Below are 144,179 nucleotides of genomic sequence, written 5' to 3'. Positions count from 1 at the left end.
CAAAGAGAGGCCTGAAACGCCACTTCCCACGCAGAAGTAGTGATCTATAAAGAAAAACTTGACGGGAGAATGTGCACACCTGTACAGAAACTCTGAGCCATGCGTACAAACATTTTGGAGACAGCGGAAACTGGCGACGCAGATGATGAATTGAAGCCAGACTGTAGAATCATTACAGCTGTGATGATGCATCTCACATTTCATTTGACTTCATATCACACGTTACTTTGTACTATTTGCGCTTGTACTAGTGAGCCATAACTATAAGCACATTTCAATTGTAAAAGATACAAACCATCTCAAAACTCATATCACACGTGGCTTCATTTTTCACTCGTGGAAATGATCATCTTCTGTAAGATAACATCAACTAGTGTTAAAGAACTGCACAACAGAGCGTCAACAGATATCAATAATCTTCTAATGCGGTGCATATATCACCAAGTGCGATCTTGGTTTTCATAGTATTTTCTGAGTAAAATCACTGCAGTGAACGTGACTTTATTTATTTATGGTTTATTCCATAGGGAGAGATGAAGCATACTGCACACAAACTAAAAACAGCTACGGATGAGAGTATCAGAGCTCACTGGTGCAGAGGAGTAACCACGGTGACTGTCACGCACCTCCTCCAGTCACCTGCACATGAGGATAGTGTAAACTAGCAACGCGTGGAAATAAAGCCAGTGACAGCTCTCGCACAATCGCTCCATATAGCATTAAAAAAAGAATAAATAAACAGTGTCGATCAAACTTATCAAAGAATACATAAATAGTGTCGCTCAAACCTCCTTTGTTAAATGATATCCAGGACGGTGGATACCACGGATGGTCGTGATCATTTTGAAAGCGATCGGTCTGACTGCTGTAAACATATAACTACTGCGGTGACACGATAGATGCTCTGGCACTGTTAGGACTGCGTCAATGGAAGAATTAGGAGGAAAACAAGATCCACTGTAAAGAACCACTGATCAGCAGGCTCTTTTCTATTCATACCGCTGGCCTTTACAACCAGCCACGATCGATGCTCCCCAATGCAGACGGCTGACCGAGCATGTGTCCCCTCTCCGTCTCTCTGCCTTGGTTCTCCCTCATCTGTTTCTCTCACCCTCTCTTCATCCACCAGGCTCTCAGGCACGTTTTCTCCTCTCGGCTCCCTTGCCATTAAGCTGCTCTTTTTTTCCAAAAACACACACAAATCCACATCTGTGACTGGCTGTAGAGGCTGACCGTTGACCCTGGTGCTTCTGTCAGGAGGTGGGGGAGGGGAGGCGGCAGGGGTGAGGGGGGCAGGGAGTCTCATTCATTCTGTGGAGATTGAGAAGGAGGGTGTCTGTGTCCTCTGACCCATAAGAGGCTTTTCCCCCACAACCTCCACTCTCACACTTTAAGGCAGCGGTTCTCAAACATTTTCTGTCACGCCCCACTTTGGAGGAAGAAAAATGTTCATGCCCCAACAAAATGGTAATAAAATGGTCCATGTTGAACTATTATTGAAATAACAACATTTTGTGACTCCTCCATCTGTGCTTTCTCAAATAGAATAAAGAAAATTGCAATAACTTTCAAGTAAACCAGATTGCTCCATCTGACAAAAACAAATACATTGTGCAACCACTTTGTTAGAACAATGCAAATAAAGTTCTATCTGTGCAAAAAATAACTAATATTTGGCAAAAAATAGCTTATTGTGGCTGCAATTAACCTGTTTTGCACTGAACATCTTTTCAAGATAATAACAATAAAGTGCAACCTGTGAAAAACTAAACAAAACAAGTTCACATTTTTGGCAATAAAGAGTTTTACTGAGTTTTACACTTCATATCTTTTCAAAACAACAATAACGTGCAACCTGTGCAAAACAAAACAACATGAGTGCAGATATGTGCTCACACATACCAGGAGCATTTTATTTGAAATATGAGCTTTAAAATGTAGCATTCTGGTGAACGCTGAGAAGAAAGTTAAGTGATGAGACATTTACTTTAAGCAAAAAACTAATTCATTATTCAGTTATTAATCAGCATTTCAGCTCTATTATTATTAACCTTTAAAAGTTTTAGTCATATAAAAACAAAGATAGCAAGAGTAGCGAGAACCATCGCCTGTACAAATAAAGTGATTAGTTTTCATGACTGTATGTCTTCATATTAACTTCTACTGTTACTGTACAGCTGTTAGGATTGTGGCCAATCTTCTATTTGCAATTAATATACATTCAATCCAGTTCTATTATTTAAATACAAATTATAATCTACTCTGGCTAAGGTAGTTATAGTGAACAGTGTCGATTGTAAAATAATAGTTGTGATTTAACTGCACGTGGGACTGTTAGTACTCTGTCTGTGGTCATCACAGTGAACAGTGTCTGCAGTGTGATGAGAGGACAGTGAGCCCTTGTTGCTGTACTTCATCTCCTGGAGCAGAGGCTGCATTCAGCATACCCTGTCTATCAATGTGTTTAAAACACTGTGACAGCAGGAAGCTGTACTCACGTCTGTTTAGACCTCCACCTGTATCCAGACCCAGCTCCACCTGTATCCAGACCCAGCTCCACCTGTATCCAGACCCAGCTCCACCTCTATCCAGACCCAGCTCCACCTGTATCCAGGCCCAGCTCCACCTGTATCCAGACCCAGCTCCACCTCTATCCAGGCCCAGCTCCACCTGTATCCAGGCCCAGCTCCACCTGTATCCAGACCCAGCTCCACCTCTATCCAGGCCCAGCTCCACCTTTATCCAGGCACAGCTCCACCTTTATCCAGGCCCAGCTCCACCTTTATCCAGGCCCAGCTCCACCTTTATCCAGGCCCAGCTCCACCTTTATCCAGACCCAGCTCCACCTTTATCCAGGCCCAGCTCCACCTTTATCCAGACCCAGCTCCACCTTTATCCAGGCCCAGCTCCACCTTTATCCAGGCCCAGCTCCACCTTTATCCAGGCCCAGCTCCACCTTTATCCAGGCCCAGCTCCACCTTTATCCAGACCCAGCTCCACCTTTATCCAGACCCAGCTCCACCTTTATCCAGGCCCAGCTCCACCTCTATCCAGGCCCAGCTCCACCTTTATCCAGGCCCAGCTCCACCTTTATCCAGACCCAGCTCCACCTTTATCCAGGCCCAGCTCCACCTCTATCCAGGCCCAGCTCCACCTTTATCCAGGCCCAGCTCCACCTTTATCCAGACCCAGCTCCACCTTTATCCAGGCCCAGCTCCACCTTTATCCAGACCCAGCTCCACCTTTATCCAGGCCCAGCTCCACCTTTATCCAGACCCAGCTCCACCTTTATCCAGGCCCAGCTCCACCTCTATCCAGGCCCAGCTCCACCTTTATCCAGGCCCAGCTCCACCTTTATCCAGACCCAGCTCCACCTTTATCCAGGCCCAGCTCCACCTTTATCCAGGCCCAGCTCCACCTTTATCCAGACCCAGCTCCACCTTTATCCAGGCCCAGCTCCACCTTTATCCAGGCCCAGCTCCACCTTTATCCAGACCCAGCTCCACCTTTATCCAGGCCCAGCTCCACCTCTATCCAGGCCCAGCTCCACCTTTATCCAGGCCCAGCTCCACCTTTATCCAGACCCAGCTCCACCTTTATCCAGGCCCAGCTCCACCTCTATCCAGGCCCAGCTCCACCTTTATCCAGGCCCAGCTCCACCTTTATCCAGACCCAGCTCCACCTTTATCCAGGCCCAGCTCCACCTTTATCCAGACCCAGCTCCACCTTTATCCAGGCCCAGCTCCACCTTTATCCAGACCCAGCTCCACCTTTATCCAGGCCCAGCTCCACCTCTATCCAGGCCCAGCTCCACCTTTATCCAGGCCCAGCTCCACCTTTATCCAGACCCAGCTCCACCTTTATCCAGGCCCAGCTCCACCTTTATCCAGGCCCAGCTCCACCTTTATCCAGACCCAGCTCCACCTTTATCCAGGCCCAGCTCCACCTTTATCCAGACCCAGCTCCACCTTTATCCAGGCCCAGCTCCACCTCTATCCAGGGCCAGCTCCACCTTTATCCAGGCCCTGCTCCACCTTTATCCAGGCCCAGCTCCTTCACATCTCAGCCCTGCGTCAAGCTGCGCTACACAAACAGCCTCCTCTTCCTGAAGCTCTTTGACCTCATCAGTATCTGGGCCTTTCATTCTACTTTGAGTTAAAACAAACAACCTGCAACCAGATGCGCCGGTGTTCGGGTTTGACGTTAACTAGTGACAGCGTGAACTGAACCGGAACACAGGGGGGCATGTTTCATCACGTTACGTTTTTTCCTCCTAAATCGCGATAATGACGAACGTTAACAGTCCAGAGTTCCGCATGCAGTGGACGTTAACTTCACCCAGCAAGTCTGAACTGTAACGGAACTTAAACGTTAACGGAGGGAAAGACACTGTAGACATCGTAACGCTGATTGGCCAAGACTCGACATGTCACATCAAAGATGTTTTATTGTGAAGATCACAACATCACCTTTGGCGCTTCCTTCGCTCACTCTTAAAACACTACGAGAAGTAAAGGAATAGTTCAACATTACAGAAAAGCCCTTTTTCTATTTCTTTCTAAGAGTGAGATGTTCAGATTCATATTGTCATGTCTGTGCGTTAAGTACAGAGTTGGAGTTAGGACGTGGTTAGCCTAGCTTAGCATAAAGACCGGAAGCAGGGGGAAACAGCTAGCCTGGCTCTGTCCAAAGTTCAAACACCTATGGTTCACTGATGAACACGTACAAGAATTTAATTTAAGAACGGTCAAGCTTTCCAATTTCCAATACAATATAATACATCCTAATTGTCCACCAGCAATTTACAATAACGGTGGCAGATTTAACAGAATCTTACATTTTAATTGCATTTTGGAACAATGGGCCGTGGCTTTCAGAAGTTATTTTAGAAGTTATGTTGGCTGACATGACAACTGTGGCTAACAGAGTTTACCAGCTCTAGCTAACTCTGTGACTTGTTGCTTGTAAAAGACTCTTAAATACTGAATGTTCCAGTCCTGAACCGGACTTTTCCCAAAATAACCCTCTTGCCCCTGAAAAGAATGTACCGTAGTTAACTAATGATGTGTCACCTCTATCGCTAGTAAGCTAGTTAGCTGGGCATGCCAACGTTCGGTCACTTACGTTAGAGCAGACAAACAGGTTTTCATCTAAACGTAGAGTCAATTTTAAACAGATTTTCAGAAAATTGGCAAAAGAAAAATGTGAATTAATACATTCCTTCCACTTTTGTTATTGGAATATTAGGAGTTGGGCTAATGGTGTTAATTATCTAGTCAGATGCCATAAACGATTGCCAGAGAAGACAGCGTAACTTTTGCTTTGATTTTTTAGGTTATTTCTGGTAAGGACGAAAAATGTAAGAAGCCACAAAACACCCGTTTCATTGGCCTGTTTTAAAGCCGCTGTATGATTGTGCTTCATTGTAACTGAGCAAACTGTGGAGCAGCACAAACAAATGAACAGTAGTTATCCATCCCAATAGGTTAGATCCACCTTGACAGTGTTATGGAAAGCTGAAAGTGACATTAAACGCATATTTTTTCACACGATTTATGTTAACAACGCTGCTTTTGCAAAACAGATCGAGGGGCTCATTACCAAAAGGAAAAACACCGTAAAACGGCTGATTTCAAACGGCGTAAAAAGCTGCGTTTTTAACATTAATCGTGTAAAAATAGAGGTGTTTAATGGCACCTTCGGCTGCCAATACTGTGTTCGCACTCTATCCCGATCTTTATTTCAGCACCAGCTTTGATTTCATCATTGATATAATATTTGCTTTACATTTTATTATATTCTTCTGGCTGCTGCTTTTATCCCATAAATAGCCTGCATGTCTTCCCTAACAACACATACATCTGGAGTAATTAGAAGTTCACTGTCGGCAATATCAAGATAGCGGATTCATTTGCTTGTGACCGACTGAGGTACCACTTCCCCCGTGTGCTGTCCTGCTCCAGCTGCCTGTCCACACTCTTATCACCAGCCAGGAGCTTTCAGCACCGTCCTGCTGTCCCGCCTCTCTCAGGGACCATTTAAGATATTTTAGTCTTGGCAGAGAGGCTGAGGGCAGATCGGCCTGATGGGGGTCCGTTGTCAGATCAGATCCCTCGACTGTCTCAGCAACTCCAGCTTAGCGCACACCGTTTAGACACATCAGCCAGGAGCATCTCCTGCTATTGACCCACATGTCATCAGTGTTCATCGGCTCGCTGGAGAACGGCCGTCAGAGGGAGAGAGAGAGAGGAATCAGCGGGTTTTGGGGATGAGGATCTCGCTCACGGAGGGGCTGTATATCACAAACAGTACCGATGTGACGCCGATGTTATATGTAACCACGGGCAACAAGAGATGTCAAGGGAAATCCGTTCAGGTATTTTCACTGTGAGATCCAACACCCTCCATGACTCCATCCTGACAGAGTGAGAGATCACTCATACGAGTGCTAATATTAGCAAGCTAATTTAAGCAGTCAACTTTTTTTCTTAATTTTTAAATTTCTTAATTTTTTGGTGCTTTTATTAATGAAATACATTAAAACATTCGGCAAAATAAGGTATCAAAAATCCTATTGGCACCAATACCAGAGGTTATAAAACAGCATCCAGCCTCAGCTAGCATAAGTTAAGTGATGGATGTCAGCATTAATAACAAAGTTGTAACAGAATATAATGATCTGGATGAGACCAAACAGAATAAACTCTTTTGTTTTAAACATGGGATATGAAGATACAAATGTAAACTCTATATTCTTAAATGCACTACAACTTGTTATCTTCACAGAATCCTTTTGGATCTGGTGACTGTCCAGCTCCTAAATAGGGTGTAAAAAGCAGCCTTCATCAAACTGTTTCAATCAGAGGCTATGTGCAGGTTTCGACGGAGTTTGTGAATGAAGAAAAAAACACAAAAATCACCCTCTGTGTTCTTCATTGTCTTTACATTATGTTGTTCTATTCTTCTTCGTTACGTTGGTCTTATCTGAAAATAAATATGCTAATCAGAACATGACTGCATGTATTACTTACTAACAAGTCCTCCACCTCCATGGAAACATTTTTGGTTAAAACAAACCATTTTAAATGACACATGTAGAATACATTTATTTTGATGGAATATCACAATTTGAAGCTTTGTTTTGGCTGCTTTTTCTGACGAAACCAATCGTTGCACATGATGTGTTCAAGGACCGAGGGAAAGATGAAACTCTGACGATAAGGTCAATTGCAGCTTCTGGTAGTTTTAGCGATTGTTTAAAGAAAACAAGCTTTTAAATCCTGCCAGCAGGGCTTTGGGGTTCAGAAGGTCCAGCTGTAGTTTGTCTTCTGAAATGAGGGAGGAGCTCTAACGTTGCTCTACATTACATTACAGCAGTGGTGGGCCGTCAGGGCCTGCAAAGCCTTCTCTGCTGGCCTAAACAGAATCACAAAGTTATAGCTATTTTATAATTGAATCATTTTTCTTAAATACACTACATGTATCATAATTTATCAAAATATTTTTCCCATTATCTTATTTTCTCATTGCACAGCTACTGTGCTCCTCAGTTGCTCTGCCTCCAGTGCAGCTTGTTTTAAGAGCTTTTATCCAATCAGATTTCACCTCTGTGTCTCTAGGTAAGAAGAGAGGCCCCAGGCCTGCAGACTCACCAGTGAATCCATGTGCAGGTTAAGTGAATGGGGACGATATTGTTGATTGGCATAGTATTCAACCAATCAGATCTTTAGTTTGAGATTCTTAGACGCGCCAGAGCGGCCTGCAGGCCTACAGCTACGTCAGCATTAGCAGCAGCGCTGCAGTGAGATTCTGTGCTGTGATTGGTCAGTGGGCGAGCACGTGACTGTCGTGAAACGAAACATAACAGCAGAGGCTTAGTCGGAGTAGTGAGAGTTCATATTGAAAGATATGGATGAAATTATGATATTTTTTGCATTTTGCTTGGTGTAGATTTTAACATTTTTTAACACTCAATGGCTGAAGGAGGAGAAACGGATTTGTGAGTTGGGATTTAACCGTGGGATTAATCTTTGTCAACAAAGAAAAGAGGATGTGATCAGCATTTGGTAAGTAACTGGTTGTTTTTTTACATCTAATATCTGAATGGCCCTTGGGTGTGTAGCAGAATGCGTGTTACTGCTGTTGTTTTTCCGTTAAGCTAGTTAGCCTAGCCTCCCGGAACACTCCCGGAGCATCAGCTGTTTTTTGTTGTGGTTCTTTTTGTTCCGGTTCAGAGGTCACACAGACCGCTGTCTCCTAGTGAGCGCAGAAAACATTATATTTCCTACAATTTAAGCTTCTGTATTTTCCAAATGCACTAGTATTATTCAAACGTATTGTTCAGTTTGTAAGCCTCGTACCGAACGGTTTAATACGAATACATAACGTTATATAGTTACAGCCCAAGAAACGAATAATAACCCTAGCTGTGGCGCCATCATGTGGTTATAAGGTGGTATTTCAGCAGTGAAGGCCCAGGTATACAGTCATCTAGCAGACGCTTTTATCCAAAGCGACTTAAAGTTCAATGCTTCCTTTTGACCAGTGGAGAAAAAGCCTCCACGTCAAACATCCAGCTTTACTGCCCAGTTCAAAACATTTAATCAAGTAATCCAATGTAATAATTTACGTTACTTTGATGAATTATTTAAAAGGCTTCCATAACTTCTTATACTTTTAACACTTTTTACACTATTAAAGGAAAAAAACTAACTTTCCCAGGTGCGGGAAGGAAGCAACAGCACGAAGAGGCAGTGATGAGGAGGAGGACGAAGGGGAGGCAGTGAAAGGTAGAGAAGAATGGAGGGGGAGGGGGATAATGGACAGAGAGGCAGGAGTGAAGTGAAAGACAATAGAGGACGGACATTCACACATCTGCAGCCGTGTGTCCACTTTGCATTTGTGTAGATGTGTGTGTGTCCACTTTGCATTTGTGTAGATGTGTGTGTGTGTGTGTGTGTGTGTGTGTGTGTGTGTGTGTGTGTGTGTGTGAAGGAGTTTAGAAGACACATAACACTGATGAGCACAAACACAGTGTTTTGCACAGGAGGATGAGCCGGCAGACTTCCCAGCGTGCTGATTGGCTAAATGCTGCTACACAGAAGGATCTCCTCGGAGAATTCCTTGAATTCCTCCTTGAATGTCAGCTGTGATCCTGAGCCAGCTGTTAGACTGCACTACACTCATTCTGAGGAACAAAAACTATCTGGCAATATACATTGACTTGGTGTTATGTGTGTGTGTGTGTGTGTGTGTGTGTGTGTGTGTGTGTGTGTGTGTGTGTGTGTGTGTGTGTGTGTGTGATATCTTTTTATACCGATTATTAGTGATCAAGGGGACAGGAAAGCGATATTTAGAACAGATGTACATTTGCAGTGGAAAATCTGTGTCAAAATTTAGAATAAATTGTCTAAATTGTTTCAGGGATAGTCAGTGTCTGTAATGTGGATTCCTGGTTAAAAAAGGTCCATCTGTAATTCTGAGGTGGTACTAGTAATATTTGTTGTTAAAGTGTACTGAGGTAGCAGATCATACGACATGGTAAAGCTATGTTTGAGTCAAATCATTGAGGACTGCTATAATTAATAGTGATGTAATCATGCTATTTCCAACACTGTTGTTCTGGATTACTCATCTAAAGTGTTACGGTTCTGTTTTAACCAGCACATAGTGGACAAGCATTGGTTTGTGTTACTTTGTTAAACAGACCATAAAACCCTCTGAACCCCAAACATCAGGCTGCTGAACACAGAGCGTTGAGAGGGTGTAAGGATGTAAATAGTTCTATTCATATAAAGCACACAACACTTGTGGCCATTTGGAGAAATATTGTATTAATAGATTCCAGTGTTTTACAATTTATATAAAAATAAATGGTCAAAGAAATTCAACTGTTTTTCATGATTCATGGCATTGTAACTGTGTTATACTGCACGAACGTTTTGAGTTCTCCTTGGTTGTGCTTTTTCCATGGAGGTGCAGGACTTTTATATTATAGTGAAAAACGAGGCCACAGAGAGAGAAATGTGACGGGAGCAAAAGAAACGACCCAGAACTGCTTGGGGTTCAGAGAGTTAACTAGGTTGCATTCAATGACAGTTGACGCCATATGATGACGTTGCCGATTCAGCTTCCAGACCTGATCGGGAGGAACAGGGGCGACTTAATTTCACCTCCAGGGCTAAAGTAGCTTCCCTTTACCCAGCAGTTAGCAAACTGAAACCTACACTGTTCATTCAAAACTCAACTGCTTTCTTCTCTGCTCCGATCCGCTCAGCAGTGACTCAAACAATGCCCTTTCTAGGCTCCTGGATTCACTTAAATGGTAAATACATTAAATGGACTGCTTTTATAAAAGGGCTTTTATCTGAGCGCTTTACAACGCAAGCCAGCATTCACACATTCACACGCTGATGGCAGAGGCTGCAACGCAGGGTGCCACCTGCTCATCATAAACATTCACACGTCCAACAATGTGGGGTCAGCATCTTCAACCGGGGGAGCGAGGGGGTCGAACCGGCCGCTCTGCCTCCTCGTTCCACCAAAACAAGACGGTCCAACGCTGAGGAAACACGTCAGCTTAATGCATGAGAGGTATGTGGGACCTTTGAAACTTTCAAATACTAGCAGCCATAAGCATCAAAAATCCACCGTCGATCAGGCTGTTTACCAAAATTATAGTTGCCATGGTAATTGTACCATAATAACTTTACAAATTGGCACACGCTTATTAAAAAAACAACAATGGAACAGGTGGGCATCCACCCCCGTTTTAATTCCGTTAAGTGGGTATGACTAAAGAGGCCAAATTAACAAGAACGGCTTCACTTCGATGGGCGTTTTGCAGATGGAGCTTTACTCCGCATGGATCAGGAAGCATGGGGTCCAGACCTCATCCACACCCCACTGAGCACCCGTCGGGCCCGGGGGCCTCTCCTTTCACTCAGCCCTTTGTTTCACTTCATCCGCCCTCAATTGGCTTAATCGTGCCCCCGTGAGGGCCTGATGCTGGAGGGCTGGGACCCAGCACGAACAGAGGAGGAGGAGATGGGACGAGCCGGTAGGTGCAAAAGGCCACGGCTCACAATCAGGATGGAAGTGGATAATGGATGCTATTGGTTTGGTTAGGGATCTGTCTTAGGATGACACAACAGAAACCCCTCTCCCCCATCTGCTCCGTGTTTCCGCCGCACACCAGACATTCCTTGTTGCCACCGGTCCTCAAACACAATAATCTCCTCTGTGAATTCCTTGAATTCCGCCTCCAATCCCAGCTGAGATCCTGAGCCAGTTTAAACTACACCTCTTTCTCATGCTATATATATATATATATATATATATATATATATGCGTGTTTGTCTTTGTCATTTCTTTTTGTCAAATTGAACCGTTTTACACCTGATGTGACGTCCAGAGTCAAAATGGAGATTCTTTGGGGAGTTATGGGGGGGTCTATCAAAATGATATTTAAAGTTGACAAACATCATGTTATTTAATTCATGGCACATTTCAAACAGGATAAAAAAAGATTTGTCTCTATCTTACATATTATTACCAAATAGAGTCCCATGGTGGTCCACTGGAAAGGCCGAGACTTCACCTCTCGATAGAAAAAACCATCAAACGACGATAATGGATTATTATTTTTTAAACGTTCCAGCATCTCAAATGTGAATATTTATGTTTTCCTGATCTTTGAAAATAGTAAAGTGAAGATTATGGAATGTTGGTCAGACTAAACAAGGTAGCTGAAGATGCCACCTTGGGCTTTGTAGAAGTTATGATGGGCATGTTTTTGACGTTTCATAGATTAATGAAGACAACCATCGACAGATTGATGGAAGTAATCGTTAGCTGCAGCAGAGGTAATTGGTGTGTTGCTCGTTTATTTGTCCAATAACAGGCAGTGAAACTGGCTCTGTGTAACTCAACCAGTAATGGAACCTGTTTTTTATTTGCTTCAAGAAGGACGTTTTCAGTATCACATGAAAAAAACAGATATTCTCCTTTGTTGTAAAGAGACGTGTCCTCAGCTGCTCCGAACACAAGTGTGCACATACCAAAGCCACATTTGTGGTGCAGCCTGTTGGCGCTCCCTCCACAGCACCCCAGGGCCCTGAAGGTGTGACTCCTTCCTTTAAGACCACCTGCTCCCCGACTCTACCAGCTGGTCGGCTGCAGGAAGTAGAATAGCTGCAGCTACACGCGCTGCTTACTTTCACTCAAGACTCCTTCTGACTCCTTCTATCAAGCTTTTATGATAAAAACTATTAATACACCAAGTACAAATGAAACAATAGCTTTTTCAGTCCACTGGTGCTTCGTTTATTCTGGTACGGTCGTGGCGTGAGTCAGATGTTGACAAACTGCATCATTTGCAGTTGAAAAAAGGTAATAAATCGAGTATATATATCGCGATATATGTTATATATCACTTATAGTGTCCTTGGGTCTATGATTTGTCCTTTGTGTCTTATTAAACGTTGCTGGTTGTTTGAAGGATCTTCAGATGTCTCACCAACACCCTCATACTCAACATTTTATCTTTCTGATTGAGCCTGTATGTAAAAGTACTGTTTTCCTCATCCAAAAGCTCATCCTGCTTGTTTTAAACAAATGTAGAATAAATCCTGACACAAATGGACGGGATCTGACAAGACATTAGCCTGCAGTGCAGCGCTTTGCTGTGTGATATGACATTTTTCGCTCATTTTCCTACGAAAGTCAGCGAAGCATGTCATTTTCCGCTTGTTACATGCCTACGTCTTTTCAAAATAAACGGCCGTCTTTATGGATGGATCCGACTGTTTGTCAGATCCATCCACCTCCCCTCCCTCCCGCTCATGACTACGTGGATGATGTGATATGAAATGGATGAGACCAGCCTGCATGGATCTAGTATGTCTTTGGTCTGTATGCCCAGTAAAAACCATTCACATAAAACACTGACTAGTGGCGTACGGTACGAAAGTGGTTTGAAATCTGAAATGTCAAGGCTCGTCTTTAGCAGCACTGCAGATTGCAGCATCTGTGTCACTCACACACACACACACACACACACACACACACACACACACAAGCCACAGTGGGACATCTGCTAGGCTGCAGATTGCGCCACCAGAGACGGGGAGACATGGGAACAGGAAGAAGATGGCAAACTGTGCAGGACGGCTCAGCGTGATGCAAAGTCACAGTACCTTTACCTTATCGTTGGTGAAGCTGTACACCCCACTGATCCCTCAGTCACACACACACACACACACACACACACACACACACACACACACACACACGTATTAAACTCTGTAGATCTAATGAAACATTCATGGCTGCTCTGTCCAGTTTCAAGCTGCCTCATGTTAAATGCATGGACCGCTCTTCCACTTTCCACACGCACCCTCAGTCACTTATCTTAATATTAGCGGTCAAGGCCGACGTCTTATGTAAGACAGTGCTAACCTTACGATGGCCTATGATGGCTTAGGTGACCATCACCTCCGCCTGATCTCCACATCTTCAAGTGAAACTACATTAGGGCTGTACCTGAATCACAATTCTAAATCAGACTTGGCTTTAAATAACGGAGATTTGACTTTTTTTCTCACGTAGAGATTATCTAGAGCAGTGGTCGCCAACCCGTCGATCGCGATCGACAGGTCGATCTCGGAGACTTTCCCTGTCGATCTCCAAAATAAAAAATAAAAAAAGAAGAAAAAAAAAATCCTGTGCTTTTATTTTGAAGGGGATTTTGTCTGCAGCCTGTCTGCTCATCATCTCCGCTTGTTTGCACGTCTCAAAACGGGCAGCTAGTGGGCCCTACCGAGGCGGGTCTATGAAGCAGTTTAGTCAATTGCTGATTAAAGATATAAATGAGTGACATACAACTTAGCCAATCAGCGTCCTCAAATAGATTCAGAGTGGGGCCAAAACGATTTGGCCCCAAACTGCGCGTTCTCGTCAGGAGAAGTCTCTACAGGCGAGCGCGAGCGCCAGCGCGAGCACTGCTCCTCCAAGACCCGTTTGAGAGGAGAAGTTTGGCGGAGATTCTGCAGTTAAAGAGCTGATCCCAGATCAGCCTGACCTCACAATCAGACAGCAGACTAGCGGGAAAGGGAAGCAGAACATGAAGCTTCTTTACTAGCTGCACCAGACAGGTTTGGCTAGCTGGATGCAGTCATGCTAATAACTTATTTAGCTTTTTAAAACAACGGGGACAGATCCAGCACGGACAGTTAGGGAGTGAGGGATGAGGAGGTAAGGACACATGAGAACACCAGGGTGGGGAGTGAGGGATGAGGAGGTAAGGAAACATGAGAACACCAGGGTAGGGAGTGAGGGAGGAGGAGGTAAGGAGACAGACACCTCACAGACTGCCTCAGACTGGCTGTCTGTGCTTATGAGCCGAACTACAAGACAATGTTCAGTCACAGCATCACACTGACTTGAGTCACATGACTTCTGATGGCATTGTGATGGGACACAGAGCTGAACTGCACTTACATTAGTTGCACTGACTGAGAATTGTGTCAGTGTTGTGTTGTAACGTCAGTTGATAAATACAACAGTTAATATTGGTCGTTCATCCAGCCTGCTCATTGCAAATGTGTTTTCTTGTTCATATTGTGTGCGGTTAACAAATAATTTCCTTTTTATGTTGCACTGAAATTAAGTCATTTAGTGTGTTCTTGGTCACATCAATTTGAAAGCTGGACCAAATGTTTGATTTCATTCAATTACAATTAGGCCAAATAAAAAGCCTCAAGCTGTAAGTACAGTCTGGACAGTCTTTTTCTCTCAACGCCTCAATAGGTAGATCTTGCCGGTCACCAAGGCAGAGGTCAGGGATCTTGGGCTTAAAAAGGTTGGTGACCACTGCTCTAGAGAGACATTATCCAGCATCCGTTTCAGTGATGATTTCAACTACATTACTACCGTTGAATGTTGCCCACCAGTTTCATAATGAACTGAGGATATCTCTTCACTTCTCAGCGGTTTGGGTGGGGTGGTCAGTCTGCCAAGCTGATGCGGAGGCATACAACATAAACGCCTGCCCTGCAAGTGGAATGCCTCGTGCAGTTGTTCGATCAGGCAAGTGAAAAATAAATGTGATCTTTATTAGTGACTGATAATCAGTACAAATATGTAATTAGGAGATCTGCATTAATGATTTCTAGTCCTCATAATGCTACATTGGGAACAACAAATCTGTTGAAATTGGTAAGCTAACGTTAGCTGTTAGCACAGTCCTGCTTGGCTAAATAACGGAGCTGAAAGCATCGCAAGATTCGGAACAACTAACTTTCATACAGTGATCTATTCCCACCATGCTGCTCAGAGTAATCCACTGACTGCTCCTCTGTACAGCACAGAGTCTCTCACTAGCACGGTGCTAACGGAGGTAATTTATGGGGCATTCAGGCTCCGAACTGTAAAAATGAGTATTGGGTGAAGGTAAATTACGTATTATAAGTTATCATGATGTTTTTAAATGTAATCTGGTAAAATATCTTTTCTTTTGCGATAAACTTATATAAATCCAGTTGTTTGAAGGAGATGTTTTCATAACAATATAAACTAAAAATATTGACCTCCTAAGACTAGCTCTAAGCTGCTTATAATACATCATTAAAACTACTAATGCCCTCCTAAAATGTTATTAAAATAAAATTACAATCATTTATTCTCAAATCATTTGAAATGTGTATTTTTATGCAGATAACCACTATAGATGACTGACAAAATTAAAAGTATAATATTTTGAATTTTTCTTTGTCAGACTGTCCAAATCTCCGTTTATTGTATTTATTCATTAATAATAATGATAAAGGGTTAGGGTTAGGGTTTTACATCATCTCAGCTACTAAGTTGCTGAAAACGCTTAAAGTAATGCCCGGCCATAAAGACACTGTTTAGATGTTGCAGAGTTGTGATGATGATGCTGATGAGTTATTAGGACTAACAATGCAGACGTAACCTGTAACCCTGAATACTATTGTAGCTTACGAGCTATGCTAATGCTGTTTTACTAGTGCAGGGAACTGCTTACGTTTACGTTACCAACCTATCAGAGACACACACACACACCATGTTATCCACTTCTGACGATCTGTGACACAATAGACATGACATTATAATACCAACAACGTTGTTAATTCAGTAACTGATCTCATCCTATCTGCCTTCCCAAGGCTGTAGCATGGATTCACACGACAAGGTGTGGGCGGAGGTCACACTTTAGATTTGATGGCATGGTTCACACGCTGTAATCACTTTCTGTGGTCTTTGCAACTAGAAAAGACAACAACATGTCGGTTTGACGAGGATACTTTAAGAATATTTATACAATAGGATTCTACAGGAACATATAGTCAATTTAGTTTACATTTGAGATTTGAACTCAAACAGCTTCTAAAAAAAATCATAAAGAAAACACCTCCACAGCCTTGGGAACAAATGACTTCATCTCAAAACTCCTTGTTTGTTGAGGCTCACGAGATCACAGCCTTTTAATTTGCTGTCATGTAATACGTTTTGGGTGTTATGATATGAAGAATATGTATTGCTTGTGACACTAGGGCCAGCAGCCCGGCTGGAGGCTCACACTGGCAGCTTGGAGACATCTTGTGTCCGTCTACGTGTTGCACGATAGCACGCGCTTGCCTGTCTGCTCGCAGGTCAAGTAAACTCTTCATCATCATCATCACTGTCATTTCGTCCTGCTAAGTATTCCCCGGGGCAGCCAGCTGTGAACAAGCGCAGTGGGTTTAGACCCAGGAGGACGGACACGGTGACGAGTGTGACCGTCTCTGGGTTTCCAGTAATTACTTCAGGTCACACGTGACAAAATCATTACGAGGCACGACGCTGACGTGGAAGAGATACAGTAATTGGAATCACTTGTCCCCGACACACACATAAGAAACTAACAGCTACACACACTCGACACGACTGATGTGATGTTACGTGATGCTCAATCTTCACTTACGAGATGCACAACGTTGTCCCATTAACGGCTGAATATATCATTCGTTTTTACAGTGCCTAAACAGCAACTTGTAGGTTGCTTTTCTTTTTTTACTAGATTTATACTTAACCTTTTCAGAAAATGGCCATTTAAAAAGTTAGTGCTGGATTAATTTTTTTTTTGCTGGATTTTGTTTATAGCAAAAGGTAGTCGTTTTGAGCAATTTTCCTAGTAAATAAACCTCTTTCGAGTCGTTGTCCATGACACAGCATCAGTACAAATGTAGAGAATCTAGCTATTTCCAGTAGTTTTGAATTGCATTTCACCATTTTGTCCTTGTGAATGCCCGTGTTTGTCCAGGCTACAAAAGTTCCAGTCTGGCAGGACGTGGAGTCGGTTGGTTTTCAGGAAAAGGACCGGTGCTAACTTTCGTGCCTAGTTATGTTTTTTGTGCAGATGAAGAGATGGCAGATTTATCGGTCTGATTGCGATATTCAATCCATGAAATCTTGTATGTTGCGTATTGAGTCTGTGTAGGACATCAGCATAATACTGAAGCGCATGGGGGGGTGAGACGGGAGCCCGATTGCCACTAAGGCATTTCGCACACTGGATGTGATTATAAAGCAAGGTATACTTTAGGGCGGGGCTACGTTGGGATTGACAGGTTGCTACCAGGTGGCAACCTCCGGTTCTGCCGAGTGAAGCTGACGCTGAAGTGTCCTTAAACTTGCATTCTCTCTAATGTCCATCAGGGGGCGACTCCTCTGGTTGCTAAAAGAAGTCTATGAGAAGTCTCTGAGCCGCTACCAGAGACGTATATGGTGTCTCTACGTCACTCCTCCATATTCCAAATATGGTAACTTCCGTTCATTGGCTGAAAAAAAAAAACATGGCTGCAGCCTTATTACAAGATGGTGACAGCGAAATCACCCAACTCAAGGCTTCAAAACATCAGTCCACAAACACCAATGGTTGACACCATGATGACTACGCCCACTTCCTATATACAGTCTATGGTTGTACTTTGCCTCACCTTCTCCGGTCACTTCTGGTTGCGAAAAACTGAGATGGTAACGTCCAAAATGTTGAACTCAAGGCTTCAAAACATCAGTCCACAAACCAATGGGTGACATCACAGTTAGTACGTCCACTTCTTATATAAAGTCGATGTCCGATGCTAGTTCAACCCATGTTGGACACGTTCATATGAGTCAGCTGTCACCGTTTGTCTCTGTTCGTAGAGATAAACCAGAGAATTATACAGAGATTTGGCTTCACGATCAAAGAAAGTTTTTCAATCAAGTCTACTCTCTGTCTGCCTCTCTCTCTCTCTCTCTCTCTCTCTCTCTCTCTCTCTCTCTCTCTCTCTCTCTCTCTCTCCTTCTCTCTCTCTCCTCTCTCTCTCTCTCTCTCTCTCTCTATTCAATTTGCTTTATTGGCATGAACATTTAGAAACGGTATTGCCAAAGCATCACAAAAATTAAACATACAATAATATTAATAAACAATAATATTAATACACAATAACATTAATATACAATAACATTTATATAACATCTAGATTGATTATTCATTTTATATATACAGTATATATATATATATATATATATATATATATAAAGTGTGTGTGTGTGTTGTGGCATGTTAACACGTATTGGGCAGCAAGGTGCCCGATCTCCTTCTCCGAGGAGTATTTTTAATTTTGAGTTGTCACTAAATTTTTTAAAATCTGAAATTACAGAGTCAAATTTTTTAAAGTACATGTTCCTAATTGTATTGAATGTTTCGCATTTTAGGAGGAAGTGCATCTCTGTCTCAGTCTCACCTGTCCCACAGTGACCACACATTCTGTTGTCTTTTGGTTGCCATGACTTCTTGTGTCTTCCTTTTTCGATTTCCAGTGTGTGGTCACTGAGCCTGTACTTGGTGAGGATCTGTCTCTGCTTTCTATCTCTGACAGTAGAGAGATATTTTAGTTTCTTCTTTCCAGTGTTCCAGATAGGTTTCTTTACATCGTGTTATAATTTGTTTTACTCTGATTGGTGTTTGGAGAGCAGTGTTGTTGTGAGACTGGTCCCAGTGTGTCTGAGAGGAGGTATTTAGTCTCAGCACCAACTGACATAGGGGACTCTTCTCTGGGCTCAGCTCTTGGGTTTGGAGGGCTTTGGAGTGGAGGGTGTCTAGGGGGCTGGATTTAAGGTGATTGAAGAATGTGAGTGCTCTCTTTTGGATGTTAATGGTCAGTGGGTATCTGCCTAGTTCTGCTCTACATGCATTTGTTGGTGTGTTTCTGTGTACGTGTAAAATGTATCTGCAGAATTCTGCGTGTAAAGATTCTGTTGGATGTTTGTCCCAGCGGGTATAACTATGATGACTGAGTGGACCCCACACTTCACTACCGTAGAGCGCAATGGGCTGGATGACACTGTTAAAGATTTTAAGCCAGATTTTAATTGGGATTTGAAAATTATAAAATGTTCTCTTAATTGCATTTAGAGCTCTTCGAGCTTTTTCTTTTAGTGCATTCACTGCCATGTTGAAACTCCCTGATGCAGTTATGGTTATACCAAGATAGGTATAACTCATACTATGTTCAATGATGTTATTATTTATGGTAAACTGGTATTTGTTTTCCTGACATCTGGAGCGTTTTTGAAAAATCATGATATTAGTTTTCTTCATATTTACTGCCAGGGCCCAGTTGTGACAGAACTGTTCTACTATGTCCAGCTGTTGCTGTAGTCCTTGTTCAGTAGGAGACAGTAGAACCAGGTCATCGGCATAAAACAGACACTTCACCTCTCTATCCAGGAGGGAGAGCCCAGGAGCATCACATTGATCTAACTGAACAGCAAGTTCATTTATATATATATTGAATAAAGTCGGACTTAAATTGCAAACCTGACGAACACCTCTTTTCTGGGTGAAGAATTCAGTTTGTTTGTCTCCAATTTTAACAGCACATCTATTTTCCAAATACATTGATTTAATCAGATCATACATTTTGCCTCCTATCCCACATTGTAGAAGTCTGTAATAGAGCCCTTCATGCCAAATAGAGTCGAAAGCTTTCTTGAAATCAATAAAACAAGAGAATATTTTACCATTTTTTGTTTGGTGTACATGTTTGTTAATTAGAGTGTGAAGGGTATATACATGGTCGGTGGTCCGGTGTTTTGGGAGGAAGCCAATTTGATTTTTACTCAAGATGGAGTGTTCGTCAAGGAAATGTAGCATTCTTTTATTTAGAATACTACAGAATAGTTTACCTAGACAGCTGCTGACACAGATGCCCCGGTAGTTACTAGGGTCTGACTTGTCCCCACTCTTGTGAATGGGGGAAATGAGCCCTTTGCTCCAGATGTCTGGAAAACATCCTGATTGTAATACGATGTTGAACAACTTCAACACTGCACCCTGCATCTCTGGGGTGCTGCATTTGAGCATTTCATTTTTGATGCTGTCGGGACCACAAGCTTTTGTTGGCCGGAGAGATTTTGTCTGTGTGCTCAATTCTTCCCAAGTAATTGGGAAATCAAGGGGGTTTTGGTTGTCTTTAATTGTCTTTTCTAATGTTTGGAGTTTTTCTTTTATAATATATTGATCTGAATTAGTTCGGTTTAGTGGTATGTTTTTGTACAGATTTTCAAAATGTGCTCTCCAGATGTCACCGTGCTGGATGGGTAATGCTTGTGGTTGCTTTGTGTTGAAGTTGTTCAACATATCCCAGAATTGATTTTGATCAATGGCGTTCTCAATATCTTCAAGTTTCATCTGAGTATAATTTTGTTTTTTGTTCCTAATTGTACATTTATACGTGTTTAAAACGTCATTGTACATAATGCGTAAGGCCGGGTTGTTTGGTTGGCGATGTTTTTCATTTGCTATTTTTCTCAGGTCTTTTCTGATGCTCTTGCATTCTTGATCAAACCATTTCTCAGTGTTTTGCCTTTTAACAGGCTTCCGTTTTTGTTTTATAAGGTCAGCTTGAATAGCTGCCTTGTGAAATATCATATTGATATCATCAATGGCTTGTTTACACCATCTCTGGTGTGGATATATTGATGTTGGTCATATATTGATATGTCATCTATCAGATCAGGTGAGTTCAAGGCCATGATGAATTTTTCTCCGCTGTCTGGGGCCCATCGGTAAGTAGGATTTAATTTAAACAGCTTACTGGGTTCCTTTTTTGTGTCATTCCTTTGACCTGAGAGTTTTAAAGAACACATTTATTTGGTTGTGGTCTGAGAGGGGGGATTGTTGTCTGACAGTGAATGCACTGATAGTGGAGGGGTCCATGTCAGTGATTGCATAGTCTACTACACTAGATCCAAGAGCTGAGGAGTATGTGAATCTTCCTAAAGAGTCCCCTCTGAACCTACCGTTAACTATGTACAGGCCTAAGGCCCGGCAGAGATGCACTACCTCCTTGCCACTTTTATTTATTTCAGAGTCAAGGTTGTTCCGGTGGGTGATGGTTGGTGTGGTAAATAGGGGAGTCTGACCAAACACATGGTTGTTGCCCTGTGGGTCGATGACATCAGGTACAATTCCTGTTCGTCCATTTAGATCTCCAGTTAGGAGCACGTTTCCCTGGGCTTGGAAATACGCGATTTCTGAATGGAGAGTTTCAAAAATGTCTTCCTCAAAATAAGGAGAATCTACTGGGGGTATGTAAATAGCACAGAGATATAGATCCCGATCAGTTATTCCCAGGGTTTGATCTAACCTTAACCAAATGTGTGATTTACCCTGTTTTACGGTTGAGATCTTTTGGCAAAGGTCTCCTTTATACCACACCAAGATCCCCCCCGATGTTCTGCCTTTGCGTATGTTTTTACATTTTATAGAGGGCACCATGACTTCATTATATCCTGGAGGACAGTGAGTGAGCAGATCATTGTGACACCATGTTTCTGTTAACACAATTATATCAACATTTTTGATAGATTTCATGAATTCAGGGTTTCCACTCTTCAGTTCAAAAGTTGAGGAGTGGAGACCCTGAATATTCCAACAGCTTATATGAAATGAACGCATTTAAAAACAATCAAAATGAACCTGTATAGTGAGACAAATATAAAAAAACACCTACAACTATCTATATATTTACAATACTGAATAATAATTTTGCTTAGCTGAGCAGAAGTCAGGTGCACAGCATCTCTCTGATGTCTCCCAGCTCAGAGGTAGCAGGGGGAGGGACTGTGGTAGTAGTAACTGCAGCGTCTCTCTCTCTCTCTCTCTCTCTCTCTCTCTCTCTCTCTCTCTCTCTCTCTCTCTCTCTCTCTCTCTCTCTCTCTCTCTCTCTCTCTCTCTCTCTCTCTCTCTCCTCTCTCTCTCTCTCTCTCTCTCTCTCTCTCTCTCTCTCTCTCTCTCTCTCTCTCTCTCTCTCTCTCTCCCTCTCCCAGGGGAAAACAAAAGTTACATTTAAATATTATTATTATTATTATTATTATTAAGCTCTGGTTGCTATTTTACAATCACGTTATGAAGATATTCATGACTGCTTCCACATTGCTCACTATCTACAGTGAGTCAGAAAATGGCAGCATGAGCAACATTGCTCCCGGCTCACGTATTCTTCACTCTGGAGCAACAGTATCTGATTTTATACAGCAGTTCCCCACCTCCTCTCTCACAGATGGAGGGGTTAGATAAGCTTCTGTATTTTAGTCTCATTTTATCCGATTTAATTTTCCCAAACCCATACTGTTATGTAGTGCTCTGTGTGTGTCTGTGTGTGTGTTCCTGCACCCGTTTGCGGTGGGGCGATCTCTGCAGAGCTTCCATGATCTGGTAGGCTGATCTGGACCTCTCAACACCCACACACTAAAAATAGCAGCAGCAGCAGCAGCAGCAGTGTGTTCACGTCCTGGAGGCAGACAGCCTCCCAACAGCAGGTCTGGGGAACACATTTTACCCCGTAGCATTACAAGGTGTGCGTGTGTGTGAGGCCTAAAGTCTGCAGTCTCTTGACCCGGTCTCACAACTACTGACCCCTCAGATCAGCTGATCTCCACACTACAAACACAACCCTTTGATTGGTTCATTATGTTTCAATTAATGACACACTTTGGTACTATTTACACACTTTTCTACATAAACTGTGTCGGTTTAATGTGTGATTAGTATTTTAATGCTAAAAACAGGGCATTTTTGTGGATATTTAGGTTCATAGGAATGTATTATGGGAAACTACAACTATTGCAATGGCAATAAGGTGAGATATGCATTTCTAATTGAATTACCAAATGATCAAATCAAAACTGATATCTGAATACTGGCTGATTTGCAGTAGTAAATGCTAACATGATATACAATATCATATACCATGAAGCTAAAACAATTAGCTGATCAATTGATTAGTTGGTCCACAGGAAAATAATAAAATATTTAATAATCGATCTTTTAACCACCAAATATTCTTCTGTTCCGGCTGCTCAATTATTATACAGCTACAAACCTGCGGCAGGGAAACCCAAAACACGCCCAGCTCATAACTCATCACAGTCTTCATTCCTCGGTCTGTCTGTGTGCCTGTGTGTGTGCACAAATGCAGTGAAATAAAGACATTGTTGTGTGTGTTTATCTGTCTGCTCTGTGACGTGTGTGTGTGTGTGTGTGTGTGTGTGTGTGTGTGTGTGTGTGTGTGTGTGTGTGTGTGTGTGTGTGTGTGTGTGTGTGTGTGTGTGTGTGTGTGTGTGTGTGTGTGTGTGTGTGTGATGGTGTAGTTTATGCTGGAGGCTCTTGAACACAAACAGCGTGGGGAGACGGTCTCCTAGCAACCGTGGCCTTAGCAATTGCGTGACCCTTGGGTGCTGGCACATGGGTGGTGTGTCTGGAAACAGAAAACCTGCCACGGACGGAACTAACTCCAACCACAGACTGCATGTAAAGATACAGCCGCTGACCGTGGTTAGCGTCGCACCTTGTTGTCAACAGATGAATGTGGACTTTGCTCTGTAACCAGTGGTGGAATCAGCCAGCTAGCTAGCTAACTAGCAGACAGCTGGCTAGTTAGCTAGCTTGCTTATTCCAACATGCTTTAATGCTACAGAATGTTACTGGTTACAGAAAATGAGCTGAACAGCAGGCTGGTGACCAGCAGCAAAACATGCTACCTCGCTAACTAGCTAGCTAACCAGCCACCCGAAGCTACGACCGCTCTCTTCCTGGCGAGCTACGTCAACCATAACAACCAACAACAATCGCCATTTTCTTTTGTAGTCAAGTAACCACAGAAAAAGATTTCAAAGTCCGTTCTACTCCAATTCTATTTCTGTGGGATCGTCACTCCTCAACCGCAGGGAACGCTGTTTAATTAAATAGTTCAACGCCTCTATAGATGAAAAGCTGAGTCAATAATCATGCTCAATGATCACAAGAAATGTATGATCAGCCAACCTCCAGACATTACGGCCTCAATGATGCTGAGTAATCACTTTTAAGTGTGAAAACATCCCTAAATGTAGCATCCTGTTAGGTGGGCATCTGGAGAATAGTGTCAATCAGCAAGGTTCCTTTTGTTTCAGCCAAGAGCGTCTGTAAGCTCTGACTCTGTGTCCTGTTTGGTGGTTTATTTTGCTTTTCCATAATTTCTATCTGATGTTACAGCTGCATGAAACGAAGCATGACTGTGCAGATTTGCATGAATGCAGATTTTTTAGCTAGCAGTCATGGCTTTAATGCAGGCGAGGCAGAATACAGATAAAAGACTTATTTCACCAATTCAGTTTTTGAAAATGAAGACACTTTATTTACATTCTACAAATTGTCAAATCATTTGAGAGGCTGGTGCCAGTTTGTTTGACACAACTTGTGCTTGATAAATAGATTTTTTATTTATTACTAACTTGTTTTCTGTATGTTGTCATTGACTAATCGCTCCTGTGCAAGTAAAACATGTCCGCATACAACAGTTGGGCCCAAATGAGTGCAGTGTTTCCCAACTGTTGGGTGACGGCCCAGCAGCAGACCATGGGTCCATGCTGATGGATCAAGTGGTCCTCAGTGTATGTGGGATTTTCTTCTGGCCCGCTGCTTTGATGAGAACATAACTGAACAAATCAAACATATCTGAGTCAATCAATAGTCAGTATGGAGGTATGAGGTCTTTTTGCAGCGCTAAGAACCAGCAGCACACACAGCACACTGCACACATTAATAGCGAGCTACTTTTCCCCCTCGCTCTATCGATCGAGCGGGACGATCTGGAGTGGCTTTGTACTTCTTGAATACCAAGCAGAACACTTACGCCTGTGTGTGTTTGACCCCCGTGAACCCCTCAGCCTGCGCCGTGTGAACCATTAGCGGGAGGAAAGAGGGCCACGACCTGGACGGGCTCCATTAAGAGGCCCGGCAGGAGGACGGCCCGGGTGTCCAGGGGGACATATCACTGGAGCACTTTATCGGACGTGAAATACGGGAACAGTGCTGGCTTCGTCTGTCTTTTAAAGTGTTGGCTTTGTGTCACTCAGACATTAATGTCCAGTACGGCTTCATTCAGACATGGACGGCACATTAACGTCACACACACACACGTCTTTCTGCAAGTCCAAAATGAGCACAGTCCTGCTGATAATGGTGGCACACGATGATGCCTTCAAGCTCCGTTCAGTAACAATGAGTAATGACCAAAGGTGAATTATAATATTATCATATGTTCAATTGTAATCTTCTTGAATGTAGTTTTGGAGAGATGTTTTCACAGCGATATAAAATAAAATATTAGAGCTGAATGACCTGTTGAACAGCTCATACTGCACCTTTAAACCTACTGATGCCAAGAGTTTGTTTTAATCAATACAAATACAATCTTTCATCTCCTAATCGTTTGAATTGTGTGTTTTTATGCAAAACACTATAGATGACTATAACAAAATAAAAATGATAACTTTTAGAATTTTTGACAGTTAACTGGGAGTTATTGTTATTATTTAATTGTTATATTTATTTTCCGGCAGCATGGTGAAACAAGTTAGTCCGGAGCCTTGCTGTCAGAATGGGCAGGTTAGACTTCTCTAAATGTTGTAATAGCACAGAAGAAGACTCACGGGCCGCTTTGTTTTGCTGTTAAAGCAATAAGTAATGAATGCAAGGGAACCTCGCAACCGTTACCAATATTTCATATTAGAGAGGGATTTCTAGTTTTATATTCATTTTTTTTGTGCATTAGAGAAGATGTACATAAAACATTGAATAAAGTCATTTCTTCTCTCATTGTGGTAGCCATTTATTTCATGTTAGTATTTAGTTATTTTATTCATAAATTGTATTGTTGAACTATTCTAGGTGTTTGCTTGTTTAGATTAGATTTAGATAGCTTTTTCTTTTGTTCGTTTAATTAATTTCTCTCTTTGGCTGCACCTAAATGGATGAGCGGTGATCTCACTTCCTAGAGATCTGGACAGTGTGTTTTTTTCGGCCATAGTAACCGATTCACAATGCTGCCACAGACCGGAAACGAACAGGACACACAGTTGCTTTAGCTCCGCCTACCCTCTCTGGCGGTCCAACCACCGTCGCGATACCAGAAATCAGTCGAGATCGACACCGGTGAAATTACACGATTCTCGATACCCAAGTCGACGTCACAGCAAAAAACAAAAAATCCCATGTACTTCAACATATCTGTTTTGGCAAATGTATCTTTACATAAATAAGGGCCATCCTCCCCCACACCATGAAAGGGACACACACACACACAACACAGAGTTTGAGAGCTTGATTAAGAAACTGCGTGTGTGTTCATTGAGCACGAATCAAGGTGTCCCGCTCCGGCTCCCCCCCCCCCCCACACACATCGGCACTGCCTGTCGGGGGATGTTTCATTTGTTCTCCTGCAGCAGCGTGGCTAATTAAAACTGCCTCCTGCTTGTTAGCGGCCCTCCCTCCCACCGCTCGGGCTGCAAAGTGAAGCTCGGAGGCTGCTTTGCTGACTCGTGATTAATTGATCGTCGCCTAAAACCCAAGACGCACAACATTAGAGCACACGACCTACATGGCTACACGTGTTCACCATTGACATAAAATCCATGTTAGTACATGTTTCACGTGTTACTCAGAGTTAAGACCTTGGCTTCAATGTACTTAGAACCAAACTAAAGCTTTGTCTTTGTCCATGTTAATGTCATTTCACAACAATGTGCTAAAATAAACAACAAAGGTAGAAGAAATGTTTGAGCTGGAGCTGCATGATAGGGCTGTTTACATTCAAACTTCAATTATGGGAGAAAATTAACTAAACCAAATGTAGGAAAACAGTTTTGGGTTTAACACCGTAGATAGTAAGAGATACCACTAGTATGTGCATAATGTACATACAGTATCGAAGCTACAACGCTGCACAGACTACAACAACATGACATATGGATTTGAATCCTATTTACTCAGTACTTTGAAGGTGTGTAATGCTTAGCCACCTGCTCCACAGAAATAAGACACAGCATATCATCTCTAACACTTACTCTATACAACCATAAAATCTACATTTACAGTCATCAGTTATTAAAACAAGCTTCGAACTAAGAGTGTGACAAAATACGCAAAATTCAACCAAAAGGTTGAAACTCAGAGCCAATCAAAATGACTCTGCTATCTTACAACCTTCGCGTGTGGCGTCGGCCTGTCGCTTACCTTAGCCATGTGTGTGTTTACGCTCTGTGTGCATTCTGATCGTTTCTTTTTTGGATTAAATGAGAACACACCCTCTTCCCGGTGAAGCAGCCTCCTGAGAGCAAAGACTTACAGCACTGATGGCTAGCTGACCTTTAAAGCCTTTGTCATCCAGTAAGAAGGAAGTGTGAATACTTTAATCCAAAGTATCTAACATGTTAAGTGTGTGTGTGTACGGCACTCATGTGTCAAACTCGATGGAGCCGTTAGCTGCCGCAGAGGTCACACTGCAGCCACCCTTCCCGCTACACATCATCGCCCCACCAACAGAGCTAATCAATATCCATCCAATGACGGCACAGGATGCCTGTGGTGTTAAGGGAAAAAAAGCAAGGCTGATCATTGCACCGTTTCTGCCTCTGATACTTGAACTGACGATACGTCCGCAGAACCCCATAAACCTGCCTACTGCACATTTACATACATTTTCTTTACGCTGACAGACCAGAAAAAACAACACCATAATGCACTGTGACTTTGTTTATGAATTATCTAAAACAAATTGTTTTTCATTAAGCAGCAACATGAATTATTCTCAGAGGGACAGCTCTGGCGCTGTCCCCGGTGCTGAAACTCAGCGGAGGAGATTGTTGGACAGAATGTCTCAACGGAGCCAGGTCTTCTATTTGACATGTCAGCATAGGCTGCAGTCTATTTATATATTCATGTGTTTACCTTGTGATATGAGCCATCACTGTAATGTATTTGATGCTGTTTCTGCACTTTTTGTTTCAATAAAAAGGAAAATCAGATTGTGTCCATATCTCGCATGAGACAGTAACAGCAAAGTGAAGTACAATATGCATGAGTAAATAGGGGTTTGAGGAAAGTTTGACAGCTTGTGTTGTGGTCGAAGTAGAAAGAGAAAATGATCACCTTGGAGGACATTTTTACGGGTGTATTTTAAGGTGTTCCTAATATTTATGTATAGTTGCATGCAGCAACCTCCGATTCTGCAGAGTGAAGCCAATGATGCAAAACTGCCATCCTGGGTCCAACATGCCGACCAGTAGGGTGGAGGGTAAAGGAATTTGCCCTCCGGTAAGAATATTGACCAGACCGCGCTGAAGATGCAACGATTAATCGGCTGCCCATCAAAACGGGCCAGATTGCTGCTGATCGGCCATGATGTTTTCACAGCTACATAGTATTTATATTAGAGAGGGAACTTTTTTACTTCTTTTTTTTTTTTATCAAAGAAACTATTTAAACAAAAAACACATTTTCTTTTTAATTGCGTGTTTTTCGGCAAATAACCACACGAGAACATAAAAAGATAACATTTAGAATGTTTTACTGTTTACACTTCAGGAGGGTTGAAGATATGCCACACGGTTGCCATACCAGTGCTCCACCCCTCGGCAGCATGTATATTGACATTTAAGGAAAACTAATTTTCCGAAAAAGTATACCGTGATAGAAATTGTTGGCCGTACCGCCCAGCAATACAGATGGAAGCACACCCAAGACACCGCTAAAAGTGAGGAGAAAAAGAAAACCCGGCTAGCCGTTCATCCATGTTCTCCATTTGATATACCCAATTAGTGCTGGGCAGTGTACCGGTTTCAATTTCCCGTACGATATGAATTTTCCACATACCGTCATACCGGTGCATAGCCAGAACATTGCTGACAGTCTTCAACAGGCTGCTAAAGATGATGTTCGCCACCGAAAACAATAGCTGTGGAGCTAGTTATCTTATCTGTATTGAGACGGATCCCTAGTCATGGTCATAACTTTATAACTTTATAACAATTAACAACCCACAACTAACGCTCTTTAACAGAGCAAAACACCACAACACAACAGTCTGTGACACATAAACAATTTGTAACACTAATAATTGTACATTTATAAACTTTCACCGCCGAACTGCATGCTGGGTACAGCTCACTCGCCTGCTAGCACAACAGTCTGCTAACAGCTGGGAGAGGCTCCGTCCTCCAGTAACGTTACATTACAGAACAGCGATGCAGGATAAACATAGACAGACCGGAGATGCACCGATAGAGTTTGACACATATGCAACGCTGATTACGTGTAATATGTGTGGTATTTGTTATAAATGTACGTTGGTACATTACGTTAGTACGTAGAGGGTGATACGAAGCTGTACTTGGAGGGGCTTAGGACCCAGGGGAATGTAGGTGAAGGAAGGTTCACCGCTCGTCACGATCCTGTAGAACAGATTCTCAACTGGTGGGTCGTCGCGGACCCGTTTTCAGTGGGTCGCGGGCCTTTGCCTTAAAGCAGCGGAGTTATTCACGCTCCTTTCCAGCATTTACAGCACTTGTTCAGCGGCGCAGGAAAAACACAGGCCAATGCGTTGTAAATCACGTCACGTGATGCAGTTTAGCCAATCAGATTAGGGTATTTTGATAGAGAAGAGACAATGAAAGACATCATAGGGCAGATCTCATGAGAATCCATATGTGAAAGTTAAATATCTGTGGTCAATTTTACCAATTTAAATTGCTAAAAAGACTGCATTCCCAAACCAGTGCTGTGAAAACATTGAGATGAAAGTATTTCTTTTCCACACGCTTGATCTCATGGTGAGGTGTATGAGTTCGAAAAGAATACCGTGATATACCGTGGTACCGCCAAAGTTAGGCAAAATACCGTGATATACATTTTTGGTCATACCGCCCAGCACTATACCCAATGCTGCTTGTTCTCTAGCGCTACCACTCGGGCCCACACACACACACACAGATTTGGAAGCCTCTGGGGGCAGCCCTTCAGACAAACACATCTACACTACAATCCTATTAGAGAGAGAAAGTGCTCTCCCTCTCTCTCTCTCTCTCTCTTCATCTGTCGATACTTCCTCTATGTCGCTCGCCCCTCTCCCCCATCCACTGTCAATATGCTGCTAGCTCCGCTCACTGTCTCCTATTCTAATTCAACAGGGCCGTGCTGCAGCCATCCATGTCCGACGATATCGCTAAACAGATGTGTGGGAAGTCATTCTCCGCGATGGAGGCAACACACTGTTCCGCCTGTCAGTATCCCCTCATAGCTTTGTTTCCTCTCCATCCTCTGCTGCCCCCCCCCCCCCCCTCCCCCTCCTCCTCCTCCTCTTGGCCCTCTGCCAACACACAGACGAGCTAACGGCGAAAAAGATTAGAGCCGCAACCACTTCAGCAAATGACTGTATACTGTGACGGATGAAATGTGACGTGCGACTGGCATGTTTGAAGTGTCTGCAGTGGCGTGCTGCAGGTCTACAGTGTCGGGAAATCAGCATTTAGTGAAACAGGCTTTTATTTAAATGACGACTGGGTATTGGACAGTAAAGGTCAAACATCTCCCGTATGATTCAATAACGATTCAATGGTTCAAAACTCCAAACGTTTAAATGAAAGCATTAACGTCGTCTGTGATATGTTTTATGACGACCTCCTGTGAGAGCCACAAGCACAAACTCTTGTGTTGTTGTCCTAAGGACAGAAGAGGTGCGGAATGTGAACAATTCCACATCAACGCAGTGACGGAACATAATCGGGAGTTTTGGTTTTAATTGAGCTCAGTTATGAGTCTTTACTGCGGCTAGTTGTGTGTACAAAGCACAGAGCTGGTCGTTAACAAAGTGCTGTAAAACCCCTATTGAGACGCATAGTCCAAATGTATAAATGTCCAGAGAATGCTCCTTAAACCCGATTCACATCGCCATTTCTCACATGTCTTAATCAGATATTTCTCGTTTGGAACAAGGCCTAAATCAGAATATGCAAAGGTATATGATGTTCACATGAGCCACATCAGATTCGGAATATTGTCATATTGGGAATAACCGTGGAATATGGGTGTGCAGGTCAACGTAGTCATTGTTAGGCAGCAACTTAAACCAAGCTGGAGTAGAAGAGCCATAGAAGAGCAGGAGGAGCTGAGACAGCATATGCCAATACATCATTTAAATGGGTACATAAAAAAAATAGTATGTTTAACTGGCTCGAGCTTCAGGTGCCGACTAGCAACGTTTAAGGGACGCGTAGACTAATTCAGCTTCAACAGCCGTCATGAAGGCGTTTCTGTAGCACAGACTGAGTGTGGATGCAAAGAGATCAACAACAGCAGGTCAATAGTTCACCCCCACAGATGCCCCTCCCCTCTGGGAAACACTGCATTGACTCCCACTGATGGAACAGCATGGGGCACATTACACTCTTCTTGATGTGCGTTAACAATAGCGATAACATGCAGTGGATAGAAGGAGCATTCTGGTTCGTTACAACCTGGGTGCATGTTTCTTCAAGATTTCTTTTCTTAAAGAAATAAAAAATGAAAGATAGCACACACATGAAATTTGACCTCTGCATTTAAACCATTCTAAGCATTTAGGAGCAGTGGGCTGCTGTAAAGCCCCCCAGGGACAACAAGAGGTGCAGTGTCTTGCTCGAGGACACTTTAGCATGCAGAGCCTGGGGATCGAACCGCCAACCTTGTGGTTGAAAAGGATGACCCAGACCCTCATGACAGTTGTCTCAGCGTCCGCCTTTTCTTCATTTCTCCACGTCACCTCCTGGACCCCCAAAATCAAAGCAATGTTACAATTCTGAGGATGTTTTCTAACCAAGTCCACAGCCGTGAGATGAGGAAACCCTCCTGTGTAATAGATGAACGGACAGAGCGGCTCATTTTGACAGGATCCAAATTATATCAGCGCCATTTAAAAGGTGTCATTTTTATGGCGGGTTTCACAGGAGGCTAAAATATCTCAATGATTCAACATAATTGCGTCCGATTGTTTTCTGATGAGCCCGCATGTAGAATGGCTCTGAGATCACTATTGGTTGAGGACAATGAAGACAGGTAGAACCACTGACTTCCTGATGTGTGGATGAAGAATTAGAGGCTCAGGCTGTGGCAGCTTAGTGGCTTGAGCGTGCCAATATGAATATTTCAACCATGTGCTGCCGGCACAACACATAAGCCCGGTGCCCCACCCTTCTGCTGGGATCAAATGTCAAGCTGGCTGCCAGACGCGCAGACACATGCAGCGTGGGGCCATCATGTGTGGGTTGACGGATGTTGTCGCGTGTCAACAACATGGTCTCATGTCGAGGAATTAGGAACAGTACGTTTTTTTTTCACTCTGTTATTCTTGAGAATAAAGGGCCAAATGTATTTCCACTGCAATCACAAAGAGTTGAAGTAGAATTCCTATTAACAGCTTCTTTAAGAGCTGTTACTTAGAGGCCTCGTTCCAACAATCATGCTGTGAGACTCACAGAAGAAGTGCATGTGATTTCTCCATTCACATTAGCTCGACAGACTGGAGCTCAACCACAACTCATGGTGAGTTTAGGGTTTGGGCAGCAGCTGCATTAAGACATACATTAACCTACTAGAGGTCGGCTGATTATCAGCTAGCCTGTGATATCAGCATTTTTACGATTATTTAATTGTTTGTTTTTTTATCCGACTGAAGATATAATAAATAATTAAAAAATGTGGTACGGCTCTGATGCCGCCTGTCTCTGTCTCTAGTCTCACTCAATGTCCCACCCACAGCACTATCTCATTGGTTACACATCCCGAGTAATAGCCAATCAACAGAGAGCAAACGTGAGGCGGCAGATATTGCTGAAGTTAAACATCACAATCGTCTACGCTGAAGTTGCAAAGTTAACTTCAGTTGTCGTCGGCCTCCTTGATTACTAATAATCGGTATTGGACCTGAAATAACAGTCGATATATATTCATATTTCCAACTTGAAAAAGTTCACTGAAGATTGTTGAAATTCAAGTCACCAAAAGTTATGAAACTTTAAGGTATTTTTGCTCTAACTTCAAATGAATGTGCGTCATATCCAGGCGCCAACCTCCGGTTCTGCCGAGTGAAGCCAATGCGGAAGTGGCTTAAAGCTGCATTCTCTCTCTTGACCACCAGGGGGCGACTCCTCTGGTTGTATAGAAGTCTATGAGAAAATGACTACTTCTCTCTTGATTTATTACCTCAGTAAACATTGTGAACATGAGTTTATGGTCTCAATCTCTAGTTTCAAGTCTTCTTCAATACAGCATGATGTTCATTTAGTAAATGATGGTCCATTTAGAGTCAAACAGACCATAAAGCAGGGGATGCTTTAGGGCGGGGCTACACAGTGATTGACAGGTTGCTGCTGCTACCAGAGAAGTATCCGGCATCTCTACATCACTCCTCCACATTCCAAATATGGTAACTTCAGTCCACAAACCAATGGGCGACGTCACGATGACTACGTCCACTTCTTAAATACTGTGGTCATTTTCGCACATAACCAAGCAATGTACCTCTGGTGCTTCTTGCAAACCAGAGATGATAATTCGTTTAGAGTTGTGAGGTTTCTTGCTACATTTTGCTGTCAGAAAAAAAAAGTAATTAACTAAATAAACTCCCAAAAAATCCATCTTCCCTTCAAACTAATACAAGCATTATGGTTGTGTCTCAAACACACTGGGCTTTACCCCAGGAGTCACCAACCTTTTTGAAACGGAGAGCTACTTTAAGGGTACTTAGTATGAAGGGCTATTTGTTTGATACAAACTTCCTGAATAACAAAGTTGCACAGATCACCTTTTAATAATAATAATAATAATACTATATGTGAAGAGACTGTCTAATCACATGTCAATGTTAATTATTCCTCACAATAATTGTGTATTTTGTTCAAAATCATACCTGTTATATTTTTGTACAAATTATCCAACCCTCCGAGGCGCGCGAGCGTCTTCGGGCGACCGCGTTCAAGCCTCTACTCTGGGCCTTTTCGGTCGGATTGCGATACCTCGCCTCTACCCCCGCCACCCACGAGTTGTTGCCCCGCGGCCTGTTCCGAGGACTGACGGACCTGACGACGGGGTGAGCTCGCGGCTGGGGCCACGCGTCCGGAGCCAACGGGAAGCGCCCGCCATTCGGAACCTGGGTGGTCTGCTGTGATGCTTTGATTGACACACGTGCTTCAGTTTGTGTCAGAGAGATCCCAAAACATGCGTTCATGCTGGTGACACCTTGACATCGGATCACGAGTCCAGAAGCTCCCTCACCAGTCATCAATTATTACTGCGTGCACGTGAGAGTGATGATGGTGCATTTTGACCGGATCAATGGGGCCGAGTGGACTAAGCCTCTGCTAGGACTCTTGACAAACATGCCTGGATTCTGCGGTGCTCCAAAGCCCGCGGGGCCGACCCGCAGTAGTGATTTACACGAAGCCCAGTGACCCCCCACGACACGAATTTAACAGCCATCAATTATTAACTGGGGCTTATGAGCTTGCTCGGTGCTGGGGAGGATCTGCCATTGTCTATGTTGAGGAAGCGGCCCACACCCTCACTTTCAAAGGCAACTAACGGAATAAAAGAATGATCGTTTCGGGGTTAGAGATTTCGTTGAGTGACCTCTGCTGTAGCACCAGACTCCGTTCACATTCCGGGTGTTTTAATTGTTTTTCTCGAGCCGTGGCGAGTTAACGCGCCGGGTCGCGTTATGCAACATGGGGAAAGGTTCGGCACCGTCGACACATGCTATCGGATACGAAGATGATCAAATATGCCGAGCAACTGTAAACCCAGGGTCGTTACAAGTTGGACTTCTCTCGCCATCAGTGGGATTACAGCGAGGAGCAGCTCTGAAAAGTATACCAATAAGGGTTAATTCCCTTCATTGATGAAGTGTGTGGATGAATTTCCCACGGGAAACTGATTTAAAAATATGGCTGTTAAGCTAAGTGAAATATTTGCCAGTGCGCAAGTGTGTATGGAATTGCCACGCATTAGGGCACAGACTGGTAACCCAGGACTATATTTCCGCATCTTGACAAGCACGGGGCAAAATGTGACGGTGTTTCGAGAGAGGCAACGTTCACAGCACGGTGCCACGCTTCTCCCATGCCCAGCGCCTCCTCTCATGGGAGGCGCCTCCATCCATCGCGAAGGAGACGGATGGATGCTGCGAGGGAGGACCCGGCTAGCCGAGCCTCAGCCCACACTGACGGGCTAGGTGTGCACGGGTGGCTCTGCTGCTAGCATCCAGGCTCGAGGAGCAGGTTAGCTGCATTCCAGCAAAGAAACGGCAATTTAGACCGACAGGTGCAACAGCATCACCACCCAGCCGTGCACAGCCTCCCTCTCCACCGCTGCTTCCACCTTGACAAATATCCAGGGGGTAAAAAATGCCCCCACGCCAACAGCCAACAATCTGGCGAGCGGACCCGAAAACAAACCCGAATGCATAGATGCGTTTTTCGTGATAGAAGAATTGTTGAATCGCGCGAGCGAATGAGTGGCGAGCTAGCTAACAGTCGCTTCAGCGCGGCGACCAAAGGAACCGCTGTTAGCCTCGTCGCTGGTCGGCTGCCTCCCGTCTTGCTCTCTGAGACGAGGCATCGAATAAAACAGCGAGCGGGAGGAGAAACACAGAGTGTGTGCGTGGTTGGACTCACCTCTCTGCCATTTTCCCCGACGGTTCTTTAAAATCCCTTTAGAATAAATCCCACAGCGGCTCCCATGTTGCCGAAATTGCGGTCGCCGCAGTCAACGAGTCACTCCTCTCAGACCAGTGTCGAGCTATCGACAGTGACGAACACCGCTTCCGGTCATTACCTTCACAATAAACGCCCCTCGCCCCCGACGGTGCCAATCTGGCCCCTATTTTGGAAATATAGAAGTGAAAAATAGAAAACGGAACACAATAAGTAGACATAAACGTAGGCTGCTGTTGTAATGTCAAGAACTCATGGCCATGGACTGGTAAAAAAGAAGACATTATGAAATACTTTTTTGCAAAATCACACAAAATAACAAATCATTATCTTGGAAATCCTCAATAGCATACCAATATGGCAATTTTATTCTTAAAAGAGCGTATATTTACAATATCTAATACACTATTTCTTGATGTTAGCATTCTTACTTTAAATGTCATCTGCACTATGAAATATTTCTGAAAAACGTCCATGAAAATCTCAGAAACTGCCATAACAAGATGGCCATGTCTGTTTTAATAAAACCATGCTACAAACCTGAATAGTCATGCGAAATGATGCAAAACAACCCAAACACACATTGCAACTTGTGAGCAGCCAGATTATTTTTGTATCTTTCCTCTCATAACCGCACCATGGATGTTTTGCTAACACTGTCAAGTCAGAGAGTAAAGGCTCGTTTAGCACTAGGTACATGTTATGCACTTTTAAAACAAAAAGGCAATAAACTAAACGACAAATGTTCGCATATACTATTTTATGTTGAAGTTAACATCCATTAACTTCCGGTGTTAATTTTACTAAATCTGGCGAGCTTTATGGAAAAGGGAACGCGCACTGCTCGTTTCAAGAGGCGATGCATTTATGTTTAAATTTAAAGGACTGTGTATGAGGGATTCTTTTAATATATTGCTCATCAGAGGTATCAGGCGGAGGGCTTCATTTGGCCGCCTTTGTCAGGGCTTCAGGTGATGGCAGCCAGTCCCAGCATGCTCTGGGGCACTAGCATGTCTTCAACGCATCGCAGGGCCACCACAGAAACACAGACACTCCCATTCATACCACACTTGAGAACTACTTGGAGAGGTCGACCCATGTGAATGTGGGATGAAAGCCACGAGGACGCAGAGAAAGCATGCGAACCCACAACAAACCAGGAGTCAAACTACTTCATGTATCACCTGCAAATACATTACAATTTTGTATTTAGTGTACCTAATTGCTTGGGACTAAAGGTACTTCACTAGTAGTTAACACATTATATGGAACTCTGTTTGAAATAACTGAGACAAATTACAACATCACAAAAAGAGAAGAAAATAAATCTTGGCTGTACATGTCTATTATGCCACTGTCAGCTATAATGATCAAATAAATGATTGTGCTAACCCTCATCACTGTCTGCCAGTATTAATCCAACTGTAATGTATTTAGGGTTGTATTTCCTCACCACACACTGGAGTTTTTTTGTCTCTTCTCCATCACTTTTTCAATTCAAGAACCGATTAATTTTGTGTCACTGCATTAGCTAGCTAACAGTGGCAAAAGATGTTCGTCTATGTGGATCCTTTAGACATAAAAAGCTAGCTTTGTCAATTACCAATAACCATAGTCTGTATAAGAAGTAGTCACCGTGATGTCACCCATTGGTTTGTGGACCGACGTTTTGAAGCCTTGAGTTTGGCGATTTCACCGTCGCCATCTTGGATTACTGCCCTCGCCATCTTTTTTTTTTGTTACCATATTTGGAATGAGGAGGAGCTACGTAGAGACACTGGATACATCTTTGGTAGCGGCAGCAACCTGTCAATCACAGTAAGCCCGCCCTAAAGCATTCTCTGCTTTATGGTCTGTTTGACTCTAAATGGACCATCATTTACTAAATGAACATCATGCTGTATTGAAGAAGACTTTGAGACCATAAACTCATGTTTACAATGTTTACTGAGGTAATAAATCAAGAGAGAAGTAGAGTCATTTTCTCATAGACTTCTATACAACCAGAGGAGTCGCCCCCTGATGGACACTAGAGAGAGTGCAAGTTTTAAGACACTTCAGGATCGGCCTCACTCTGCAGAACCGGATGTTGCAGCCTGCCAATAACATACATTTTTGTATTTAATCTATCTGAGAGTACCTCCATGACCCGCTTGATGGTGCTCTGAGGACCACCAGTGGTTGAAAATAGCTCTACTATAGCAAATCATTCTTGTCATTTCAAAGAAACCCAACAGAGTTAAACTTTTTCACCACCACAGTCATTTTGTGATCTCAGCTTTTAAAGTGCTGGAACACGACCACTGGACAGGCCTGATAATACTCACCCCTGCCTCTCCTTTAAACCTGATCAGTTAGACCAAATACTAGTAGCGTCACATCAGGTCTGGAAAGCAAGCTGTCAACTCGTACCAAACCATGATCAATGGACTCGTTTTCATGTTCATGGAAAATCCAAATCATTGTCACATTCTTATTTGTTTATCAAATGAAAGATATTTCTAAATCATGGTCTGTTTGCTTCTCACCATGTCCTAGAATCATTATTCACAGTTTTGTAATCTTTTTATTTTTATTTGGGTAGTTAGTTAGTTTGTTAGTTAGTTAGTTAGTTCGTCACTCATTTAGCAAGCATCAACTTCTGGCTTCTGATAAGATCCTGTGTGTGCGCGCGCGTGTGTGTGTGTGTGTGTGTGTGTGTGTGTGTGTGTGTGTGTGTGTGTGTGTGTGTGTGTGTGTGTGTGTGTGTGTGTGTGTGTAGGTATGTGCTGATTGCGGCCCCAAGTGGACATTGAGTAGAACTTCAGCCGCCTCTCAGCTCAGCATTTGATTGGAGCATGATACTAGACATGGGATCCAAGCCTACAAACCAAATGTTTCTATGACATCATATTTCACTTTATATTTGAACTGGTACTTTATTTACTTAGCTATTTACAATTTTGTGTACTTATATTGTTCAGTGCCTGGGAGTTTGACGATTGTTTTTTCATCTACATCATCAACACATACTGTAGTTTATCCCGGACTTGTTTCATCAAATCTTCTTCAAGAGAAATGACGGCACGTTGTGTTGTACATCCTATTAGTTCTGAGGGTTTAATTCCTTCCCGCTGTTTTTACTTGGACAACATCAATGAATAACAACATCTTGGACAACATCGATTGAATATTAGAGCTCTATATTCTTGTTCTGTTTGTCTTATAATGTTGGGATGTTGTTTTATGTCCATGTGGGTTTTAAAAATCAATCTTGAAATCCCATTAAACATTAAACATTAATGACCAACCCAACTACCGTCCGCAATGTAGTACAAGATCCAGGGATAGTATTTTTTTAACATTGTCTTTAACTGACATACTGTTTGCATGTATAAGCTTTCTCAAAGTATCAAGCAACTTGGCTGCCTTTTTGGATAATACTTTTATTAACTAGAGAAGTGCACTCAGTAGAGTGCAGATCTCCGCCAGGTGTGTCTGCAACGACCACTGCTGTATTGTGTCATCGAATGAATCCAACCCATGATTGGATAAACCCTGTCTCAAAGGCAATCAGCTTGAAGTGTTCATATGAGACACGTCATACAATCTTGCCAAAAACAAAAGTGAATTCAGCTGAGTGTTGGTGATGCACTCAGCAGTGTGTGTTCTGGTTGGTCTGTTAACTGTTAAATAAACACACCATCCAAAACACTAAAAGTGAGCAAACTGTTTTCTTCCACTGTGTCTCCGTCCTCCTGGTAGATAGGTTTATAAAAGTTCCACCAGGTAGAACCTTCTATAAAGGTTCTCCTTGTTCCACCTGGTAGACACTTCTATAAAGGTTCCACCTGGTAGAACCTTTTAAGAACGGTTCACCTTGGGGAACGTTTTATAAAGGTTCCACCTGGTAGATACTTCTATCAAGGTTCCACCTAGATACCTTTAAAAAGGTTCCACCTGGTGATCTTTTGGAGGGTTGTACTTAGGATTTACATTATTTTACCTACAACCGTCTGCCAAAGATCCAACACTGAATCTCGTATGAGGGGTTCTGCAGAGAACCCTTCTATGGTGTATTGGTTCCACCCAGAACCCTCTCTGGCAGTTCTATGCAGATCCTTTCCTCCTTCCAATGATGCTTACATGGAACCACCCAGGAGGCTCTCCAGAGAACCCTCTAAAACATTCTAAGGGTTTCATCTAGAACCTAACCCGGGTATTCTATTGAGAAAATCATATTCCAAGAGTTTCATGTAGAACCCACAAGGGTTCTTCTTATTGCTCTTCTAAAGGCCTGGAATAATGTGGTGCAGCACAACCCACAACAATCTTGGTTCACAATCACTGTTTTTGGGGGGTTGTAGGATGGATTGTGGTCGTTTCCTTTTAACACCTATGCTTTCAACAATAACTCTTTCTTCCAAAAAGGGTTCTTTGGATGAAAATGGTACTCAATTGAACCCTTAGTCCTGCAAAGAAAAACCCTTTCTTCAGAAAAGGGTTCCTCAGAAGCAAATGGTTCTGGGTCGAACCTCAGCCCTTCAGGAAGAGCCCTTTTGGAACCCTTTTTTTCTGAGAATGCAGGCAGAACCCCTGCTGTATGTTGCAGGCCTCCTTTAGATTGTGGGTATTTTCACACCTTGATGTTCGCGTTTACACAACCTCTCTCGTGGCTGGAGGATCTCAACATCCCATCAGGTGAGCTTCACTCTTTCATCCACACATTGTTTTTGTCTGTTTTCGTTGTGCTCACCTCCACACAGTATCACACAGTATCACACAGTATCACACAGTACCTTCCTCTTGCTGTCTCATTGCATGTCACTCAGCTGCCTCCTGTTGGTTCCTGCGCTTCGCAACGAGAGCTGACAGTTGTCAGGGCTCATGTTTTGAAAGCAGTGACAAGACAGGCCTCAGCATCGTTCCCGGGCGGCAACACATTTTCTATCCTTGAACTACATGCAGTATTATAACAACACAATGATATCCACACTTTTGTAACCAGTCTCGTGTGACGGTACAGTGTACTGCTGGAGTAAATGTAGATGCACTTGAGGGTCATATTATCTGACAGTGTGTGTGGGTAGAGTTGCCACAGCCGTGCTTTTTGATTGGTGGAAAGGTGTATGTCAACAACTTCTTTTAAGTCCCTGAACCTCATCATCATCGTCAAGCTTCGCACCTGTCTGCTCTCACATGTCATTTGACTTCTTGAGCTGAAGGTTTGCTGGTTGGATCTCTGGCTGGCAATATTAATCTGGATGTTTGTGAACAAGTATTACTGCAACAATAGAAGCCTTCAATCTGCAGGTAAACTCTATTTTTCATTGCTCTTGCCTAAAAATATATCATACCTGTATTATTGAGTGATATAAATCATAAATGTCATTAGATAATAAGCTAATTGAAAAATACTATATATAATCTTTCTACAGTCCATATTTATACCAATGTAAAGGGTATTGCTGTAGCACTGTAATAGTACAGTGTACATTCATGGATGGATTACTGAACGGGATAGACCCAGGGGCCCATAGTGCCAAAAGAGACACAAAAAGACTACAAAGAGACCAACACGACTACAGAGAGATGCAAAACAACTACAAAGAGAGCACAAAGAAACTCACAACAACTACCAAATGGAGCAAAACAACCGCAGACTAAGAAATAGCTATCAAAAGACCAAAACAATTACAAAGTGAAACAAAACTACTACAAAAAGACCAAAACAACGACAAAGAGACTCAAAACAACTACAGAGTGACACAAAACAACTACAAAGAGACTGAAGATAACCACAAAGAGACTCAAAACAACTACAAAGAGACTCAAAACAACTACAAAGTGACACAAAACAACTACAAAGTGACTCAAGCTGACCACAAAGAGACTCAAAACAACTACAAAGAGACTGAAGATGACCACAAAGAGACTCAAAACAACTACAAAGAGACTCAAAACAACTACAAAGTGACACAAAACAACTACAAAGTGACTCAAGCTGACCACAAAGAGACTCAAAACAACTACAAAGAGACTGAAGATGACCACAAAGAGACTCAAAACAACTACAAAGTGACTCAAAACAACTACAAAGAGACTGAAGATGACCACAAAGAGACTCAAAACAACTACAAAGAGACTCAAAACAACTACAAAGTGACACAAAACAACTACAAAGTGACTCAAGCTGACCACAAAGAGACTCAAAACAACTACAAAGAGACTGAAGATGACCACAAAGAGACTCAAAACAACTACAAAGTGACACAAAACAACTACAAAGAGACTCTAAACAACTACAAAGAGACACAAACAACTATAAAGACACTCAAGATGACCACAGAGAGATGTGCAGTGACTAAACAACAACAAAAAGAGGCTAAACATTTAGAAAGTCTGTGTGTCTTGCTTATGTGTAGTAGAGGTTTGGGTGTGCCCAGGGGCCCATTGTCTCATAATCCGTCCGTTTGTATAATGATAGAGTGCACACTGTTCCCTTCCCTCATGAAGCCACTCTGGCCTGTAACACAGGTTTTGAGGCCTCTCTGTGGCCGCTGGTGGTACTGTTACTTGGGCAAACTTCTGGAGCTTCAGTATTATTTTACCTCAAACCAAAGTTTACAGTATTAATATGATCAAATACATGGTGTGCACTAAACTGCTGTTTTGGGAGGAAATCTTTTGGATGGAGACTGATTTTTGTGGTTTATTTTAACATTGTGACAACATGATTCAGATATTATTGCAGATATATGTTGACCCAGCATCAGCCTGTTGCTTATTATTAGCACACACAATTTAAATGTACAGGCTAATGTTGTGTGTGCTGGGTATAACAATAGATAATAGTTGCTTTCAGAACTTTTATTAAAGAACGGTCAACAGAAGACAATATGACATGCTAACCTCGCCAGCTACATTTGAGTCAAGACTTATTTTATAAGGCACATTAAACAACAACAGGAGTTGACCCAAGGGCTTTCTAGTAGAGGTGAATGGGTTAGGCCCAATACATACTCAATACAGTTATACACAATTAAAGACACAAAAAGGTGCATAAAGGGCAACAACACATAATGCAATACAATAAATCAATAAAAGAAAAAGGAAAACGGAAGTTTGGAGAAACTGAATAAAACAAACAGCAGATTAAAAACCAGAAAGAGGATGTTATAATAAGTCAAGAGGGGACAGAACATGTGATTTCAAATTGTCAATGGAACAGGACTCCTCCCGGTTACTTAATTAAACAAACAAATTGTTAATAAACAAATTAAACAAAGGGATTTATTTGTCATGGCAGCAACACTGTCCTGTAGATTACTTGTCCTTACTATGGGTTCTGAAAAGTTGCAGTACGTGTGTAGTCAAAGTTATTTGGTTCATTTGCTTGTATATTCTATTTGCATGTGTCTTCAGTGCGTCGAGCTCACAGCCCAGAGAAAATGCCTATTACGCACTTCTCCGATAATGTTACAGTGTAATGTCCATTCCTCATACATAACGACTTTGTACAAAACTGCCGTGACCCGGATTCGAAGCGGGGTTGCTGCGGCCACAACGCAGAGTACTAACCACTCTACGATCACGGCGAGTTATCCTCCGGGATGACACACGAAGTGTCAGTTTGTCGAACCATAGAGTAAACAGCCATTGAGATAATGTAAAAGCTATAAAACATCCACAAATGAACAAATGATCGATAGCTTATCATAAATGATGCACATGAAAACAAGAATAAAATGCGGCCATTGCATTTGAAATGTTTGAAATTATTACAAATTTAGTTTGGTGCATTTGGGCACCAGCAGGCTAACTCGCATTTCAAACCACTCACCATACAAAGGGTGGCCTTTAAACTGTCCTCCAAAACCCTAACTAATGAATCCTGAGTCAAACTAATTATACCAGCCTGAATATGAATATTTTATATTCTTATAAAGGCAGTAAATGCCAAACACTTGTAGTATTTGGGCCCCATTATAAAACCGATATTATCTTTGACTTTTAGGCTACCAGCATACAGTCTAGCAAACAGCTTTTCACCCCTGTCGCCTATTTTCTGTTCGGATGTTGCTATTTCCAGGTAGGAAGTAATCACTCTTGTCCCCCACAGTCACTTTACAGGAGAGACAAGTCGTCTCGTGACTCCGCCCTTCTCCGATCCTCGTCCGACACGAGCCGAGCTTCTCCGAAAAGTAACTCGTGGTCTCATTTCATTGGCGAGACGCTCGTCCAATGAGCTGCGGCCATCTGTGCAGTGCTTGTCACCGTTGAAATTCTCAGGTTACATCTCCTCGAGCCTTTATTAGCCGATTTCACCCTCGAACCTGCTCTCGTCTACGTCCTGGGTCCCGTTGAGAAGCTGCCAACATGAAGCTGCCAGCGGCGATTCTCGCAGTTTTTGCGTCGATAGCTGTCACCATTGATGCTACCGTGTACTTCAAGGAACAGTTTCTGGACGGAGGTGCGGTATCTTAACAATTCCACGTCTTCGTGTCCTCTCTGTGAATGCTCGTGTTGTGAAAGTGGCTGCCTCAACTGTCTTTGAACAGTGTCGGTCGGTTTATAGTTCTGATATTTGTCCTTTTTAAAACAAAAACGTTTCTTTAAAAATAATCTCACTGCATTCATTTAACCCGTTAGAAAAGGCTAGGCCACGTTATGTCCAATAGTCAACCGAGAGGTAATGTTAGCCAAAAGAAAACTAACGTTAGCTAAAGTAACGTTAGTAATACAGTAACGTACATACTGTATTATTATTGTCATAATGGAATGCGAATACAAAATGAATGCATTAGCTGGGACACTCGTATGCCAATCCAAATATTCTTTCACTTTTGATATCTCTCTGAGGCGTATTGAGGGCTTTCAAAAGGAACTCATTCAGGTCGTGGTGCTGTTTGAACGCTTTTCTGTTCAAAAGAACCAAACGCTACTTAGTAAACGTCCTCAATGTGTTGAGTCAGTTCAAATAAAAGCAGAACTTCGAAAGAAAATGTAAAAAAAAAAAGAGCCATTAGCACCTGGTATATACCTAGAAAACATTTTAGTATTAAACTATTAAAATGTGCACTAAAACAGTATTAGTTAAATTACGGCTTTTATTGTGAAGTCCTCTTCAGAGGAGTGCAGTGCAGCAAGTGTGTGTCTGCAACAAGCGGTGTGATCGATGTATGTTGTAATATTGCAGTGTAACGACTAACAGGAAGAGGCTGTCAGTAACCAGTTGAGTTGGTTTGCTGTGTTTCAGAAGGATGGACGAGCCGGTGGGCCGAGTCCAAGCACAAGTCAGACTACGGCCAGTGGAAGCTGACCGCTGGGAAGTTCTATGGGGAGGCAGAGGCTGATAAAGGTAATTCTTTTTTTTTTTTTATTCATTCTGTCATTGATGCATATCTCCGATACTCACAGATGTGAGGTTATCATGCAAATGTAGGGAAAAGAGTTTTTTTGTCTATGACCTGCTCCAGGTACAGCCACTACAAAGAGAAGGAATCTGTTTCTAAAGTATGTGCTGAGACTAGATCAGAACTGGAATAACCTGTCGGGGGCGGGGGGGCTGTGGCAAAAGTTAGCCCCCGGGCCCCTAGTAACACCCCCGACTCTTAATGCTTCGAGTCCTGTTTTCCGTGCTGGAATACTCCCCGGCGCCATGTTTACTCATTTGCATTTTACAAAGTAATCCTGGAACTTTTTGGGCTCCTGGTGCAGGCTTGGTTATGTCCTTAAGCACTACAGTAAGACAGAGTGTCTGGCATATACATATTCATGATTCATCTTATTTAGAATAAGAAAAAGCTTTGAGCGCTTGTCGCCAACGGCTGTTCACTCCTATTTTTCAGGTCTCCAGACCAGCCAGGACGCCCGCTTTTACGCCCTGTCGGCTCGCTTCGAGCCCTTTAGCAACGAGGGGAAGCCCCTGGTCATCCAGTTCACCATCAAACACGAGCAGAAGATCGACTGCGGAGGCGGCTACGTCAAGATCTTCCCCTCTGACCTCGACCAGAGCAACATGCACGGGGACTCTCAGTATTACATCATGTTCGGTGAGTCACGCTGAGGCCCTGATCAAGGAAGACAACTGTTTGAGGAGAGAGAGAGCATTGATGCATTTTCACATTCAGCTGTTTTAAAATGTAGCTGTGACTGAGCTAAAATATTCAATTAAATAAATAACTTATTGTCTCCAGGGCCTGACATCTGTGGATACAGCACAAAGAAGGTTCACGTGATCTTCAACTACAAGGGACAGAACCACCTCATCAAGAAAGACATCAAATGCCAGGTAGCTACTGCGTAAAGCCTGTTTTGAAACAGTTTAGATTCCTGAGAACATGAATTTATAGATTCTTGCTCTCTCCTAAATTCCCCTTCACCCCCTCTCTCCAGGATGACGAGCTGACCCACCTGTACACGCTGATCCTGAATCCGGACCAGACGTACGAGGTGAAGATAGACAACGAGAAGGTGGAGTCCGGCTCCCTGGAGGAGGACTGGGAAATGCTGCCTGCAAAGAAGATCAAGGACCCAGATGCCAAGAAACCCAGCGACTGGGACGACAGGGCCAAGATCGACGACCCCACCGACACCAAGTCTGAGGTAGCAGATCAGGCCCCCGTTCTTTGTGGGGGGGCCCCGGGCGTTGCTCAAAAGTAATCCAGATAACTCCAACAGGATTCTTAGAACAGGCCCCTGGGTTTATTTTCAGACCCAGCTAACAATTCGCCGAGGCAGATAGAGATTTTACCCAAATCTAAACCAAATGATGGACTGAAAAATGCAGCATAGTCTGCTCATGTTGCTCAAGAGGTATAGCAGTAAATTATGATCAACAGGTTTCTGAGCCGATCGTTCTTTGTTAGACAGCTTTCACAGTATTGTGCCACAAATGTCTCATTATAGATGCCAACAGACCCTTTTATAGCCGTCGTCATGATCGCGTCACATTGTTAGCTTGAGGCGAATCACCTCAGAGTAGTGGGCTAAAGTTACACATCGGAGAAATGTCATTTTGCTGTGTTGTTGTTTGCCAGAATCTATATCACCGACATTTGAGATGGTAAACTGTGGTTTGAGAAAATGTTGCTAATAGTTTAGCCTTCTGCTAACCTCCTCAGCCGCCACGGCAGCTGCACGCTCCCACTGAACACTATTAGAGATGGAAAGATGGCCCACTGTTCTGTAACCATGTAGCATCAAAGCTTGGTGCAATTGGCACGATAACTAGCGGGCGGCTGGCAACTGAGCTGCCTTGCTCATTCCGCCAGGCTTTCGTGCTACAGGAAATGATCGGATCAAAGTTGTCACTTATCTGGCGATAGCGATGTGCTTTTCTACGCTGAGACAAGAGTGTTAAGTTGTTAAATTTGACTCCTTTAGCAGTTGGCTAGTTTGCTGCTAAGGCCACCGTGCTTTCATGCTAACGGTTACCCTGGTTACAGAAAGTAAGCCCAACAGCAGGCTGGTGTCAAATAATCAAGCTAAGCTAATTTAGCTTTTCATGTACCGGGCCCAGGTCACGTCCCTAGGTCGTGATGTGCAGTGTTATAGCATTTCCTTTTTCAATTTGGGACTTGAGTGGTAACTCTGTCTCTGCTGCCTTCCCAGGAATGGGACAAGCCGGAGACCATCCCTGACCCCGATGCCAAGAAGCCTGACGACTGGGACGAGGACATGGACGGAGAGTGGGAACCTCCCATGATCACCAACCCAGAGTACAAGGTGCGGCTTTTATATGAGGGCAGGGCTGGAGCTTTTTATAGACAAAATGATTGATCCCGGTGTTTTTTTAGACTTGGGTTAAGTGAAGACATTGCTTCCATCATGGACTTGATCTAATAACCTGTACCAATCACTAGTTCTAACCTCTCTTGTGTCGCCTTTGCAGGGTGAGTGGAAACCCAAGCAGATTGAGAACCCTGACTACAAAGGGGCCTGGGTCCACCCTGAGATCGACAACCCAGAGTACACCCAGGACGCCGCCATGTACAAGTTTGATAACATTGGAGTACTGGGCCTGGATCTGTGGCAGGTAATGATAATTACTCGCCCAATGAGTTGTAACAAGGGAGTTACCCAACATGCGTATACAGAAAGACTTCGTTGAGGAATTAAGGCTCATATGATTGGTGTCTTTGTTCAGGTTAAATCTGGCACCATCTTTGACAACTTCCTGATCGCTGACGATGTCAAAGAGGCAGAAGAGTTCGGGAAGGGAACCTGGGGAGCTACTAAGGTAGGACTGAGCCTACTATACACTACACTGCGTCTTCTAGACTCAACAAAACATTTTCATTAACAATTCATCTATTGATTTGTGTTGGTTATGTGCTCAGTTTTTTAAATGTCAAATAATGACAAGTGCTTATAAAACAAATGACTCATAAGTACCCGGAGCTATTCAGTTGAAAGTGAAGAAAAGCAGTCCAAAGTTCACGCCCACCATTGCACACACTGGGCTGTGTTCCAATACCCCTACCACCATACTGCTTAGTCTGCCAGACAAAGATTTAGTTTGTCTTAATACATCGTATGTTTAATGTAGTATCCCCAAAAATACCGGGATGTCTAACTGCATCCATCGAGCTTCTCTGGCTATATTGATCCAACAAGGTTCAAGGTGCTGTGTTATGAGGATGTAGTATGTCAGAATTAACCAGTGCACACCTTTTTACGGGCAGCTGCAGTATGTACTGAAAGCCTATCCAATTTAAAATGTAGTGTGGGTTTGATTCCCGGTAGCACTACTTCCTGCTTGGTTGGTTCTGCTCTACAAATGTGTACCTGTTGATGAAGGTTGCCTGGTAAAGCACATCATGAAGCAGCAGTAGTTAGGAGAGCCATGTGTATGGGACTGACATTCCAGATTTTATGAACTCTTTTTTTTTTTTTTTTCAGTCTTTACGTAACATGTTAAGCTAGCCCTAGCTCCTGACTGGCTTAAGCCACTCACTGGCTAGTTCCAAGTGGGTTTACTAGTCCCAGCTCACAGAGTAGCTCCTAGCAGGTTAAGCAAGGTTTAGCCTACAGGATAGCTCCTAGCAGGTTAGGATTGGTCTAGCACACAGGCTAGCTACTTGTGGGTTAAGCTAGTCCTAGTCACAGGCTAGACAAAATGGTATTTATAAGTCAAAGAACACATTATGTTGTATATGAAGAAATATATTCCTCTATTGAATCCCAGATACGTTTCCACAGTGACTTGAATCAAAAGTGTTGACATCAAAATAGCTGCACTTGTTTTAAGAACACCCATCAAATATTATTGAGCATTGTCAACTGAAACGCCAACACCTGTTCAAAACATCAAACAGCTTGTCCTCTTTGCCCACCAGGAACCAGAGAAGAAGATGAAGGACGAGCAGGAGGACATGGACAGGAAAGTGAGGGAGGAGGAGGAGAAGAGCAAGAAGAAGGACACTGAAGGCGACGACGAGGAGGAGGAGGAAGACGGTGAGGATGAGGATGAGGAGGAAGAGGGCGAGCACGACGAAGAGACGGACGAGGACGCCGGGACAGAAGGGGAGGACAGCGACGCCAAAGGGAAGGACGAGTTGTAGAGACAGCTGTGTGCTTCTAAACCAACGAAGGGAAAATCAGAGAAAGCCCTATGGACACTGGCCTTTAATACAGCAGCCTTTTATTCAGGTGTAGGGGCGGGGAGGGGTGGAAGGTGGGGTCAGGTCAGATTTCTTTTTTTGATTCCTTTGTTTTGTTTTTTTAGCTATCAAATTGGAGAAGGGAGAAGGGTTTCAGTGTTTATTTCCCTCCGTTTGTGTGTCTGCTTTGGTTAAGAATGTTCTCATTTAATGCGACTCACTGAACGGTCTCATGCAGAGCCAATTCATTCTTATTATTGCCTTTGTTGGGATACATCTCGGGTTTGTGATGTCTGGTTCATGCACTTTTATTCCTCCTGTGTAATGTAGTACCATTTTCTTTTCTTTTTTTTTTTTAAATGACCCCCTTCATAATTTATTCAATCATTACATTGAGTCCCTGAAAACACGTCAGTTTCTAACTTCTGATTCGGGGGGTGTGTGTGTGTGTGTGTGTGTGTGTGTGTGTGTGTGTGTGTGTGTGTGTGTGTGTGTGTGTGTGTGTGTGTGTGTGTGTGTGTGACAGAGTGAGACTGCATTAAACAAACTGTGATTCTTACAATCGCCATTTTCCTCATTGTTCTGAATGAGTGACTGCTCTGTGGGTGAACACTGCTCTGTTTCAGTGAATAAAATTGAAGCCTCTCTACAAGCTGACTCCTGTTTTCAATGGTTTTGGTATGTCTTTTATATATTTTTTAATATATATATGTGTATATACCGCATCCCACTGCCTTCCTCAGCAAGTTTACTTTGGCTCAGTTGTCGTCACATATTATCAGCTGGTTTTGTGTCTGTATGAAGATGGGGGGAACAATAAATTAACTTTTCCCAGTGAAGTCAGAAGTTTCTAATCGGGTAATGTCTGCTCCAAGAATAAGCACGCTAGCCTCCGATTCTGCCAAGAATCTGAAGGCAGCGGGACCGGCCGCGAAACCACGGTTGTGGAGCTCAGTTTCCCTGCGAACGTGTTCGTTGATCTGTAGATCCACTCGGGTTTCTCCAAAAGTTTTCAAAAGCACAGTAGTGTCCTGCTGTGCTATGGCGTCCTCAGCATAGCACGACGAGCTCCAAACACCAAGACGCTCGGTTCAAATTAAACTCATTCCCATCTATAAAATGTGAGACGCCGTCAGCCAGGAACACCGTTCAAAAAAAGAAACTACACCAAGCAAAACATTTTATAATTTCTTCCATATCTTTCAATTCGAACTCTTACTACTCCAACTAACGTATGCCAGATTCCTTAAATTTCACATTGGTCATGCGCTCGCCCACTGACCAATCACGGCACACGTTAATGCTGACGTACTTGGCAGGCTACCTGGGTAGCATTGGCACGTCAAAGAAATACGCCAAACATGTCAAACTAAAGATCTGATTGGTTGAAGGCTATGACAATCCACAATATCGTCCCCATATACTTTAATCTGCAAAGTCTACCTAGAGGATGTCAGGCCTCTCCTTACATAGAGAAATAGAGGCTGAATCTGATTGGATAAAAGCTCTACTTAAAACAAGCTGCACTGGAAGCAGCGCCGCAGGCTGGAAGCAGAGCAACAGTGGAAGACAGGAGCTGTGCAATGAGAAAATAAGCTAATGGGAAAAAAATTAAAATACATGTGTATTTGTGAAAAAATATTAAATTATAAAATAGGTATAACTTTGATTCTGTTTAGGCCAGCAGAGAAGGCTTAGCTGTTATAGTTATGCAGAGTCTAAGATGGTATGAATAAGGCAAGATAAGTATGTCAAATAAATTGAATAAGTGAATTTGATGCTTAGAGCGGAAGTCCATCGATTTTATACATAAAGGTCAGTTTATCTGTCAGTCAGTACTTCTGTACAAAATATAATAAATATTCTGTTGGTTGCGTTATGTGATGTGTAGAATCCTGTGGTTTGTTTTAGATGTTTGTTTTTTATTTGCTCACTTATCTCCCCTCCCCCTCTTCGTATTGGAATATTTCCGACAGCACGTGAAGGCGGCAGTGTGTCGTGCCTCTTTTCCGGCAGTAGATGGCGCCCGTGCCATCTCCCGCCTCCCGCCTCCCGCCCCCCCCCCCCCCCCCCCCCCCCCCCCCCCCCCAGTCTGCTCCGCGGCTCTGAGACAGCTGAGTCACACATACATTTGATTCAGTCCTGTGCGAAAAAAGAGCGGCTACAGGCGACAAATTGCCGTCAGCTCTCTCATTTTTGACCCCAGCCGCCTCTGACACTGCGCCGCAAGATGCTGACGATAACACTGAAGACCCTCCAACAGCAGACATTCAAAGTAGAAATAGACCCAGAATTGACGGTGAGTAACGTTAGAAGTTACCGGGGCTGAAGTAAACACGGTGAGGCCGGGGGAGGCAGGCAGAGAGACTGTAGCATACGGGGCTCGTTAGCTAATATTAGAGATAACACTAGCCGCGGTAGAGGCTGCTCAACTCTTTAAAAGAGATAGTTATTTAGCTTATTTTAAAAAGTCACGTTACGTATATGTCACACAAATATGTGGCGGTCAGATGGAAGCAATTCTGCTGCGGGGTCTCACTGTAACTGAGTTCATGTGGGGTAACGTAAAGATAGCTTGTGTAAGATCGGGACTGAGCAAGTTTCCCTTCAAAGTAAAAGCGTAACACCTGTAATGTATTGACACGCATATCAAAGCCCGCCATACGCTCTCTAGAAAGACATTGTAACCAAAGTTATGTTTTCGTTTGTCGAACAGTACAGTCAAATGTATAGTCCCTGATCCACTGGTTGCCTATACTCTTCTTATTGGTGTCCCTCAGATGATTTTACAACGTACGAGCGGCATGGAGGGTTTATATTGAAAACACCGACCGGAAATAATGTTTGTACTTTCTTTGAGCTTGACAGTGTTTGACTTATTTCAGTCTCACCATGAATGACGATGCAATATTGTAAACCTCCTCTGTAGTTATGGTAATGCCGGTTAGTAAATCTTTTTTTGGAGAAAAGAGTGAAGACCTTTTAGAAATGTTCTTATCATATAGTGAATAACATGCAGTACTTAATGTTAGGCGTATTGAACTAGTAATGTACCCTGGGAAGCAGTGGTGTATAAAGTACCCAAAAGCCATACTTGAGTAAAAGTAAAGATACCTTACTGGAAAACGACTCCAGTAAAAGTGAAAGTCACCGATTAAAATACTACTTGAGTAAAAGTCTTAAAGTATCTGATATTTACTGTACTTAAGTATCAAAAGTAGTTTTCTGATATTAAATGTACTTAAGTATTGAAAGTAAAAGTACAAGTAAATGCTGTTAATAAAAAAGCAAAGGGTCAGAATTTTGAGAATTATGAAGTTTATTCTTTTAAGTGCTGTGGCCACCATGACCAAGGACAAAATAATTGGGTTGGCTGTGATCCATCCAGGAGCAACAATGTTCAACATCATATATTGTACATAAGTATACTTTTGCATCTACTATGAACTATGGGCCTGATTTGAACACAACAGGCAAAGGTTTTGCGCAAGCTGAATCTGCAATTGGTCGACTGCTACCATCATAACTCGATCTGATCATCCACGAAATGACTAAAATATCAAAACATGATCAATACTAAAGTATTACAAAACGTAATGCGGCGCTCTCGTTAGCTAACTAGTGCTGCAGTGATTATAGCTATGATGACTCAAATCAACAACATCTCACAACTGTCAACACTTCCTCAGCTCACTAACTCGCTAGCGATCTGTCTGCTACACTAATTGTCTCATTTGATTTACGATAGCTAGCGAACGTTAGCCTAACATACACCATGTATAGCTACATGAGGAGATCAGACACCTGTCCCCCCCCCAAAGATATACTCTGTGGGAAACACTGCTAGATATCTGAACAGGTTTATGATCATTATGATAACTAAACATTAACGTTGCGGCTCATGGGATTCATCTTAATTTACCTCAATGTGTTTCCTGTGGTTGGATGGGGAGTTTTTGAATGCTAATATTTCAGTAGCTTCGGGTAAGCATAAGAGGCACTTCATCCGGTACGAAGAATCTTTCACTCCAACATAAGAAAACATTTCTCGCAAATATGGCCACGGTGTTGGTCTTCGTCACCACCGTCGTTTGTTGCGGGAGCAGCAGGTGCTTCCATTTCTGCTTCCATCATGAAATCAGTCATCGTAGAGTGGAATTCTACTCATGTAGTCGCTCGCTAGCGAGCATCCTGGGCATCACTGGAAATCAAAAAACCGCGGCTTTGAGAGCAGTTGTTTGCAGTTGCGCATTAACGTGATTAACCAATGATTTAACTTGCAAGCTAGGTCCACTGATTCACCAAACCTGCTTGCTTGCAGTCTGTGTTCCACCACAGTCCCCGACGTTGGTCTCATGATTCATTTTTTTTCTAAAGATAGATTTTATTTTGTAGCGAGTAACGAAGGTTTCAGGGGAAATGTATCGGAGTCAAAGTATCAGTTTTCTTTAGAAAATGTAGTGAAGTAAAAGTAAAAGTCAACAGAAATATAAATAGTAAAGTAAAGTACAGATATCCAAAAAAACGACTTAAGTACAGTAACGAAGTATTTCTACTTCGTTACTATACACCACTGTTGGGAAGTGATATCACGTGACCCATAATAACCGTAAACAGTACACACAGTAAGTAACATTAAGCTCTAATATTAAGCTCGCATGTTTGGTTGAAACAAATTATATGTATATACTGTATATAAAAACAAAAGACAAAAAGTGCATACATAGTGAGAATACAAGGTTAGTTCAATTGACACAAATAGATTCACAAAAAAAAGCTTTAGTATGCAGACAATCAGATTTAAGAAAAATAAATATATATCTTAACTTAACATAACTTTTTGCCAACAGCTATGTTAATCTGATTGTTTCTTCTGTTTATGTTCACAGGTTGAAGCCCTGAAGGAGAAAATCGAGAAGGACAGAGGGAAAGATGCATTTCCTGCTGCAGGACAAAAACTCATCTATGCAGGTGAGCCGAGGATGATACAGACAAACACAACATATTGAATTATCATATTCTGTTACATAGTTGTTAAAATGATTTATGGGGACAACTCAACACACATTTCTGTCAACCTTTTACTCTTTTACTTTTAACTTTCAAAGGCATTGATCAAGGTATATATGTATTGTTACAACAGCAGCAGCTCTTAGAATCCCCCCCAGTTGTGAAACTAGCCTAACCAGGCTAGTTTTCAGAAGGGGACTATAATATTCATAACTATGTTTTCATGAGTGGATAACCTCCTGAAACTAAAAACTGTTGTGTCTTCGTTACCTTAGAATGAGCGCTTCAGATCTACATTCTCATCTTCTTATTAATAAATCGTGTCCTGAATCTTTTCTCATTGCGATTTCTCCTCGAATGTCACAGGCAAAATCCTAAACGATGACACCGCGCTGAACGAGTACAAAATCGATGAGAAAAACTTTGTGGTGGTCATGGTCACCAAGGTTAGTGTCTCTCTTTTTTTTCTTCAACTCTTTGAAAATGCCAGTGCCATTTTCTTCCCTCATCAAAATTTAGCTGAACCGTGTAGTGTTATTTAGCCTCCTTCCCGACAAGCTAGCCCTAACCCTTTCCGTGACAGGGTTGGTACCAGTAGATTCCTTCGGTCGTCTAGTCCTCACCAGCTTTAAACCTGAGCCGGCTGCAGCCTCTGGAAAACGGTCTGGTTATCACACATTGTCCGATCTCAGGATCTCCATTCTCTACTGTCAAAAACCGGAGACTGTGACAATATGACGTGACTCTGTTGTTATTCAGATGGAATTCATGCTGTGGAAATATACTTTTCACTGAATCTACTACTTGAGATAACATAGTACTTCTACTAGCTTCACAAAAGCCTTTCTAGGGACGGGTGTTGCAAACAAGCATCCACTAAATCACTATGATATGCATATGACAGCAGTTTTTTGTATCTGTGTCTATCAAATGAACCAGAAATACATAATAAATACACGTAATTAAACATTTTTTTTATCCGACCTTATAAGCGACTAGGCTTCTTGTTCAGCCAGTATTTGAACACTAGGTTGTTTTTTGTTTTTTTTACTTCCGATAGTACTGATATGGAAATATTGGGAATTTTCAAACTTAACAGCCTGGTCCAGTTGAGTGAACTGAACAATGCAGCGCTGCCACCTCTGGTCATCACATCCGCACTACAATGATCCATTCTTGTCTTGACAGCCTAAACCAGCCCCCCCTCCTCAAGTGGCCTCACAGCCAACGCCACAACCGGCTGCAGCTGCAGCCCCCCCCCTCAACACAAGGGCCCTCCACGGCAGTGCCTGCAGTGTCTGCCCCCACGCCCGCCCCACAGTCGGTCCCTTGCTCCGAACCCCCGGTCCCGGTCCCAGACAGCACCCCCCCAGCTTCTGTCGAAGCAACCGCAGCCCTCGACTCGACCACGACCCTCGACTCGGCCCCGGCCTCGGCTTCAGCTGCCACTCCGGCCTCTGCCCCGGCCCCAGCTCCCGAGGCTGCCCAGACAGCCCCGGCCTCGGCCCCTGTGGACTCCCCCACCCCTACTACCCAGCCGGAAGAAAAGCCGAAGGATGACCCCGAGAACGAGCCATCCGACCCTTCAGAAGTCCTTTCCACTGCTGCCAGGTTGGAGGAAACCTATGTTTACGTCTACTGTTTTGTCTGGTAGTCCGAGAGATGGCCGAGGTTAGCTAGAAAAGCTTGTGTTGTGATCACAGGAACCTGCTTTAGATGATTAATTTCTTTTGAACAAGTTCACGAAAAGACTTAAATGCAGCTTTCTACAGAGAGTGTCTTCAACAGATATATTTTGGTTGTTAAACGTATAACATTCCCATTAGCCTCAGCCGTACTTTGTGTTTGATTCCAATGTAGCCGATGCTAAACAGCAGCATGTGAGCACTGCCACTAGGAGCTAGCTGATAATGGATGCTAACTGTAATTATATGTTATTTCTCTCAAAGCCTCGCCGATGAACTGGGTCTCCTTGAAGAAGCAGCGTCTATACTGGGTAATGCGCCTCTGATTTGATGTCCTGCTGTCTATACAGACAAAATACCACTGTATGGGTCATGCTTTGCTTTGCTTTATGTTTTAAAATGTAGTGCCCGGTTGATAGAGAGTGAATGAACTTCAGTGTGATGTGTCGTCCAACCACATGGGAAGACGAAGGGATTCCACCGTCGTAACTGGGTCTTAAATGGGAGATGTCCTGTTTGTTTAAGAAAAAAGGGGGTAGAGGATTACTGAAACCGGATTTCTCCATCTAGGTTTCTGTTGGACAACGCAGACTTCTTGGCCATGTTAGTACAGTATGTGACCGCTTTACAAATTGGCCGTGGCCCACAGGGGGATGGTTCATAGGGGTAGGGGGGAGCCTGTATGAGGATCTGTTGCATGTATATGGGGACTTACAGTAACCAGGTTACTACAGTGCATGTAGATGCGTTACCTGTTTTTCTCTGAGTAACCCGGTCACTTAAGTGTGTGTTTACGTCATTCATATCAATTTAGATTCAGACATTTAGTGTCACAATCACTCAGGTGATTGTTTTCTGTACAGCCATTGTTCTGGGAAGTACCAGCTGCTGAGCTTTCATGCTACAAATTCACCAAGATGTCAGCTGCCCAGCACTGCGTGGGATGGACATAAAGTCGCTGTGTCTGTAAACGGGAGGCTCGTGGGTACCCGTAGAACCCATTTTTATTTACATATCTCGAGGTGGGAAGTTACGGGACCTGCCTTCCCAGGGCTCAAGTGAACTCACCTTTTGCACAGACACGTTTCTAACTGATTTGACCTCATTTGTCCCTGCCCCTCCCTCTCCCGTGGTTTCCACAGTGACGGGTCCAGCCTATGAGAACCTGGTCTCGGAGATCATGTCCATGGGCTACGAGCGGGAGCAGGTAGTCGCCGCGCTGAGAGCCAGTTACAACAACCCAGACCGAGCAGTGGAGTATCTGCTCACGGTGAGGATTGAACCAGCCCGGGCTGGGGGGCTGGGGGTTCCATTCCTGCTGTATTCCAGAGTGTGAAGTCAATGTTTATGCACTGCAGGGTATTCCAGCCGAGGCCAGTGATCCGCCACCTCAGGAGCCAGTTGGACCCAGTGCTCCATCCAACCCCCCCGCTCCCGCTCCCGCTCCTGCTACGCAAGAACCCCGACAGCCCCCAGCAGCCTCAAACAGTAAGAGCACACATTTACACTCTATTGATGCAGATATAGGACTGATTAGCTTAACTTTACTCAGGAATATAATGTTTATTTTATTTACATTTTAGATTTGTTTCCAGTGAGATATTATTGAGTTTATTGGTGACTTTGCTGAAACACAAACAATTTGAGTTGAAATATAAATATATTCTATTCAGTTTCACATTTTCTTTTGTGGAAAATAACTGGTAAGAGTAGTATTGATTAAATGCTAACGACACTCCATACTGCCATACTCATGGACCCCTGCTCCGGGGCCAGTACTCGCACATGGTCCAGGAACTGTTGGGGGGAGTTTGTAGTTCTGTATGCGACTCACTGGTCAACAATAACCTACATTCACACAGTAAACAGCACGTTCACTGTCACCTTTAGATAGAGGGACAGACATTACTTGTGATCTGACAAAATAATCTTAATCCAGGGCCTGCTTACTACCTGTTTCTGGAGTTTAGTCCCTATCAGAGTGTAGTGTTTGTTCAGTTGTCTTTGAGTTGGCGCTTGTCATGGTGTGACGACTGAACAGCAGAGTATGTATGCAACAGTATGACTGACTCCGTGTTGGTTGAAACACAAATGCACAAAATGGACTTTTAGTTCCTGTGACCTATTTGGTTGAAAATGACATTATGCTCCTTTGCTCCACCCCTTCGTCCTCCACCGCTCCTGGGTCCGACTCTGCATCCACACACACATACACACACATACACCTCTGTACAGAAGTAGCAGCTTGCTCTTTGCTTCCCTTGCTCCACAAAAAGCCATACTGAAAGATTTTACCATTAACGCTGACTTCCGTGGCCTCCGTCCTCGTCTTTGTTCGTTTCACATGCGGGTCATATGGGGTCAGATCAGTCTCAATAATTGCAAATGCACACAGAAAGACTCACAAATGCACACAGAAAGACTCACAAATGCAAACAGAAAGATTCACAAATACGCACAGAACAATTCACAAATATATTCGATTTACAAATGCACGCAGAACAATTCACAAATACATTCCAATGCACAAATAAATAAATTACGATTTATATAAATGTAAAAAAAAATCACAAATATATTTCTGCATTTGTATGTATTTGTTTGTGGATTTGTATGGATTTGTTTGTGGATTTGTATGGATTTGTTTGTGGATCGCACTGCATTTCTTTGTGGATTGCTACACATTTGTTTGTGGGTATTTTGAGACTCCTCTGCCGTCGCTGGATTCACAAATGCATTTTATTCAACGTGAACCTATCTGTAGCCAATCAGATGTCAGCCTCATTTTCAACCAATCACATGAGCGCAGCTCCCCCCTCCCCTCCCCACGAGACTGCCAGCTTTGTTGAATCAGGAAATAAATATTGTAGCCGTCTGTGTTCACCCAGAGCTCTACGATCCCTCATATCAGTAGAGACCGGACCAAACTATGTGTGTGTAAACCATATGGTACAAACAATGAGGCCACGAGGCTGCCAGCGTAATGCTGCGTTCACACCAAACAAGATTCGTGCCGCGTTAATCGCGCTAATCGCGCTAATCGCGCCGCCGGTCTTGCCGGGGGACTATTTGTGTTCATTCGCGTGAATCGCGCTGGACGCGCCGGAGAGGGGGCGCGGCTTATCGCCCTGAAAGCCGTTCAACTGTCCGCCGTCAACTGTGGAAAAAATAACCTCTATTTCTGCTCAGTATGTGTTGTGGAAGTCCCAGATATCACGGGGAACTAAACTCCGTCATGTCTGGTTCATAACATAGTCCAGAGGAGCTCCGTGGATTTCATCGAGCTGTATTCACTGTGTCTAGCGAGCCACACGTCGGCTGTTTACCACAGCTGTATGAACCCAACATAAACTGATTTGGCTGTGATTTAACGGCAATAAACCAACAAAAAGGAACTCCGAAATAACATTTATACACATAGTTTGGTCTGGTCTCTACTGATATGAGGTATCGTAGAGCTCTGGGTGAACACAGACGGCTACAATATTTATTTCCTGATTCAACAAAGCTAACAGTCTCGTGGGGAGGGGAGGGGGGAGCTGCGCTCATGTGATTGGTTGAAAATGAGGCTGACATCTGATTGGCTACAGATAGGTTCACGTTGAAAAAAATGCATTTGCGAATCCAGCGACGGCAGAGGAGTCTCAAAATACCCACAAACAAATGTGTAGCAATCCACAAAGAAATGCAGTGCGATCCACAAACAAATCCATACAAATCCACAAACAAATCCATACAAATCCACAAACAAATACATACAAATGCAGAAATATTTGTGATTTTTTTTTTACATTTATATAAATCGTAATTTATTTATTTGTGCATTGGAATATATTTGTGAATTGTTCTGTGTGCATTTGCAAATCGAATATATTTGTGAATTGTTCTGTGCGCATTTGTGAATCTTTCTGTTTGCATTTGTGAGTCTTTCTGTGTGCATTTGTGAGTCTTTCTGTTTGCATTTGTGAGTCTTTCTGTGTGCATTTGTGAGTCTTTCTGTGTGCATTTGTGAGTCTTTCTGTGTGTATTTGTGAGTCTTTCTGTGTGCATTTGTGAGTCTTTCTGTGTGCATTTGTGAGTCTTTCTGTTTGCATTTGTGAGTCTTTCTGTGTGCATTTGTGAATCTTTCTGTTTGCATTTGTGAGTCTTTCTGTGTGCATTTGCAATTATTGAGACTGATCTGACCCCATAGGGTCACTTCAGGACTGTGACCTGGTACTGATATCTGATATTTGCCACAAAAAATGTGTCAACAGCCAAACAATAAAAATCTGATCCGAGCAATAGTCAGAACTGAGCATGAAGGCTTGCAGTGTGACCGTAGAGATTTATGTTTTATTGCATATGTTGAAATCTGTGATTGCCCTGAACCAACAATATTTAGTTAGACCGTGGCTGCTACCTTGATATATGGGGTTAGGGTTATTTTGTCTCCAAACGCTCTCCACTCTATCACACTAAACATCGGCAGTAACCAGCACATCCTCTCTCCAGCAGGGCCAGCGTCCGGGAGCCTGCCTCCCTCTGCCGGTGGAGGCTCTCTCCCTACGGGGAACCCTCTGGAGTTCCTGAGGAACCAGCCTCAGTTCCAGCAGATGAGACAGATCATCCAGCAGAACCCGGCCCTCCTACCGGCCCTTCTGCAGCAGCTAGGCAGAGACAACCCGCAGCTGCTGCAGGTACCGCACCGGCACACTCACCGATGTCTATTTCCTTTAAATGCATAACAACCACGTATATAATAATACAATTCCACAATGGTGGAACCTTCTATGGTGTAATGGTTCAGAACCTTTCCACATTTTAAGCGTGCTAACAAGAACACACTCAAGGGGTTCTACCGAGAACCCTTTTATATTTCAAAGATTGCATATAGAATACACCCAGGGTTTCTATCAACAACCTTGCTATATTCTAGGGGTTTCATCTAGAACTCATCTGGGGGTTCTACGGAGAACCCTAACAACAACAATCCTTGTTCCCAATCACAGTTTCTGGTGGTGTGTGGGCTGGATTGTGGGCCTTTTTTCCCTAAGAGCTCTTTCTCCCAAAAAGGGTTCTTCTGATGAAAACCCGTGGAACACTTAGTCTTACAAAGAACCCTTGAAAAACCCTTGATTAAAAACAACAAGATCTTCAGAAGCAAGTGGTTCTGGGTAGAACCTCAACTGTTCAGGGAGAACCCGTTTGGAACTTTTATTTGTAAGAGTGTAGAGACTGGGAACCCGTACATTAGTTATTTGTAGTATTTACATTGTATGTATGTGTGACTTACAGCAAATCACGCAGCACCAGGAGCGTTTTGTGCAGATGCTGAATGAGCCACGAGCTGGAGACACGGCAGGGGAGGGGGCCGAGGCTGAAGCCGAGGCCCAGGGGTCCCCACAGACCAACTACATCCAGGTCACCCCCCAGGAGAAGGAGGCCATTGAGAGGGTCAGTTACCTCCTTCTATTTTGGTCAAAGTGTATGGAAACCGACCCCTGGGTTTTATTTGTTAAAATGTGGTGTACTCCTATATCTTGTTGTGTCGTGTTTACATGTTTGGAACTAGGTTGATTTTTCTGATGTTGCGCAACGCTAATAAAGGCATCAACCAATCACGTTGTGCGGAACGGACCTATTCAAGACGTGCACTATACTCTACAAAACAGGGAGGGTCCGTAGTCTGAGCCATATACGGTATATGTAAAATATACATATAGTGGAAGTACTCATCGTGACGACACTCATTGGTTTGTGGATTGTGGTTTTGAAGCCTCCAGTTCAGCATTTTGGGCGTCGCCATCTTGGTTTTTTGCAACCAGTCAGCGGAAGTGACCATATTTGGACTGCGAAGGAGTGCCATAGCGACCTGTCCATCACAAGGCAGCCCCGCCCTAAAGCATCCCCTGCTTTATGGTCTATGTGACCCTAAATGGACCATCATTTACTAAATGAACATCATGCTGTATTGAAGAAGACTTGAAACTAGAGATTGAGACCATAAACTCATGTTTACAATGTTTACTGAGGTAATAAATCAAGAGAGAAGTAGAGTCATTTTCTCATAGACTTCTATACAACCAGAGGAGTCGCCCCCTGCTGGACATTAGAGAGAATGCAAGTTTAATCAGAGGTTGAAGTCTGGTCTGGACAAAGACTGCAAACTTTATTACTCCTTTCAACTTTGACAAAGGCAGAGCAGACCAGATCCACTCCTTCGGTTCTTACCTTTCACAATAAAAGCCCTAGATGTATCCACTGCCTAACTGTTTACCAGAGGAAACTTAAATTCCCTCAGAACATTTCACTAAAAGTAAACTCAATAAAGTAGTTTACAGTAGCTTTAGGTTATTCAACTGTTTACCTCAGACAGAGTGCCAGAAGCTGTCAATAGGATCCTGGTATTTGGTCTTCAAACCTATTTATGAAAAAAAGTATGAATAGTTTTGATGCAGAATATTTGCAGACCAGTATTTTGTTTATTCATCTTCCCCCTGGTGTGTAAAGGCCTTAACTGTCTCAGACACAGGTGTGTGTGTGTGTGTGTGTGTGTGTGTGTGTGTGTGTGTGTGTGTGTGTGTGTGTGTGTGTGTGTGTGTGTGTGTGTGTGTGTGTGTGTGTGTGTGTGTGTGTGTGTGTGTGTGTGTGTGTGTGTGTGTGTGTGTAACATAAACATGTGCGTTGTGTTCCAGTTAAAAGCGCTGGGCTTCCCTGAAGGCTTAGTCATCCAGGCCTACTTCGCCTGCGAGAAGAACGAGAATCTAGCCGCGAACTTCCTGCTACAGCAATCATGGGACGACGAGTAGCCAAGCGTCACCTGACGCGTCGCCGCTCACCAGAGGGCCTCAGAGCAGGTGACTACACGAGGTCCACCGGGGGAGGAACAAGAGAGGACAACTGTTTTTCACGCCGTGGGACTGTGCGTCTGATGCTGTGGGTGAAGACCACGACGTGCCGTTCAGAAGTTCGCTGCGCTGCCTCCCCTCCATACAGCCGTGATGATCGTCACAGCAACTCGGGCCGAGCTGCTCCTCACTGCTGCTACCATTACCGCCGCCGCTTGTGCCGAGTGATCACGCCGAGAGACGTCCCGCCAGGAAACAACGCCAACGGTCTGCATCACCTTTACATAAGGAAGCCCATCTCAGCCAGTAAAAAAAATAACGAAAATGAGATGAAAAGCTAGCCTTGATAATAAAAGTATTCCATGGTAAGTCATACTTCTGAGATACAAAGTCATAATTATAACTGAGATAAAAATGTCAAAATGATGAGATATAAAGTCATAGATTTGAGATAAGAAGTCAAAAATGTCCCATTAGAAGTCAGATTTATGACATAAAAAGTAATAATAATAATTACGAGATTGAAATGTAATTATCAGAGGAAAAAGTAAATTCTGAGATGAAAAGTTAAAATTTTCTTTTTCTTTTTTCTTCAAATGGTGGAAATGGGCTTCCATAGTTACAGGCCAACGGGCTTTGGTTTAGAGGGTTTCCTCTGCAGTCAGCTCACACGCTGCCTGCAGAACATGTGTTGAACTCATAGACTGCGCACACACACACACACACACACACACACACACACACACACACACACACACACACACACACACACACACACACACACACACACACACACACACACAGTGTGTACGCTCCAGAATGTATCTGTCGTGTATAAATACATGACAAACCCCTCCATGTTGGGTTCACCCTGAAAAATGTGATGCAAACTGTTGACTTTGCTGTTTGAGAGCTAGCATTGCTTTATATTAAAGTTCAGGTCGGATCATTTCAGCTGTTCTGCTTCTTTTATCCGTGGCAAAAAAGTGTAAACCGCTTAGCTAACACAAAACCTGGTGGTGTGTTTACACTTCATTAACCATGTAGATGTGTTTCTATCCGAGGGAAATGACATCTGCAAGGGTACTGAATATGCTGCTGGAGTATTTGATTGTTTGCCGCCCATTCCTGCCATGATGGAAAATCAAAATGTTAAGATAATAACTCCTATTTTTGACTTTTCAGGGTTAGGTCATTTTGACGTACTATCTTGTTTTTTTTTTTACATGCACTGGTAAATTTAGATATTTTGGACTATTTACTTCCATCTTTCAGACTCGTGGAAAGAAAACAAATATTTTACTACTTTGTCTTTGTGTCTGCAGATTTCTCTTAAATTCACCAAAAGTTATCATTAGATAACTCCTCATTTCCATATTCAAACATTTCAGACAACTTGTAATTAAAAAAAATACTTAATGTCGGCAATCAACTGGGAAGTTTCATGGAGGAGTCTTTTGGTTGTTTGTTGAAGTGAAGTGTCAAAAGGCCGTTTTCTCTTAATGAGCCAGAAATCCACACTTCAGCAGCACTTACACACACCAAACCTTTCCTCCTCCTGTTTTTACAGAGGGGGTTCCTATAGCATTCATAGCCTGATTCATACAACATTTCATTTCTAAAAGATGGAGAAAATGTATTTCTTTGAAACTATTTCCTTATTTATAAGATGAAACAAAGAGCCTTTGTCTCTAATATGTCAACAAATTGAAACAAGAACGTTGAACCTGCCTTAATGTAATTAATGTTCAGATTTGTGTTCTGGAAACGTATGAAAATTAGCACATATTTGACTAGATAATTCACCGTTTGCATATTTAAACACATTTCAGAAAACTTAATACAACAAAAAGAATTACCTTAATGCAAGTAATGAACTGGCAACGTTTTGTATTAGTTACATTTTGTTTAACCTATAGTAGGGTGTCTCCTGAAAACCAAAAAAGAAAGAAAAAGTTGTTTGGTATATATTGATTTTGACTTAAGTCAGTATTTCACTTTGGGTCCTAGGGTCTAAGTCAAAAGAAAACATTTGACGTAGTGTTTAACAATCATTTTTACTTAGTATGACAGAAAAGAAAGTATTTTATTTCATTATGTGTGACTCACCTCGAGTATATATGTATTTGTATTATTCTCAAGTTATTTGTTGATCTTTAAAAAAGAAATGGCAGAAATGGGCTTCCAAACGCAAATACACAACGTTTGGTCAAAAACACCTTGCACTCTATTTTGAACATCCGATGAGTTGGTTGTGCAGTCACACAGCAGGTGTTCTGATCTCTTGTCACGGTTCTGTGTGCTGTGGTGTTGTGTAGAGGACTCATGTCCTCATGGTCTTTCACTGTGGACGGTCCGTCTGTTGGGTTATTCTGCAGATGAAAGAATTTGAAGTGCCACATAGCATGCTTTGTCAGCTAAATATTTGACTTTTTAAAAAAAAATCGAAGTTGTGTTCTTTCTTAATATTTCATTAGCTTGAACGATGAAACACCTGCTACTTTCAGACGATCCGTTTCTGTTCCATCGGCCTCCTGTCACATCTTCTATGCATTTTAAAGCGGTCAGACTTGGAGCCGCTGCTCCTTCATGCCTTATGATTGTCAAAGACTTGAACGCTTTTCATTTCACTAATGGAGTTATAGTTTACAATAAAGTGTTTTGGGATATTTCACAGACCAGTGTCAAAGGATCGGTGATGATCACCATTACTGTTTAAATTATTTAAGGTGGTTTAAAGGTAATTTGAATAAGTTCTTGAAGCCAAATATATATATATATATATATATTTTTCAGCTTTTAGCATGTACTTTGCTGTCTCTTCTTTTACTTCTCTTTATTGTGTTTGAACTGGAACTGACTGGAAGTTTTGTGTTATGTAAATGTGGTATACACACTTAGGGGTGAAAAAGGGCACTTTACTGTGATAAATGCTGTTCTTTAGCTGTGAGGGGTATTTGGTTGCATGCATGTGTTACCGAGCTATTTATAGCATGGCAGCGGGTTGGAATGAATGCAACTTTAAAAACACCAGTTAAGGTTTTGCGGAATTGTTGTGAAAAACTTTTGTTAAAGCATTGTATAAAAATAAATGGAAAGTGGGTGATTAATTGTGGCGTTTTATCATGACTGATCTAAGTGAATGTAAATCTCACATATTTCACTGTTGGGTGCACATATACATACGGTTAGTTTCAGAAATAGGGTCTGGTTTACTGCTGTATTAGTTTACATGCAACCGTGTATCTTGAATAAACGTTTTTTGAAGTTAATTCTACAAATGATCTTCCTTTCTTGACAACTTGCAACTTTATAAAAACAATTTTTATTTATTATATCATATTATTATTATTATTATTTAACATAATTTAACTGCACGATTTATGCGGGGGAGTCGGTATACAGCCACCACACATCCGCGCCAGACATGGATGTGACTCTACAGACCCCAATGTGGTTCCAGCACAACAGAAAGGAAATATAAACCAATTTAACCTGCGATTGTTTGTGTGCAACTATATCTATATCTAAAAGAAAAGTCAAATTTTTTGGTTGAAGAAATTCATAATTTTGCAGAACAACAAGTTATTGAGAGGAGTTTTGACAGCATTCTGTTCCCGTATTGTGAGGCATGGGTTTGTCTGCTAAGGGGAGTGTTGCCTTGGCGAGAGAGAGGGAGGGCGAGAGAGAAGAGAGAGAGAGAGAGAGAGAGGGCGCGTTCCCGCAGCAACAGGGAAGATGGCAGCTCTCACATCTCTCACCCAGGTAAAGATGCAGCGATTTACGACTCTACACTTCACCTGAAGTCTCAGCTATTTAATAGCACGGCACAGTGTGCCTTACACGTGACATTGTGATTTTTAATATGAGTTTGAATGCAACACGAACTCGCTTTGAAATGCAGCTAGAAATAAGGCAGTCAGCCGGTCGATTAAGGCCCATTTCAAGTACCGTTAGGTAGCGGGTTGTTAGCCTCAGCTAGAGGAAAGCTAGCCGTGTAGCTATTTACATACGACGTAACATACAATTAACGCATTAATTATACATTTAAACGTAACAAGCACCGTGTACACTGTATGCAATGTTAGGGACAGGCTGGCACGCGCGTGTATATTTAAGAAAGCACTGTAAACTATTATAACGCCTAGTCCTTTCGCTAGCAAACCCTTAGCTAGCCTAGCCTTGATGCCAAGCAGTGTGAGGATGGAGATAAACACGCTCGTGAGCTTCTTATACACAGTCTATGCTCGTGAGGCTAGAAGGCAGGCTATACAGTAGGCTAACCCCAGCTAACCCGGGCTAAGCCTCGATTAATGCCGCTGCGGTGAGTTGGCTCTCTAGTTTCCATGTTCACCGGAGACCCACATTAATGTTGAGGCTGAAGAGCAGCCACGGTAGCGATTATTGTCATCTATGGTTGCGCAACAGTCACATAACATGGTAATGCAGCTGTGTTGTGATGCCTTCTAATGAACTGTGGGGCTGGGCGCTTTCAGCAGAACTGACATTAGCGTTAAAAGAGTGTTTGAATAAGAACTATAACGTGAGGATTGGCTAGACGTTTCAGTCAGTGTTTTGGTGAACGAGGCGGGTTATTTTAAGCTAACATGCGCTCAGTGCTTCTAGAAGGAACCTCACTAGTGGAGAGAAGTGCATGGGGGATGATTTCTAGTGCAATGACATTCTCTCTCTGCCACAGCTGTCGAGTGGGAACCCTGTATATGACACCTATTACAGACAGGTACGTTCCTTTATTGGTAATTACGAGATGGAAGCATGAATGATGCAAATATTCTAATACATTTTAACTGTGTGTGTGTTTGTTCCAAGGTGGACCCTGGGAATACAGGGAGAGTGGGACCAACGGAAGCTGCCTTGTTCTTAAAGAAGTCTGGACTCCCTGACATCACATTGGGAAAGGTAGGTAGTGGCAAAAGTAATGGCTGATGATGGTTTGTTATTTCACATAGAGCTGGAGAGGTGCGTTTGTTTTGTACAGCAGTTTGTGGATCTTAACTGGGCTTGCTGTGTTCATAGTGGACTGAAGGGTGAACCTCTGGTCTGTGGCTATGCCAGTCTGCTGCCCAAAAGAGCAGTGTGTTATTTTTACAGAGCTCATCTCTGATTTATTTGCAGGCCTTAAATTGCATCAGACTAATCATATTATTGGAACGCTGAGCGATTTTTAAATCATAAACGATGATTTTAAGCTTCATCAGTATTATTACATGAATAATAGATCAACTTGACTTTGTGTTTTACTGCTTCTTTTGTTGCCCCAAGTGGCAAAATAGTCAGTTATTGCAGCTTTAAAATGGTAGAAAACTGCAACGTTTGTATAACAAGTGACCCAACCCGAATCTGGTGCAAATCATCTTATCAATTTATTTTTTAATAGCCATCTTCCTCTGCTTTGTTACCCCCTGCTGGCCAGCCAGACTGGCCTCATTCAAATCAATAAGGGGCCCCTGTTTTTTCACAGTCAGATAAATGAGTAGATAAAACAGAATCAGGACTAAAGCAACTGCACAGATGAGTGTGTAACTGTGTGTATCTATTGCACATGACTTTGTTACACAGTGAACTATTGGTGTGTTGGAGTGTAAAATGATACATGTAGTATGTAAGCATAGATTTGTACAGAAATGCAATCAAAAGTGGTTTAGTTGACATCTCTGTTGTTTAAACCAATGCTTCGCTTGTGGAGTGAAAACTTATTGTCTTTTTCATTCTAAATAGTAGCGCACACTTTCGCACTTGAAGGTAGTCGGGGGGGGGGGGGGCAGAGAGGGGAGAGAGAGGGGAGAGAGAGAGGAGAGAGAGAGAGAGAGAGAACTGAAACATAGTGGACCTTGGATTTAACCTGAGTGGGTGTTGTTGGAATATTAATGTATGTATCATCACTTTTGTATCATCCACTCTGGATGGACCTGTGTTGCATCTTGGGACAGATTTCTACTCTCTCACATGCTTTGGGTTGTAACGGCTATGAGCGCTAGCTGCTGCGGCTGTTGTTGATTTTTCTGGGGAGAAGATTAACAGATTAATGTTGATGCAATTACAGTGACATTGTTACCAATGGGCTGTACAGGGCTCCACAGGGAGGCTTGCTACTAGTGGTGCATCGGATCAGAACACTCATGGTCCATATCGTATCGCGGATCAGAGTCACGGATCGGATCAGCACAAAAGAAAAAAGGGAGCAAATATAACTTTTAGAGACCCCTGATCATGTTTTTTTGCGGCTAATACTACTTGCAAATCAGTGATGATCTCTTTGTTATTTGATTATAGCAGCTGGTCTACAAGGCTCCAGGCTTTTTTTGCCACCGTCCCAAACATCATTTCAACCGCTCTGAAGTCTGTAAACCATCAGACATTCTAAACGTTATCCTTTAACTTTGTTAAAGTCATTTATCTTGTTTTATTCATAAAGAAACACAATTCCAATGATTAGGAAATAAAAGATTGTATTTATAAAAACAAATCTTGTCATTGTCATTAGTAGTTTTAATTCTAGTGTAAACAGGTCATAATTCATCTCTAATCTACATTTATGTTGTTGTAAAATCATCTCCTTCAAACAACTGGATTTGTTCAAGTTTCTCACCAACACTACATTTTACGAGATCATGTGAAGACATCATCGTAACGTTATAATTTACCTTCACTCAATACTCATTTTCACTGAACAGAGCCTGAACGCATCATAATGTAAGTGAATGTAACCTTTGTTGGGTGTCCATTAGCCACGTTACCAGCGCTCCTCTGGTCATTTTACACACACAGTGGTTGTTTACAATGTAACATTATCAGATCGGCGACTAGAAAGCATCAATGATGTCCTGATCGCATATTTTGCTGAATATTTACAGATAACGATGTCAGTAAAACTTAATTTCACACTGTGATGGTTAACGTCAAACTGTAAATAATCCACGGTTCACATGTGCTGAACCGTGAGGGGGGGGCCCGTACGGATCATCAACGATCCGTTACACCACTAGTTGCCACGTTACCATTGGCAACAATTTTTAGAAATTTGCAACCAATTCTTGGCCTTGGTTTGTCATCAGTGGCGACCACTTTTGGACATTAAAAATATGGACAGTGAACCGTGTACATCGAGATCAATATTATATCTGTTGCATCAGTAATATTTCTTATTTTTGCTTCACTTGTAGAGACCATGGCGAACAGTTTGTGTTTTGGGTGAAAGCTTCAACGAACACGTCAACATCACAAATGAATGTGCAAATTGATTGAACTGACAAAGAACCAGATGACTGGTTGTTACTTTTTCAGGAAGTTTTGTCTAATAAACTACTTAAATAAAATGACATTCAGCTGAGCGAACTGATCCAGAAACAGATCCGAGACCATCTGTCCTGTTTAGAAATAATGAATGGAATAACATCCACGTATGTTTTGTAGCACTGGGGTTCCTAAACTTCTTTGGGGCCAGGGATCCCTTACAGCGGAGGAAATATGCCAAAGACCGGCTCATAATCATAACAGCAGTTACGCCAATGCATGCTATCATTTGTACTCTTAGAAGCCAGGGAGTAATGGACACAATATGCTTGTAATACTGCTCCCCATTTGTAGATATGCACTTTTTGATGATGCAGCACAATTTTATAATTCAAATCAAATTATTTTGCAGAGTGCCACGGACCCCACTTTGAGAATGAGTGGTGTAGCAGACTGCAGCCTCTTGTCTATGACAGGACTCTGACTTTACTGCTTTATGCAAATACAGTTTGAAATGAAGCCATTTGATTGGTTGAATGGAAACAAGTTTACCATCTATGTAGACGGATACCTGAATAGAATTGCATTCCTCCCTTTTGGTTTCTGATTATTTTTTTCAAAGGACAAGTGATCTACAGATGTTAGCAGACAAAATTCTATTTAATACCAGATGGACTTAAACAGGTGTAATGCATTTCTTACCTCCATGAAACACATTGTAGGTCTGCATCTAATGATTATTTTCATTCAAAATTCATTTGCAGACTATTTACTCGATCCTATAAAACATAAGAAAATAGTGAGAAATGGCCACACATTAATTAAGGGCACAAGGCGATGTCATCAGATGTGTTATCCGACCAACACTCCCAAAACCTTCAAATGTTCGACTTACTATAATTTAATGGGAAAATTTCACATCTGAGAAACTGGAAATGTAAGTAGTTCATTTGACTCCTCATGGCAGTTCCGCCACATAGATTACATTGGATTTCAGTCTTCCTCTCTTTCAATCGCTGATCTATCAGTGAGCATTACTGCCTCCATAGATATCCATTCCTGCCTCTGCAGTCAGGAGACGTCTGTACCCCTATGCTCGTGTGGTGCCCACTGCCTTTAGACTTTCTGCTGTATCTGTACAAAATTTCACTCAAATTGAAAGAACCGTGGGAAGTCAGAGTCCGACATGATTATTTCAGAATATTGTAAAACGCTTTTTATTTAATTCACTCAAACAGCGTAAAGATTGGTTAAAGGGCTTAAAGATTGATAAAGATAAATGCTCCACAGGAAACGGATGAAACTAAGTAGCTTCATTAGCCATGTCAGCATGACATCTTACTATTCCACATGCACACACTCACACGCACAGCACAACAACCAGGAAACGATGACGGCATGTGCTTCTGTCCAGTTTACTTTTTGATTGATTAACACTTTTCCACTCTTAATGTATTTCATGGGGCTGCACTCTGCGCCTCACAGCCAGAGGGGTTGGATCCCGGGCTGGACGGCCCTTCTGTGTGGAGCTGGCATGTTCTCCCCGTGTCAGCGCGCGTCTCTCCAGCTTCTCCGTATTCCTCCCACAGTCCAAAGACGTGAATGGTTGTCTGTATACATGTCAGGCAGGGCGCTCCTGCCTTTGTAGCCTTTGACATTGTGGATCTCCTGCCACATGTCTTTAGTGTTGTTGGTGTTGAGGTCTCCTCACGCCTCCAGTATTCCTCCTTGATGCCAGCTTTCAGGCTTCCTTGTCACCTGACTTGGCTATTCTTTGGCTCTGGCTAAGCGCCCTCAACCCTCCATTTATTCAAGCTTTCTGATCGGGGAATGATTTTATTGTCTTTGTGATCGCCACATCATCAACACATCTGCTGATGTCACTGTTGACAAAAGAGGAATTTTAACATAAAAATACTCAAAAATTGATTTGTGGACATATTTAGCTTAAAAACAGATAGAATATCAATAAACACAGGCCCACTATTAGATCTCATTCAGTCTGTAATGCTGCGTGTGTGTTTGTTGTGTTTCAGATCTGGGATTTGGCCGATCCCGATGGTAAAGGCTATCTGGACAAACAGGTAGGGATTAGAACAGTGCTCTGTCTTTGATAATGTGCTGAGTGTACTATCAGAGAAAAGGGGGAATTAATGTGGCTGCAATTATGCAAAAGTACTTAAATTAACCAAATGTCTACAAGTTGATCTTATGAGCTAACCCCAGTTGTAATAATGCCCCAACATGTTCAAAGCCTTTTGAACTGCAAAAGGGTAAACCAGGAAACATGAGCCTCTCCAGGCAAAGATAGATATTTATGTAAACATTGCCTTGTATATTCTTTTTCTAGTTCCTCAGCAATGGTGTTAATGTATGACAGGCGATGCATGCCTTTGTGGTGCTACGTCAGCGTTGCTTATCTCATGTAGAGAATGACACTGAGTGTTTTCTGTCTCAGGGGTTTTACGTAGCTCTGCGGCTGGTGGCCTGTGCCCAGAGCGGTCAGGAAGTTAGTCTGTCCAGCCTCAACCTCACGATCCCGCCCCCCAAGTTTGTGAGTAGGACTTCATCATCGAAGCTCAAATACACAAATTCTTTGTGTAACATTTTTGTTTTTCAGAATATTGACATTTACATGGAATTCATATCAAAGCTGGAGATATTTTTTATAATACTTTATATAATTATACTACATTATGTTACAATGTTATTACATTTTGTATCAAAAGCTCATTCTGAGAGAAGATGTGTGTGCGATCATGTAACAGTTCTGTGGCAGCCATCTTTGTTTGTCTGATTTCAGAAGGACAGCAGCAGTCCGTCTCTAAGCAGCACAGCATCCGCCTCCGGAGAATTACACTGGGCTGTCAGGGTGTGTTGAAACACACACACACACAAACACACACACACACACACACACACACACACACACACACACACACACACACACACACAGTAGGATGAAGCAGTCATTAGAGATGTTTCTCATCAAGTCAGAAAGACTAAGGAGAAATAAATTCAATTTCACAAGCTCTGTTTATTTTTGAGAGTCCAAAAGACCATTTTAACAACTACTGACTGAGTATTGACTGGATATTTCCAGATGACATGGGCCATTGATATTTTTTATTTATTAAAATACGAATGTATGCACTCCCCATTTTCTTAGCTTTTGATGACAGCATATAAACATAGATATTACTACAGTACTTACGACAGTACTAACACTGATATATTAGTATTATTCCAGCAGAAAGCACTAACAAGTTTATTTTTTTACACTGTAAAATGTCGCGCTTACTACATGAAATGTTTTTATCTCTTACATATCGGTATTGTTGGGTCTCCCAGATTGCAGTTGAGTCAACCATTGAGTTTGTGAATAAGCTTGAGCTCTTCCATCAGGTCAAAAGAGCGAGTCAGCCTCAGACAGTCTAACATTTTTAAATCAGGCTTTTTACATAACTGCTGTGTGTTTGTCTTTGTAGCACGAGGAGAAGAGTAAATTTGATGGGATCTTTGAGAGTTTGGCTCCAGTCAATGGCCTGCTGTCGGGAGAGAAGGTCAAACCAGTCCTCATCAACTCCAAGCTACCTCTGGATGTTCTCGGGAAGGTATTGACTTCAAGTTTGGTCGCTTGTATTATGTTTATATTGGGCTTGTTGGTTCCATGATTGAAGATGAAACTACTCAAGTCAGAAAGAAATGTGTTCTGTTTCACATAAATAAGAAGTGACATGAATGAAATGGTGTCAGGTAAAACGGTTATATTGAGCGATGGATTGTCAAACATGGGTTTGTGGTAATGAAATGAAATGTGTAGTAGTTTAGTCACTCTTATCATTTCTATTACTGTCCTCATGTGTATTTCTTGCTGTTAGGTTTGGGACCTGAGTGACATTGATAAAGATGGCCATCTGGACAGAGATGAGTTTGCAGTGGTGAGTGTTATCTTCTTCCTTGTTACGATATGTCTTTTTGATTCTCTGTAGCCTGAAATAACTGTGAATAAATGGACACTCTGTTTCCAATTTATTTCATACAACATCTTAACAGTGGGTAGGACCCATGTTGTTGACGTCATACTCTGAAGCTGCATTATGCCTGTGTCAGCAGACATTGAGATATGCCAGACGAGGAAACGTTTATGCAAACTGCCCCTTCAGTTTCCTGTGCTTAGCCAACAGCAGTGGCTAACAAGACAGCGTGGTCTGCTGCTGCTGTAGCTCAGACATGTCGAGGTTTGACAGGTTGTGTGTTGGAGATATGGTCACCTGGGCTGTGGCTGAGAAGGTCGAGCAGGTCGGCCTTCAATTTACAAGATCGGCGGTTTGATCCACGGCTCCTCCAGTCCATGTCGACGTGTCCTTGCAAGACAAATTTTCCCCCAAATTGCTCCCGAAGGTGTGATTGGGTGTGAAGGATTAGTTGGTTCTGATGGGCAGGTGTATTAATGGCTGTGAATGGGTGAATGACATGTAGTGTAAAAGTGCTTTGAGTGGTCGGAAGACTAAAAATGCTTTACCAGTATAAGTCCATTTACCATTTCACAAGGGTGTCTGTTGCAGGACATGAAAAGCCCAATGACTCCAGGTACTCTAAGAAGATGTACTAAAGAAGAGGAAACAAAAGGCAAAATACAGATGGATAAAATATTAGATTGGTGTCAGTGCTCAATATTCTAACTTGTGTCTGAACATGTTCTGTTGTCTAAAGGCTCTACAGTATATGCAGCCGGTGAGTGTGCATTAACAGCAGTGTGCTCCCCTAGGCCATGCACCTGGTGTACCGTGCCCTGGAGAAGGAGCCTGTTCCTGCACTCCTCCCCTCGGCCCTCATCCCTCCGTCTAAGAGGAAGAAGAGTCTGGGCTCGGTGGCTGGCTCTATGCCTGGACTCCCCGCAAGCCCCCCCCCACCAAAAGACTCGCTACGCTCCACACCCTCCCATGGCAGCATGAACTCCCTCAACAGCACTGGCAGCCTGTCGCCCAAACACACACTCAAGTCTGGACAGGTAATACACTACACTGACATGCTACGCCTCAATCAGTAAAAACACAATAATACTTTTATGTACTTATGTGTATTGAATGTGTATCTGACACATTGAAACAACTACATCTGATACACCTTATTATTTACAAGCTACTACATAAAATAATGGTTCAACACTTAAATTATGGATATGATATGAACAAAAAATGAACCGGGAGAATGCAACTTCTGAATTGACGCAACCTGCTAGAGAGAAGACGTACCACTCTGTTGGAGTTGTTCGTAGTACAGATGCACTCTGATTGTATGGAGGTTCTTCCCTCTCAAACTATTGTTGATGAGGTCAGACACCAGCATGCATAGAGAGCACAAACCCGACCACAGCCGGTTATTCACTGAAGGGTTCTACACAAAGTAGGGATGCGGCGGTACCCGGAGGTCACGGTTCAGTTCGTACCTCGGCTTAGTTTTACTGATTTTCTATTAAATTAATTGCTTCATTGCTCACCAAGCCTTTTGGACTTCCACAGTGTGTTAACAGTTTATTTCTTGAAGAAGGGGAGCTCTCTAGGAGGTTTATTTCTCTGGGGTGTGATAATAACCTGGGAAATGATCTCCTGAGAAGAACCACATTGACCCGTAATGGAATAGATCTCTGTAGAAGTAACCTTTTGTAGAACACTAGCACCAAACGCATGCCTCTGCCTCTGTCTCAGCATTCGCTGAACTGGGTGGTCCCAGTGTCAGACCGCGGTCGCTATGACGACATCTTCCTGAAGACCGATGCTGATCTGGACGGGTTTGTCAGCGGACATGAAGTGAAGGAGATCTTCATGCACTCTGGACTCTCTCAGAACCTCCTGGCCCACATATGGTAGGCTGAAATTTGCACTATACCAAAAGTAAGTGGCCATTTGGTCTAGTCACTCAGGGGATTTTCACAACCTGGCAACCCAAAAGTTGGCTTACAACAGATCTATAAAACCATTGATGAAGCTGTTGGTTGGAAAGGGTGCCTTTTTAGAAAGTGGTACCTTTTAGATCTACCAGTGTCAGAAATGCTTCACAAAAGATGTATGATTCTCAACAGGTCAGAGGTCAAATGTGACACCCTGTGAGTTTCTGACAGATGTCACTCATCCTTAAGTGCTTAATGGAAATGAGTCTGCTAACCAGTGTCAGTTCTTCAGATGACCGAGGCCAGGCCATGTTTCTTTAACCCAAACGGCTTGATTCATTGCTTCCAGCTCAGTTTCTGCAGACAGCCCGTCTGGGTTGTTCATGTTGGCTGCTCAGTAGCTCAGGAGAACTGTCTCTCTTGGGTCTGGTGTTCTGATCATTAAGGAACAATCTGTTTTTAGAGATGTTACGGGAAGCAAATTGAGGAAATACGTCAGGAAATCGGACCAAAAAATGTGTCTGAGGTGACTTTGAACAAGCAAGTTAGGATAGAGTGGATTTAGTTTGATTGTTCTCATTCAGGATACGCATTCAAATACAAGTCAGCAACAGTGTTGGTAAACTTTTGGTGTGCAATATATTTAAGCCACAAAATGTCTAATGTTTAAATTGATTTCTTGCAAATGATTTCTTGAGGTGAGCAGAGGCTTGATTCTTTTCTCTGCTGAATGTCTGCTCCTCCCTATAGGGCTCTGGCAGACACCAGGCAGATAGGCAAGCTGACCAGGGAGCAGTTCGCCCTCGCCATGTATCTCATCCAGCAGAAAGTCAGCAAGGGTGTGGACCCTCCACAGGCCCTGACAGCCGACATGATCCCCCCCTCAGAGAGAAGCACTCCTGTGCCTGTAGGTCCCTCACACACACTTCATGGTTACTACAGCTGAGTGGGACGCCTGTATCTATGTATTACATATCTCTTATCGTCCAGGGCTCCTTAGAAGTGTTGATCTAGCTTTTTCCCTTGTTGTCAGTATGGTTGTATGACCATTATGTTTGTCTTCACAGCATGCACAATACTAATGTTAGATAACACAGAAAAAGAACAAGGAACGTGCTTTGTGCAGGTGGCTTTTTGTGTCTCAAAATGTTCGGTCTCTGTTGACGTGAGTGGAAACAGTTTATCATCATTGTCATTGGCTAAGTGATTTCTTTCTGGCTGCAGAGCTTGTCAGGATACATGACCCCGGTGGGATCAGAGATGGCGGCTCTGTCTGAGATGAGACGGGTGAGTCAATACTTCTCTCACGTTTGTCCTGCTCTGGGTACATTTGTGCATGAAGCTGTTCAGATGTGTCTGCTAGACGTCCTGTTCCTTGAGCTGTACCAATTTCCCAATCTGCAAAAATCTGCGTATTTGGTGGAAGACGACTTGAGAATGTGACCAACAAAGACATGTAAATGTAAAGATTGAGGAGAGGTGAATCAATTATACAGTGCTCTGTTAATGTGTTCACCCGCTTGGTGTTTTTACAGTTTTATTCTTAATTCAAATTGATGGATTTATAATTTACATTTTTATTTTATGTAATATGTGAAGATAATTTTTTTGTGGTGCATGCATATATATTGTATTTTTTATAGAATGTTTTTAAGCCCATTTTTTTTTTTCACTTCACCAATTTTGAGTATTTTGAGCAGGTCCATCAGTTACAATCCAAATAACAAACCATTTAAATTCCACATTGTAATGCAACAAAAGTGGAGGAAAAACACTTGCAAGCGACTGTATCAAAGATATTTACGCCCACTGTTCTTCTCTTATCCCAACTTTTTTTCACCGCTGATGTGTCTAACTTCCCCCTCTTCCTCCTCTCTCAGGCCTTAATGTTGAAGTTGTGGGTAGGTAACATGGACCGACGCTGTATTAAACTGGAAATGCTTTCAGTAACCGGCCGTTCAGGCTGATTACTGGAAAGCATTTGACTTTTCTCTCCATTTCAGTGCAGTGACATTGTCTCACACTGTCAACTGTCTGCTGATCAAGGGAAGATTCGAGATCGCTCGCTTGTAGTTTGCAACCGAGAATCTTTTAAAATCATAACAGTTTGAGTTTGATGAAGAGAATAGCTTGTACGTTTTTTTATTTGTCTCCATATTGTTGGGTTAACGTCACTAACAAATGCACGTGGAGAAAATACTGGAACTTTTTTGAAAACCACCTTCATGAAAACCTTTTCAACATTCTCAGAGGGCTTCATTTGATACATAAAATAGCAACATCCACAATCTTTCCTTACCTCAGCAGTTTGTCAGTGGTGGTGACACCTCCCCCCTCCACATGTTGGTGACTGACCCCGCCCCCGCCCACTCTGTGCTGCTCCTCTTATCGAGCGCTGGTTTCTCTCCTATCCTCTCTTCTCCTCTTCTTCCTCCTCCTCACCTTCGGCCTGGTTCTGCCATGGCTCCGTTGGTACCATTTCATTATCCCGCTTCACTTCTCTCACCAAAATAAGGTTCACTTTGCCAACCCTTTTTTTTGTCTTCCCTCTCTCCATTTCTCTCTCTCTCTCTCTCTCTACAGGACAGCTCCAGTTCAGTGGGTTCAGGGGAGTTCACTGGCGTCAAGGAGCTGGACGACATCAGCCAGGAGATAGCACAGCTGCAGAGGTAACCAACAATACCGACAGTATAGCTTTTATTTTGTAGAACATCTCATTAAGCCGATACTTATTGCAGTAACCATAGCAACAGTGTAGGCCTTTGCATGCTTTTTATCAGGTAGTAATTGCCTCGACATTTGCAAAATGCAGTTTCCTTGTTCACTACGATGAATGCACTCGGTCATGGTCTGTGTCAAAGCTTTGAGTTCTGCCAAAACTGTTCAGCAGCCGACACACCTCCTGTTAACCTCTAACATGAGCTTCTCTCTCATCCATCGTCTTCATCCGCATCCAGGCTTCTCTTCTCACTTTCCATAGTAACGATAAGACACAGCTGTTTCCCTGGGGGGGGGTAAACACTGTATGAGAGCAGTGCGGTGCGGCAGCTCTGCTCAGGAAAACATTACTCCACTATATGTTTACATATATATTATATATGGATGCTCTGATTAATATATAATATATATGTTCTTCTTAAAGCTTCTCCATAGAGAAGCTTTAAATAAGGAAGATTAGTTCACCTTAAAAAGCATTTGATGATCCAATATCTTTCCAATATATATATATATATTTTTTAGAATATAGTTCAGAGGTTTCATACAAACTATCACAGCACTATTTTTTTCACTTGCAGTACTTTTTCAGTCGGGGCTTATGCCGACATAAGAATCCTACCAAAGTCCACCACTACGGTTGGCGGACACAAAGTGCCACTGTGTGTTTATTTAGTCGCCTTTTTTAATTTACCGTCATTGTTGTTATGTTTTGTAAAAGGAAAAGCTTCTCATGTGACGTTACATCTCCAAGACTAAAAAGCTAGATGTCACTGCCAGTCCTTAACTCCAGTGTAGTTTGTTTTTACATGACAGAAAACTTCAGTGTCTCAGAATCTTTGACTTCTTTTGAAATCTCATTACCTTTAACACACAGAACGCTTAACCCACACTCGTTACAATTCGTAATGCTCTACTTTGCCACACCCATCCAGCTGTTGGCGGCATTGCACCTGTAAGCTGGCTGTACGACTGACAAAAGAAGACACAAAGAAGACTTGTTGGCTTCAGCCTTAATCTGAATACGCATATTGTTTTCAGCTTTAGCTGCTTGAGATGTCATGTTACTATGTCCAAACTCAATGCAATTAAGGCCAGAGATTTCAAATCTGTCTCTTCTCGAAGAGACTGAAAAAGATAATACAGCATGGTCAAAATAGACCATTCAATATCTTATTGTGTCACAGGAGGCCAGCCTGCTTCTACAAGACTTGATCTAATTGCTTTAATAATTGTGTTACTCCTTTCTCCCATAAATGGCAATTCATTTTACTGAAATGCTATATGGTTGATCCTGCTTAGTTTTTTCTCACCTAGAAATCAAACCAACCAATCATCTGAGCTCCACTGAGTGATGTATGAGTGCGAGCCATAGGAAGGCCTCAATAACCAAGCACGTCCCAGTGTGTCTTGAGTGAAACCCTCAGTGAGGGCTGCACGATTATGGCCAAAATCGTAATCACGATTATTTTGATCAATATTGAGATCACGATTATTTATCACGATTATTCATTAATGACCAGTTACCGGACCTTAGGGTGCTACTCGCAGGAGAGCGACTGTTGCATCGTGCGTGCGGAACACCGCTGTGCGCGATACAGAGAGCAGGGGACTTGTAAATGCGCGACCATGTAGTGACAGACGTGACATGCTGTGACATGCCGTACTTGTCCTTCAAGCTCCCGTCTCTCTACTCTTCTACTTCTTCTACTTCTACAGGGTGCGCGCATGACATCCCATCTCGTTCTCCCCCTGGTGGTTGGCTGACTGTTATTTGAGGAAGCACTTGATTCGATATGTAGCAGAGCACGCATTTTAAAGGTCAATATCGCTGACGATCATGCTCATTTAATTGTGGCAGCCAAAATCGTGATCGCGATTAAAATTCGATTAATTGTGCAGCCCTACCTCAGTGTCTGTACCGCTCATGAGACTGACGGGTTAGTGTTTGCATTGAAGGGGAATGTCCCTTACAAAAAGGTGTGCAATGATGGTGGACACAGCTGCAGAAGTTACTCTGTATGAACCATGGTCCAACCCTTTTTCTGTGATAAAATGCACACATGAAAAGGAAACATGCGGTATCAAACACTGATGAGCTACGGGTGGGAGGTGGACCGGTTTCATCCCCGTCACGTTCGGCCACGACGTGGATTTTTGCAATACCTTCTTTACCGCGATAAGACAATACACTTGTTTTGGTTATAGCACACACACAAGGACGAGGGAGAAACGACTCCCTATGAACTAGGTTACTCGCACACATAGACTATAAGACAACTGAACAGCTGAATCACATGGCATTTAGATCATGGTGCAGGCGCTTCCTTCCAAAACACATGCAGGTCTAAACCTCATTTTCATTCTTATTTGGAGCCAATAAACACATCTGTTCTTTTTAAATATTTATTTTCTTTCTTAAGATATGTTCCCTTACATTGCCAATAGAGTGAAAATGTTTAGAGTGGAGCATCCCTTTTAATTTTGTAATACCGTGATATAATAACATCACCGCAAAATAGATAAAAATAATAATGCAACATGTTTGAAGTCATATCGCCCACCCCATGTATGAGCTTCACTTCTCATCTTTGGCTTTGTCTCATCCTACTGCTCTCTCCTTCCATCCATCACTCCATCCAGCCAGCCGTCCACTCTTCTTTTGATGTGTGTATTTTATCAACTTTTTGTTTGTTCACCACTTATTCTCCATGCTGCGTCAGCACTCTTGCCTTTACCCAGTGGAATACGCTCAGGTAAACACCCCGGCTTCTGGGCTGGCCTTCTGTCTAATCTACTGTGACACACACTCAGAAGGAGCACAGGCTCCACCTCCTACTTTTTTACTCAAGGTTATCAGCGGGATTCACATATGTTTAGATTTGCCTATTAGTAGATCAGTTCGCAAATCAATTTTAATGTAAGCGATGGGGACAAAATCTACAGTCCTTAAATGAACATCTCACAGTTTATTTGAATAATAATTATATGAATTAATATGAGGCTATGTGTTAGACAAATCATGTGCATGTCTAACAGAGTTTGGTACAAAATGTCCTTTTTGTTATTATTCCTCTACTGAAGGAAAGCAAAGGGGTTATTTGTACTAAACGACTGCATCTTCAGATTCATTTTGGAATGTATCTTTGCACAGAAGGAGGATTATGGATTATTGTCCCCCATCACTGACATTAAAAGTCTTTTACTGGCCAATATAAGAAAGGAGCAGCAATAATTACAGCAAGCAAATCCTGTTTCAATATGCATTTGAGCACATGACTATTTTTTGTTTTTAGACTAACTTCGAAACTTTCCTAAAATAAATCTGTCTGACACCCCAAAAACACGATTTAAGCTAGCTTTAATGTGTGTAGAGGATAGATGGTGGGATCTCAGGTCATCTCACGGAGTCGTACCAAAATGATATTGTGCTGCTTTATATTTCTATATAAGGACACAAACACACCACACACATGTGACATTGTGGATTTGATAGAAACTCAGTCCAGTGTCTCATCACTCTTGACATGTCCATGTGTGTACACAGCAGGGGGCTGGCTGTTCATGATTCTTTCTCTGTTCTAATTATGCGTGTGTGTGGCTGTGTGTGTGTGTGTGGCTGTGTGTGTGTGTGTGGCTGTGTGTGTGTTTTTTTTTTGCGTGTCAGGGAGAAGTACACTCTGGAGCAGGACATCAGGGAGACAGAGGAGGCCATCAGACACAAGAGTGCAGAGGTGCAGGTGAGGGCACCTTGCTCACTGGCCAATCATAGCTTTGGCACATGATACATATTTTGTTTTTTTGTCCCCTCAGGAGATGCAGAATGACCTGGACAGAGAGACAGCCAGCCTGCAGGAGCTAGAGGCTCAGAAACAAGATGCCCAGGACCGGCTGGAGGAGATGGACCAGCAGAAACACAAGCTAGAGGACATGCTGAACGAAGTCCAGATAAAGTGCCAGGAGGAGTCTCAGATGGTGAGCGAAGGGCCCGGACACACTGACAGCAACAGTTGATGCACGCAGACGACGTTTGTCCTTTTAACCAGTACAGATACAGCAGTAGGCTGCTCTTCTTCTCCTTCTCCTTCTCCTCCTCCTTCTTATTCTTTTTCTTTTTTACTTCTTATCATGATTATCATTATTAATTAATAATGTATTTATTTAATGTAAATGCCATCCTCTGGGGAAACCCCCTAGGTACTGCGGCTACAGAAAAAACTGTTATTTTTACTGGCTTCTCATTTGGCGCTCCAGAATCAAAACGTAGGCGACTTCGACCTGCTACGCGTTCGAGTAGCTCAAAAAGTGCGTGAGAGAGGAACGGGAATCAAGGCAGAAGTTTCCAGCCGTGTGTCACATCGCGATAGCTACGCTACAGTGTGGTGTGCGGTTTCAATAGGTCACCAGATGCAGAAGGGATTTCATTCACTCGTTCATTTCGCTCTCCTCCGCCTCCAGATCTCGACCCTCCAGAGTCAGATCCACTCGCAGGAGTCGGATCTGCAGAGCCAGGAGGAGGAGCTGAGCCGGGCGAAGGCTGACCTGGGCCGGCTGCAGCAGGAGGAGAACCAGCTGGAGCAGAGCCTGGCCGCCGGCAAGATCCAACTGGAGACCATCATCAAGTCTCTGAAGGCCACGCAGGATGAGATCAACCAGGTAGGAAACAGGGCCTGTGTGTGAGAAGTGTCAGCAGGGGGCATCGTTGCACTGTATAATCTACCTGACGCCAGTATTGGTCCCCCTTGTACCACTAGAGGAGCTGGAGTTTCATTTAACCTCAGTTTATCATCTGTTCTCTGCCGCTGCTCCCTACTCGAGTCAGAAGGTCACACGGAGAGTTGAGGAGTCTCAGTAGTTGATCATTTCCTCACGCTGCCCTGCAATAATACCCAGTTATTAATGACACAGTCCCCCGACACCTTTTTATTTTTCATAAAACCCCACATACAGTGTGCTGCCCAGGAAGTACCAGCTGTTCATGTCATATCTCAAAAACATCATTGGTGCTCATTCATCAGTTCAGAGTGAGTTGTAGTGGAAGCCACTGACTGAAGCAGTAAAAACAAAACTGTTTAGAAGCAGTTCAAAAGCATTGTGTCTCCCAAATGACTAAAACAACTTATTTTCTCACTTTCCTCTCGTAGATAGTTTTGGATTTTTTTGTCCAGGTTTGAGACATCTGCCGCCGAGATTTCTGCCTCCACTTCCAACGCAAATGGAGCTGAATAAAAATGTATTTGTGGTGCTCACAAAACTAAAACCGTGCTGTTTTTTTTCCAGACACAGTATCCTCAGCACTCAGGATAATCTACAGAACACACTGTCAACAGTTTCAATGTGGGCAATTGTTTTCCTCTAGGAAGTAGTTTTGAATTTAAGGCTCCAGGAAAAAAATCTTTCCAAATATGGCACGGTGTGCCTGTAAATTACCAAATTAGTTTTTATTTTAAGGCGAGACTCTACAGTCACACAATTTAGAAATGTTGGGTTATTCTGCTTCTGCTGCTGTCTTCTTTCGGATAAGTGGAAGGAAAACATCCCAAATACACATTTAGGTGTTTATTTTACTACTTTGTCTACTTGATCTGTAGATTTCTTCACAATGAAGACCATGCAGCGTGGTATCCAAACATCCCGCTGTCACTCAACTGTGTGTTTGTGTGTGTCGTGCAGGCTCGTAGCAAGTTGTCCCAGATTCAGGACAGCCAACAGGAAGTGTCCAAAAGCATCGAGCAGTACAACAGCACCTTGAATGGAACCCACGGAGGCAGCATGACCAACCTGGCCGACATGAGCGAGGGCTTCAGCGACAGAGAGAACGGAGGCTTCCCGGCCATGGAGAGACAGGTCAGGATCTCCAGCGGAGCTCTGCGTGGTCTGATGACACATTTGAAGTTCTACACAAAAGGGCCTCAGACTGACACGCTTTCGACAGTTAATTCGGTAGCATCTATCTACGGTGTCATGATTCCTGCAGCGTTGCCCTGTGAAAAAGGAACCTCACGAGTCGCGCTGTGCGGTGAATTCTTCTCTCCCTGAAGCGTTGTGAAGAAGAGCTGTAAAAAACATCACAGTTAACGGACATTCCAGTCTCATATCCCCCACAAATAGACTGGAATCTGCAGTGTGGGAGCATTTTGGGATATATACAAAATGTCAGACATTTTGCAAAGCGTGCTGCCAAAAAGCGACTGTGAGGGGTAGTGGTGTAACGGATCATAGCTGATCCTTAATCCGTACTTGAATAAAGTGCACAGCAATATAAAATATATTTAAAAACAGGGATTTATGACCTGTTTAACTCCAACACTAGCTCTAAACTGATTATAAAGAGAACTTTTTGTTGTTGTTTTTATTCCGTCAAACTATATATTTCAGCCAACAGTGTTGATTTACTTACAACGCTAAGAAGGTAAAATTTCCTTTTCCAGGCTTTTTTAAGGGGTTCCACTATTCCTCCTCCTCCTCCTCCTCTTTGCCCAGGCCTATTATCATCTAGACTAGAGATTAGCAGCAGTCTGCCCAAATCTTGGCAGTCATTTCTGTCATTTGAACCGTGTTTTTGCTAAAACCTCGGTTATTATTTTCTCTCCATTGTGTTCCCTGGAGACCGCACTGATCCAATCCCACAATCCATTCACTTTACTCATAATAACACAACGACCCCGGCTCGGTTCGGCTCACAGCTGGCAGAAAGCTCTCGGGATTAACGGCGGGATCGGACTCAGGGTTACCTAAGAAGTGCCGGTGCAGGTTTTTTTAATGAACCATAACAAGGTAGAGCCCGGCACAGAGTCGGGATGGCACGTGAAGAAATGTATTAAAACACACACACTCTCTCTGAGGAATGTTGCAGTCCAGACTTGGGCTTCCTCTCCACAAGAAAAAGAAAACTGCCTCTGTTTTTAAAGTGAAATTGAATCCTTAGGGAAATGTGTGCATGCGCCCTCATGTAGTGTAATTAGGGCTCTCGCTAGACATTCTTATAAAAGAGCTCTAGGTTGATTCCTGCTCTCCTTGCTGTAAGTGGAAAATTATTAAAGGATAATTGTGGTTTATTACAACTTGGGTCGACTTGTAGTCGAGTCCATCTTTTTTCTACCAGCTAGGATAACACAGTATTCACCAACTTAACTGCTGCAGTTCTGGGAACAGGACATCGGTACCATAAAGCCGTGGAGGTGGATCAGTCGTGTCTTACTAGAATTCTGAGAAACATGCACCCAAACGACAATTCAATACACAAACCACAACAACCCCCATTTTATATGCTGTTTATGTGCATATTGTAATAATAATTATTGCCTATTTTTTCTGTCTAAGAATCTGTTCTTTCCAACTCGCTACACTTCTGCAATTACTCCCACTGACCGCTCTGCATGGCCGGGTTATGGAGCGGGCCAGTCAGGCCAGGGATCTTATTGCCGCACACGGACACGGACACGGCACAACACACACAGGGAAAGTAAGCTGCTGCATATTACCCGTTCTAGTAGCAGGAGCAGTGGGGCAGCTGTTACTATACAGCACCCATCAAGCAGTTTGTGGGTCCGGTGCCTTGCTCAGGGGAAACCTCGGCAGTGCCCAGAAGGTGAACTGGCACCTCTCCAGCTACCAGTCCAAACGCCGTACTGGGTTCCTTTAGCGCCTTGAAAGGGTGACCCTCCGTTTCCAAAGCCAAGGTCCCCTCACAGACTGAGCTGCTGCCGCCCCCTATTTTATTACTCCCCTTGGTGTTTAAAACTTAAGCTGACCACTAGGGCCCGGGCCCTTGGCATTTAATAAGTGAGCTGACCCCTCCGCCCCCTGGGCCCCTCGGCCCCTACGCTGCTTAAAGGGCACATTTCGTCTGTGGTGGTAGGCCGCGACCAGCTCTGGGTCGGCTCTGAAAGGCTCGAGTGAATGTGGCTCGCTTGCTTTCACAGCTCCCCTCGCTCTGATCTCGTCACTTCCCGGGGCATTGGACTTTGTGCTAGCTTCAAGGAAAGGGGCCCCCTGCTCTCAGTGCGATTGTCAACCGGGACAGACTGTCCTCGGTGCGTCAGGGTTCTGCGGTGAAGGCGGCAATCCACCTGTCGAGACGGGAGTCCGTGGGTTTCTTTACAGATCTAATCTCTTGATTTTGCTCTCAAAGTGCTCCAGATTTTATCAGGCATTTATCTTTGAAATGTACAACACTTTCTTTTGGGGGAGCATCCCCCTGGATCACCTTAGAGGGTTCAAAGTCCACACACCACAGTCTCACAAAACCCGGTGGGAAGCACTGCTCCTTAAAAGCGCAAACTCACTACAGAGCAAATAGTCACTAAATCGACACTGCTACTCCTGCTTGATGAAGCACATGTTTTTGAAGCAGTCTCTCTTAAAAATGGTCCAGAAGTCTTAGAGAATCTGTCCCTGTGTGTATGCAATGTGATCATTACTCATGTTCTGTGTATATGCGTGTTTGATAAGACTGAGTAAAATATCTTCTCCTCCACAGGAGGATCCATTCAAAGTGAAGCCATCTGTGTTCAACAGCCAGCCTCAGGAGCTCCACACTGACCCCTTCCACTCCGAAGACCCGTTCAAAACAGACCCCTTCAAAGGTGATCACTCCCTTGAGAATAACGATCTCTTCTCTTCCTTGACTCTCCATCCTTCATTTGTTCTGCTCCGTTCTCTTTCTACTCCATGCAGCTGATATTGTGTTTAGCTTGAGTTGCTCTCTGACTGTCTTCTATGTCTTCCTCTTTGTTTTCCTCCCGCTCTTCCGTCTCTGCTGCATTCCTCTACTGTAGGTGACCCTTTCCAAAATGACCCTTTCGCAAAGCAGCCACCGACATCTACAGGTATTTACTCACCGATGTATTGCTTTAAGACGTGGTCACACCAGCATTTAAGAAATCACTTCATTTCAATGGCAGTCAGCCTGTTGACTCCCTTGAACAAAGTAAACTAGTAAGTGGCCCTTGAGTTGAGGTTATATTGTCGCACATAAACGGAACAGTAACGGTGTTGTCTGCTGCTGCAAACAAGGTTCAGTGTATAATATTAGTATTCCAGAAATCAATATTTGGTGTCTGTGGATTTATACATAAAGTATTATTTCTCTGCTCTATCAATCTGCCTACACATGATTGTGTTTTAACATATAACTAAGAATGTACCTTAATCCGGGGGGGGGGCAGCCAGCCGTGTCTTTAGGCGACGTCCCTCCACATATGTGAAACGGCAGCGCGTTCAACCGTGACTTCTGTCACACTTCCCCCTTCAGCGATATTGTGGAGTTTCACTTCTCTGCTTGGTAGCTGGAGATCAGCGATAGAAATCACCCTTTTTCACACAGCAGTGAAACTGCTCCACAGTATACAGCCTGTTATTGTGCGTTTGGTCCATATTCTTTCTGCACCCCTCCCCCCACGCAGCCCAAACGTGCCAACCACATTCAAATGAATTGGAGGACTGGCATTTTCCCTGCAGCGCCTGATTTGGTGTGAACGCAGCGTACTCTCCCCCGGGTGCATGACTTACAGGGTGCCTCTTATCATAACCGTCTATTAGATTCCATGGAAGCTGTTCATTTTGTTATGATTGCAATACTGCAAAACATAGGCAGTCAAATATTTTAATACCAGATGTTGAAGGGAGGTGTGCAGACAACTGATTAATTGAACCGCTTAAGCTGTTTTAGTTCACTTGTAGGCAGAGATTCCACTATTTCCTTTATCACCAAGACTTTCCTGAGAATTGCCTCCTGTTTGTTAACTGTAATAACAAATAATGTAACATGGTGCTGATGTCTCTAGAGAAGTGTTTTTTAACTTGTTTCACGTGACACGTTTTTTCCTAATTGTTTTACTCTGGCCACTCAAGGTAAAAAAAAAATCTTAATTTTATTGTCAAAACAAGTGCATTCCAAAACAGATCCATAACATCAGCAGATAAACAAGTTTTACATGTCATGATACTTATTTTTTATTTTACCGTAACAAAGAAACATCTTTCACGAGTCATTTTTGTGGGCAGCGAGGGAGATTGTGTGCTCGAAATGTCACTGGAATAAAATCTTTAGTTATTCATGTTTTTAAGTGCTGCTTAAGAGTTTATAATTGGTGAGTTCTCTTTGGCACATTCAATCAAATCCCCCACAATCCATAGGTGGATGTAAACTCCAGACTTTGAAAGACAATGCCTCTACATATGATCAGCAGTATTGGCTAAGCCCATCACAAGGTTGGGCCCAGAGTTAGTGCAGAGGCAGAGTCCCTCATTGGTTGCACATTAAAATTGCACAGACAAAGTCCAAGCAGTGTCAAGCACTCAATGTAGTATTTGTCATGGCTCACACTGTCACAAAGCGTAACCTGTAACCTGTCTTTTGAGCAATGCCTGGTCCTGTTCTCTGGTTAATACAAAAGTTTAAGAAACACTACAGGGAGAATCTTCAATAGCTGAAGTTGTCCATCACTTACCGCTGCAGATCCTTTTGGAGGAGACCCGTTTAAAGAGACGGATCCGTTCAAGGCTTCGTCGGAAGATTTCTTCAAGAAGACCACAAAGATGGATCCCTTCTCCACATCGGACCCCTTCAGTAAAAGTGCCACATTACCTTCCAAGGTACTTGTTCAAGCTCGAAGACCAGAACATGGAATTTTAATTTATAGAATAATATAAAATCCCCACAGATTTAAATATGATTGCCTCTAACGCAACCGCAGAGTTCAGCTTTTTATTAATTGATAAAATGCTGTAAGAATTTCTTGAGAATTCCGGTATTGCCTATTCTGCATTTCCTTTAAAACGATGAAATGTGGGTAGATTCAGATTTTACATAGATGGTTAAAACAAAAAATGAATCAAGATATTTATAATTAAATGTATACAATCTTCTTATGCTTCCAGCAGCAAACCAGTCACTTCACAAGCAATGACCCATTCTCTTCAAGCAACCCAAAACCCAAAGGACCAGGTATGGTTTATTTCTGTGTTACCTCACATGTGGCTTCAGTCTTTGTGCTCTCCAATATCCAATATTGCCATAAAGGTCTTTCTGATTGATTTACAGCATTTCCTACAATGGCTTAATGCAAGCATAGATATTAAAGCGATGGTGACCGTGGTAAATGTTGGTACAACAGTTTAGAAAACTAGACACTTTTCCCAATCCTAGTTTGAGGTTAGATAGGAGTCAGTTCTGTGACACCTTTCAGTGTGTCTCTGGTGTTGGTTTAGTTGGTTTTGTGGTGGCATAACCCTTAAACGAGTGAATATCTGACGTCAGTCAGTGCTGCAGAGCTCTTCAGTCAGCTGTTTGTTCCCCTCAGCAGGAGAAAAGCTCTTTCATTTCCTCCAAGATATCGGTGCTGTCCGTACAAACACATACACATTGTGGGTCGGCTTGAATGCCTTAGTGATTGGAGGTAACTGGAGCTGTGGCCACTGTTTGCTCAGCCTGAGGTTACCATGTTGGTTGGCCTATTAAAACGGTGTCTGGAGAGGGAAGGTGTCACGTTTGCTTACTCACTTCCTGACTCTGATCGTCCATACTACTTCAAATACAGCTACACAGCACCCACACTGGCATTTCTGACTAAAATATCTAAATGTTTTGTACTTGAATGGGCTTTTATTAAAATCCGGTAATGTAGAATCTTATTTTGTACAATCTGTAAGCAGGCCTGTTGCTGCTTAGAAACACCATTATAGCAAATGGATCCATGGTCAATTCTTGATTCTGCCATACGCAACATTTTCTTGAAACTAATGATTAGAAGCATTCTTTGAAATTCTAAAGTAAGAGCTAAATGCTAGCTTCAGATGCTAGAATGCTCAGTATGACAATGTTAACACGCTGAGGTTTAGCAGGTTCAATGTTTACTATGTTCACCATCTTAGTTTAGTGTGTTACCATGCCAACATTTGCTCATTAATATCGCTAATTCCTGAGGTGTGCCAAATTTGATGGCGATCCATCCAATAATTGTCGAGACATTTAATTAATGGACACAAATCTCAACCATTGTTCATCATTGGAGGGAAAGTCAGGGGATCACAAAGTAGGTAGGCTTCATTGAAAGAGAACCATTAATGTCTGTACATAATGTTGATATAATTGAGTCGTTGAGATATTTCAGTCTGGACCAAAGTTGTGACCCAAATCACCATAAGTTTGGTAAAAAACAAAGAGTTCTTTATGCCGCGGCCCGAGGCATTATTTGTTTGGGTTGTCAGTCCACGTCCATCCGTCTGCCTTGTCCATTCTCGTGAATGCAATATCTCAGGAAGGCCTGGGGGGGGGAATTTCTTCAACTGTGGCACGAACGTCCACTTGGACTCAAGGATGAATTGATTAGATTTTGTTGGTCAAAGGTCACTGTGACCTCATGTCCATCCAATCCACGTGAAGTGCCTGTACAGAACAAACCCCTAAATGTACTATTTACTTTACTGACTTACTGTAACAAATGTCTTTTGAGTGTCAAGAAGAGCTGTACAGTATCTGTTTATAAGCTACTGAACCTCATTCTATCAGTGAGGTAAACAAGGCCGGTTCTATGCAACATGCTTTTCTAAACCCCGTTTTTTGTTTTTATGAATAATATTGTGTGAATTTAAATCAGCACCAAGCTGGTCATCTAGAACTCGTCCTGAGAGTCTTTGATACCACAGGAAGGATTGACTACCCGACCCTTTCCTTCATTTTTATGCAACTCTCGCCTGCTTAAATGCACTGGGAACATTAACCTGGCTGAATTTAAAAACAAAAACATTTTTGAAAAAAAATACAGTAACAGTGCAAATTAGATATTGAATTGTAGCAGAAACTGTGACAGTTAGTTACACTTTTTGGTCATCTTTGCTGTAGTTTGCGTTGGTGTTTCATTGGATTGCACTGCATCTGTGAGGTGCATGCCGTACTGTTGCTCCTCCGTGTGTTAGTCAGCTTCGGTATCAAACGTGCCGAAGTAGAAGAAAAGTGGTCTCAACAACACGGAACATTTTAAGTTGGCTAGTAATTGTGTTCACTGCGTGTAAAAGAGCTTGTTGTCGTGAATTCATTGTTACTTTTTTCAGACCTGTTTGGCACGCTGGACCCGTTCGGCAGCAGTTCGTTCAACAGCAGCAGCAGCAACAGCTCTGCAGGATTTGCAGACTTCAGCCTCATGTCGAAGCCTCGAGACCCTTTTGAAGGCCGGGCCAGCTGGCTGCCAGACTACCAAAAGGTACCAGAGGCCAGCACTCATCCTGAAATCACTTTTTTGGTGCAGATATGTACCATAAAATGCCATATTGGCACAAACTGAAAAGTGTTTCCTGATGCCATCATTTCTCCAGTTGTGTCACTGACTGTCAGATTCTAGTATATTGAAAGTGCAGCTCTCTGCTAATCAACCACATGTTCTTCCTTTCACTCGTTCTTTCCAGTCGGTGTTTGTGGACGACCCATTCAGCAGGAAGAATGACACGCCAGCTCTGCCACCGAAGAAAAGTGTTCCCCCGAGGCCCAAACCCCCCAGTGGTGAGTGTCACACTCGACAGGCTTTTGAATCTTTCTTAAATATCGGCTTTGTTATTGTACTGTCGAGTACATTGGTCCCCAACCTGGGGTATGTGCCCCCCAAAGATCAAAGGGGGTGCGCCAGGACTTGTCTGAGGTTGTCAAAATTACATTTGCACATGTTTAGCTAAAATCATAATAACCCTAACCCTAAATGATACAAAAGTCTCTATATCAACTAGGTTTTTTTTGTCCTCACTCTAAACTCAAAACATTTAGTTCAAACTTAGTTTCTCTGCACAGTTGCAAATAGAGATCAGGCTATACTGTTATCATTTGCATTATACCATGTGTAGGATTACATTTGTTTCTGAGCGTTGTCAAATCCAAAAGCAAAATCAGTCAAGACATCATCGCTTTTTTTATGTTGAGGAAACTGACGAGTTATATTCATTAAAGGAAGTTGATTTAACAAAAAGAGACTCATCTAATACGCTTCAAGGAAAAGAGTTTGGGAACTGCTGGTCTATAATATTCATGGAACCCATTTAGCTTAGAAATAGTTGAGAAAGACGAGTGATGAGAGAACATACTCTGGTAGAAAAAGGAAGTGGGACAACATAGACAATGTTTTTTTTGTGCGATTACCACATCACCATCATGCCCGTAGTCACCGCCCTGCTGGGTCTTACATGCATGCTGAAGAATGGAGTGTGTGTGTGTGTGTGTGTGAGCAGAAAAAAGATATAATGAATAAAAGACTTCGGTGGAATCAGTAAGACAAGAAATTCTAAAGTAAATGAAATAAAAGATGGAGTGGAGAGAAAAGAGTGAAAATACTAATCCTGCTGAGTTGGTGATAATTTTGGGTTTATGGGTGACAATATTAAACGTAGTCCTTTGAGACATTAATGTAAAAAATATTGATAAAAGCAGTTTTAAATCAAAATGATATATTCTGCTTTCTTAGATAAATACATATATATATTAATATACTGTTTTGTTGCGATACACGAAAATGAAAAATATCTTTAGTGCTTTAGTGTTAAAAACATAATTTCTTTCTCATACCGTCTGAATACACCATGTGAATGGCTCCATGTGTACTTCCTGTCAGCTGCTGTCATTCACATACACTGCAAACCGAAACACACTGGGACACATTTACAATGTTAACGTTTAGGAATGTGCAATAGTCTACATATTGTAAATAGTTATGACGTCATTTAAAGGCACAGTTGGTTGAATACGGACTGTACGGTGTTCATTTCTCCATGATTTGAGCTGTTCACACTATTTATATAGTACTTAGACCTGCTTTATGGTTAAAAAGAAATGGACATCTCGCTTGTTACAATATGGGACCTTTAAAGGCACAATGACAATTGCGGTTTGTAAACATTTGCCCCTCCTCCCCGGCTCAACGACACCAGAAGCCACACCCCCTGACCACTGTGCTCGTCAGCGGGTGACGGACGTTTTGAATTGAGCTTTATCAACTTGGAATTTTTGCCTCGCTATATTTGTGGTGTTTATATTTTTTGCCATTTCCTGTGTCCGCCATTTTTGGAGCTTCCTCTTGGATGCTTGCTTCCGATCTGACACCTGGACGTTACGCCCAGAAACGTCCTGAACAGCAAAATGAAAAGAAAATCCAGGCAGAGGGCAGAACCTCTGTAGATACACACTTCTAATGGGTCATATTTTTATATGTATTGTCAATATTGTGCCTTTAATGGATACCTAGGATCTTAGTTGATTTGAAACTTTTCAGCAATTAAAAATGGATCAAATATCCCACTATGACAAAAACAAGTAACCCCATGCAAAAGACATGCAAGACTAAATAAATAAAAACCTTTTTCATCTTAGAATGAAGGACCTTTTTGAATGGATACTTTGCCTTTTCTGTAACGAGTGAACATTTTTTTCTTCTTTTTTTTAAACTGTGCTCTGCTGCGTAAACAGGAAAGACTCATTGTGGGCACAGAAAACATAAAAAGCCATCGCTATCACACACTGTATACTGTGTGTTCTTTCTCAATTCAAGCACTTAACCAGCAGCGCACTGTGAATGCCTTATTGAGGCTTTTATACCCTCTTCTACTGACAATAGCGAGTCTTGTGAGTTTTGAAGTTTGCATTTCTCACAGCTCAGACTTTCAACTACCATCGCATCAATTCATTTCCTTCACAAGTTATCTTTAGAGAACTACATTGACTTTATTTGTTTACCTCAGTGTAAAGCAAGGTACAAACAATACACATGATACAGCACACCATAAAATACGCAGTATACAAAATACAATAGTGCAAGTGGGCAGGCAGCAGCAGATATGTTTAATTATAGATACATTATTTTTATGCCTCCGTGCCAGCCACATCCGGCCGTCTTTTAATTAGATTTTGGTGATCAAAGGTCACTGACCTCACAAAACAAGTTTTAGAATTAATATGATAATTATGATAATTTTATCTAAATATCTCTTTTTCTTTCCTCTGTTCCCATTTGGCGTCGCCACAGCCGATCATCTGTTTCCATCTAGTTGTAAACCCGAGCCTCGGCCGGGCCGGTATGGGAATCCACATATTTGATTTGGCATAGGGCATTGACATGCCATCAACCCACAAGAACATGCAAATGCCACATAGGAATGCGGACCGGGGATCGAACCCAGGGACTTCTTGCTGTGAGGCGACGAATTCCACACAAATGACAATAATATATAATATAATGTATGAAATAGAATATAATGATGAAGTGATGACGTTTTGAACAGACGTGGATGTAGACTTTACGAACCACGAGGCGTTGATTGTAGTTTGTTTCTGTGTTTCTTCAGCCATGGTGGTCAAATACACAGTTCTTGCTCCATTTATCCCCAACAAGCTACAAATGTAGAAGACAGCCCAGTAGAAAATGTTGCATTTAATGCTTCTAATTGTGCCGATTCCTTTACGAATGGATGTCATAATCACAAAGAGTCCAAAAAGTATTTTGGGGACAGCACAACACAGTCCCTCAGGACTTGGTGCTTATATTGCGAGCCACGGTTGCCCAGAATCCCCTTCTCTGTGTTTTCAACCTGAACTGTGGCCACGCTTGCTGCTGTTACACTAAACCACACGCTTTGCTGAGTCAGTGGTTGTAGAACGGAGCCAGAGAGAAGTCTGTTACAGCGTCAGTTAAACTCCAGCAGCTGTCTGTCAGGTTCATCGTCACTGTGCAACGCCTCAAATTCCCGTTGATTCTTTTTTCAAAGGTCTTTATATTGATTTTGATATCATGATTGTTCACAAACCGCTGCTCTGATGTTTGTGTGTAGGCACCCGTAAGGTGAAGTTGAGAGCAAAGATGTGCGGTTTGCTTGGCCTGTTTGCAGACACACCCTAACTTGCTTCCTCTCTCTTACGTTCGTGTGTGTGTGTGTGTGTTTACAAGGCTGAGTGGTTCACAGAAGGTCAGGCTGCAGGCTGTGTGCAGCAGGCGAATGCCAACATTGTAACCACTGTAACAATTGTCCTCCTCTTCTTTATTCAATTATATTGTTCATGTCTTTTATTTCACTCTTCTTCACACACGTGCACATACACATGCATGCTCTGTCACTTTCCACCATCGCCTGACAAGGTGTGAATGGTTCACGGCTGCAGCGATACACTGCTACAAGTAAAGTGTCATAATTAAAGACACATTGCTGTAGCTGTATTGTTTCCAGTAGCTGAAATAATGCACGTACAATCCTGTGATAGACATAGAAATTTGATGCCACTGATGTAGTGGATTATTTTAGAACAGGGTGGAGCTCGTTTGTGGTTTCTCGAGTGTGAGAGAGTGTGTGTGTGTGTGTGTGTGTGTGTGTGTGTGTGTGTGTGTGTGTGTGTGTGTGTGTGTGTGTGTGTGTGTGTGTGTGTGCGTGTGCGTGTGTGCGTGTGCGCACACAGTTTACCGAAAGAGGAAAAAACTGATTGCCAGGCATGCAGGTTTGCTCAGCGTGGAGTGTGAAATGAACTGCTCAACCCGATTGGCCGAGGTATCTGGGTAATAGAAGTAAATACGTATGTGTGCGTTGTATGACAGCGGGTTGACTGGTCCTGTGGTTTTAACAGCTATACAAGCAACATGGTGTGCTCTTAACGTTCCCACGATCCTCTGCCAGGGCCAGCTTCAACTCCCTGTTAATAACACAAACTGCCGTCACGATGACATGATAATGTTGTGTTCTATAATTGTTTCTGTCCATCCACCGGTGGTTCTAAAGCATCTGAGTCTGATAAACTACACTGTGTTTTATATTATATAATTAGTTTTTTGTTATGTTCTGTGAAATCTTTGACAGTTTAGTCTTCAGGCAGAGCATGGCTGTTACACCTCTTCAAGTCTTCACTTATACGGACTCATTGAATGGCCTCTATAAGAGTCTTAACTTAATGCATTATAATTCTAATCAGATATCTTTAAAATGTGACAAGTGAATTCCAAGTCAAGAAAATGAGCTAGTGGCATTTCAGTTAATCTGTTTTATCACACATACACTAAGAAATACAGGTGCTATCTAGATCCCTTCTATGGTGTAAAGGTTCCACCTGGAACCCTCTTTGGAGGTTCTATCAAGAAGCTTTCCACCATCTAAGGGTGCTATCAAAACCCCACCCAGGGGGTTGAATCGAGAACCCTTTTATATTCCAAGGGTTTCATCTGGAACCCATCCATTGGTTGTGCAGATAACCCTTTTGTATTCCAAGGGTTCCACTGAGAACCCTTATATATTTCATCTAGAACTTCAAAGGGCCAGAGTTGATGCAGTGCAGGGCAACGCACAATAATCATGGTTCACTATTAGATTTTTTGCGAGTTTGTTGTCTGGATTGTGGGCGTTCTCTATTAACATCCCTGCTTTTAATAATCCTTGGAGAACTGAAGTGCTCTTTGGATGAAAAGGGTTCCTCAATGGAACCCTTAGTCTTACAAAGAACCCTTAAACAAATAATTTCATCAGAATCAAATGTTTCTGTTTAGAACCTTAGCAAGAACCTCTTTTGGAACCCTTATTTATAATCCTAACCTAAAAATTGTACTTCTATGCTCAAGACTTTAATTAGCTTTTTTTTTTTTTTTTTTTTTTTTACATATTTCTTCCCTCTTGATGCAGAAAAGATCTGATCCAAAATTAGTTTTATATAGAGCTGAAACAATGAGTTGATTGACAGGAAATTAATCAGCAACTATTTTGATAATCAACCGTTGAAGTCATTTTTCAAACAAAAAACACTAAGTGGCTCGTGTTCCAGCCTCTCCCATGGAGAATGTTCTTCTTTTTCTATTTTATATAATTGTAAACTGAATATCTGGGGGGTTTCACTGTGGGTCAAACAGTTAATATAGATGATATTCTACAGTCCAAACCGTGTATCAAGAAAATGATCAACAGGTGGTGAAATAGATGGTGAATTGCAGCCCTAGCATTGCAAATATAGCATTGATAAATCTATGTGGACTATTACCATGCATGTGAATGTGTGGTCTAAGAACATGAACAACAGAAATCTGTTTGTCTAGTTGGTAAACTGGTGAACCAACAGTTGGTAATGTTGGTTCACCAGTTGTGTTATTTCCTACACCAGCGGAGGATGCCAGCATGTGAAAGACGTTTCGTTGGAACTTGATGTGAATTGCGTTGGTGTGCCGCACGTGGAGGTGAAACCCGTGTGGCTTTCAAAAGCTGGTAGATGTCTTTGAGGTGACAGCGGCAGGGAAGCAGGGCGTGGGCACAGCTGTGAGAACTAGAAAATGTAATGTGTGTGTGTGTGTTTTTAATCCAGAACTGATCAAATCAGATCCTGCGTTATCAACATAGTTCACTGAGGTGTGAATTACTCTTGCAGGCGGCAGTGCTGAGTCATTATATCTCTCAGCTATCGGTGAACGCATGCACTTTACTTGCTTTACTTCCTCCTCTTGAGATACGTGAGACCCGAAGCCTCTGATATGACAGGTTTTAGTTTTTTCTCTCAGCACGTCTTCCTCACCACAAAGCAGATTATTTCTCCGCTATCCCAGAAGCACATTTTCTGTGTCCTTATTCCCACCAATGATTTTTATTGAAGTTGGGTGTAAAAACACGGAAAACACCAGCCGTGCGCCTTTCATCGTTTTATCAAAGATGCTTGGGAGGTTGCGCTCCTGTCACGCTTGCTGTCACCAAGCAACCGAAACCGGCACGCTGTGATGATGATGAAGTTGCGGACATTTAGCTGCAAGCCTCACTGACTAAACTAAAGTCAAAGAGTCAAAACAAAGACAAATGGATTTCCAGCAGTTTAATTCCCTTCAGGCGGCGACCTCTGGTTCTGCAAAGTGAAGCCAATGGGGAAGTGTTAAAACTTGCATTCTCTCTAGTGTCCACCAGGGGGCGACTCCTCTGGTTGTATAGAAGTCTATGAGAAAATGACTCTACTTCTCTCTTGATTTATTACCTCAGTAAACATTGTAAACATGAGTTTATGGTCTCAATCTCTAGTTTCAAGTCTTCTTCAATACAGCATGATGTTCATTTAGTAAATGATGGTCCATTTAGAGTCAAACAGACCATAAAGCAGGGGATGCATTAGGACGGGGCTTACTGTGATTGACAGGTCACTGCCACGACCTGGGCTGATACGGCGTCACTACGTCACTCCTCCACATTCTAAATATGATAACTTCCCTTCATTGGCTGCAAAAAACAACAACATGGCGACGGCCGTAATCCAAGATGGCGACGGCGAAATTGCCAAACTCGAGGCTTCAAAACGGTCACGATGACTATGTCCACCTCTTATATACAGTCTGTGATTCCCTCGCGGTAGCTTTACTGCTGTATTTGTCTGTTGTCACTTTGGCCGACCTTTCAACTGGATGTTGTAACGTCGTTGGACGGATCGTGAAGCTCCGGGTAGCCCTGCAGTAAAATAATTAACGTCTCCTTCATATAATTACTATCGACGGATATTTACAGAAGAAAGAAAAATATATCTGCCGGCTGTAATTGGTTGTTCCTCATCACACGACATGCGGTGCGCTCTGCAGCGTTCTAAAAGTTGACCATTTTTATCTCGGGGTGCAGCCGTAGGCGCTTGTGAATGCTTGCACACCGTTCCGGTGTCTCTCGCACTTTTGAGCATGTGTTCCACGCATCTATTTTGACAACAATGGATTTTAAGGCGCAAAAAAGGCAGCATGAGGGCTCTGAACAAGTTGCTGTTTTATTCAGCAAGCATTTGTCGGTATGGTTGAAAAGAAAACTTCCCCGGGCGATGCTTACCTCTTGTGTTTTATGTCTTCAGGTAAGAGCACACCAGTGAGCACGTCTGGCACAGCGGACCCTTCCAAACCATGCGACCCCTTCCAGCCATTCGGCGGCGACGCCATCGACCCGTTTCAGAGTAAAAAGGGCCTGGGAGACCCGTTCAGCGGCAAAGACCCCTTCGCCCCGTCCTCGGCATCAAGTAAAGACCCTAAAGAGCCCGCCTCGGGTTTTGCAGACTTGAGTTCTGTAAGTTGAGATGGGTGATGCTGTTAAAACTGTCGGTGTGTAGACGAGGCCATGCCGCTCTGCACAGTCACCTGACTTAAGTTCTAGTGAACTTAGCCTGCCTCAAGTTCACTTTCAAGTGCTGAAAGTGCTCACAGGATATATCGGTCGTATGAATGCATCTCAGTGGAGACTGTTTGTCTTTAAACAACATGTTTTGGGGTTTGAATCTGATTACTGATTTTACAACAGTGACCTCATCTCCCTACTTGGTATCTGAATCAGTTAAGAAAGGCATGTTTGTTGTTTGCATATTGAGATCTGATCACAATGTGGGCACAACCATATAAGGAGAATGCTTATTAGCAGCAGGGGGCCACGATCAGATATCCAGATTAAGGATGCAACTATCAATTGTTTTAATTCAAATATATGATTAAATACTTTATTTCTGGGACAACCACGAAATATGTATATATATATATATATATATATCTTAAATGCCACATAAAACTTGAGACAAGTTAAAATAATGTATCCAAATACAGTTTGCATGTTAATACCAAGCTGATACAAGTATAAATAGTATGTTATTACTAGATGTTGTCCAGACAACACACACATTTATTTACACAGCAAAGGCTAGGTAATAACTTCATATTACTAAATATTGAGTGTTCAAATCATCTTGTGACAATATGAATATATAATTAAATATTTTTTACAGAATTATTTTGCCTGAATTTATGATGGCAAACAAACTGTGATTATAAACTATAAAAGAAATACGTAATACAATTTCTACATGGGTAGAAAGACAATTCATTGGACTAATTTATTTTTGCCATATATATATATATATATATATATATATATATATATATATATATATATTAGACAGTTAACACTGTGATATTGATTTCAGGGGGGTTATGTGCTGGCACTATTTTCTGTGACTGCATAGTTTCCTGGAGGCTTGAAATGACCTTTAATTAAAGCTGTGTAGGTAGCAGAGCTGTCATTCTTTTTTGTTTTGGCGGGAAGAATATCCGTCTTTATGAAAGTCCGGGGAAACCCTGACAAATGTATGAGGGCTAATGTCAGCTGTGTGTTGGCATAAGAGTCACAGTCTGGACCAGTAGAGTCTCTAGAATCTAGAATCTTTACATGAGACACAGCAGTATCACCACTCAACTCTCAGCTCTTGGGTCTGTCTGCCCTGCATGACCTTACTGTGTGCGTGTGTGCGCGTGTGTGTGTGTGTGTTGATCGGTACTTTGTTGTCTGTTCTTGTTCTGCATGTTTTAAGTTGTCACTTTTAGTCTGCCTTATCTCACCACCGCACTCTTAGAAATAAAGTTGCTAACTAGAACCCCATAGGGTTCTTCGACTTGTTCTCACAGGAAAAACCCTTTTTTTAGTCCTAGTAGAACCTTTTAGATCATCGCACCTAGAATCCTAAAATAAAGAGGTTGTATCTAGAACCAACAAATGTTAAAAGCTTCCAACCAGAACCCCATATGAAAAGTTCTCCGGGGAACCCTTATATGGTGTAATGGTTTGGCCCAGAACCCACACAAGGAGTTCTACCGAGAACCATTCCGTATTCCATAGATCTTTCTCCACCTTCTTTTAACACCCATGCTTTCAACAATCCTTGAAAAACTATTTCTTCCAAAATGGGTACTTTCTGAAAAGAGTTCTTAATGGAACCCTAAGTCTTACAAAGAACTCATGAAACGCCTTTCTTTTAAAAAGAGTTCTTCTCATGAAAAGGGTTCTTAATGGAAAAGAACTCATGAAACCCTTCTTTTAAAAAGAGTTCTTCTCATGAAAAGGGTTCTTAATGGAAAAGAACTCATGAAACCCTTCTTTTAAAAAGAGTTCTTCTCATGAAAAGGGTTCTTAATGGAAAAGAACTCATGAAACCCTTCTTTTAGAAAGAGTTCTTCTCATGAAAAGGGTTCTTAATGGAAAAGAACTCATGAAACCCTTCTTTTAAAAAGAGTTCTTCTCATGAAAAGGGTTCTTAATGGAAAAGAACTCATGAAACCCTTCTTTTAAAAAGAGTTCTTCTCATGAAAAGGGTTCTTAATGGAAAAGAACTCATGAAACCCTTCTTTTAGAAAGAGTTCTTCTCATGAAAAGGGTTCTTAATGGAAAAGAACTCATGAAACCCTTCTTTTAAAAAGAGTTCTTCTCATGAAAAGGGTTCTTAATGGAAAAGAACTCATGAAACCCTTCTTTTAAAAAGAGTTCTTCTCATGAAAAGGGTTCTTAATGGAAAAGAACTCATGAAACCCTTCTTTTAAAAAGAGTTCTTCTCATGAAAAGGGTTCTTAATGGAAAAGAACTCATGAAACCCTTCTTTTAGAAAGAGTTCTTCTCATGAAAAGGGTTCTTAATGGAAAAGAACTCATGAAACCCTTCTTTTAAAAAGAGTTCTTCTCATGAAAAGGGTTCTTAATGGAACCGCAACTCTTACAAAGAACTCATGAAACACCTTTCTTTTAAAAAGAGTTCCTCTCATGAAAAGGGTTCTTAATGGAACCGCAACTCTTACAAAGAAGTCATAAAAACCTTTTCTTCAAAAAAGGGTTCTTCAGAAGCAAATGGTTCTGGGTAGAACCTCAGCCCTTCAGGAACAATACGTTTGGAACCCTTATTTCTAAGAGTGCCCTAAGTGCCCTTGCGTTAACAACTTAAGGTTCTTTCAGCTTTTACTATTATTATTTAATAATGCATTTATTACATACTCGAGCTGCTATATCTAAGTCTACTCCCACAAAGTCAAGTCATTCCAGCCGTTCACACCGACATACATTTGATTATTTTAAGCTCATGGCCTTTAAGCGTCTCAATACACTGAGATTTGGTATCCTAGTTGCTTCCAGTTGAATTTATGGGGGCCACAATCCAAAACAGATTTGACATAATGTGACCGTATCCTTGTTGAAATGATGTGACACTGTAAACTTTAGATCTAGGCTTCATTGTCAGTTTTTCAATAATATTGACTGCCCCACACTGCTAGCCCTATAACACCAGTCACACAGCAATCCCACTACAGTTACATATGTTTAAATAGCTTTGATGAAACGGTAATTCCATCTGCTTTGAGCCCGATCTCGGGCATAAAGTGACATGAAGTAGGAAAACGAGACTTATCCTTGAATGGGCAGATTTATTAGGATTCCTTCATCTTTTTTTTCTCTGCATGCCACATCTCCTGTTGCTGTGTAGCTGCTCTGTCCTTTAGCTCCCGGTGTTTGTCACCACGTGAAGGGATTCACTGAATTTTCTGTTTCACCTCAGTCCGTTTGTTTCACCATGACGCTTATCGTCACAGGTGAGTCTCTACTTCGACCTCAGTCGCGCATTAGCATCGTAAGTCACTTAAATTAACACTAACTGGCCTGCAGTTTGACGATGGCAGAATCACGTCCTCACAATTTATAAAAGTTGCTAAAGACGGTGGACTGAGCCGAAGCAGTGCAGGTGTCCCCTTCGCAGTGTGTGTGTGTGCTGAGTGTGATGTCCTGTACAGTAGCCTAGTTCAGGGACGTCTGGTTTATAATACCTCTGTTCTGTAATCCACCTCTCTGACAGGACCGGACAAAGTCAAGGTAAGAGATCGAGAACGCAGTGAATTTAAAACAAACTGATGTTAAGGCGGAGCGTTTTAGATCGGGAGGTTGAAACATTTGTTTGATAGATGTCCCATCATGTGGAGCTGAAAAAGGAACAGTTTTCTTTCTACTGCTCGTCCTTCTTAATAACAATCAACATTATAGAGGAAAACTTGAAAGAAGTGACACATACATTTATGTAAGCAATATATTTATAATCTCACTCTGTATGGATATGGGAAGTCTGTCCTCACTGTTTCTAGGTTACGTAAATGCTCTGGAAATCTTAATCTGTGCTCTGAAGTTGTTGAGGTGATTCTTTTTAAGATGGAATCTTTTTCTTTTTTTTTACCACTCTCATGGCAGGCCACTAAGTAAAACAAAAAGACAATGCAGTAACACTCCTAGATTTTCATACTTCACACTATAGTGCAAAGTGCTTTACGTAGTGGGTGCTGCTGTCCCTCTGACTCATTACTGTTGTCACATTATAGCCCCACCCATACTGGACACTAACGATATCAGTATTTTACCAAAATAAACATGTAATATAAAAAAAACAACTTAAAATAAGGATCTATTTTTAAATACTGTGAGCATTCTTTGCAAGGTACAAAACTTCCCAATTTTTTAAATTATTTTTTTGGTGCTCAAGCTATTAAATGATGACATTGTTTTTAAGTGTTTTTTTCACTGCAATGTCTTATTACATATTGGCAAACATTCACTCCCTGGTCATTGAATATGCACCTATAGAGTCTAATGCAATCCAGCACAAAACTATTCTTTTTTTCGCTCGTAAACGGGTAGTTCAATAAATACGTCCCTCGCTGTTTCAATCACAGTTTAACATACCTATCTTAGTAAAAGTAAAATATATTGCAGAACTGCTGTATTGGATTGCATTTAATTTTACAGGTGTACTTAATAAAGTGGCCACTGAGTCTATACAATTTGAAGCTACATTCACACTAATACGTTTCTGCTTAATACCGGGGTTTAAAACGAGAACTATGTCCGTCCACACGGCGTTTCAGCTTTGTTTTTGAAAAGGTCGTACTTGATATTTAAGATCTTCCTCTATATCTTCCTCTGAAAAAAAGTTTTCTTTTTAAAACTTCGTTACAAGGCTGCAGGTCTGTGTGGACTTCACAATCCAATAACAGCCTCTTCCTCAGCATGTCGGCAGTAGTAGCATTTTAAAATGCAGAATTTAACGCACAACAGCTGCTAGTAAAGACAAGGTCAGCAACGCCTGTAATCCATATTTAATTAACCTGGTAGTCGATCGATAGTCAAGGCTGTTGTTTGTTTTTCTTTCGACGGCGTGACTGCTAATAGCCAATCAAGTAGCGAACGCGGGTGTCTACGTCATCGTTGTCAAAGGTCTACGTTTCCAACCCGTCCACGCTACGAGGTAACCCCGGAGTTATCAAACTAACCTATCATCAGTAGTGTTTCCAAACCCCTCCGTCTTTGGGGGTTAAAACTTCGGAGTCGTGTGGACGCAAGGTCTAAACGTAGCAAAAAATATGCGTTTTAAGATGGAAACATAGTGGTGAGGATGTAGCCTGAGATATATATTGATTTGAGTTCTTCTACTGCGAATTACATTTTAAAATCTAACATCTGATATTTATCTACTCACTGTTGTCATTGTGGTAAGTAGGAAGCAGCTATTTAAGATCCAGTCTGTCTTTAAATGAAAATGCTTATTAGTTTTAGCCACATTGTTGTTTGTCGTAGCTTCAGTCTAGTCCTAGCTGATGTTACTCAAAGCGCTTTAGTTCAGACGACAAGTCATTATGTTTCTTCTCTTAATTTTGTACAGCTATTTTTTTTTTATCCATTCTTAGTCCTGTGTCAAATTAGATTATTTTTTTTGTTATTTTTGCCAAACTTATTACACATACGATTTTATCTTGTCATGATCTGTTGTCATTAGTGATGCGTCGTTCACTCGCGCCCACCAGCCCCTTATGAGCACCGTTCTGCACAGCCCCAGAACGCAGCGTGTCAATCAACCAACCTAACCGCCAACTTTATGAATTATAATAGCACAATAGTCAATACTGAGGTCAGAGACAAAAAGGACAGAGACGGATTTAGCGCCGCCACAGTGCGAAAGAGGGAAAAGAACGAAGGGAAAATATTTTTTTAAACCAAAATGTTGTCTTGTCTCGGTCGGTATCATCATCTTCTCGGAAAAAAGGTTGTTGGCGAAGATATTTCGTGGTAGTTTTCCATAACAAAATCAACGGTGGGAGGAAGGCGGTAGTAGTGCAACGGATCACAAAACTCACGGTTCAGATCGGATAAGCACAAAAGCGCAAAACTTTTAGAGATCACTGACCATGGTTTTTTGTCACCGATACTAATTGCCGATCATTGATGATCCATATGGATGGATACAGTTCCTTTTGTTGTTTTGTTTGATTATAGCAACTGGTCTACAACATTTCTTTTTGCCACCGTCCCAAAAAATATTTTAACCGCTCTAAAGTCTGTAAACCACCAAAAATTCTAGATATTTTACTTTTCCTTTTTTTAAAGTAATCTATAGTGACAGTTTTTCTTCATAAAAACACACAATTCAAATCATAAGGAAATAAAAGATTGTATTTTTATTGATTAAAAATGATTGTCATAAGTAGTTTTAATGGTGTATTATAATCTGCTTAGAGGTAGTGTAAACGGGTCACAATTCATCTCTAATATCTATGTATATTTATGTAAAAACATCAAGTTTCTCTCCAACACTACATTTTCTAAGATTACGTCATTATAATTTACCTTCGCCCAATACTCATTTTCACTGAATAGAGCCCGAACGCATCATAATGGCGGTGCTGCCACGGTTACCAGCTCTTCTGTTGATTTAAGCACGGATTGATTGTTTACAATGTAACATTATCAGAGACTAGAAAAACTAAAATGCTGAAAATATGAAATGCATATTTGACTGAATATTGACGGATAACGGTCGTCAGTAACGCTTAATTTCACACTGATGGTTAACGTTAAACTGTGTAATTAATCCACGGCTCCCATGCGTGCCATACCGTGATGGGGGGATCTGTACGGATCACGGATCCACAGTGGTCTGTTACATCACCAGAAGGAGTGCTTTTTATGTGAATAAAGCCATATCAGACATTTATTTAACAGTCATATTTCTCTGTCTCTCTCTGTAGTTTGGGAACGAGGCTCAGCAGCTGGAGTGGGCGAAGCGAGAGAGCGAGCGAGCCGAGCGCGAGCGGCTGAAGAGGCTCAGGCAGCAGGAGCAGGAAGACCTGGAGCTGGCCATCGCCCTCAGCAAGGCCGAGATGTCCAACGCATGACCTGGAACCCCGACCGCACACACACACACACAAGCTAACATGACTGACATCTAAACATGCAGACACAAAGCAGCTCACTGGACTAACTCTACCAAGTGTTCATACAAACTCTGATCCACACACATACACAGGACTTGCACCTCCACTATTTTACATTCCCCCACTCGCAATGACTCGATGAATGGAACAGAAAGAACCTCCAGGCGAGTCTGGCCTCTGACCCTGCATTTATGAAAAACAGACAACTGTCCTGCTGACATGAAGAGACGGAGAACTGAAGGAGAAAGAGGGCCTTGATGGAAACAAACGGATGCACTGTGTATATGCACTAAAGTGTCTGGACAGTGATGAGACGGATCCGTTCACTGGGCCCGATCGGACTATTGCTGGGAGAACACCTCGACGGTTTGAATTTCAGCGTGTTGTTTATTTCTCCTCCAGCTTCTGACAGTGTGGGGATATGGCTAATATCAGCAGTAGCAACAAGCAGCTACAAGCAGTGTAGAAAAATAACAATTCAGACTGCCACGGTGTTTTCTTAAAGGGATTTTATTTTTTTCCTGATATATAGGGCGGCACGGTTTTATCATCGAGCTACTGATGCTATAAACCGTGTCTGCGTTTAGTGTTGAGTTGTGTTGCTGGCATGGAAACGCTATGGAAATGCGGTGATACATAAGTATTTGTCTCTTAGAGAGAAGACTAGATTTGATGCTCCTCAATTTCTCTTTTTTCTTTTGTTTTCTCAGGAAATTCTGTCTCTAAGCTGAGTTGAGAAGTGAAAAGCTCCATGTTAGTAGAGTTTATTTTTCACTTCCGCTAGAGGCTTAACGTTCCCCTCTGCTTTGTGCTAACATAGGTTAAACTCTGTACTGGATGTATGGAAATGATGATGGATTTTGAACTCATCTGATGCTAGTTGAGTTGAAGCATATTTCTCCATATCAGTTTACCTTTTAATTTGATACCACACCGGGGTCTACTATTACTAGATTAGGGACTTTCACCTCAAGTCCAGACAAGGCTGGATTATCGACCAATTCCCAGGTTCACTATGTGGCACATTTGTTCAGGACTATGCTCTGCACTTACCAATATGAACTGATGTGATAAGGGCCTCATGGCACTATGTTTGGCAGAACGGAACTACCACTACACACAATTTTGACTGCATTGCTGCTGCTCTGCAGCTAGAGACATGGTTATTATTATTCCGCGTCTGCACAGAGCCGGTGCAGACATCTGCATAGATGCAAAAAATGACAGCGTAGCTGTCACGTGAAATGGTCAAGTGAAGAACACCTTTGATACGCCTGCGGTCTAGACGTGGTCGAACATTACCACTGCTGTAATGTAAGCAGTGGTCGTCGCAGACACACCTGGCGAAGATCCACGCTCTTCTTTTCTGGTTCATATTGTGTTTACGTAGCGCATATTCCTAAATAAATGCGTTAATCAAATAACCTCAAATCTGGGGGGGGGGGGGGGGGGGGGGGGGGGGTAGGAGCATGCTTTTTGCCATGAAGACCCCTAGTGGGTTGATCTGGCCCCAGAGTCCAGTGAATGTGCTTGTTCTCTTTCAGGAGAGACACTCCCTTCTCTGGCTCAGTGGCTCCTCTGTGAAAACGGGAACACTTTTAACTGACAATTTCAGTCTGGTCACATAATGGGAGGAAAGAAAAAGCAACTTCTCTTCAACTGCGTATATATATTTAAAAAAAGAAACCCTGATGAAGCTCCATTACACTGTTTCCCTCTAATGTGACAAATCCCTGACGAATGAAAATAACAGCTTCAAATGTCAACATATTCTTTTGCGTGACAGAAACAAATTGTACAGATCTATTTTCTTTGTCCGTAGTGTGAGACTGTACTGTGTGGAGTTTGCCCCCCCCCCCTCTATCCAGTGTATATATATATTATATTAACAGAGCTAACTATGCTGTACTCTCGATCCCAATGCTGTGATGTCACACCACATTCGACACATGAAAGGCAAGATGAGGGAATCACTTTTTTTTTACCTCGTTTTCTTTTTAGAGATTGAGGATTTTTTATTATTATTTTGACGTGTTTTTGTTTTAAAAGAACATCCAAATTAATCTTTGTTTTGTCACCCCAGTGCTCCACAGACCAGTGAGCACACGCTGCAGAGTGTTTGGAAAGGTTTGGATCAGGTGTCATTAGGCTGGCAATTTGAAATATTTGCTGTTTCATGGTTTTTCTCTGAGTTGTCCCTTTTAACTTGAAGCGCTGACTCGTGTTTGAGTGAGACGGACGGAAGTGGACTTTTAACGTCGAACAGATTCTGCTGAACTAAGTCACTGAAGACTTTCTGTTTCACTCAGAGCTCCTCTGTTGCAGTTTCAAATATCACATTGTGTTTCATATTTATATTTATGCCAGTCTGTATTCGCTGTGTCCATGACCAATCATAGGCTTCAGTCAGTGCCCTGCAGGCGGAATCTGCTCGGAGCACGTACGTTCTCCTAAACATTAATGTTAAGGGATGACATATGAAGTTTCTCATTTCTCATTACCATAACTTTTAAAAATATAGGGAGAAAGAGGCTTCAGTTGAAGCATAGCTTGTTGAGACCAGTTGTAACCACTAGCAGTACTTTGGTCTCTGGATCGTCGTAATACAGTGCTGGATGTCTTCTAATGGAACTGGAACATTTCAATTAGTTGGACGTTTATTAAATTTGTAAAGAAAAATGGAAGAATTTTTAAATATGGACGCACCTTAACTTCTAAAGGCATCATCATTTTGTCAAATCCAACAAAAGTGCTCAGCACGAATATACTACTGTTTTAGTCACTTGTCTTTCTTTTAATGTAATGCCAAAACATGAATGGCCCAATCAATACCCACTGTTTTGTCTGTTCTGGGCTACTGTAGAAACATGGCAGTCATCTCTGTGAAGCAGATCAAAAGCGGCTCATTCTAAGCTAGCTGATCCCCCTAAATGCTCCACTCTGTTCCTTTAAATGTGGCTGAATTGACTGTCCAATGTTTTGGGGAATTCCTAATTTCAACATTCTTCCCATAACTAACTTTATGAATGTCTAATTGACAGAAATGTCTAGGTTGTGTCAGATACCCATCCAGGACTGTGATGCGTAATATGATGGTCTTCAGGGCCAGGTTCTCTGTATGATGCTAACAAGCTGTATTTTTAATGCATCTCCAGGACAAACTTAAGTCATTTTTTATCCAACAGTTGGGACAAGCACATAGGGATGAAACAGTTTGCTTAACTACAAGATAGTATGTCAAATTTGTCTTAGTGTTGAAGAAGGCTTTGCATTGACTGGTACGACGAGATGACCTCATGTTATTTAGTGTTACGTTTGCCTCTCCAGTCACCACATTGAACAAGATGATGGAAGGTCAATAGCATGACTGAAAAATCTAACTTTTCTTTTTCTGAGATATTATACAAGTGTTGAATTGCTCTTCTGGGGGTGAACATTGTGAAAATGTGAATTCACTCAAATTGGACAGAAACGCTCAAGTTAATGTGCAGCCACCGATTCTGCCAGATAGAAATGTGAACTGCCTCTCCCCTGCCATTTTGTTTTGTCTTGTTTACATCATGAATGTTTCCTTTGCTGTAGCTGTTTCAAAGTGTGTACCTGTAGGAGAGCAGTGTCCCCGGATAGTGAGCTTCTCTAAGCTGTACACGGCTAACACCTCCTGAGAGCTTCCTTCTACCTCTGAGCCATAGAAACGCATTGGCTTTACCTCGTTGCTGTCACACTGTAGTGAACATGTTACTCATATTGAAATGTATACCTGTTGTCATTCCTCACTGAAACCAAATGGTGCAGGGTAATCGCTGACAGCAAGCTAACAGGCTAGCTTGTTGTCAGCTACTACCCATTTGTTTTGATAAGGAATGCCTATCTAGGTATTTTAGTTCATGTTACATGTCGCCGAAAGACTATGGTTCCAACTAGTTATTTGTTTTTAAAGGATTGTATATCCTAAAACAGCCGGGCGCTGTAACGTAGACAATCTATCTTTGCATTACTGTAACATGCCGCTAGCTGCCAGCTAACAAGCTAGCTCGTAGCCGACTGTTAACCGTTAGTTAAATACAGATTAGCTATCGATAACAACGCCATTTTCAGTCGTCTAAACTTGTTCACAACAGTGTGACGTGCACCTTGTACGGCAAAAAAAAATTAGACTAATATTCAAAAATGTCTCCTTAAAATTTGGTCTCAGTGTGTCTGTGGTCTTTTGGTCACAGCCAGATGGCTCAGCTGCATTTTTGGAAGTAAACCCCTCATTTGAAACGTGAACAGAAATCTATAATGTAGAAAAGATCTGAGTGTCACAGGATGCAATGGTACCCACAGTTCTGGGAGGAGGTTTAGGGCAAGTTTGTCTCAACTTTGACATTCTGTGGTCATTGCTATTTCTAAATGCATCAACAGGCAGCGTTGTGATATTTTCACACGGTACAAATTCATAGGCTTCATAGAAAATGTGTCAGTCTTCATGTAAAAGTGGCAAATGCTGCCCACCTCTCAGAAGCAAAAAACCAATACTTGAATATTAGAATGCTCAACACTCACTGAGAACTAGTGCTGGATGTCATTTGGACCTTTTTGATTCTAGTGGCGATAAGATACCCAAATCTCGGTACAGACACCAAAACAATACTTGAGACAAAAGACAAAGCTCTGGAATGTTAAATCTATGTGCAAATGTGAATTTGTCTAAAATTGTTGAAATGGAATTGCATACTTTTTTTAAATCAAAGAGTAAGTAACAATATTACAAATCTGACCAGATATTTGATGCCTGCTCACGGTACTTTTTTTCCACACTTGCACATTTCAGTTGGTACCAAAATGTATTGATACTTGACACCCAGCCTACCGCGAACTGTGACCCTCCATCTGTTCTTCATGTTTCTGTCCAATCCCCTCTGACCTCAGCCCGTCTGCAGTGTACTGCTTAGACTGGCCAGTTCCAGACCGCGACCGTCATTTATACTGTCGTCTGATACCTCCATTGTGCAATAGATTATGTTTATTTTTTATTGTTGTTTTGTGTATCCTGTGAAACTTCTTTTTTTTTTTGATACCTAGCGAATGTTTTTAGTATGATTATTTATGCACCAGCCACCGCCCACTCCTCTGTCCCCACTTTGTGGAGGAAGTTCCTGCTTTGATTCCAATCTACAAGCTTTTCAGTTCAAAACACTTTTTGTCTATTTTGTGGAAAGAAAATGGTAACACAATGTTCCTTACTCAATATGTTTTAATTATCAGCAATGTTAGCAGTTAAAGGTATTTATAGAATGACTGCTAAAGAAATGTAAAAATGTACAACTTAATTATTCCTCAGTTTTAATACTAATTTTATTTCTCTAAATGGTGGATATTTAATTTGGGTCAAAAATCCTTTGAATTGTGTCTGATGGATGCTTAATAGTAAGCAGCACAAACAGATTTTGAGGGGACTTGTTTCATTCTCTGTTCACTTTATTTTGGTGGATTTCTTATTTTTTTCTGCCTTTAACTTCCCTTCCTCTCATTTAGGCAAACTACTCTGAGCTGTCTTGATCAAGATGCATACGATGTGTATACAGTCTGTATAGTATCATGTCTGTTATATTTGTCCTATAAAAAAAGTGAAGATGAAGAAGAAAAAGTAAACTTGATGAGGAACCATTGGGAGGATTGCTTACAGTTACACTAATAGCTGCAGAGAGAACAGACGCTGGTTTGTTTTGAACAGTGACCCTCTCTACATGGTCTGTGCTGTTTACTAGAATAAAACATTTCAGTTCAATGAGGGTGGACTGCCGCTTTATTTGTTACAGGTGACAAGTTGAAGACTGGAGACGTGAAAGATTTTAAATTGAGTACTTCTGTAATTTAACATTGCACTTCTATAAGTTTGTGGGAGTCTCATCAGGGTTATTTTCTAACATTTGCCCTGTAGGACTGTTGACAGTACCATGTGTGTCCCACAGTTTAACTTTACTTTGGTAGTTTCCATACACTCCCCACTGTGTCTGTCCTTCCATGAAACTCTCAAAGCTTTTGCTCCTGTTTTATGCCAGAAAGGAATCGGACAGGTTTCCCACCATCATTCCTTCTCTCCTGCACAGCACATCTTTCTGGGTCTTGACTTGATCTTGACCACAGCCCTGAAGATAACTACACTAAAAACACCACTGCTGGATTTTCAGTCCTTATTGCTGGACCCGCTGGGGGGAGGGCGGCAAGGGAGGACCAGAACCAGGACTGCGCGGGGCAGACTGTCAGACCCCTGCTGCAGTAAAGTCTTATCTAAAGGGAATCTGGTGCTAGGGGAACACTACCGCCTTTGTCCACAGGGACCGCCAAGATCGACACTAAATTATAATGCCTCATAGTAGCTTTAAGTAGAAATGTATTTGTCCATATGCATCATTCAAGAACAAGATTAACTGACATGATTAGGCAAGTGGCTGCTACTTCTTGACAATAGGCACTGTCCTGAGGTTCCCTGTGCTCACCGTGAAGACCTGTAATTGTTCTCTGACAGACTCCTTGCAGAGCTTAAACACAACGTGCAGTAACAACTCCATCCCTCCCAGACGGCCACAATGTGCAGTGAATTACGCTCAGCTACGTTTTCAAGGATACAGCTGTGTAGTGTGAAACGAATGCTGTGCAAACACAGCGGCCATTTTAGGACATATTAGCTGAAACCCAAGCAATCTGCTATGTTAGCGAATGCTAACTGTCTCCGTATGGAATAACAGGAAATTCCTCGCTAGGTTTGTGTTTACCCTATGGTAATGGAGAGGAGGAAATGAAAAACCTATTGGCTTTTTAACTGGGAATGTGGGTCAGAGAGAATTAAAGGATAAATGTTGGTTTTCCCCTCACAATAGTTCTGTATCTCTCTTCTGCTTCTATCCTCTCACCAGTGTGCTTTCACTTTTCAGCCTCATCAGCACTGCTACAATTTCTTGCTCCATTATTTTCAACTTGAAAACACATGCACTTTGTGAAAGGGGAATTCCTGGAAGTAGTGGGATATCCCTTACTGCCCGAGGACCGTGAACATACACACACGGCTGAAAGTAATGCCAGCTGCTGAGCAGTTGTTAGTTCAGCCTGTGTTTGTCATGTCTGTCAGTATCGGCCACCAGCATTGGTGTAAGCTCACCTATTCAGTGAACTCATCCCCAAGAAAGCCTCACAGCTGAACATGAGCTCAAGTGCTGCAGTGCTGGGTGTCAAAAAGGGGTGATTATGGTACTCCCACGGCATCCAAAGCAAACTGATGACTTGAATCTGAAAAGAGAATAATTGGTGCTGAAATGATTTGTATTTTGTTGTAGTTTTGTTGCACGTGGTTCTAATTATTGTTATCTCAGCCGGGAGGATCATGCAATCAGTCGCGTGCGTTCGTGGTGTTGTGAGTGAGTGAGTGTGCATCTCTGTGTCTGTCCATGGCTATTCTCGCATTCTGCTGCAGCCGCATGATATTTTGGCTGCCCATTGCCTGCATTCATCCCCGCATGTTTTAAGTTTGAATGAAGTGTGTTTTACACACTGATGCCTTCCAGGCCATTGGTGACTAGATGGAGGGTAAGCAGTAATACAGCAGTGGGTGTTGCAAACACAATCTGTGATCTTGTTTACCTTTAATCCTTTTTATACAAGGCCTAGTTTTTATATGTTCTGTAACACAATTTATTATTATTACTTATAACTTACAGAAACACTGTGTACAGTAGTCCATCTTCTCCCTCTCTCAGAAACACATTCAGCGACAGAGGGTAATTATCTCAGCACAATAATAGAAAATCATATTTGACCTTTTTTTGTGTTACATCATAAAATATGACGACAGACATTCAAAACTTCATTCATAAACCTCAATTGAACCACATTCAATACAGCCCTAGTCTCCATGCTGTGTAGCGAGATGAGCCTGCTAAATTTGCACCCAAAGTGCCGTCAAAACTCTGCATCGATAATTCTAGACCAGAAAAAAGGCACAGGGAAAACAAAACACTTTACCAGATTTAGACCTAAAAACATATTTACTGCTGTAATCTGGAGTACGATGTAAATCAATTTACAGTAAATAATCTATATCAAACGAGCAATGAGCTCATTTAGAGTTGTTTTTGATACAGAAAACAAAACGAACCTTTTTACATTGTTAACAAAAACATCTTAGTCGGCAGACAAATATTCTAATAAAGTACTTCATTAGAAAGGCTTTTCAGTTTTTAGAATAAGGTGACTTAGTTGATGTGTATGCGTAGTTCATGTGAAGTGGCTGGTTACCTTTCACTTCTACTCTCCTTGTACCTTCAAATCCTCTGCATGTTAGCATTCTGTGGTTGGGATTTACCTCACAGAGCTGCTTTGCATGGCTGCAGTCTCTTGTTCTTTCTAACACCAGTCATGCATTCTCTGCAAAGTCTGCGAAAATCCGAACTGGCTGTCCAAACAGAAATCAGCTGCCCAAATAGCTGATGTGTTTGAGATGTGAGACACGTGCAAATCTCACATGAAATATATCTGATTTCATCTGTTTGCACAGAAATGGAATGAGCACAATCCCACTGTTTTTGTAACAAGAGTGTGAATAAAAGCCTTCCACGTATAGTGTGTGTGTGTGTGTGTGTGTGTGTGTGTGTGTGTGTGTGTGTGTGTGTGTGTGTGTGTGTGTGTGTGTGTGTGTGTGTGTGTGTGTGTGTGTGTGTGTGTGTGTGTGTGTGTGTGTGTGGATCCCAGGGTCAAGTCACATGACCAGACAGACAGACAACCTACAGTATCAAGAAGAACCATAACTGGCTGGAAGCAACATGTCTGTTAGCAATTTAAATGCATAGAGAAACCAGTTTGTCAAGTGAGCTGAAACCAGACTAGATGGTGGGTATTCACCTGAAGTCACATACACACAAACAGACACACACAAATGCAACAAGAGGAAATCTTTCCTGACTTGAGCTGATTGAAAGCAGTTGGGATCGCAGCCTGAAAGATGTGATCAGCTTGAAGGGAGGGACGTCGTGAGAGGAGGATGGATATACTGACTGTGTGTGTGTGTGGGGTGAAATTACTCTTTCCATGTGTTCTGAGCTGCTCCACTCATTTCTGACGATCAATATTCCGTTTCTTTACAGACTTTTTTTGACATGCGAATTGAAAGCTATACATTTTTAAAGCAATGTCTGGCGTTACCTCAAAGGATCTCAGCCTCAAAGTACCAAGAAAATGCTCGAGGACTTGAACGAGTTTTTGATGCCTCTGTCCGCACACAAGCACATGTGCATGGGTGTCATTTGGAGACACGGCTGATTTTTGTCCGATTGTCTCTTTTGTGACCCCTCTTGTATTCCATGTCCCCAGTTTGTCCCTTTTTCTGTGTGTGTGTGTGTGTGTGTGTGTGTGTGTGTGTCTTCCTGTCCTGCTGACAAACCTGGGCCCACTCCAACCTCCACACCTACCGACACCTCTCTCCGCTCCTCACACACCTGACAGCCATCTCCTTATCAACTCCACAGTCCTGGTCCAGGCCATCGCTCAGCTACGCCAGTTCATGGGGTCAAGCCTCTGCGTCCAACAACAACCCATAACACCCTTCTTCTGTTATCTGCAGAGATGTTTAGATGTGGATGTTTGAGGCTGTGTTCACAAATCACAGTCTACCTAATTCTTTTCAACGAGATTACTGCGGGGTTTGTAAAAAAAACTGATATGTTGCATGAAGTAATGCTTCCCAGTTCCACACAACATAGCAACTGGTTTCAGCAAATTGAGATTGGTAGGCTTAATGAAGGCTAATTTACACTTTACACCTTTAAGTCGGTCTCATCCAACTGCCCTGAAATAAATCAATATTACTTTCATGAAAGAAGTTTGAGTCGAAGGTGTTTCTGGTGATTTATCTTCATCATTCATATATATATATATATATATATATATATATATATATATATATATATATATATATATATATATATATATATATATATATATACACAGTGGTGTATAAAGTACCCAAAAGCCATACTTAAGTAAAGATACCTTACTGGAAAACTACTCCAGTAAAAGTGAAAGTCGCCTATTAAAATACTACTTGAGTAAAAGTCTTAAAGTATCTGATATTTATTGTACTTAAGTATCAAAAGTAGTTTTCTGATATTAAATGTACTTAAGTATTGAAAGTAAAAGTACAAGTACATGCTGTTAATAAAAAAGCAAAGGGTCAGAATTTTGAGAATTATGAAGTTTATTCTTTTAAGTGCTGTGGCCACCATGACCAAGGACAAGGAGTTGTGTTGAAAATAATTGGGTTGGCTGTGATCCATCCAGGAGCAACAATGTTGAACATCATATATTGTACAGAAGTATACTTTTGCATCTACTATGAACTTATCATCATAATTCTCCGAAAGGCAAATAAGTATGCTCATTCCGACTAGAGGATATCAACTTGATGCATCAGGTCAGTGTTTTGAGAAAGGACACCTGCCTTGTAAACTCCTATGGGCCTGATTTGAACACAATAGGCAAAGGTTTTGCTCAAGCTGAATCTGCAATTGGGCGAATAATCATGTTTGATTTCATTGGTGGTGCGCTGTCGAAACAGTCATTTCCTGCTTTGTGTTACCGTACTAGTGCTCATGCTTATCTTAAGTATTTACTGAAAGAACACGTGTTTATTATGTGATATTTCATTTACACATTGTGTAAAACAATTATATCAAATGATTAAGAAATCCACAAAACAATACTATGAGTCTTCTTACCACTGTGAAGAAGTTACCCAGTCACAGTTTTCCACTTTAGTTACAGTTTATTTCTGTGTTATCTGAATATTACACAGAGAACTTTGTTGATGAGATACTTAAGCCTATCCCGAGTCAAGATTTCCAGTAAACCCAAACTGAGAGGAAATTACATCATTTAAATGTGTAACTTTGTGGTTTGCACATTAACACAACATCCTGCAAGACTTACCCCAACAATATATTATTACAATTTTACAGAATATTCCCAGTAGCAAATATCAACAGAAACAGAACTTGGAGCCAACTTGACATAAAAATCGAACAGTTCCCGCTATTTGAAGCTGTGACTTCCCTCTCTAACTTTGCACCATACGGTTTTCTGGTGTTTCAACCTAACTGTTTATGGTACATCCTCTATAAAAGATAAGAACTCTATTTAACAGAATCCTCTTTGCATAACAGAACTAATGAATCTACATGCAACATAAACGCTGCCAGACTTGTTTACCAACAGACAAACAAGGCAGAGGACTGCTACCATCATAACTCGATCATCCACAAACTAAAGCAGCACCGAAAGTAACAACCCAGTCATTACTTGAAACTGAAAAATTGCCTGTTCATCTTCAAAAGAAGTTGGTTTTCAAAATTGCGAGAATTCAGTCTCGCTCGTCTTGGGCTGAAGACTAGTCCTGCGATGCTAAATAGCCTTTCACAGGCTGCTGAGGCAGGTAGAGGTGTGTTCAGCTTCACAGACAGCTTGCGCACAGCTGGGAAGGATTTCAGCAAGTCCATGTGATCTGCTGAACAGGCCAAGTATCCATCCAGTTGTTTGGTGCTGTCTTGTGCTTGAGACGACTGCAGGGCAGAGAAGAAGTCATCTTCATCAGATGAACTGGACCTGGTGGCATCACCTAGCTGCAGTGAGGGTTCTGCCATGTGCTGCTTGATGTAGTCCATTCCTGAAATATAGTGAGGGTGAAAATATAAATGATAGGATTAATACAACTTTCTAACATGTCATGACCCCAACCTAAGGTTTTGTACTAAATAGTTTGTTTAATTTGAGGTTTATACATTTAGTTTCATGCACTGTCCATGCATCCATAATTGATTTGTGGATTTGCCAATATTACAAAGAGTCAAAATGTACACCCATACACTTATTTTTCACTATCCCCATGTTGTCTTACCCATTCCGATTGTGGCATCATCCTTTGTCCAAGCTGTTCGGAACTTTGGAAGAAGAATCGCAGCTGCGATCAACTCGGGGTCTCCTGACATGTGGCCAAAACGATTCTTTATTCCCACCTGTAGAGCATCCACCAAAGGCTTGCAGTACTTCAATGGCAACTTGACTCTGTCAAGTTTGGCGGTCAGCAGGTTGATTGTTGGAAGTAGCCACCCCATATGGGCATTTGTCTCTGCTTGCAAGATGTTGGTTGCCTGGGCGACTGGGCTCATGACAGCGGCATACTCTGTGAGGAATGCGAGTTCAGCTGGATTGAACCTGTGATGAAAACAAAAACAACACTGTTTTATAACACTATATAACCATTTCATCAGATTCAACAAAAAATTGCTGGATGAGTAATTAACTAAAATGGATCAATGATAAGTGGAAGTTGGGATACAATGTGAAACAGTTATTAGTGCCCAAGAAAGGGTGGGGAAACACATCCACAGTTCTAGAGACATTCAAGACATTACGTTCAATTATGATGAAATAATAAAACATACATAATTCTTACTTACATCGGAACCTTTAGGTCTGTGCAGATGACTCTGATGGCCCCCTCTCCCTTGTCTTTGATTATCCTCAGCAGTCTTTCCACTGCCAGGAACAAGGAGTTCCACCTGGTAGCATTCGGGCGCAGCAGTTGGAGGGAGCAAGCATCTTCAACAGTTTTGGCTGCAAGTGTGGATCTTCCACATTTGTTCCAAAGAGCATTACACTTGCCAAATGTTGAACGGTACACTTTCTTGTATGCCTCATTGGATGTTGCTTCCTGGGCATCAACCATAGCGATTAGGTTGAGTAGGTGACAAGCACAGCGCTGGTGCTTTGGGAGCTGGAACTCCAAACCATCATCTTCATTCAGAAGCGCTGACACATCAACAAACTCCACTTCTTCACCCCCCTCTTGATCCTCTTGATCCTCTTGATCCTCCCGTGGTTGAGATGCATCACCATCACTTCCGACTTCATTGTTGTTCTTATCTTCACCAAAAACTTTGAAAGCGTTTATGAAGTTAGAGCCGTTGTCTGTAGTTGTTCTCTGAATCTTCTCCCGAATTTCAAACTCGGAATGGATGTCATTCAGGGCGTTTGCCAACACATCAAATGTGTGCGAACCTCTCAGTTGTTTACAGGCTAGGGCTGCTGAGCATCTTTTGAGACTGTCAGGGTCAATCCAATGGGCAGTAACACCAATGAAGCTCCGCCTTCTGACAGACCAGCAGTCGATGGTGGTGGCGATATGGTCAACTCCCCTCATGGCCTCAGTCACCGCCTTCTTCATTCCCTTGGAGGCGTCATCAATCATGGAGCGCAAGGTCAGCCGTGTCATCATTTTTGCATTAGGTTGCAATTCCTTCACAAAATCTCTAAATGGCTCTTGTTCAACAACACAGAATGGCTGGAGCCCTTGGACCACATACTTAACGACAGCTTTGTCAATGGACCTCTGAGACACAGTCATGGTGTTCACTAATGTGGTCTGCTTGCTGGTGGAGGGAGTCTCAGGAGCCCGTTTTCTCTTTATTGATGTCAGCTCTGTATATTTATTAAGGTGGTGTACATGCTTTCTCTGAAACAGTGAGAGAAAGACAATGTGTAAGCATAACAACTTTAGCTAGCCCCACTTGCTACACACACTTGCATGCATCTCCAACTCCGACGTGGTTCAAATCGTAATGCTGTGCTCTCGCGGCTCCTGTCAATCCTATGGTGTGGTGGCTAGCTAACGTTACGTTAGCTAACGCTAGCTAACTAGTGCTGCAATGATTATAGCTAAGATGACTCAAATCAACAACATCTCACAACTGTCAACACTTCCTCAGCTCACTAAATGAAGCTAGCGTAAGTTCATGCAGGACACGGAAGTTATACGCCCCAGCTGTAACCAGCTGACAGCCAGCCGATTGAATCATAGCTTCCAATCGGCCGCGCACCAATCACAGCCCACTCTCACTTCACGGAGGTTTATTTAAATATGGCTTCCTCCTCACTGATTCATTCTACATCTACGCTGCTACAGACCACACGCTGGCGAAGCTTCGCCTCCTCCACCCCAGCCTCCACCTCTTTGTCAGTTCATCTTCTGGCAAATGTTTGAAATGTATTTTAAAAATGTACCTCTGTCCCGTAAACCCGGGGGGGTTATTGCTCGTGCTCCCGGTCTTAGCTCAGTAGCTGCTGGCTAATCCGGGGAGCATTCAAAGAGCGGAGCCATTATCGCCAAGTTTAACTGTATTCCATTTGTTGCAATAAATGGTTAAAATCTATAACGAGAGTGTTCCTGACTGAACTCGCTAGCGATCTGTCTACTACACTAATTGTCTCACTTGATTTACGATAGCTAGCGAACGTTAGCCTAACATACACCATGTATAGCTACATTAGATCAGACACCTGTCTCCCCCCCCTCCCCCGCCAAAAGATATACTCCAATACTGTGGGAAACACTGCTCGATATCTTAACAATAACAGGTTTATGATAATTATGATAACTAAACATTAACATTGCGGCTCATGGGATTCATCTTAATTTACCTCAATGTGTTTCCTGAGGTTGGATGGGGAGTTCTTGAATGCCAATATTTCCGTAGCTTTTGGCAAGCATAAAAGGCACTTCATTCGATACGATGAACCGTTCACTCCGACATAAGTAAACATTCCTCGCAAATATGGCCAAGGGTGTTGGTCGTCGTTACCACCGTCATTTGTTGCGGGAGTAGCAGGTGCTTCTATGTTTGCTTCCATCGTGAAATGAGTGGAATTCTACTGATGTAGTTGCTCGCTAGCTAGCATCCTGGGCATCACTGGGAATCAAAAAACCGCGGCTTTGGGAGCACTTGTTTGAAATTGCGCATTAACGTGATTAACCAATGATTTAACTTGCAAGCTAGGACCACTGATTTGATTCACCAAACCTGCTTGCTTGCAGTCTGCGTTCCACCACAGTCCCCGACGTTGGTCTGATGATTCATTTTTTTTCTAAAGATAGATTTTATTTTGTAGCGAGTAACGAAGGTTTCAGGGGAAATGTATCGGAGTAAAAGTATCAGTTTTCTTTACAAAATGTAGTGAAGTAAAAGTAAAAGTCAACAGAAATATAAATAGTAAAGTAAAGTACAGATATCCAAAAAAACTACTTAAGTACAGTAACGAAGTACTTCTACTTCGTTACTATACACCACTGTATATATATATATATATTAGAGCTGTGAAAAATAACGCGTTAACGCGTTATGATTAAATTACAGGATACATTCGTTATTTTTTTTTAACGCATTTAACGTATGCGCAGAATGAGCTTCCAATATCCCACAATTGACCGTTCGCCCCCTTAGTTACTGTTGCTACGTCGACAAAACTCCAAGGACTGTCAACCCTAAAGCATGGCGAGGACGGGGACCAGCGCTATATCTGTCAGTGTCAGTGATACTTTTTGGAGTAATATCTCCGCGATATTCTCCGGATCAAGGCAAAGGGACTGCAATATGCAGTGGAAGGATATATCCAAAACATTAAGATGACGAAGGTGACGCAACAATAATCGAAGCAAAAGCATACAGGTCTCAATCCAAACATCTCTAATGCAGTCAGACGTTAGCTGCTATCCAAACAAACTAATGTAACAGACTGTCTCATCTTTGTCCTTTCTGGTGTTGAAGATATGTCCCATCAGCGTTGCCGTAGAGAGGGGGCAATTCCCGCCTCTAGGAAAAGGGGCGTAAACGTAAACGGGAAGACGTTGTGGTTTCACCGTAGCACTACCAGCCTAAAGTACCATCTCCACGCGACGCATGCGTTGGCCGGTGAGGGGAGTTTAAGTGGAATGCGCCAAATCACCCTCACTGAACAACGTAGTTCCCTCACTAAGTCTGCCTGTGACAAGTTGACTAGCACAGTTGCCAAATGGATTGCAAAAAGCTGTAGACCGATTAATATTGTTGAGGACGAGGGGTTCACCGAAGTTGTGCGAGTGGCAACGGGGGACTCGAGCATCAAAGCACCGCAAAGACGCACAATAATGACAAAAATCGGTAATATGTGATTAATCATGATTAATCCACAGGAACCTGTGATTAATTTGATTACAATTTGTAATCATTTCACAGCCCTAATATAAATATATATATATATATATATATATATATATATATATATATATATATATATATATATATATATATATATATATATACACACACAAATCAAGACAATTCAGTGGGGTTAAAATGTTTCAAATGAAGTAGTTCGCATACATAAATATTACTCTTTGTTTATTCATTTGCATAAATAAAATAAATATTGATTTGAAAACAAAACATCTCTTAAATGTCATGTCTCTGGGGGCTTAATGAACTAGTTTAGCTGGGACAGAATATACATTCCCACTGGTGTGTCCTGCTGCTCACAGTGGTGCTGCTGTCCCAGTAGATGGCATCCTCTTCCCATAAATAACATTCCCACTTTTCTTCAGAAAGTGCCGGACACACGTGGCTCTGGGAATCCATTCAGATAAGATACCAACAGCTGATAAAGTTCCCCGATTCACTGAATTTCACTGGGAAAAAAAGTTTTTACTGCAATCCTCACCGGCCTTTTGACCCCACCGACAGGAAAACACTGTTTATCGCCACATCTCTGCTATCAGTTTTGTCCACACACTTATGGTTTTATGAGTGTGTTATGTTGGAGTTGGGGAAGAATATGCCATTAAACACTCTGGAGGGGAGTTCCTCTCAGATGATCTGTTGCACAAGAGCTTGAGAGCTCGTTTACAGCCTCTTGCCAACTGAAAATATTAGCATTGGAGAGGGAGGTGGGTGGGAGAAACAGTCATCGGGATAAGGAGGAATGCTTCAGGAATGTCACATGTTTGAGTTTTATCCCTCAGGTTTATAGACTCGAGGCGGAGGCTGTGCTGAGCTGAGCTTCTGGTGTGTCTGTCACTGGAAGTGTGTGGAACGGTTCATGAACCAAATAAAAGCCCATCAACCTGTTTTTGTGTGTCAATCAAGTGGGAAACAGTGAGGGAGCGGCTTCTAGAAATTCTATTACTTTATAATGCATTGGACTGGAGGCAGAGATGTCAGAGACAGATGTCTCAAAACCTGGACATATAAACTATCTACATGGTGAGTTACAATTTGAGGTTAACCTCTTCAACTCCCCCCCCATTTTGGAGCAACAAAATAAAATGACATACCCAAATTAAATTGCCTGTATCTTCTGAACCACTTTGACTATATGCATAAATGAGGTCTGTCTTGAAAGAAAACCCCCTAAGGTACCTAGTGAAAGTGTCTGTAGACCTGTAGGTCATACAGAAACAGAGCAGTGGGCCTTAGAAGTCAAAATAAAAAGTGAAAAACTGACCGCGTCGGCCGACTGCTTATATCAATGATGAGCTCGGTTTGTCATATTTATACCACTGTTTTATACCAGCCGCTAGCTCCATGGTAGCATCCGCTAGCACATTTACTCGTAAAATCGGGTCTATACTGTATCTTTCGCCGTCAAAATGCTGCAAGACCCGACTTGCGGCGGCCATGGCAACTTTGGACAGTGTGTGTTTGGGCTCCTTTTGTGAAAAATCCGTGAGGAATTAAAGAAAACCGATGCTTTCTTCGCAAAAAACACGTTTCTAAGCATGCTGGGATTTTTTTTTTTTTTTTTTGCGCCATGTTTTGTGACGTAATTTTCGTAAGCAAGCCGTAAGAACGGAAAGGGAGGGGGTCGAGGGCGCCGGCGTCCTCGCGGAGTTGAAGAGGTGACAAAATAGGTTTTGTGTGATTTAGATGAAACAAGTCTTTAAAATGTGCATATTTCTGTTACGTAAACATGATAACGTGTTTTTGTGGGCAGAGCATAGATGGAGCCAGAATGATACTCTGAACACGTTAGTTAATGCATTTTTATAATGGCTTTTTAGTGAACATCAACAAATGGGACCATATCAGGGAGGAGAGCATGACGGGAGCTTCCAATGCTTCTGATTAAAAGCACCTTTGCGGCAAATGGAAATGCATAATTTAATACACATGCCCTCCTAATTCAGCCCGACATATTTAGTATCTTCAGAAATGTTGGGGTCTCCACTCAAGTTTAAAATAAGGCTTAGCCAGAAAACAGGTCTGACCATCAGACCAGAGTGCACAGGAGTCTTTAGGAGCCGTCGTACACGCACTGCCAGCTGCCAACCTGTCCACCATCTGACCCGCCTCGGGTCGCAGCTTCCCACGCTCTGCAGCGGTAGCCACCCTGTATACCCAGCTGAAAAAGTGAAATGAAAATGCTTTATTTTTCACTTGAGTAAATGTACTAATGATAGCAGCGGGGGGGGTTCCTCTTTTTCTCAGGGCTGGCACGGGGCCACCCTGGAGATGGCTCTAAGATGTGAGGCCTTTCACAACCCAAAAATAGACACAGGGCCTCCGACTGCTGCAGCAGTGCAAGTGTGAAACGGCGAGGTGGGGGAAGAGTTTCATCAGCAGCTATCATCTTTGTGTTCGTTAGTCAACACTAATGAACTACTCAGTAAAAGGTCCAATTCCCTGTTAAAGGATCATTCGAGTTTATTATAATCAGATCTTTCCTAATTTTGACAATGATTTGTATCAGTTAAATGCTGTCTTTACTTGTGTGATGTCCCTGTTATTATGCCCGATAGGGACGACAGCAAAAACTATGTATCAACTTGTTGAGTGGCTGCATTTGAAGTGGAGGTGAAAAGTCAGCTTTTGATCAAACTCCGTATCGTCCCCCCTCGATTGCCTCGTCACGCTCCGCTGGACGTCATTTTCATAGAAATAATTTCCATGTTGTGGCTCTCCTGATGTAACACAACAGCGATCCAACCCACAGCCCTGATGTTATCTTTGTCATCCAAACACCTGCTTTCTAGGAGGGTGAATAAACTCTGCCGGCTCAGAGGAATCGGCATGTTTCATGTCTTTTCTTTGTAATATAAAGAGTGCTTGTGGAATTAATAGACTGCTGAGCAGACAAGACAGTGTGCCACCGTGAAACTCAATCTCTCGAACTGTGACTGTTTGAATAAAGACAGGATACAAAATCCTCCTTCGCATGCAGCGACGATAACATCTCCATTCCCAGCGTTCATCCCTACGAGCAACCTGCCAACACTTGTCCCAGTCGGGTCTTCTCAGTTGATTTGAGACAGGGTTTTCTCTTTTCCTTTCACCCCTCCATCCCTCCCACTCATTGCGGTTCTCCTGCATTGCCTCCTTCTATATCGGGCCCCTGTAATTATGTCAATGTAATGTTTGTATTTATAGGCGGCTGCCGCAGCGCTCTGGCAGCCGCTCTGTCCCAGCTGGGAAGCATCGGTCTCGGGGGGCCCCTGGATGGAAGCAGCTTCTGAGGTTGGCTTACCTGGTGCCAACCCTCTAAACTGTCACCTTCAGGATTAAACCATCAGTTTATAAACACGGCACAAAACTTAGCCCACGGTTTTGGTATATTTGGAATTAGAATTAAATGAATAAAAACATAATTAATTAATAATTAAATAAATAACTGGTTAATTTTACTTCCAAAGGCATGTACAATTATTCAAATACAACTATCAGACAGGAAATAATCTTAAATTGATCTGGACACAACCTACAGTAGACATAGCTTTGTTTTAGGCTTGTTACTCTTTAGCCCCCCCCCCCCCCCCCCCTTTTAGATTGCATCACAGTTCAACCAGCATTATGGTCCCTTCTCAGATGAGTTAATAGTAATGTTTAGAGGAGAAGAAGAAAAGAAAACTCATCTTGTGACCCCTGTAGGTTTTGTCTTTAGGGGGTCTAGAACTTCAGGTTGGGAAGCAGTTTTCAGGGGAATCTGTGCTTTGCATGTATTCACATCAAAACCACGTTTTTTTTATATCATCTTTGACAATCACACTCAGGACTCAGAAATCATGTTCATTTAGTTTAATATGTACATTAAAATAAACTATTTACATTATATTAAAAACAATTCAATTTACAAGGCAGTACATTTCTTCAAGACACAAACAAACAAGTCTTTTTGGGTTGTATGTTTTTTTTGCTAAAGACTGGGTAGCCCTTTGTCAATCAGGTGGCGCTGAGATGGCATTGCACTTCTGTGAGACTTCCTACAGACACACTCACAGACGCGACATCCTATTAAAGCCTTCAGGGAAGACAGAATGAACGGCAGTTTCAGAACAAAACATTGTCTCAAAGCTCATCTCACATGCGCACGCGTACACTCACGATATAACACACAGGATCACACTTTGATTGTCTTTTTAGCCAGTGGAGAATATGGCACTCGTAAGGATTTGTAATAATGTGTTATAAAAGGCACTATAGGAGAAAGTACAAAGAAAGAAAAAATATCAATGTTCTTCAAAAAGGATTGTCTGCTTCCAGTTGCTTCAGTGGCATGTGCCTGACATGTTCAGTGGAATGTTCCTTTAATGTGTCGTCTATATAAACAGCATTCCATAAAAAAAAAGTAGTACCAGCTACATAGTAAAAAAAAAAAAAAATTCCAACAGAATTCATCTGTTTCTGTCGTATCTGGCTGTTTTTTCCTCCTTGATTTGTGGTTTGTTTGTCGTTTCTCTCAAAAATAATAACATTTAAATAAATCTTTTCACAAAAAATATAATTTCAGAGCATCTAATCTATATGCTCCTTTTGCCCCAATGGAATACAAATCACTCTAATATTCCTCTAGGTATTACAGTTTAGTCATCGTGCTGTATGGCAGTGTATGCTGTGGTGGTATCACTATAGCAGATACTCCTATAGGAACCTCTATATACAGCATCCGTCTCTAGCTCATCATAGGAGGAGTATAGCTCTTTGAATCGGGTCCATGCGGTGCACAGGAGTCCTTGGCTTTCCTCACATGTGCCTCTTCATGTGCAGGGCGAGGTGGTCGGAGCGGGAGAAGGCCCGCTCACACAGGTGACACTGGAACGGCCGGTGTCCGGTGTGCTTCCGGAAGTGACGCGTGAGCTCGTCGGAACGCGCGAACTTCCAGCCGCAGCCCTCCCAGCTGCAGTGGTACGGTTTCTCTCCTGTAGACAACAACAACAACAGCCGTGAGTGACGTCACAGTTTATTATTCGTGTGCACTATTATAGTAGCCTACACATGTTTCTATATGTGCTGCTGTAAAAAAAATGAAATATTAAATCAAATAAATATTAAACAAATCCGTCCGCTACATTCAACGTGCGGCTCTTACCTGTGTGCGTCCTGTGGTGCGCCTTCAGGTGGGAGCTCTTGGTGTAGGTCTTCCCACACCCGGCGAAAGTGCAGGTGTGCGTTGCAGTCCGTTTCCTCGGCCAGGACCGGCGACCCCTCTTCGGCTTGGCGTCCATCACATCCAGCGGGGAGGACGGCGGGGTGAGCAGGACCCGCTGGCCGGCCGCCGGCTGCTGCTGCTGCTGCATGCCCATGGATGCGTCCTCCCCAAACATGCCGGGGAACTGGTGGTGGTGGTGGTGGTGCGCCACGGGGAAAGGTATCTGCATCCCTGCGTGCGCTTGAGGGAATCCCCCGGACGCGCAGCGGTGGTGCGCGTGGTGGAAGCTCTGCGGGAACGTCAGCGTCATCTGGGGCTGGTGGCACTCGGAGCTCATCAGGTCGTCCGGGCTCAGCGGCGGCGTCATGCTGCCCAGCGCGGCCTGCGGAGAGTTGGCCAACCGTGGCTGCTGATCGTACGACATCATGCAGGAGACGCTGCCCTCTTGCTTGACTTTGGCGCAGCTCTGAGGCACCAGACCCATGGCGGGTCCGTACGTGTCCATGGAGGCGGGCTCCACTTTAATGTTCAGATGCTCGGGGAATAAATCCTGAGTGGTCGGGAAAGGCGCGGAGCTGATCTGGAATCTCCCGTGGACGCTGGGGCCGCTCCCGGGGAGGAAGCTGGTATCCACGTCGGAGCGAAGGAGCTCCGCCATCAGGCTGTTGTAGGGCGGCGGAGGGCTGTTCATGTCTGGACCAGAGGTGTAACTGGCTGGCTGCTGGGGCATCCCGGTGTGCTGCTGTTGTCCTTGCTGCTGGTGATAAGCGGACAACCCGGACTCCAGGAGCCGATAGGACTCTGCCCCAGTCCCCGCGGCCGGCGTGCTGTCCGACACGGTGGTGTTAGCGAGAATAAACTCAAGATCCAAGAACTTATCCAGGTCCTCTTCGTCTTTTCTGCCGAGGAAGCTGCTGTCCATATTGAGCGCAACGCCGCTCATGTCACACTTCCACCTCTGGAGCGAAGAGTAAAGAGAATAATTAGTTTGTTTCAAAATGTACAACATAACTTCCTCTTCACCTTCAGTCATTCACCTCGATAAAGTAGCTCGAAAAACAGCCAAACAAGTGCAGAGAGAATGAGCTGAATACTACCAACTACTTTTCATTTAACTTTGCAGTATCTGGAAACTTTGCATAATTCCAATGTTTTAAAAACGTCTCAAGGACCATCACACACCGTGTATGACTTCTAATATGACAGACTGACACCAGCACAACAAAATACATTCAATCCTATGACTAAATAAACGTGTAAATATAGAGAATGCGTAACTTACATCTTCCCAACATTTCTCCTTTTGGACCGCAAATGTAGAGATTGATGGTAAAATGGTCCCACTCAAGGCCATTTCCATGCGTTCTTAAAAAAAGTTTTTAAAGTCCTTAAATATTGAGAAAATGCACTTTCACTGTTTTTAAATTAAATCACCAGAGTCCGCTGAGTCTCCAGAAAAGAAAAGAAAAAGCTTCAGTGCGCGTTGCTTCTTCTGCGATCCGTTGAGCTGCTGCTCTCTTCACTCATGTGCAAGCTGTGCCGTCTGGAGGGAGCAGCTTTTCTTATAAGTATTGTTCGCAGCACAAGTCGGACCAATGCGAGGCAAGGGGAAGGAAGCGCGTCCAGGATGAGGACGCTGCGCACCGGCCAAGCCCCCTAAATTTAGCCACGGTATAAAAGTCCGAGTTTCCCTGCGAGTCAGAGACAGAGAGGTGGCGAGAGAGTCGAGGAGGAAGAGGACCGATACGGAATGCTCTCTCTGCTCCGCTGCGGGCAGCTACTTAACCTCCTCAGGGAAGAACCCGCCCTCCTCCCGACAAACCTGGCCAACAACTGGCAGGGCAGAGAGAACCAGACCGCCCCTAGACAATGCACCACTAAAACACTAATAAGCAATTAACACGCTGTTGTCAAAAGAGCGACAGAAACCCAGATAATAAAAGGGCACACAGGCTTATCCACAAAGAGGATGCCACAGGTGCCATGCGTAATACGCATCGGAGTACGGAGCGCATTTACGCACACAGAGAATGAGGCAATGTCGTGTTCTAAAACGGTTTGTTTATAACATATGATAACACAGATCATTTGTCGATGAACACAAATGCTGATCCTTAAATGTGACACATATTTCTGTCTCGCCTTCAGAGAGAGGGAGTGTGTTTCTGTCAGAACATGGGCAGACAGATAGAAAGAGAGAGAGGGTCTAAAAAAACTCCTCGCTTCTACCCTGCTGTCATGCCCGGAGCAGCGCGGGGGGGGCGGGGGGGGGGGAGTGATGCAGGCTTCTGCCACTAGGCGCCACAAGGCTCTTCTTCCCTCTTCTCAGGGAAGCGTCAATCTGGCCTCCATTCATTCATTTGTAATCTGGCAGCATGGTGAGAGTTGCTGGTTCCAATCTGAACATGAGTGACTGTTACTGCGCCCGTGGTCAATGAAAAGGGCCTGTGGCCCAAAAATATCAACCAGTGAGTGTCGATTAAACACGTGACATAACATTGTCTTCTCATGATTTTCTTTGCAGTGGAAGAAGTGTTCACATTCAATTAAAAGTTGTGTCTGCACGATGTAAATATACTCTGTCAACAGTAGAACTGTACACTGAAAATGTCACATGAGTGAAAGCATTATCAGCAATGTATTGAAGTATAAAACCAGCAAAAATACAAACAAACAAACAGGCTTTTTGTCATGTAGCTTTTTGAAATCTTCCTCTGCAGTGTAAATAATGACTGCACAGCTGTCAAATACATGTGATGTAGAAAGACATGGACACCATCACACACGTACTTCACAATTGTTGACTTATTTTATGGTCTAAGTGACAGCAGGAACCCGGTTTGTATGTGCTGTTACTACTAATTGTCTAAGTCCTTCAATGACTCATGAAGAAAAAAGAAACTGAGTGATGTCAAACACTTGAAATAGCAATCAGCACTAGCAGAGAAAAACATACTGTACTTTTACATTGTTTTGCCCACTGGTGAACACAGATTTGAGATGATCATTAAAGGCTGACTTTCCTTTGGTAGTCAGCCAATTACTTTTGGAGGCTTGGCACCCTTTGGTGATTTGGTGGCATTCCATTGAATTCATCAGAGTGCATGCGTAGCATACGAAGCACGAGAAGAATCATGTAACCAACCAAGCCAGTCTGTACACACCTTTACTGTTGACAGTCATTGGCGATCCCTTCAGTAGAAAGTTGTCCTTATTAAAGCTATTTACAGAAAGGTCTGCGTTTTTATTGAAATGTCATTTTTCAACTCTAAAAGAGCCACAAACTAAAATTCCATTTGCATCTGAGAAACATCAGGTGAAAAACTCACATACGGGCATTTGGACTATTCCCATGTGATGCATTTTCTTGACACACCTGATTTTTAAGATGTTTCACAAGGAAAATCATATCACATCACATAATATGTGAAGCTTGACTGAGAGTTTGCCTTTTAGGTCACAAAAACATCCAGATCACCACCGGGGATGGAGGACGAGACGTTAATCTCCAAATTGGAACAAACCAAAAGTATCTTCTACCACTAGAAGTTAAATGTTTTTCTTATTCTCTTTTTGACAACAGGATTCTTCTTTTCTTTTTTGGGGGGGGGGGGGGGGGGGGGCAATATCAAGGTCAATATATTGGTTATTTTGGTGGTTATAGATACATTTTTATATATGTTGTACATGTTGAATAATCCAATATGTACAGTGGATTGTATACAGGCTGCAACCTCCGGGTCTGAAAAATTAAGCCAATGAGGAAGTGCTTTAAACCTGCATTCTTTCTAATGGCCATCAGGGGGCGACTCCTCTGGTTGCAAGAAGAAGTCTGATTGTATAGAAGTCTATGAGAAAATGACTAATTCTCACTTGATTTATTACCTCAGTAAATATTGTGAACATTAGTCTTCTTCAATACAGCAGGGTATGCTTTAAGGCGGGTCTACCAAGCGTTTTCCAATCTGGGAGTTTTTTGTCTTAAAACTTTAACCCTTTCACTGTGTTTTCAGTTCATGAAATTCAATTTTAACAATTCGGTTGCCTAAAAATGTCCCATTCAGCGTTCGGTTGTAGCTTAGCTCCACCCTCTCGTGTCACTTCTAGCTGCCAAAAACCAAGATGGCCACTGCCAAAATGCCGAACTTCAGGCAGCAAAATGACAGTCCACAAACCAATGGGTGACATCACATTGATTACATCCACTTCTTATATACATTCTATGATTGTATATTGTGTTTTTAAATATTACATTTAGCATTATTGTTCATAAAGAAGGATGAAGTTCCTTTGCTTTCCTGGCTGAAGCTGGTGACCTGCTAGCTGTTCATCAGAGGGAGGAGGCCATGAAAACATGGATGTAATGAGAAAAAGTGAATATATTTCCAGGATGATGCTGTACATGTATGTGTAAGAGTGCATGAGCAAAGTATATGCATCTGAATACTTTTGATGCGTGGTAGTCAGTTTGGCTGATTCTCTGACTACATGTGCTGACGACGAGAATCCTTGTTCTGTGGTTTTCATTTCCAAATTCAGGGGGTGGTATGTAGCATCAAATTATCTCACTATGTTGCATTAACTATACGGGAAAGTCACAAGTTATTCAGTGATTCATGTTACGAGCAGCCGAGACAGAGCTTAACAAGTCACACAGTGAGAAATATGACTGACAGCCCGCACTCCCAGTATTGTCTTGATGGTGTTTGAGAGGATGATTCAGATATGACCTTTTGATCCAGTGATCCATTCATCCTTCAGCGGGCTGATGTCCCTGTGGTGATCTGCTCTTATCAGACTGGAGAAGCCACTGCTGGATGTTCTGTCTTACCCAGAGCCTTAACTGTGTGTTCGTGGATGTATTAAACCAGTGTTTCCTAAAACATTTCTTTCAGGGGACCCGCTTTTTAAAAATGACAAACCGTTGAGACACACAATAGGCCATTTCTATCAATTTTAGCAAATTTGAGCATAAGTAAACCTGACCATTTTTGACCACCGTTTCCACATCACCTCATATTATCTTGAATAGGTAAACCAGCCACTTTGCAGAGATATATACGTTTGATACATCACAACTTTGCTTTATGTTAAAAACTTTATAAATGAGACCAAATAAATGCATTTCAGCAGATTTAACAGGCTCTCATATTTTTCTTTTATATTAGATTCAATGTTATAAGTACGCTACAATCCTCAAACCTGGGCCGCAAGATAGTTTGTTTCACAGAACCATCTGAGAGGCGGACATTGGAAACTGTTCGGAAAAGGGCAGGCCCTCTCATAAAAGGATTTTGCAGCTGATTGGATGAACCATCTGTCAGTCAGGAGAAAACAAGTTTTCCATGGAGAAAAGCCTTCAGTGTCTTTCTTTTTCTGATATATCTGATGCTATTGCAGCATCTACGCCAACCTCTTCAGATTCCACCATTGTTGTTTAGAACGAAACATCTTGTCTCTTGTGTCGTCTCACACACTTAAGCCACGCCCATAGCTTCCAGTAGCTCCTCTCAGGATGCGGATTGGTCCGTGCTCCGTCTAACTGGACACCAAACGCATTACTCGAAGCCTGACGAGATGGATTTCCGTTTTGACGTGCGATCCCGCGATTCTCACATGATCTTGTGACATTGCGAAGATTCCAGCTGCAGTGAGATGTAAACAACCATGCGACCTGAGACCCAGGTTTAAAAAATACTGGAATTTTACACTTTCACCAGGCTAGTCTCTGTTTGATACGCAGAGATATCATTCCTCTCATGTGGGCAATATCGCCAGAAATGTCAGAAACTCTTTGGCAAAAATCGTAAGTCTTAAGTATTGTAGCTTTGTACAAAAAGTTGGGTTCATTTCAGATTTATGACATTTAACATCTGTTTACGCAGAGCGATATGTCTCTTCACACACATCTTGTCATATTTACGACTTATATCTGTAACCATTAAGGCAAATCGATAATAATTCTATTTCCCAAGTTTCCGTTCTGGCAGCGCGGTGGCATGCGATTAGACTGCCCAACAGAGAAAGTCCTGTTCTGTGTTTTGCCGTTTTTAACAAACGCAAGGTGCCACTTGTTCCCATCACCCCAGAAGCCACTGGAGGCCACAGCGCTCTCTGCTCTCACTGGGACAATGATAGCACGCTGCTACACGCTTCCACAGTTGTTCACCAGATGAAAAGCAGCAGCTCCGGCGCTTTCTTCTCAGCTGGATGCCTGTCTCTGTATTGTCCTACACCCTACCCGTATATGACTCCTCCACTTCCATTGCCATCTTGTGTCTCCTGTCTTCTCCGTTCTCTATGCACACTTATTCATGGCTCAGTAATCGCCCATGGATGCTTGAAGTCACCTGTGTCCATGGCGACAACTGAATGAAGATTTGACGCACACACATGGCAGCACTGTTTACTCCGTTGCTCCCAGTTGCTTTTACACACTGTCTTAAGGCAATCTGATCCTTTAATTGAGATGTGAACAGCAAACAGTGGACCTGCGCCGCTTGTTGTTTGCGCTCCCTCAGCCAGCAGTGGCAGCTGTACTCCACATGCCGAATGTCTTAGGTCTGACATGGAAATGTACGCACGCATTTGTGTGTGAGAGGCTGAGTCTGTGTGTGTGTTGGCCTGTTGTCACACCATGATGGTGTACATTTCCATGTGGAAGTGAGTCCTAGCTGGCTGGCTGGCTGGGTGTTTCTCTGTGCGAGCCTCAGAGATTTTCTCACATGTGCTCATCTGGCTCCATGTCACTGTTTGGGCTGAGATTTACATCATGGCAAAATAACGTCTGATGGGCTGCAAACACGTGACCTGTAGAGGAGTCCAAACCTCGCTGTACACAAAGATTGTGACTCTTTAAGACGCATTACCAAATTAAAACGTTCACTCCAACGTTCACTGGGGATATACTGATAGATACAGACATCTGAAAGGCTGTAGTGCAGTGAGGTCTCTCATTTTTAGTGGGAAACATTGTTTGGAAGTACTGTGGTCATGTGACTTGACCCTGGGATCAACTCTCTCTCTCTCTCTCTCTCTCTCTCTCTCTCTATATATATATATATATACCTTTTTATTCAACATGACTGTTTGCAGTAAAATGTCACCAATCCTGAAGTAAGTGTTGATATTGTTGCAGGTTTAAAGCTAATGTTTCTATTATAAAAGTATTTTTTGAGACTAACAGTTTGTGTTGTTAAATGCTCGTTGACTTGAACCGCCTGATTCCAGAGAATCCATCACTCAAATGGGGGCATCAAAACAACAGTTTTGTGTTACTTACACCCAGGAAATCAATAGGTTTATGGTTTATACAGTTTAAATCATGATTTGCTCTTACATGATACATATTTTATATAAATTTCATGGATTAAGTGTCTAATTTTGGAGGAATTAGCCGTAGAGATGTCCTCCTCCTCTCCATTTCAGTCGGATCATAAGGAATTCGGCTTGTGGTGCTCAAAGCGCCAAAAGAATACATTTGAAAAAGTCAACAGAACCGGGTCATGACTACACCAAGGTCTGTGGATTATCTTGAGTAACCAGGTCATGATTTCTGTAAAGAGACATTCCTGTTAAGTTTTTCAAATGTATTTCTTTTGGCACTTTGAGCACCACAACCTGAGTGCCATTAGGAATTACAAGCCTTTTAGCTGTCTTTTATTTAAATTCTAAACCAGCCCAGCCCTGTTACAATATAGTAGGTCACAGCTAAGCAAGTACATACTTGCATTCTCCAAAATCATATTCTTGGATTGACAGCGTCTAATAATTTTAGCCTTGACAGATGTTCACGTTTGACTGTATCGTCTGCCAACACGCTAAATGATTGGAGCTAATAACTTTGTGATGTGATGTCAACAGGTGCTACGGGACGGGCTGTACTGTGCAATTACAGACAGAATATGTGCTTTGACACAGTTTGTGATCAAATGGCAGAACATACTGGATAAAGCTGTTGTAAGCGTGTGTTGCTCTGGTGTCGGGTTCTCTGGAAGCATTCTTCCAAGAAGGGCCATACACAGTTTTCCGACCTCTGTATCTCTAAGATCCTTACCCACCCACCACATTTTCTATTTGATTTCTCTAATTTGAATAAGGGCATATTAAGATGCTTTCCAGCCTGATCTCACAGAAATACACAAAATGGCAGCGACCTCTTGACAACGCATTACGTGGTGGGGGCAGGTAATGTGTCAAAGTTATGTGTTGGCACCCTAGAAACAACTAAACGTTAGGTTTAGGCAACATTGGGGTTTAAGCAACAAAAAAAACACTCTTAAATCTAGTATATAACGTAACATAAGTACAGAAAACACCTCACAAACATACAAAGTAGTTCAACAACACTTTGACACACGAACATTGGTTTCTTGGTTGAAAGTGAGCGAGTGAGAGAGTCTAATGATGTGGATGTTGTTAACATGAAAAGGATGCCTCGTGCTTCGGCATCAGACGATGGCTTCAGCTGCCTAAGATCTGGTTTCATCAAGTTCTTGACTTAATCCAAGAACCACCATGTTGAGTAAGCTTTCTGCAGTAATGACAAAATCATCCACTAGTCACAAAGAGCAAACAATACGTTTTCAGATTCTCTACAAATGTTCTTCACATTGAGTGCAAAGCCGGTCTTGTGTGAGGGGTTAAAAACATGCTGAAGGCAGTGATACTCTGCTCAAACACCACAGAGTCCTTAAGCTTGGCTAAAACACCATAAAAACTTCGTGCTGCATACACAGCACTGTACAAATCTAATATCAGCGCGCAATCAATTCAGCCGGGCTTACGGTGTGCTGAGGGAAAAGTATCAGTTGTCCGAGGCTTATCGGAGTAATGCGTCTCTGCCTGAGTTTCTTATTAGAAACAGACGCGACTTTCTCCCTGTGTCAAAGTTATTGCAGTCTGTTTTGCGGATAAAGTGGCTCTCCTCGGCACACAGAGTCTATGTCTTTGTTAAACTTCTTGGAAACACCTGCTTTGACTTCTCCACTTTCCTCTGCACGGCAGGAAAGCCGTGAGGTTCTGTGTGTGTATGTGTGTGTGTGTGAGAGAGACAGAGAGAGAGAGAGAGAGAGAGAGAGAGAGAGAGAGAGAGAGAGAGAGAGAGAGAGATAGAGAGAGAGAGAGAGAGAGAGAGAAGGAACAGAGCGGAGGCCAGCCTCTGGCCGCAGCCGAGCTGTGTTGGAACAGAGAGTGAGAGTTTGAGACGGAGCGTGGGCTCCTGCCTCGGCTTATATAGGCGGGTTATTTTTAAACCCCACACCCCCTTCCTTTATTCCTTATTACTGTACTTCCTCTCTCGCTCGCTCAGGAAGCCCACTTGGCTGAGTTTCCTGCCGGCACGCCGTGCCGACTCGGAGGGAACTAAGGGAGCGATAGCACTGAGAGGGTCAGGCACTGGGGGGATGAGAGACATAGAAAACAGTATGAGAGAGAGAGAGAGAGAGAGAGAGAGAGAGAGAGAGAGAGAGAGAGAGGGGGGGGGGGGGGGGGGGGGGGTTGGCTGGCATTTGTTCAGAGTCTGACATGCGAAGGCCTGGGCCTCTTCCAGCCCTTGTTAAAGTGTCCCTCTGGAATACCTCAGAAAGAGAGGGAGAGCAAGAGAGCAATGAACACAAAGAGAGAAACATTAAGAGACAGACACAGGTCAGGTCTGAGAGAGATGTGAAACAGTGATATCTACAAAACAATGACTCGATTTATAAACTTTGGACCAACCTGTTGACATCAATGTTTCAAATCTTGTCACAGTTTTTTTTTTTTTTTATTAACCTGAAACATTTGAGAGAAAGTTAACATTCTGCCTCTCCTCCCCCTTCCAGCCACATTCCCACATCCCCCTAACCCGTTCGTTGCCATTCTCTGCCGGACCACCAGATGCCCTCAGAGTTTTCCACCTGCCCCAGTCAGCTGACTCGCTCGTCCACCTGCTCACCTGTTTCCACTTTCCCTCGTCAGCCCTGCAGTATATAATTGGCCCATTTCCACTTCAACTTCTCTCTTCTCTCTGTCACATTCCCTCTATCCTCTGGACTCTATGCTCCCTCTGTTTGGCCATGCCTGTAAGTTTATATATGTTCATCTTTGCAATAAATCCATAAACTGTTCCTTTCTGTCCTGTTGATTCCATTTGGGTCCTATTCCTTGTTTCCTTGTCTTCACCCCCGAGACACTGATATTATATTTGATATTATATTTGATATTAGGATTCAGGAAGCCATCCGCCTGTTAAACAAGGAACTAAAGTACAATTCTGGCCTATATCTGGAGCTTGCCACATGAAATAATCAAATGCCTTTCTGCCATGTGGACTGTTTCCTTATTTATTCCTTTTTTTATCTTGTGATTTTTTTTCAATTTTATTATGATTTTCATTGCTTTTCAAATGCAGCTGCATTATCATCTCAACACAATCACAAACAGCAATTTTGCTCTTAAATGCCTGATTTTACTCATGCCCAAAATCAAATTGCCTTCTTGTATTGAATTGAATCTATATTTTCTTGTAGTTAACAAACCCCATGAAAAGACCATTCCTCCGTGTCATAGAGCTCCATTGATGTCCAAAAATGATAAGACACATATCAATGATCCACAGTGAAAAATGACACTGCTGCCCTGGATTTTCCTTCACTACCATAAACACACACACTGTATCCAAGTATAAGAGATGGACGGACACATTATTGCCTTTAGTCCTTTCATGAGATTTGCTGAGAAAAATGAATAATTCCGGCTTTATCCTTTAATTTAAACTTGTTTTTTTGGGTTGAATATAATATTTGATTACATAGTTATATATATATATGAATCAAAATTATATTCAACCCAAAAAAACAAGTTTAAATTAAAGGATAAAGCCGGAATTATTCACTTTTTTTTTTTCGTAACTTTTCATTCACTTATTTTTATTTTGAATACATTGCTGTATTTTCCAGTGTTCAAGACCACAACTTGAACTTTCAGGTTCAAATTTTTTTTCAAATGAACAAAACTTTTGACCTCCTTCTCAGGTACAATGTTAGCTCTGTCAGCACTGTTGCTGTAGTTTTCACTGTTAGTGATGTTAACTCAGCTTATAGCTTTGCTTATGGGAGTACACATTGATAATGTAACTGTTACTTGCTTTTCCAGCAGCACCGTTCTGTAAATACATACACATACATCCATATGATACACTGAGAAGCTGCTTTGTTCAACCACAGTCTTCAGCTGTGTGTGTGTGTGTGTGTGTGTGTGTGTGTGTGCGTGTGTCTCGAGCACTCTACTTCAGCTGCACTGTATGTCTAACTATTTCCTTTGTGGCAACATTGAATGTAAAGTGCATCCACGATGCACCATTAAGCAACATGGCCTTGTCATTTACTTAGTGTTCACTTTTGCATCTTATTATATCATACTTCTTGAATCACTTCAGCAGAAGGTCTGAATAACACAATGTGTTCTGACATGCGTGAATCTGACATTGATGTTCATGACATTGTTGTCATTTTCACATTGTCCACCATGATACTTATGATGATGATGATGATGATAAAACAGTCATGGGATTGTAACACCTTAAGTGAGCAGAATGTCAAGTGATGAGTAAGCGTGTACTCCATAGTTGAATAAGGAATAGAGGAGAAAACAGAATTCAGAGGAACTCTGGTTGGAAAAGGAGGGGGAGGATTCCATGCATAGCTGTGGGCCCAGTTGGACCGAGCTGCACCTCTGTTATAATGAGAGCCGGAGCTTACATGTAATCTGGAGAAAACAGCACAGTTAAACATAAAGAGGCATACTTTTTAACCCAAGATGTAGTTACAAATATGCATATGACACCATGGCTTTCTGTGTTTAAACTGACTGCTGAAAACACATCAGTAACTCCTACCAGGTTCTTGTAGGAGCAGCCTAGTCTGACACACTGGATGTAGACTGTGGATATACGCCTGCCATTGGCTGTGCTATCCATTTCGCAAGCACACTGTCGCTGCATGCTGTGTTTAGCGCCACTCAAGCTTTCGTTATTGGTTTAAAGTAAATACAAACAAGCCAGAGCGTTTTTATCCCCCGAGAGCAGAAGAATAATGTGTGCAGACAAACAGAGGACTTTCACCCAGGAGACCGCTGTTAGTGTCGCGTGTGAAACTGAAAGCCAACATTGACTTTACGCTTGTTACGTATAATTGTTCAGGCTGGTCCCACCAAGCATTCTTAGCTATACCTACAAAAAGTAATCCACCATAATTCGTAAATGTCCCACAAAATAACCAGCGATCTTTCAGCCAGGAGACTGCTGTTCATTCTCCATGTGAAATGAGAAGTCAGTATTGATTTATTTGTCACATAACTTTTGGAATTAGTTACACCACTTCCGTAGTTATTTTAATCCAAACGAGGATCTTTTCCTCAAACTAACTAAGTAGTTTCCTGCAGAAGTTTAGATTGTAAGCATGTAACAAGCGGAAATTAACGCTTGTGGCAGGGTTTCAGATAAGAAAAATGAGTAACTTTTCGTAAGATATCGTACGAACCGTTGTATGAAGATACGTTTAATTTTTACGCTTGTTTCTAAAGTAACATAAGAAAGTCCGCAAAGGGCGGTTGTTATCTATACTAGTTACGATATGTTGTTACGTTACTTTATGTTGTTACGTTATTATTTGAACACAAACAATTATGAATTTTCTAACCTTAACTAGGTAGTTTTGTTGCCTAAACCTTACCAATTATTTCAGTGTTAACCACGTAGCATTTTGCGTTTCTGCCCGCGTGATACGAGGCTAATATAAAATGTATTTATGAAACATATTTTTGGTTTAGTAACATCGACATTCAATGTATCCTTTTTTGTAGAAACATACAATGACAACATTTGGCACCCAACTAGCTCATAAATCAAATACCTAGTCAAAGATTACATTTATTTATCCATAAAAACATGGAGAATATAGTTAATAATAATGAATAATAAATACCTACAAAATAAACCCCATATAAAAATAACTAGTGCACGTCTTCTCCTGTTTAACTGGAGAGGTCCTAAATGTAATCACACCGTAACCAGTTTATCAACCATAACCTCAATAATTCTTCTAGTTCTAAGGGACAGGCATGAATGTAAATGTTGCTTCTGTTAAATGTAGTTTCATAAACTATGTTCAGGAACAGGACCACGCCCAGAACACTGCTCATTTCCTCCGGACAAGTATTTAAGCTCTACTAACCCGTTCACTTCCTCTTCGGATCTTGCTGTCACGACACGCGCGTCCCGAGAACCAACCCGTACTTTCCCAACCATGGACATGGAACTTACTCTCTCGCCTTCTGACAACGACTTGTTCGAACAAGACACGCCAGAAGTCCCGGAGTCAGCACCGTCTCCGATCATCTCTCGCCGCCAGCAAACTCGGCTGAGATCCACGATTCACGTTCCCCGCGGCTCCCGACATCCGTCCTCGGGCAATTCCGCCATCGTCGGTCCTTCTCCGTCCAACGACTCCAGGGGGAGATCCCGACTACGGCGTCCGAGGGACATCGTCCCTCCTCAACGCCGCTCTTCCACCCGCTCGCGATCCAGCCGCTCGCTCAACGGCCATATCCAGAGCGACCCTTCTCCTAGCCCACGCTCCGACGGGCCCCATCCATCCCGCTTTTCCGAGTGGACAGTCGCTCGTCTGAGGCACTCACTCACCCAGCTCAACATCCATTTCCGCCAGTCCGACAGAAAAGCTACACTTTTCAAACTGCTCACGGACGCTCAGCACCACACCTCACCCGATCGCCGAGCCACCAGAGCACTTCCGCGTTCCCAGCGCAGCGCCAGGCGCGTCGTCGCTGACATCACGACGCACAACGCCGCTGACGTCACGACGCACAACGCCGCTGACGTCACGACGCACAACGCGGCCAGACAGGCCCAGCCAGCCTCATCAGCCCATCCAGAGGGCCAGGTCGTATCGCACCCCCCCCCATACGCTTCTGACATCAGGGATACCCCTCCCCGCAGTCCCTCTTCCCCTTTCTGCACTCCCAACCCATGCACACGCATTCTTCCATCCCAGCGTCTTTTCCTCTTCCCTCGCTCCAGCCTCTCCTCTTAACCCAACGCAGGTTACCGTAGCCGCACAGAATCCTCAGGGAGTGGCAGGACTCTACGGCGGAGCCTCCAGCCAAAACCCTGCGTTTCCTCCTGTCTCTGCCTTCCCCCCCCCCCCCCCCCCCTCCCCACAACCCTTACGTACCTAACCATGCCTCTTCCAATGCACCCTTTTTCCCCACAGGTCCAACAGCAACCAACCCCAGGTTTTTTCCGACTCACCTTCCTCCACCCACCAGTTTTACCCTAGCCACAGCACTACCCCCACCACGGCCTTCAGCACCCGCCCGACCTTCCCCCGTGACCCACACGCTCAGGCAGCAGATCCTAGCAGGTAACTATATCGACCTCGCTCAACTCATTCATCCATCCGCCTGCAACCCCCGTATTCAGAGAGAATTAATCACCGCTTTCGGACCCATCGAGCTCAAACAGCCACTCCCAACCCGATCCAAGGAACTTACCACGGCCGAGTTCGCCTACTCATTCTCCCTGTACCGCGACGTCATCTGCTCCGTTTTCCCCGACCGCAGGGCCGAGTTAGACGACTACTTGGCGCTTATACTGGACCTAGCCTTGCGGTTCGGCGGCAACGGGTTCTACACCTACCACTTCCTATTCGCTTCCGAAGCCGCCGGTCGCATCCAGCAGTTTAACCAGGGGACCTACTGGGGAACACTCGACCCGGAACTCTACTGTCGAGTGTTCGCAGCTCGCGCCTCCCTCAATTGCGAGCACTGCGGCGCACCCTCCCACCCGGCCACCACATGCACCCTTTCAGCTCCCCTGCCCTCCACTTCAGCCTCCCGTAAACGAAGCCCCCCCGTCCACCGCAGTCTGCCTCCATTACTTCCCCCACCATCCATCACCCCGAAACCAGCTATCAACCTGCCAACCTCCTCCGGCGGTCCCCCCAGAGGTACGGACAAGAGAGGCAGACCAATCCTCTACCAGGGCGGGAGGATGGTTTGTAACAACTTCAACGACCTAGGATGCCAATCCTCCAGCTGCCGATTTCTCCACACCTGCTCCTTCTGCGGGGGGGCCCACGCAAGACCAACTTGTCCCCACCAACCTACAAAGCACAGCAAATGTAAGTACCTCAACACGCCTATTAACATCCACGCACTAGCTTCCGCCCTTAGAACTCACCCAGACCACCAGTTCACAAGCTTCCTCATCCAGGGTCTCACACACGGTTTCCACCCAGGCATGCAGGTGAAGCCAGAATCTTCTTTCACTTGTCCAAACTTGCAATCGGCCATCTCCGAACCCGACACAGTCGACAAGCTCCTGGCTAAGGAAGTCGCAGACACATTTATGATAGGCCCACTCACTAGGCCACCTTTCCCGATTTTTAGAATCAGTCCAATCGGCATCGCGACTAGAAAATATTCAGGGAAAAAGAGACTTATTATAGACCTCTCATCCCCCCACGGCTCCACGGTGCCAAGCATCAACAGCTTAATCCCCAGCCCGGACTTCGCCATGCAGTACACTACTATCGACCACGCCGCATCCCTCATTCGCCTCGCAGGTCCAGGGGCCTGGTTGTCCAAGGCAGACATTACCAGCGCCTTTAAAGTGCTCCCCATCCATCCAGATTACTAGCCTTTTTTCGGCGTCCTCTGGAGGGGGGCTTATTACTTTTCGGTGCCCCTGACCTTCGGGTGCAAGAGCAGCCCGAAAATCTTCGATTACCTTTCCGAAGCACTCTGCTGGATCCTGATTAACGTCCATAAACT

At 42.7% G+C, this 144,179-nt stretch overlaps 4 protein-coding genes across 4 annotated transcripts; 3 read left to right on the top strand and 1 right to left on the bottom strand.

Annotated features, from left to right (window-relative positions):
- Nucleotides 1-44,381: 44,381 nt before the first annotated feature.
- Nucleotides 44,382-50,352, top strand: LOC306694731 (calreticulin-like). The gene is made up of 9 exons (XM_079157714.1): nt 44,382-44,566; nt 45,353-45,454; nt 45,945-46,148; nt 46,293-46,387; nt 46,492-46,701; nt 47,710-47,823; nt 47,990-48,133; nt 48,245-48,337; nt 49,437-50,352. The coding sequence occupies exons 1-9, from the start codon at nt 44,473-44,475 to the stop codon at nt 49,659-49,661; spliced, it is 1,281 nt and encodes a 426-aa protein (XP_079013840.1). The 5' UTR covers nt 44,382-44,472; the 3' UTR covers nt 49,662-50,352.
- A 1,483-nt stretch (nt 50,353-51,835) lies between these two features.
- LOC306695012 (UV excision repair protein RAD23 homolog A-like) lies at nt 51,836-66,491 on the top strand. Its single transcript, XM_079158109.1, is given in 11 exon segments — nt 51,836-51,999; nt 54,590-54,671; nt 55,077-55,156; nt 55,899-55,963; nt 55,965-56,321; nt 56,660-56,706; nt 57,538-57,665; nt 57,754-57,883; nt 60,893-61,074; nt 61,673-61,831; nt 63,073-66,491. Coding segments are annotated over 11 exon segments (1,413 nt in total). The 5' UTR covers nt 51,836-51,930; the 3' UTR covers nt 63,187-66,491.
- Nucleotides 66,492-66,963: 472 nt separating this feature from the next.
- eps15l1a (epidermal growth factor receptor pathway substrate 15-like 1a) lies at nt 66,964-107,214 on the top strand (the record flags this gene model as incomplete). Its single annotated transcript, XM_079157717.1, has 24 exons — nt 66,964-66,990; nt 67,925-67,966; nt 68,056-68,145; nt 72,516-72,563; nt 72,938-73,033; nt 73,283-73,351; nt 73,968-74,093; nt 74,361-74,420; nt 75,251-75,493; nt 76,191-76,348; nt 77,123-77,279; nt 78,956-79,041; nt 82,755-82,827; nt 82,901-83,062; nt 83,546-83,743; nt 84,761-84,934; nt 87,570-87,675; nt 87,868-87,918; nt 89,550-89,686; nt 89,975-90,038; nt 92,144-92,292; nt 92,495-92,588; nt 99,894-100,102; nt 106,905-107,214. 24 exons carry the CDS (start codon nt 66,964-66,966, stop codon nt 107,049-107,051), a joined length of 2,766 nt encoding a protein of 921 aa, XP_079013843.1. The 3' UTR covers nt 107,052-107,214.
- A 19,777-nt stretch (nt 107,215-126,991) lies between these two features.
- Nucleotides 126,992-130,095, bottom strand: LOC306694978 (Krueppel-like factor 2). The gene is made up of 3 exons (XM_079158057.1): nt 129,634-130,095; nt 128,292-129,309; nt 126,992-128,121 (listed from the first exon to the last, which is right to left on the bottom strand). The coding sequence occupies exons 1-3, from the start codon at nt 129,709-129,711 to the stop codon at nt 127,946-127,948; spliced, it is 1,272 nt and encodes a 423-aa protein (XP_079014183.1). The 5' UTR covers nt 129,712-130,095; the 3' UTR covers nt 126,992-127,945.
- Between the last annotated feature and the right edge of the window lie 14,084 nt (nt 130,096-144,179).

Source organism: Pholis gunnellus, assembly GCF_910591455.1.
Source record: "Pholis gunnellus genome assembly, chromosome: 4".
Classification (NCBI taxonomy): domain Eukaryota; kingdom Metazoa; phylum Chordata; class Actinopteri; order Perciformes; family Pholidae; genus Pholis; species Pholis gunnellus.
Note: the sequence above shows the minus strand (reverse complement) of the source record. Positions and strands in the feature narration are given on the sequence as shown.

Bases quoted from the DNA above. Each gene is read 5' to 3' on its own strand.
- LOC306694731 (XM_079157714.1), top strand. From the start codon at position 44,473: ATGAAGCTGCCAGCGGCGATTCTCGCAGTTTTTGCGTCGATAGCTGTC. The intron at 44,567-45,352 runs GTGCGGTATCTT...GCTGTGTTTCAG, and splicing joins GGAACAGTTTCTGGACGGAG to AAGGATGGACGAGCCGGTGG. The intron at 48,338-49,436 runs GTAGGACTGAGC...TTTGCCCACCAG, and splicing joins GAACCTGGGGAGCTACTAAG to GAACCAGAGAAGAAGATGAA.
- LOC306694978 (XM_079158057.1), bottom strand. From the start codon at position 129,711: ATGGAAATGGCCTTGAGTGGGACCATTTTACCATCAATCTCTACATTT. The intron at 129,310-129,633 runs GTAAGTTACGCA...TCTTCGCTCCAG, and splicing joins AGGAGAAATGTTGGGAAGAT to AGGTGGAAGTGTGACATGAG. The intron at 128,122-128,291 runs GTAAGAGCCGCA...TGTTGTCTACAG, and splicing joins GCACCACAGGACGCACACAG to GAGAGAAACCGTACCACTGC.